A 140,276-nucleotide genomic window follows, 5' to 3' on the forward strand; every position below is an offset into this window, starting at 1 on the left:
TATAAAGATTTGCACTCTACATTTTTGTTTTGTACTCCTTCCAAACTAAGCCTAATTTACATTGTTATAAATAGTCAAACATTCACAATTTAGCACCCATGTTTTGCATCGTTAGTTGCCAAACGAGAAGAGTGTAAAATAAAGTGAAAATCCGGTCCTCAATTGCATGCACCTGGCCAGAGGTTTGTAGCATGTATGATTGCATTTACCTGTTCATCCACCTAATAAAAACTCAAAGTGCCTTTTAATGTTATTTTATATCAACAAAAACTTAATAAAATTATAACACTTATTAGTCTAGTGGTACATGTTTGTTGAGTAACTTTGAACAAGCACTTTCAAGAATCAAACATCTTAAAACCTATTGACTTTCAGTTCATGGTTCTATTATTATTGTTGTTGTTGTTGAAACTAATTATAGCTGATAAAGCTTTGCTAAATATGGCCCATCAGACACAATTTGCATATTCATTTAAGGATCCCATGTGGTGTCCATGAGTGATGGAAAAATATTCAAACTTTGGAAATAATTTAATAAATTAAAAAAATGGGGATCCTTCAATCAACACAACAACATGTGGATTAGTAGGTTTAAATGTTTAATAAGTCATAACTCTAGCTTTATAATAATACCTTAAAAAATTAAATAAATAAAACAATACACATTTAATTGTAACATCTACCAGAGCAGGAAGGAAGAAAGGAAAGAAGAGGAAACTTCCTCACTCCTCAATTTCTGTTTCTGACATCTATTTCTGGTGAGATGTGCTTCTTGATTCTCCTGTGCATGCATTTCAGGCCACCCAACCCAACCCACATAAATATTCCATTTATCCAACCCCTCATTTACTTGAGATCATTTATTAAAACATTCCCTATAACTTCATGCATTTAGTAAAACCTATCCCATACTTTGCCTTTTAAAACATCCACTCAAATAAGTGCAATCAAAAGAAAATAAAAAATGGAAAATGTCATTTTTACCCCATAATAAGATACAAGCAACTACTCTATTTTGTATTATTTAGTCAATTTTATTTTCTATATGAAAAAGTGCTAGAGATACTTTTAGAATAAATAACCGTGGACTTATGCCCTTAAACATTTTTCACTCAGTTTAGGTGATCATTACAGATAATTCTTAGTGAAAGGTAAATTAAGAAAATAGGTTGCAAAATGCAAACTATAGAGGTGGTTTAGTATAACAAAAACTATTGAAAGGTTTAAGTAAATCCATAAAAGTACAAGGAGTTTTCTAATAAATGATTCTTTGGAAGTTGAACCCCACCCAAACAGCCTATACGCAATGTTCGGTAAAAACCAAAGAAGAACCCAAAATAATTGCTTAAAAAGACAAAAATATGACTTTTCATTGAAGTTTCTTTTAATGGCTTCGAAGCAACTTAATTCATGCCTGTGGGATTAAACCAGTCCTTGGTTGCTTTCTATAGACACTAGGCTCTGGTTAGAAGTTAGAACTTAGTGAAATTAAAAAGAAAATTTGTTGTCGGATGGACAATAGGAAGTGAACTCATGGCATGTCATACTCTCTCACTTATTCCGGGCTGGTGGGTCAGTTTTGGGTCAAACTCAACTGCCCTAAATCTCATCCCTGAATCTCTTTTGCTATGGCATAAAGCTAAACCATCTCCATCCATCAGTAGTAAGTAACGACAAGCGAAAACATAGCTTCGCCAATCAAATTAGGATGCTGGGCACCACATTTTGTCATTTTTCTATACTAATACATGTGGGTCTTCTGTTTTTAGTTAGTCCCCATATAGATTGTTTATGTCCCACCTAGATGATCTACCAATTGGAAATATTTTCTTGATGAAAATCAGTAAAAAGTCCTCAAGGTTATGTTTGGTTTAAAGGAAAAAGTAAGAAAAGGAAAGGTAAAGAAATCTCTACAAATTTTGTATAAATTTTGATATATTTTTTTTCTCTTCCCTACCTTTTCCTTTAAACCAAACATAACCTAAACATCTAGTCTTGTAAAGGGGCAAAAATTAAAAAAAAAAAAATAATGCATAAGAGATAATCAGACCTTAGAAATCATCATCATCAATGACACTGGCTTAGGCTCAGAATCTTGTATTTGACTAATAAATAAGAAATATAACATTTACCAACACCATTCCATTGCTTCAGGAGACAAATCTCACTCTTGTTACCCTAATAGGGAAAAATGGGCTTAAATGTTTCTTCCCATGAAATCTGTTTTAACCATCTTCAGTAGAGAAAACACCTCTAAGTTTAGAGGAGAATGGATTTGTCAGGGGAATTGGATGACCAAGGAGGTGAAAATGCTAGGTGAGAATGGTCAACAGTAGGACCCTTTTTTTAGGAAGATGTCTTAACTAGGAGGATGATGGGGTCGCCCTGCCTCCCAAGGTGTGGATTGGAATCTTGTCAAGGGACTATTGGGTAAAAATTGTCCACGTGTCAACCAAGTGTGAAACAATGTGTTGGCACCTGTCTTGATGTGCTTGATTGGGATTGTAGCTAGGTGTGAAAACTTCAGTTGACATTAAGGGATGGCTGAATTACAGACAACCCACATGAGCTTACCAGGCCGGACATGGACTGGGATCTTGTTTGACAGGGATGGAAGGGCTCCATGGCAAAGGTTGGGGATTGGAGCTCAGACATGGACAATTAAGAACCTAGTCAGCCACTATCTAACCCATCTGTCTTATTGACTTTGATCAATACATTATCATCATTAGCGAAGAGAACATTTATTGAAAGGAATATTCCATCTTGTCATTGGGAGATATTCTTAATACACGGTTGGAATGTTCTGTGTCACACCCTGTAGGGTATGGATGTAAATTCTAAGGGTAGTTGGAATGGGATCTGGACACCACAGTTATACATCAAAAATCTCAATGAATAATGACAACATACAAATATAGGAGATGTTCTGTACTACTGTAGTGTCCTAGGTATGATATTCAAATGTATTTAAGATACCAGTTTAATATAATAAACCCAAATACAATGGCAAAATATATATATATTTTTTAAGCTCAGACCACTGGGGGTTTGGTCCAAACCCTTCTGATTTGAATCCATGTGGCTGGACGACCTGTCATTAAAACATCAAATAAGAACAGCTTGGAATACCAGAGCAACCGGATCCAGGGGAGTTCAGTTTGCAAAAAAGACCAAGGTAACTAGACAAAAATTGAAAGAATGGAATTCCAGAAAATTTGGAAATATTCACCAAAAAAGAGAAAGAATTATTGGATATGCTACAATAAGTCCAAGAACAAAAATCGGAAGAAATGGAAAAAAAAAAAAAAAAACCCGCAACGTGGACTTATTAGAAAAAAAAAAAAAAAAAAAAGAGAGAGAGAAAATGCGATTGAAAAATTGCTGAACAAAATGCTGTAGGACCCAAAGAGCTCAAAGTCAATTGGCTCCCAAAGGGAGACAACGATACTAAAGAAAGAGATAATAATCGAATTACTCTTCAGGAGAGAGAATGGTGAGTGGATAAACAACGCAGATGACATTAACGCTGCATTTGGATGCGATGTAAATCAAGTACATCGGTTCAGTTTTGTAGACATTTGAAAGGAGGGTGTAATTATTATGATATAAAATTTCATTTTGATTTAGTTTTGTGTGTATTTGGATAGAGTGGAATTTTATGTTGATAATTGATGTAAAACCTCATCAATTTTAAAGTTTTACATTGATAATTGATGTAAAACTTTATATTCTTCTGCCCATCACTATTTTCAAAAAGCAAACGATCATTTTCATGGTTCAGTGTAAACATCGTCGATGTATTTTTACACTGATGACATTTTACATTGATTCCAAACGCAGCCTAGAAACGATGTAAATGGAGTGTAAATCCCGTTTCAGGGTAAATTTGCACTCTAGTTCACTTTTGCATGTGTTTGATAACATTACATTTATGCATTGACAAATGACAGAAAACACATTTTATAATACATATTTATATTGATAATAAGATACAAAAGTACATCAATACAAAAGAAGTAAATTTGCATTCAAGTGGGCTTTTGATAAGAAAAGGCATATGATTTATTGGAATTCGTCTTTGCATCCATTACAGCTAAAAGTCTGTTTTGGTAAGAAGATAAATTTGTCAGTGCAAAATTAATCCAACTTTGCAATTTATATGAATAGTTTTACACTCTACATATTTGCATTCACACTTATTTGCATCGTTTCCAAACACAACTTAAAGACCAATTTGTCAAAACATTCTTTGATAGACTTGCTTCAAGTGGTACCGAGGACATGGATGACTTTATTAGTGTAATAGAGCTGGTTGAGGATCAAAATGTCCATCTAGAAAGACAAGTATTAGAGGAAATCACATAAGCGCTCCACATGCACATCTAAGGATGCATTGGGAACATCTCCCATACTTGTCATTGGTCCCAATATACTGCTGGGATGTGCTGTGGGGCATTGATGTGAACAAGGAAGAAATTATAGAGGCATTGAATTCTATGCAAGACCTAAAAACTCTGGGTCCAGATTAGGGGTGAGCAAAAAAAAAACTGAAAAACCAAATCAACCGAAACCGAACCAACAAATCGGTTAACCAAACCGATTAGTTCGATTTTGGTTCAGTGTTTCTAAAAAACCAAAGGTGCCACTTCAGTTTCGGTTAATCAATATAGAAAGCCGGCAGTTAACCAAACCGACCAGTATACATATATTTCTATATATATATTTATGTATATTATATTATATATATTTTATATATTATGAATTAACAATTATGCATTATATATAATATATGATATATTATTTATTATTTAAAATATAATATTTTATATATATTTATAATTTTTATTATATATATATATATATTATTTATTTATTTATAATATATATTGTAAAAATAAAAACCAACGAACTGAATCGATCAACCGGTTAACTGACTGGCTTCGATTCGGTTTTGGTTACCAGTTTTCTAAAAACCGATAGTACTGGTTCGATTAAAAAAAGCCTACGATTTAGTTAACCGAACCATGAGCACCCCTAGTCCAGATTGCCTCTATGTACTTTTTTACAAAAAAAATTTGGAACATAATTGTCGAAACTATTAAAAAGAAGTGATTAGAAATTTCTTTTATTCAAGTAAAACGACTAGTGACCTTAATAAAACTTTTGTAACTCTAATAACCCAGAATTTGGAGATTGTACAAACCGATAAGTCTTTGTATTGTCATATACAAATTAATAGCAAAAATTTTTGTCAATAGGATGAAACGTATTCTAGCCTAATTTCGCCATACCAAAGCACTTTTGTCCCAAAAAAGAATATCATGGAGAACGTTCTGGTAATTCACGAAATTCAAAACACCATGAAAAATAAAAAATAGGGGCCACTGATCTCCTTGCATGCAAGATTGGGAGTGAAGCCCCCACCCCTTCCTTACCTAATTATATATATTAAAATTTACATTAAATATATTATATTATTTTATTATTATTATATATATATATATATATATATATCAAAATGTATTTAAAAATATTATTTATGTTTTAAAATTTTCTTTTATTTTAATTAAATCTATTTTTCAAAAAAATTTAAATTGAAAATTTTTAGGGATTCGGGTCTCTAATAGGAAATCATATCAATTGAGGATAGGGGTGTAAATGGATCGAATTCGAATCAGTTTATGCAATATTCGAATTCGATTTGAATTTGACTAATTAATTATTTTAGGTAATTAATAAATATATAAAATAAATATTTTATTTATATGAAAATATATAATTTAATTATATATATATTATAAAACATTTAAAAATTTTATACATTATATATAAGAATTAAATAATTGGTCGAATTCGGATATTTATCAAATCAAATCAGGTCATATCTAAATTCGAATCCGATTAACTATTCAATATGAATAGAATATCCAAATTTTATTGGTTAAATATTCGAATTATCCGAACTCGATTCAATTATATCGAATCTCAAATTCGAAATCAAATTTTCGAATACCGTTGACACCCCTAATTAAGGATAAAAAATGGAGCTTAATTTTTATCCCCAGTGGGGATTAAGGTCGGGGACGAGGAGTTGATTCAAAGTTCAGGTCAAGGATGGGAAGTATGGTCCCCACCCGCTGAATAGTGGTTGCCTTGATCTTTCTCTTTCCTACATGAATTGCATCGAGCTCTTTCCTTGAATCTCCTCCAATTCCTACTGTTTTCAATTATTTTCCTCAAACTCGCATATGCAACTCTCTATATAAATCACATCCTATAAGCCCATTTTCGATATGAATAGCAAATGGTAGTCAATTGGCATGTGCTAGTTTTTGTGAAAAGGAGTTAGCTCCACATACAAGGGTACAACTTTATGGTAGACCTACATCCCTTGGATTTTTCGAGGGGTGATACCATACTAAGGGTGCACTAGTTAAGGGGACTGGGACTAACTATATGTGATTGGACTCGTATGACCATGGAATTCATTAAGGATTGATAGTCGTATCACCTAGCCTAAAACCCAAAACCCTGACTTGTGACTACTGGCTAGCACCATAATTCAGACCTCTAAGGCCACAGGACAACCCATCTTCATGTATTTGGGCTTTTAGCCACCTTCCCCTATTTTGTATGACAGTAACACTAAGCAACCTACAAACAACCAACAAAAGGCTCTACAACTTTTATTGGCCCAATTTGACATGGTGTTCAAAGAACCTCTCACCTCCTGCCCACCAAACAACAAGACCATCATCAGTTCCACAAACATCCAAACCTACCGACACCCCTTTTACTAGAAGTTGGAAATAGAGAAGGTGGTGAGTGAGTTGTTAAAGAAGGGATACATTCAAGCAAGTACTAGTCCATTCTCTTCTCCAATGCTCTTGGTTAAAAGTAAGTATGGTACATGGCATTTTTGTGTCAATTACATAGCTTTAAATCGAATTATGGTCAATGACTGATTTCCCATTCCCTTAATCAACGAGCTAGGTGTTCATCCGACTAATGTCCCCAAGACAACCTTCAAAACCCATGATGGTCACTGAGTTTCTGGTTATGCCCTTCGAGCTAACCAATGCATTGTCTATTTTTCAGGCTATTATGAATGATATATTCCAGCCTTACCTTCATTGATTAATCCTAGTATTATTTGATGATATTCTAGTTTACAATAAGGATTGGGACACTCACCTTGTTCATTTGCAAATCACACTCATCACATTGAGAGACAACCATCTCTATGCCAAGTTGTCCAAATGCTCCTTTGGAAGGAACTAGATCCACTACCTAGGGCATGTGGTAGCCATCGGGAGGGCCATGGAAAACCTCAACAAGGTGGAAGCTATCCAAAATTAGCCCAGGCCTACCTCTGTTAAAGCTTTAAAAGGTTTCTTGGGGATGACAGGTTACTACAAGCTATTTATAAGGAGTTATGGTTTCATTGTTGCTCCCCTAACTCAGCTATTGAAAAGGGATGTCTTCAGCTAGACAGAAGAAGCCCAATTAGCCTTTGACAACCTCAAGTCCACAGTCACTACCCCTCCTATGTTGGTCCTTCTTAATTTCTCTCAACCGTTTGAGCTTGAGTGTGACGCCTTTGGCGTAGGCATAGGGACGGTGCTCATGCAAAAGGGGAAACCCATCACCTACTTTAGCAAGGCCTTGGCTCCTACACACTGGGTGCAATCCACATATGTCAAGAAACTGATAGCTATCATCTTGGTAGTGTACAAATGGTGAACTTGCCTCTTGGGCCAGCATTTTTTTAATTTGAATTAATCAAAGAAGCCTGAAATATATTTTAGAACAACGAGTTCACACTCTAAGCAACAGAAATGGCTTAGTAAACTACTTGGCTTTGATTACCGAATTGAGTATAAGCCCGGTTCCATCAACAGGGTTGCTGATGTGTTGTCTAAAGTTGAAAGCCTAGCCCAACTTACATGTTCACAACCTGTTTCCCCTTCCTTTGAGGCCCAACAGGACCCACAACTGTTAAATATCAAGACGCTACTATAACAAGCCCAAGCTCCTGGGTATGCCATATGTGGGTCTGATCTCTTTTACAAGGATAAGTTTGTGGTGGCCCAAAACTCAGCCTACAAAAGGGAATTATTGAAACTTTTCCATGATTCCTCCTTAGGGGGCACTCAGGAGTCTTGCGTACTCTTAAGCACTTGGGTAGCCATTGTTATTGGGTCAGAATGCATCGTGAGGTCCAACAATATGTGCAAGAGTGAATCACCTACTAGCAAAATAAATGCGTTGCTCAAGCTCCAGTGGAATTACTTCAATCCCTCAAAATTCCCGAGCTGGTTTGGGAAGATATATCGATGAATTTCATTTCTAGGCTTCCTCCTTCAGCCGGCAAGTCAATCATCATGGTCATAGTTGACTGCTTGATTAAGTATGGTCATTTTTCAGCCATGCTTCACCCCTACTCTGCTGCCATGGTCAATGAAGTATTTATCAGGGATATCACTAAGCTGCATGGAATTCCTAGGTCCATTGTATCAAACTAGAACCCCACCTTTCATTGTACCAGTCCACTAGCTACCACCTGCAGACAGACAAGTAGAGGGTAGACCAAAGTGCTTAACCAATGTTTGGAGACCCACCTACGATGCTTTTCAGGAGCCAAACCACAGCAATGGGATAAATGGCTTCCATGGGCCGAGTACTAGTATAACACAACCTTCCAATCAGCAGTAGGTATGATACCTTTCAAAGCCTTATATGGTCGTAATCCCCCATCTATCATTCCCTACGAATATGGCACCACTAAAGTAGCAGAGGTAAAGACCTAGTTGATGGCTAGGGATGAGGTCATTCAGCTTTTGAAGAACAATCTAGAAAGGGTCCAACACAAGATGAAGGCCAGTATGATGCCCACTACTGTCCACTAGAATACCAAGTGGGTGATTTTTTTTACTTGAAGTTACACCCTTACAAGCATGTTTTAGTTGCCAAACAGGCTTGGCATAACCTCATACCTAGGTACTATGGGCCAAAAAAAAATCTAGAAAGAATTGGGTTTGTGGCCTATTGTTTGCAGCTGCTAACAGCATCCAAAATTCACTCAGTGATCCACATTACCCTCCTCAAGAAGGCCATTGGGTAGCACAACAGTATGTTAGCCACACTTCCGCAATTCTCAGAAGAAAGTGACTTAGAGACAAAGCCCACCAAGATTGTTGACTTTCGTTGGGTTGCAGGAACACCAGGTCATTCCAGAAGCCAAGGCGGATGGGGTGGGTTACCATCTAAAGATGCTACATGGGAGCCCTACTTACATCTCCATAACAGATTTCCTAACCTGGACCTTGAGGGCAAGGTCCCTCTCAAGGGGGGAACTATTGGGACTAGCCCAGCCCAACCCAAAAACGACCCAGGTGTAGCTCATGAAGGCCTCCCTCCTCATACAAAAGTTTGCTAGAAGGAATAGAAGCAGCAAGGCCACGTCAAACGATCTAGTGTCAAAGACGATTACGGTAGCACATGATTGAGATCATTTGGTATGGTTGCATCTTTATGGTTTATATATAAAGTTTTGGGTTTGTAATAAGCATAATCGAACTACAAAACCTTAATTCTCTTATCTTCTTTGGTTTTCTTCCTTCGTTTTAGATAAGTCTCCCTCGAAGAGACTTCCAAGGTAGCAGTTCCACCAGATATGAGGGGTGAGCCTCTTCTGATCTTGACCTTAACCAGGGTACCTTGGTCACTGAAGCCACTTTCCAACACAAGCAGACAATGCCAATCTAAACAGTCATAAGCTTTATTAATATCAAGCTTAACCACCATAAACATAGCCTTCCCTCTTCTTCTAATCCTGAGGAAGTGGATCGTCTCTTGAGCCACTATGGCATTATGAGAAATAGATCTGCCCTATATAAATGCACTTTGGAATGAGTCTACAAGGTCAGACATCACTACTTTGATATGATTAACTAAACATTTCACAAGAAAATGATATAAGACATTAGTTAAGTTTATTGAACGAAAGTGGTTAACCTCTAAATGTCTTTGCTTCTTAGGAATAAGAAGGATAAAGGTTTTATTAAGATGAGGCAGAGTACAAGCTAACTGAAAACATTCCATGATGGCTTAGGAAACCTCTCCTCCAACAAAAATGTTGAAAGAAGATTGCGGGAAACCCATCCGAACAAGTTACCATTTGGTTTGCCGATAAGGATGACCAAATAAGACAAGTTACCATTTTCATATTGCGGACTGGTTCAGCATGGTACACCATCTTAAGGTTATCAATCAGAGCTCTTTCAACAGCAGGATTCGAGGTTAACCACCTACCATTGTTGTCCTTAATACAGTAAATTTTGTTAGCCTAACGCCTATGGATAGGTGTTTGTAGAAAAAACTTTGTGTTTAAATCCCCTGATCTTAACTAGTCTAGCCAAGCCTTTGGCACCACTGTTCTTCCTCCCTTCTGAACTCCACACTCAACAAACCCCGAATATACCTATTTTAAGTCATAATCTCATTTGACGAATATTGCTATTGTAAGTAGCAGTGGCAATTGGGCGGGTTGGGTTAAGTTTGGTTTGGTTTGGATTAAGTTTCAACCCAACCCATCTAACCCGCCAACCCATTAATGTCCCAATTATATAAAATTAAATGGGTTGGGTTCAACCCAAACCTGCCTTGACCCAATCCAACCTACCCAAACCCATTTATCTTATATTTATGTACTTATAAGTAAAAACTAAATCCTTTTTGACAAATAAGTTGGTCATAGTTTAGTGGTGGAAGCTATTATTTACACAAGTGGTGAAGGTTAAAATCACATTACATGCATATTATTTTTACAAGAAGAATAAAATGCAATTAATCACTTTAAGCCATTTGACTATGTTCGGGTTTTGAGTATGACCATACCACTTAGGTTCAAATCAGTTAGTCCAACTTGAACTATCTAACTAGACTTATCTTCAAGCTAATCAGATCAAGAGTGGTTGAACCATTTGGATTCGATTGGTCAAATCGAACCAATTCAGCATATGATGGGTTGACTCGGATCGGTCCATATCGGGTTGTGCAAAGGTTTAGGTCTAAGCCAACCAATCCAAATTGGGTCAAGTTAACTAGCCCAGATGGTTCGGATTAGGGCTCTGGCCAGACCAGTCCTGATCCATGTCGAATTATTGAATTTGGGTCAAACCACACCAAGTTTGGTTTGAACTAGATCGACCGACCCAAACAAATCAAACCGAGGTGATCGGGTATGCTCATATTCAAACCTAACTTAATTGAGCCAGACCGGTCCGAACTCGGGTTGGGTTTATTTGGATTTATGTCAATTTGGGCAAACTATGTTGACTCGAGTCAAAACTAATTTTAATTATTAATTAATAGAAAATTAATGCATTAATTATAAATTATTTCACTCAAATGAAGAAAATTAAAGAAAAATGGCTAAAGAATTCACACTTGCTTGTACCATTACTGGTTAACCCAATGGTTATCCATAACCCAACCTGTTTAAATTGACCCAATGGGTGATCAACCCATTTCCAACCCGCCAAGTAAATACAAACGTTTTCTATTTAAAAAAGTTTCTTAATGCTTATAGTGTGACTTGAACCCAAACCAATTAATGTTAGCATCAAATCTCCTAGCACTACTTTAAGCCACTAAACCATCTCACTTTTTGTATTATTTAATGAAATAAAATAGATTTTATTAACTTTTGTATTCATCAAAACAATCAATATATATATATGATTAACAATCTCAACTAAAAATTAAAAGAAATAATATTTAAAATTAGCATTTTATAACTAAATGAAATAAACAATTTATCAAATCCAAATTTATATCAAATGATGATTTTAATCCCAATAAATTTATACGAATAAAAATATAAAATATTAATAATAGAATAATTATCTTAGTACTTAAAATTTACAAATTTGTGAATGATATATAATATAATAGTTCATATTTATGCATCCCAGGTATCAGGTATCAGATACCCTAAAGTCAAAACCCAAACCCTATAAGGTTTTGATAAACGGGTCCTATTAGGGTCGGGACGGGTCGGATACCCAAAAATTCCCGTGAAATTGCCATCCCTACTTCTGGATACTCAGCTCTCCAATTGGGATTTGCAAAAATCTGTCGATGTGCTCCCGAATATGATCCATACCACTTCTCCTCTTGGTCCAAGTAAAGGAATTCCTATGATAGCTCAAGCGAATAAGATTACAATGATCTACCAGATCAACAAACTCCCTCTGACTACTGCTACTGCCAATAGCAATCCCACCTTGCTTCTCACTTCTCCTTAATACTTCATTAGAATCACCAGCAACAAGCCAAAGTTCCTGGATTTGGTGCTTCAAATTGGTAATGATTTGGATACTGTGAAAAATATTCTAAACTGGATTGCTATAGCTTGGTATTTTATATGGCAGGTGAGAAATGACAAAGTTTTCAAGAATATAAAAAGAAATTCTTGGATTCTGAATCAGATCAATAGGACTTTATATGTATTAAATTTTGATATTTCAGATAGGCATTTGGTAGCAAACAAATGATCTGTTAAATGTAAATTCTCGGCAGGAAAATTATTTGCTTACACAATGTGATGGTGGTGTTGCTGCGGATAAAAAAGGAACTTGTGATTTCTGTTTTCATGATAACCCAAAAACGTTTGTTGTGGCGGGTGGAAATCTGGGTTTTGTAGAAGAGCCTCTAGAAGCTAAATCGGGAGCAGTATATGAATCTCTTCTTTTTTCCTTAAACAAGGATGGAACCATATTTTTCTGGTCTCAGATTCTCAAATAGTTACTTCTGCTCTGAAAGGAGACCGTTAAACCTCGGTGGTTTAGTTATTGGATAGACAATATTTTGTTTATTATGAGAAAGTTAAATGATGTAAATGTATGGTTTGTTTCTAAGTCTTGAACCTATACTATAGCGGCTCATACTTGAGTCAAAAAGCTACATTTTTTTATGACGTATGTTGGTGGGCCAATCCTCCTGACTGGTTGGACCCTTATCTTTGTAATATTTTTATGTAATTAAATATTATTTCACTTATCAAAAAAAAAAAAAAAGATTTGCAATAGAAGCCATGTTGCGGGCTGCAGCATGAAACACCAACAGCATCATTAACAATGACAAAGATAAGAAATAAATAAACTTGCATTATCTATGAACCAAAACAATGTTGTTTTCCTACTATATAGTTTCCATGTACACACCACCAAGGCACCCCAACATTTTTCTTTTGTTTTTCTCAAAACATTGGATCTATATTGTAAGGGCGAAAAGAGACAAGGTAAGACAAACCATAACTTACAGATTTAAAGATCGTAGTCATTATTTTGGGATCTTTCTGGGTCTTCTGACTTGACCTTCTGATTACTATACACTGGATTGCAACGGCTCATCTTTTTTGATGGTAATCTCATTGTTCGTTTCTTTACTGGCCGAGCAACAGGATCAAATACAGGAAACTCAGAGCTAGGGGTTGACAGCCCTGGCCCACCAAGCTGTAATTCTGGCTCTGGCAAACCAATAGGACCCGCCCATGATAAGGGATTCACTGCAGAAGAATAGCATGTTATCATAAATTAGCCTTCTGTTTCTATTCTGCATCTTGCAAACATATAACCAATGCCATAATGAGCAGGAAAAGGTTCCAAAACTTATCAAAGCCCAAGGATGGTATAGTCTCTTCAAATCTGCAAATTTATACGAGAAGTTTCTTATGATAAAAATGGTATGACCAACCATCTCATTAAATGCATGTTTTTAGAGAATGAGATGACTGTGTCTAGTTTCTCAAAAGAGAGACAATGAGTTGGATTGCAATTAAATAGCAATGACCTACACAGGCAACAGCTGCACAGACAGTGAAGGTGGACCAAACATAACAGGATGGAGATGGGAAGAGCCATTCTTGATGCAAACAACCAAAACTCACCTGAATTTCCCATCCCAAAACAGTTCAAATCTGGGTCAGCCACTCCGGTTCACAGGAAAACTTTTCAATCTGACCCAAACTCAACAGGATCATATCCCAATTTAAAGCCAAAAGGGAAAAGTAGTAAACTTCCTAGTATCTTTAGGTTTTATTGAACTCCAACTTGGTCGGAACCTAACCCTACACAAACATGCTGCCCCTGCAGGTAGATGCCCAATTTAGAAAAAACTTCCCTGCTTAAGTCTCGAGACATGAGAAGTTAAAGAAAAGGCTACAACACTATGATAGACATAAATTAAAGAATAAGAGTACTAAGGGAATTATTTAAAGATGGCCTCAAGAATAGTGAACAAATGATACGGGATGCCACCAAAACCAGTGTACTCTATAGCTATGGAACCCCTAACCATGTTTTAAGGCTTACTCAAGTCAGACACACATTTCACAACTCAACATGGCTTTATTCAAATATGAACTCAATAAGAATTTTTTTTTTCTTTCAATTAAGTGGCCTTTCTATGAAAACCATGGACTTCATGAATAACAGCAATCCAATAAAGTGTTACTAAGCTGTACCACAAATAAAGAAATTTTAATAAATCATCATCTTCTCTATTAGGTTCTGGCAGTTGTTTTAATTTTCTCACGCACCATCCCTAGGTTCAATGGGCCTTGAAATCCCAAGATCAGATTCATCATATGAAGGTGCCACACGTGCAGGACGCTTTCTCACATAGTTTTCCTGTAATGGCCTTGGGGTTTGGAATGAAAACTGTGCCATTGTCACCCCTGCATCAGTATACTCTGGATGTTCAAGTAGATATCTGCACAAATAAGAAACATGTACAACAAATGTCAAGAAAAGATGGGAAACCATTAGTTCCCCACAATAATATTTATTTATCACCTTCAGTTAAAATATAGTACAGATATTATTAGTTTTAAAATTTATCCTTGAACTGAAGAAGAACAAATAACCAAGAAGGTACAGAAAAAGGTATTTTAAAAAAAAAAAAAGGCATTTTCAATGACTAAATGCATTAAATGCATGTACCTCTGGACCTCCACCATGGACCGTAGTCTCTTTCCTGATGGTGAAACATAATATCTGAAAGCATTCAATGGAAGAAAATTGTACATTATTAGTCATCAAAAGATTAAAAAAAAAAGTAGTTCATGATAATTGAACACAGGATGACAAAATGTACTAGTTAGTTTTCAGGGTCAAAGATCATCATTTTGTTTATGAGATCATCATCATCATCATCTAAACCTTGTCCCAACTATATGGAGTCAGCTACATGAATCCTGTTTCGTTGTTCCATTCTTGTTCAGTGCTATATCCATCACTAAATTATGAGTGCTTGCATCATTTCTTACTACTTCAATTTCTTTACAAGATGTCAAGTGAAATTCCTAATATTTTTCTGCTAGGGAAACTTAAGATGCAGATGGGGAGGATATAGGCAGGATTCAATCCCAGGTAGGTCAAAAAAAGGCCATTACCCAATGTTGGTCCAGCTATGGTCCTAACCTTTGGCATTTTGTGCACAAAGTGGCCACCCTCAGACTCGAATTCAAGTTTTTGTGCTTGCCAGCCTAGGATACAACATTACACCAAGTAATGGCCCCTTAAGTAATACATATTACATATAGGTCTGAGTAATATACAAGTATTAACCAAAAGGGATGAAAACACACAACAGAAATTAAAGACCATTACCCAATTTTGGTCCTAGTCATTGGGAGGGGTGGAATAGTTACAGAGTTAACCTTTTACATTTCTTCTTCTTCTTTTATTTATTTATTTATGTTTTGGCACAAATTGCCTATTCTAAGACTTGAACCTGCATTGCCACACTTTTCAGACTCCGATTTTACCATTACACCAAGCAATGATAGCAACCAGAGTGCACATACATTTGGTAGTCGCAGAACAAAAATAAGAAACAACCCATCCATTATAACAATCAGAAGCAATTGGCAATGTGTTACCATCAACTAAATGCAACATTTACAATAACTTCTGCAAATGGAAAAATATAGATATGTTGACATCTCTCTAAAGAATATCTGATATCCAGATTATCCATTATGTCCCAATATTCCAAGACATATGGTTATGAAAAACAAAAACTGTCATCTGGTAAGGCTTGGTTCCTATTCAGGTAAACACACATCAAGTGGCTCCTTCACATCATGCAGGTAAATTAGGAAAACAATGAGCATAAAATTACAAGGTCACACTTTTCCCTGATCACCATTTCCTTCTTGGTAGCCAAAATCTAGTTCCCACCACAACCACAACCACAACACCTAGTTGTTCACATGTTTCTCACCTACCACTAAAACACCCTACAATACAGTTTTTTTTTTCTTTTTTTAGGGATAATCACAACAAAAAGTTCTTTTACTTAAACTTGGTCAAACTCACGGCTCAAGATTCAGGACCTAGATAAATGCCCTGAAAAGTGAGAGGTGAGGGGTATCCTGCACAACCTTAGCCAAAAGGAATATCCACAAAGTCAACAGCAAATATAAGTAATCACAACTTTAGCATCTAAGTTCAATCTAAGCTGTATATATTCATTTTAAGATTCTTAGTTGAACCTTTAAAATAAAAGAATAAGAAGAGAACATAGTTGTCAAGGCGCACCTAGGCGTGTAGGCGCTCTTTGGGTCTCGCCTCACCCAAACGCCATATGATATGTCTATAACCTGTTGTAATTTTTGCATATTTAATATTTCATTATATTTTAAGTATATAATATAAACATAGACATGATGCACCGAATCATAATTCTTATTTCTTTCATATTATAATAAGTTTTTTATTAATTTCTTATTTTTTTAAGGTTTATGATAGATAAAATATTCGAAGATGAGTTCTAAGAGATATGATATTCGAAGACAAGTTCAAGAGATATCCTCATCAAGGTTTCAAGTTGTATGTCCTTGAAGAAGAAAGGGAAATCTATCACAGAATGTAGAAGGTATGCTTTTCATTCTTCTTCTTCTTCTTTTTCTTGTTTTGGAACAAAAACAGGGGCTCCGCCCCTTCTTCTTTCCTCCTCCTCTCCTCTCCTTCTTGTGGAACAAAAAATAGGGGTCTGTTTCTTTTTCTGGAAGAAAGATAGGGGCTCTGCCCTTCTGTTATTTCTATTTCAATGGAAAAATAGAGCTCCATCCCCTTTTTATTTTATTTTTCCTTCAGACATTAAGTGATGCCTAGGCACCCGCCTAGGTGACCAGGTGACTAAGCGCTACCCTGCCGCCTAGGTTTGCCTTGGCACCTTGAAAACTATGGAAGAGAATACAAAGTAGGTTACATATATAGCTTTCCCCTTTTCCTTTGGGAAAACTTGAGGGCCAGTGAAGGCAGGATTGGATCCTAAATCAGTGAGAACTACATCCACCGACTATACCAATGGAGCCAGCTGATAGCTTCAGGCTACGTGCATGTTGAGAAGAAATATTTGTTAAAAGAGACAAGTTCTTTAAAAAAATAATTAAGAGAAATGAAAATGATAAGCCATACATACACGTCAGCAAATTTTGTGCTCCCTTCGCCTCTGATCCTTAGAAGCCGTTCCCACCCAGGAGGGGGCTGTGAGATATTAGGTTTATCAATTGCCCAAAGCCTGCTGCCATCTTGGGAGATGTCAGCTGGATCATCACATGATATATCAGGTCGCCACTCACGAGCTGTTTCACATACAAAAGGCTTCTGCAAGATACTTTCACGTATATCTTCATATTTCTCCTTTGTTGGGATAAGCCTCCATTTAAAACAGTTAGCACACTGAACAGTGAATGCCCCAATAGAGGGCAAAGCTCTTGAAAGTGGGTTTCGTGTTGAACAAGTAGGCAAAGGTGGAGGTTGATAACTAACAGGTTCATGAGATGGTTGAATTTGACCTGTAGGAGTGTCCTCAGGGTCATAAAGCACCAACTGCTTTGAAGTATTTCGATTATATTGATCATCTTCATCCTCATTGACCTGTGTCTCTTCCTCTTCCTCCCCCTCCAAGGTGGAATCATACCCAGGTTTCTCAATAGTGTTACCCAAACAACTTGGAGAACTAGACTCAGTCAACTCATCTTTTTCCTTCAACTTTGTGGAAGCATCTCCATGATGTGACCACATTGCAATAGATCTTAGTGATCTGTAAATATCCAAGACAAATAATGTGCATTAATAATTCTAGAAACTTTCCAACTACAAAAGTGTGGTTTTATAAAGGAGGAAGAGAAAAACAAAGAAACAAACTAGGACCTTGTTGAATCAATTGGTATTCATTTATAAAATAATACAGGCAAAAAAAAATAGCCTACCACCACTACAAAAAATACAATAAAACAAAATTAGAAGTGGCAAGAGGGAGAAAGGAAAGGAAAATTCATTAGCTTATAAATCCTCTAGAAAGGAAATCAACTATACATCAGGGGGATTTGAATAATATTCTACAAATACATGCAGACAAATTCCATTCTGAGGACTCATTTCCAGCTGAAACTAGGTATATTAGGATAAGAAGGCATTTAATGCCCATCCAAAATTACTTCTTTCTAAATGATCTATAAAAGCAGCAACATCTATGAAAGCAAGATGATATGAAATCCATTCCCTTTCTCAAAGCTATGAGACAATAAATTTTGGGAGATCCAACCATGAATATCTAGCAAAAACTAGCAACCTTACCTAAATAAAGAGTACCTTCAGAAATACAACAAAGAGGAGTGAGGAAAGAAAAGGGGCACATGCCCTACAAGAGAAATGAGAGAAAGAACAAAGAAGATAAACCTGACTCCAGTCAGAAGTTGGTTAGAAGAAAACAAGGTTACTTGTCAAAATGAGGTAAGCTTTACTTCAAATTGCCTTATCAAACCTGCCTGCCTACTTACCTACCATTATCCCTATTCACTAATCCAGCCATGGTAGTGAATATTTTGAATAAGTTAAGAAGAGACTTAAAAGAGCAAATAAGGAGAAAAAATTCTATTTAGCAGATTGGAAAATGTCATCAAAAAGGTCATTACCCAATGTTGGTGCAAGCTATCTGGGGTCTTGGGAGGGGTAGACTGGATAAATACCCAACCTTTGGCATGTTTTTGCACAAAGTGGCTGTTATCATACTAGAAACAGCATTCTCATGCTTGCCAACACGAGATTTTACCATTGCACCAGGCAATGGTCCCTAGGCAAATGGCTGTGGACCAAACACTCCTATTGAATCTTGTTTTGAGCCCTCTATAGTTTCTTCTGTTCCATTGGTGAAGTCTTCCTCTCCGCCAAGTTCTCCCATTCCTACTCCACCGCTTGCTACTCATCCCCTAATTTTCACCACTCATCCTATTGTTCAGAAGTGGTACCAAAGACAAAGGTAAAGGCATGAACAAGTTATTCCCCCATCTTCAATTAAGTCTCTAGAACTTCCAATACTTGAAGAAAGGATAGGTCCTACACCATCTTCTCCAGTACCCCCCCCCCCACCTCAGGCCTTGACCTACCCATTTCTATGAGAATGGATAATAGGAAATTTATAGCTCACTACATATCAAAACACCTTTCTTACAGACTGTTGTCCCCTTCCTACTATTCTTTCCTAGCTTCTATTTCCTATCAACCAATCCCCAAGTTTGTAGCAAAATCCATATCTAAATCAAAATGGAGGGATGCTATGAGGACTAAAATAGAAACACGTCATAAGAACAATACCTAGGACATTGTAGATTTGCCTGTTGGGAAGGAGCCAATGAAATGTAAGTGGGTGTACACCATCAACTATCATGTTGATGGTACGATTGAAAGGTATAACACTCATACTTGGTTGCCAAGGGTTATACACAAATATATAGAATAGATTATATGGAGACCTTCTCTCCGATGGCAAAAATGACTTGTAAGGGCTCTCTTATCTTTGGTTGTGAGTTATGACTAGACCCTATATAAGTTTGATGTTAAGAATGCCATATTTAATGGTGATCTAACTGAAGAAGTTTATATGTCACTTCCCCTGGGCATGTATGGTAAGGAAATATAGGGCAAGGTGTGTAAATTGAAGAAGTCTCTTTATGGCTTTAAGCAGTCCCCATAAGCATGCTTTAATAGATTCTAAGCTGCTCTTATTCAGTTTGGTTATACTCAAACACAATAAGATCATACCATCTTTGTTAAGAGGAAAGGTTTTCAGGTCATCATCCTAATTATGTCGACGATATTGTCATTACTAACAATGATACATAGGAAGTTTAGGCTCTCAAGAGTCTCCTGAATTCAAAATTTGAGACTAAGAATTGTGGTGAGTTAAAATATTTCTTGGGAATTGAAGTTGTTAGGTCTAAAGAAGGCATCTTCATCTCCCAATAGAAGTATATGTTGGATCTTCTCACTAAGACTAGGAAACTTGGTGTCAAACCTACCTCTACTCCTAATGATGCAAATCATAAGCTTTCAGCCAATGATGGTGAGCTCTTTGTAGACAAGGAAGTGTTTCAAAGACTTTTGGGGAAGTTTCTACATCTTTGTAACAAAACATTTTATATGTTGTAAGTGTGATTAGCCCATTTATGTTGGGGTGCAACTTGGGCGGGTCCAACCCGAGCTTTTACACAAGTTGGGCCTATGTTTTTGGGCGACAAGTTGGGCCTAGGCCAAAAAACTCGAGCCCAACCAAAACTTGCGTTGGGCTTGGGTTGAAGCCACAGGTAGCCTAAGACCGATCCAAGCCCAATCCAACCCAAGTCTGCCAGATAAAAAATACATACATATGTATTTTATTTTTATAAAAAATCATTTTTTTTCTAATTATGTATACATGTGTATATGTATAATGTATATCCATCAGTACATGTACATTTGTGAATGAAACTTGTACATATTTCCAATTAATTCTACTCTTAATGGGTCAAAATCCCAATAAAAGATGAATACATAAAAATATCTACTCTTTCAAACCCAACCAACCCACCCAAGCCTAACTAACCCAACCTGACCTAGCCCAAGTCCAAGCCTAACCTGAGTTGTGTTGGGTTAAGATCAAGTTGGGCCTAGGTTGATAAACTTAGGCTTAACCTCGAGATGGGCCAGGCTCAAGCCTGAGGTTTGCACCCTTAGGATTGGGTTGGGTTGACCTTTAACCCAACCCAACCCGCCCAAGTTGCACCCCCTAAGTTTATGCATGTCTCTAGAGACACATATATGGTTGTTCCATAAAGGATTTAGTGCTACTTATAGGGAACTCCAAGAAAGGGCATTCTCTTTGTCAGCATGGACACATGAAGTTGGAGGCTTATACCAATGTTGATTGGGCTAGTAGTATTTTTTTTTTGTTTTGAAGAATAATAAGAAAATTCATTAAACAAAAAAAAGATACAATCTAGATCCAATAGGTGCCAAGATGGGACCTAACAATACAAAGCAAAAAGAAACTATGGTCTAGAATACATTATGTTAAGCAAGAGCGAGAGCCAGTGAGAGACAAGAGGAGAGAAGAAAGGGAGAGAGGAGAAGAGTGCCGAGAGGACTGAAACCCCTATTGAACTTAGGGGGCGAAAGAATGATCTATTATTATTAATACTAGTACAGCCGAACAATGTAATCAAAGAGGAAATTACAACAGTACCCTTATGGTACTAAACCTGAATACATAAACATAAACAACTGACAACACTCCCCCTCAAGTTGGAGCATAGATATCAATCATGCCCAACTTGTCACAAAGATCATGATGTCTGAAAAGGTTTAAACCCTTTGTAAAGATGTCTGCAAGCTGGTTCTTAGAAGTGACATAGGGGGTACACACTTCGCCTGTGATAACTTTCTCTCTGATAAAATGCTTGTCAACTTCGATGTGTTTTGTTCTATCATGTAGCACTGGATTGGCAGCAATGCTTATAGCTGCTTTGTTATCACAAAATAGAGTTAGAGGTTTGGTCGCTGGGAAACCCAACTCCCCCAACAAATTCTTTATCCACGTGCCTTCAGCAACCCCGTGGGTCACTTTGGGATCCAGCCCAATCTGCATCTGTATAAACTTCAACTTTCAAATGTCCGTGCTTTTGAAACAACAAACCAGTACCCGGATACTTCTTCAAATATCGGAGGATTCTCTCTGCTGCTTCAAGATGAGAAGAACTAGGAGCATGCATGAATTTACTGAGAACACCAACAGCATATGCAATGTCTGGGCGAGTCATAGAAAGGTATAACAATCTCCCTACAAGCCTCTGAAACTGTTTCACATCCTTAAGTGATTCACCACTGTTGTCACCTAATTTATGGTTGGGGTCAATGGGAGAGTCAACTGGCTTCACCCCCATCTTTCCAGTGTCCTGAAGTAAATCTAGGACGTATTTCCTTTGAGAAATGAAGATACCCTTCTTTGATCAGGCAACTTCAATTCCAAGGAAGTACCTGGCGCAGGTCCTAAATCCTTCACTTCAAACTGAGTTGCAAGGAAAAGTTTCAATTTCTGAATTTCATCCTCCCAATCACCAGTAACAATTATGTCATCCACATAAACAATTAGAGCAGCAATTTTACCTTCTCCTTTTTTCACGAACAGTGTGTGATCTGATTGACATTGCCTGTATCCTTTCTACTGAACTGCCACATGGAATCTACTGAACCAAGCTCTTGGTGATTGTTTTAGCCCGTATAAGGACTTCTTCAACTTGCACACTTTCTTTTCATTGCCTTGGGCTAGAAACCCAGGACGTTGAATCATGTACACTTCCTCTTCAAGGTCACCATTCAAGAATGCATTCTTGATGTCCAGTTGGTGTAAAACCCAATCCAGATTGGCTGCAAGAGAGAAAATGACTCTAATGGAATTCATCTTGGCGACGGGGGCAAAAGTTTCAGCATAATCAACTCCATACACTTGAGTGAATCCCTTTGCCACTAAGCGAGCTTTATACCTTTCCACTGTTCCATCAGCCTTATGCTTGACTGTGAACACCCATTTACATCCAACTGGAACCTTTCCCTTGGGAAGATCAACAAGTTCCCATGTGCCATTTTTGTGAAGGGCATTAACTTCTTCCCTCATGGCATTTGTCTATTCAGGAACTGAAAGATCTTCTGCCACATTTTTAGGGATAGGGACACTGTCAATAGAGGTAAGGAAGGCACGGAATGAGGGTGAAATGTTCTCACAGGAGACAAAGTTGGAAATGGGATGTTTTGTGGTGCACAATCTAACACCCTTCCTGTGAGCAATAGGACGGTCAAGATCATTAGCAGTAGAGGAATCATTTTCAATAGATTCAAGGACATCATTGGGAGCTAAAATACCTAAGTGAGAATGATCCTCCCTCGAGGAGTCTGGTGGCACTGGAGTTACAGCTTCCGGATTCTCTACAACTCTTGGTTTTGGCTGGCCTTTGTGACGACGAGAAAAAACACGAAAAGGTGGAGGGTCAGGGAGAGAGGGAAGCTGAACTAGTTTCTCCTCATGTCTACACTCCCCCTGAGGAGAAACGGGATAGAAAGGTTCATCTTCAAGGAAAGAAACATCCATGGAGACATAGAATTTACGAGAAACAGGATCAAAAACACAGTAGCCCTTTTGAGTGAAAGAGTAACTAAGAAATATGCAAGGTATAGCACGAGAGTCCAATTTCCCACGGGTGGGAGACAAATTTTGGACAAAACACCGACAACCAAAGACACGAGGAGGAATAGAAAGAAGGGGAGCCTTAGGAAAGAGAAGTTGATGTGGGGCTTTGTACTCTAACCGATGAGAGGGCATACGGTTTATAAGGTAAGTGGAACAAAGAACAGCTTCAAGCCAAAGCCGTTTGGGAATATTCATATGAAGTAGTAAACCTCGAGCCACTTCAAGGAGATGTCGGTTCTTCCGTTCGGCCACACCATTTTGTTGTGGTGTGCGGGCACAAGAGCTACGGTGAAGGGAACCATGCGAAGCAAAAAATTCCGTGAGGTCACTATGAAAAAATTCTTTTGCATTATCTGATTGGAAAATTTGGATTTCAGTTTGAAATTGAGTGAAGACCATCCGCTAGAAATCTTGAATGATTTTTGGTACTTCTTCCCTGGTTCGCATCGGGTATACCCACGTAAATCTAGAATAATCATCAATGAGGGTAATGAAATACTTGTAGCCACTCTCAGATGGTAAAGTAACAGGGCCCCACACATCAGAATGAACAATGTGAAATGGAGATTCAGATTTACTATGTCTTTGAAGAAAATGAGTTCTACAATGTTTACTCAACTGACACGTTTGACAAGAAAAGTCAGAGACAGACATTGACTTAAACAGTTATGGGAATACAACTTTCAAAGACTCAAAAGACAAATGACCAAGACGGCAATGCCATAAATAGACTTTTTTCTTACAGGACTGAATCATAGACTCTATAACATGAAGACCAGCCTTATTCTCCAGCATGTAAAGTCCATCAGCCATACGACCCCTACCAATCGTCCTCCCCAAGGCCAGATCCTGAATCACACAATGAGAAGGGAAAAAAGTCACTGAGCAATTCAAGGAATTAGTAACACTACTAACAGAGAACAAATTAATGGGAAAGTTTGGAACATGAAGAACATTAGAGAGGGTAAGGCCAAGAGGAAGAGAGATAGTTCCTTGACCAGTTATGGAAGAGTATGATCCATCGGCTAGTCTCACCTTGTCTCTTCCAGAAAGAGGGTGATAGGTTTGAAAGTAAGAGGACGTACCAGTCATATGTTTTGATGCTCCAGAATCAATGATCCATGGAGAGTCATGGGTGTGAAAAGCAACATGGAAAGCAGTGGCAGGGTTACCTGACGTAGATGCAAATGAGGTTGAGGGAGGAGTATCCATCTGACAAATTGCTCTACCATAGAGCTCTAAATGGTCACGAAAGGAATTCATAATGTCCTCCCTCGGGTCAGGTCCAGTGAGATGTGTCTGAGTCACAGTAGAAATGGTAGGCTGATGCTCCCGGGTAGCCATGTTGGCCATGTGATGCTTCTTTGTATTTTGCTGCCCGTACTTCTTATTCACCTCTGAACTATGCTTCTTAGTCAGATCTTGAGCCCATTTTGGTTTCCCATGAAAATCCCAACAGGTATCTTTGGTGTGGTGGTGTTTCTAGCAATGAGTGCACCATAATTTTTCCTTATCTTCTGTTTTTTTCTGGAGATCTCCTTTCTGGGAAGAAGATCCCCCACCAGTAGATACACCCCCTTTTGCAGCTAACACAACAGCATCCCCACCAGGGCTGTTCATCAAATTTCTCCTGCTTTCTTCCGATTGTACAAGAGCATAGACTTCCTGAACAGAAGGGAGATCCTTAGAGCTGAGAATTTGAACTCTGATAGATTCATACATAGGATTCAAACCATGTAAGAATGCAAACACCCTTTGCTGGGAGACAATCTGTTTGTACTTCTTAGCATCCTCATCACTTCCAATCCACACTCTGGTAGTGATCCAACTCCTTCCAGACAGATGTTAAAGTCAGAGTAATAGACCGATAAACACCTCTCCCCCTGTCTACAAGTAAAAGATGCTGCCTGCAGTTGATAAATTTTGGCATAGTATCTCAATTCTGAATATGTAGGCTTTGCTTGTTCCCAAATTTCATTCGCAGTTTCAGCCCACATGAAATTCTTCCTGATTTGAGGTTGCATGGAAACCAAGAGCCAGGACATAACAATACTGTTCTCCTGATTCCATCTATCATATTCAGCACTCCCGGAGGATGGTTCTTTTATCCTCCCATTAATGTAGCCATCTTCCCTCTTGCAGTGATGTATAACTTGATCCCTCTTGACCACTCTATGTAATTTAAACCATCAAGAGGGACAACAGCCATAGGAAAGGATAGGTCACCCCCACCCATTCCATTCGGCATTGAGGAAACTCCAGATGAGGTTGAATCTTCACTACTCATAATTCTTGGTTTAAAAAAAAAAGCAACCAAAGGAGTACTTCCGTACACGGCTATTATAGAAACAGGTCCTTCTGACCTATGGAACAGGTCTGTATAACCTACGGTCTTGTAGGAATCCAAGAAGAGAACACTGTAGTTGCAGTACACAATCAGGTCTGTATGACCTACAATTGTATAACCTACGGTCTTGTAGGAATCCAAGAAGAGAACACTGCAGTTGCAGTACACAATCAGGTCTGTATGACCTACAGTTGTATAGATGTCATATGACCCTCCAACAGAATAGAAAAAACAGGTGAAGATCACCACACCCCTAATCGACAGGTCTGATAGCCGAACAGTCAATGACTGAGATCAATACAAAAATCTGTTTTAGGACATCAACAGTCCATCGAAGGGGTAAAGGACTACAAAACAAAGTTGAATACAACTATTTTGTTAAAAAAAAATAGTCCCTCAATAGTCCATCAATCGGCTGAACAGTCAATCAATAAACAACCAATCCGTAGGGCAGCCAAACAGTAAATGAACAGTACCTCTTTTAACTTCAGATGATAGCCTCTCTGTAAGCCAAAAACTCCCTCTACGAACCTCAAATGATAGCCTCTCTACAGTCGAATCGACAATGAATACCACTTCTGGGCTGGAAGATGAAAAGTCTCCACAACTTCTGGGTCGAACTGAATACAACTGATTAGCAGTTCGATGGATACAGCCTTGGGAGATGAAAAGACTATATGCTACTGTTTGCTTGACACCACCCTTCAGGCCTGGATGACTTGCTCTGATACCATGTTGAGCACGAGCGAGAGCCAGTGAGAGACAAGAGGAGAGAAGAGAGGGAGAGAGAGGAGTGCCGAGAGGACTGAAAGCCCCTATTGAACTTAGGGGGCGAAAGAATGATCTATTATTATTTATACTAGTACAGCCGAACAATGTAATCAAAGAGGAAATTACAACAGTACCCTTATGGTACTAAACCTGAATACATAAACATAAACAATACATAAACATAAACAACTGACAACACATTAACTGAACCATAAATTGACAATTGATTACACATGTCGAATTTCCAACACTCCAAAAATTCTCCCCAAAATTTGATCTATAGAGTTGATAAAAATCTGGGAGCACCCAAACCCAATCAGCTACTAGATTTCCCACCATAGCCACCAGAGTTTCAGAATTAGAACTTCTAGCTTCTTCTTTGAAGAGCCTTCTATTTCTTTCATTCCACAAGAGCCAACATACACCAAAGTGGATACAACTCTAAACTATCCTTGCTTTCTTGCTTCCTTCAAAACTTGGCCGGGAAGAAAATATTTCTACTGTAGACCTTAGGTGAAACACACTTTGCCTGAATCAGGATCATTGTCAAAAATCTAAGGAGTTGCAGGTTTTTCATAGGAGGTGGAGGAAAGTTGATTTTGGTGCTCTTGATCAGCCCAAGCCAGTTCCAGTTTCCTCTACTGCATCGGATTCAAATACAACAACTTCACCTCCTACTCCTAAGGTTACCACCACAAAGTCACTGCCTTCTACTGATGATCTTGACCTTTCCATTGCAGTTTGTAAGGAGAAACAAAGATGCACCACATCCACTGCCCATTCCATATCTCAGTTTCTTTCATATAGCCACGTATCACCATCCTCTAAATCCTATTTGGCATCCATTTCTGCTATATCTATTCCTAAAACTGTGCAGGAATCTTTATTTGTGCTTGAGTGGAAGGATGCAATGAAGGAGGAAATGAATGCACATTAAAAATGAGAAATGGGTGTTGGTTGATCAACCTGAAGGAAAGAAACCAGTTGGGTAGGTGGATGTTCACTGTGAAGCATAATGCAAATGGACCGGTTGAAAGATATAAAACCCAACTTGTTGCAAAGGGTTACACAAACCTATGGCATTGATTACTCTGAGACTTTTGCACTAGTTGCTAAAATGAACACTATTAGAGTTCTATTGTCCCTAGCTGCAAACTTTTCATGGCCTATGTTCTAAATGGATGTCAAGAATGCCTTCCTAAATGGTGATTTACATGAAATGTATATGGAATTACCTCCTGGTTTCTATGATACAGGTGTAGGCAAGAAAGTTTGCAGACTAAAGAAAGCATTGTATGGTTTAAAGCAATCTTCAAGGGCTTGGCTTAACAGGTTTAGACTTGCTTTGGAGAAATTTGGCTATGTGCAGGCCCACTCAGATCATACTCTTTTTATCAAGAGAAGTGGTTCCTCCTTGACACTTCTTGTTGTATATGTGGATGACATTGTGGTAACAAGCAATGATGTTGATGAGATTGATTCCCTCAAAAAAATACTTCATAAAGAGTTTGAGGTGAAAGACTTAGGTCATCTTCGGTATTTTCTGGAATTGAGGTGGCCAGATCTAAACATGGCATTTTCATTTCACAGATGAAATATGTCTTTGACCTTTTAGAGGAAACAAGAAAATCGGGGGTTAAACTTGCAAATACTCCCATTGAATTAAATCATAAGATAAGTGCAGAAGGGGTGAGCCTCTTGATGACAAGACCATGTATCAATGGCTAGTGGGGAAACTTTTGTATCTCTTTCTTACTCAACCTGACATTTCTTATGCAGATAGTATTGTTAGTCAGTACATGCATTCACCAAGAACCACTCATTCGTTGGTTGTTGAGAGGATTCTAGCCTATTTCGAGAGGTGTCCAAGTCATAGAATACTCTTTAAAAATAATGGTCATATGAAGATACTCCCATTGAATTAAATCATAAGATAAGTGCAGAAGGGGGTGAGCCTGTTGATGACAATACCATGTATCAACAGCTAGTAGGGAAACTTTTGTATCTCTATCTTACTCAGTTGACATTTCTTATGTTGTCTGTTGTTAGTCAGTACATGCATTCACCAAGAACCACTCATTTGTTGGTTGTTGAGAGGATTCTAGCCTATTTTGAGAGGTGTCTAGGTTATGGAATACTCTTAAAAAATAATGGCCACATGAAGATTGAGGTGTACAGTGATGCGGATTGGGATAGATGTGTAGATGATAAGAGGTCTACCTTTAGGTATTGTGCCTTTGTTGGAGGAAATCTGGTTTCATGGCAAAGTAAGAAACAAAATATTGTTACCCATTCAAGTGCTAAAACAAAATACAGATCCATGGCTCATGGAGTGACAAAAGCATTATGGTTGAGATCCTTACTTGAAGATATTAGAATTGAATATGAGAAGCCCTTAATGTTGTATTGTGACAATCAAGCTACCATTAATATTGCCCATAACCCAATATAGCATGACAGGACAAAACATATTGAGGTGGATCAACACTTTATTAGGGAGAGAGTTGCCCCTCAAGAAATGTGCTTGCCATATATTGCCTCTGATATGCAACTTGTCGATCTCGTCACCAAAGCAATCACTGAAGTCAAGATGGAGACAGATCTATGCAAATTGGGAATGCTCAATATCTACTCCCAACTTGAGGGGGAGTGTAAAGATATAGACAGGGACACTTAGTTGTTTTTATATGTTTTTACATGCTCCCCATCTTTATTTTCCAGGCTGTTGTTTTGCTTTTCTCTGTCACAGTCAGCAGGGGTAATTTTGTCATTGTACCCTTTTTTATTAGGTCATATATAAAAGCCAATGGGGGGCAGCAGAACTTATTATTCTGCTCTCTCTTTCTCTCATTCTTTCTTCTCTTCTCCTTTTTCTCCTCCTCTGTTCTTCTTCTCTTTTCTTTTCTTTTTTTCAAAACAAGTTTCATACTAAACCTAGGACTGCTACAACAACTTTTCCAAGTAATTCTATTGAGATTTTCGCTCCCATTGCCAAGATCAATTCTATTTGTGTCTTGTTATCTCTGGCAATCAACTTTCTCAGGGCCACTGCATCAGCTAAATGTGAAGAATGCTTTTTTGAATGGTGACCTTGAAGAGGAAGTGTATATGTCCCAGCCACCTGGATTTCAAGTACAGGGAAACAAGGATAAAGTTTGTAGCCTAAGGAAGTCTCTATATGGTTTGAAGCAATCTCCGAGGGCATGGTTTGAGAGGTTCAACAAGTTGGTTTTGTGCATTGCCAAACTTATCAAACTTTGTATATAAAGAGAAAAGATGAGTTGATTTCTTGCCTCATAGTTTAAAGTAAAGGATCTTGGTCCTCTAAAATTCTTCCTTGGCATTGAAGTTGCTCAATCTAACAAAGGCATTTTTGTTTCCCATCCTTGACTGTTGAAGGGCACTAGGAAGTTAGGATGTAAACCAAACAAGACTCCTGCGGACCCATGTAATAAACTTGGAAAATGTGAAGATGAAGTAGTTTTCAGATGTTCATTAGTATCAAAGGCTTATTGAGATACTTCTATATATTTCCATGACTAGACAGGATGTTGCATTTGTTGCAAATGTTTTGAGCCAGTTTATGCACTCACCTAGACCTTTCCACTTTAAGGAAACCGAGAAAGTTCTATCCTACTTAAAAAGGCACCTTGGTGGAGGTATAGCTTGTGGTTACAAAGTCAAGTGCTGAAGCAAAGTATAGGGCTATGTCCCAAAGAGTTGCTTAACTATTGTGGTTGAAAAATCTGCTTACTAAGTTGGGTGTGTAGGACTCAAATCCTATGTCATTGTACTGTAACAACAAGGCTGCAATCAGCATTGCTCACAATCTGATTTTACATGACAGACCAAACATATTGAGATTGACAAGCACTTCATCTATGAAAGAGTGGAAAGAGGTGAAATTTATATACCATTTGTTAAGTATAGGGAGAAAGTGGCTAATGTGTTTACAAAAGGTTTGACTTTCCTACACCATGAAGAGTTATGTAACAAGTAGGGTATGTATGATGTCTACAATCCAACTTGAGGGGAAGTGTTGTAAGGTGTTTGTATTGTATGTTTTAGCCATAATAGGGTTTTTGTGTCATTTTTCTATTCTCAGGGACCTCTCTATAATACTTATTTTTTATTATTATACAAGGGGTCAGAGGGCACCTCCTCTTATATGAAAGATTCACTCTTCACATTTTGTCTTCTTTTTTTCTTATGCATATTTTCATTTGTTATCTTTGATAGATTACAAGATCTTATGCATATTTTCATTTATTATCTTTGATAGATTACAAGATCTTATGCATATTTTCATTTGTTCACTAAGGGATTGATAAAGAAGAAACTTGATGATGTATTAAGCAAGTTGAACATGATAGACATATATGCTTCACTTGATGGGATATGTTTGAAATTTTACATCTTTTAAACAAATAAGTATAAATAATAGGGGAGCCAACCCAAAGGCATCTCATGCTATTCCCTTCTCTCTCTCTCTCTCTCTCTCTCTCTCTCTCTCTCTCTCTCTCTCTTTTTCTTCTCCTTATTCTCTTCAATTCATCCCTACTTCTAACCTACTTGTAATCCTAATACATAGTAATAACATAGGAGAGGTCTAGACAAGACAAATATAAGCCCTTTCTTGACTTTGCCACTTCTACTATTAGAGAAATTCTAAGCACACCAAGATCCCATATCTTAAATTTTATAGCCAAATAACACTTCTATCTAGAGATTTCAAACATGCCATTCCTAGCAATCACCATGTCATCTACATACACAATTAAAGTCATAGTACAATCATTATCTCTCTTAATAAAGAAAGTGTAGTCAATATGTGATTGAGCAAATCCCACCCTCTAATATTGCCCCTCTGAACCTATTAAATCAAGCTCATGGAGACTATTTTTAGTCCATAAATTGACTCCCTAAGTTAGCATACATTGCCTTCATTTCCAAAAGTAAATACTCTAGGAGGCAACTCCATATAAACTTCTTCCTCGAGGTGACTGTTCAGAAATGTATTTTTACATCCATATAAAATAGGGCCATGAAAAGCTTGCAGCTAAAGATATTAACACACAAACGATGTTCATCTTAGTGAAAGGTGCAAACATCTCCAAATAATGAATCCCATACACTTATGTGGACTCTTTTGGAACTAGGTGAGCCTTATACCATTCAACAGAACAATCCTCCTTTTATGACAGTGTATACCCATTTATCACCAATAGACACTTTGCCTTAAAGAAGTGTCATTAGCAACCAGGTCTGATTTTACTCCGATGCATTCATTTCTTAGTCCATGGTTTCTTATCTATTTTAGTTGATTCATAGCCTTCATACTACTTTTGAAACTAAAGATCCCCCTCAAACTAAGTATAGGGCTATTGTGTGCATATATTGACACTCATTTTTTGTTATTTAACTTAAGAGATCAAATCAAGCTTTATTTCTAAATAATTGTCCACTTTATGGATCCTGCATTATTTGAAATGAGCTTTTGTTTTTTTGTTTTTAGTGGAGGTAACTACCACTAACATTTTTGAGAGTAGAGGTAAATTACGTTTGAAGCTCATACTTTTTATTGAGTGGATAGACACATGTCTAAGAAATGAAGCTTTTTCTTGAAAGTGGGAGTGACCACTTTTGAGATGTTCTTTCTTGAGAAAATAATATGTAATATAATATTACATATTATATTATAATATGTAATATATATTACATTAAAAATAGAGCACGTAATAGAAATGAACACAAAACATGATGGTGAGAGAGAATCATAACACAAATAATTGGAAATAGGATAAGGAATGCTAGTAGATGGTTAAGGGCATTGTCTTTTTCTTTTTCATAAGGTCATAGGAAGGTCAAGATCAATATGAGAATCAACAATAGAAGGATCGATTGGAATAATGGATGAGTCAGAAAGGAAAATAGAATGAACATTAAGTTTACCCAAACCTGAGGAATCAAAGTGTGGTGGATGTTCAACTTTGGAGTCACCTTGTTGTGCCTAGTCTACAACTCTTGTCTTAACATACTAACATGAACATCAATAGGCTTAGGATTAGAAACAAAAGGAATAGGTAGGTAAAGGAGAAGAAATCGGTATCTCTTCATTAATACTCTCCACATGAAGAAGAAACATGAGAAGGAATGAAAGATTGGAACTCAAAGAATATGACATCCTCAAAAATCATATGTTCACCAAATTATCGAAAAAAAATAAAAAAGTCATATGTTTACCAAAAGAAGGATCATAACGTTTGTATCCCCTTGAGTAGACAAATAGCCAAGAAATACAAACTTAAGAGTTTTGTGGTCAAACTTGACTTTAGAACTGAAGTCAAGAACAAAGTACAAACATCCAAAGACTCCCTTGGAAGATTAAAGACAAGTTCATCACTATAAAATAACTAATGTAGGGACCTAAACTTAAGTGTTCTAGATGGTAGTCTATTAATCAATAAAACAGTAGTCTGAATTGCATCCCCCGAAAAACAAGTGGACACACTCATCTTAAAATATAGACCTATAGCAAACTCCACAAGATGCCTGTTTTTCCTCTCTATTACACCATTCTATTGAGGTGTAGATAGTTAGATACATAGGAGCTCTAATCCCTACTTTTCAAGAAACAATTAGAGGTTTTCTCAATACTCCTTTGCATTATCATATCTGAAGATCTTTATCTTGTTCTCAAACTAGGTATGTCATGAATGTACTGACTACCAAGCATATTAAAGTTGCTTGCCACTTCAATCAGGACCAGTTCATCACTATGATTATTACTCTCCCCCGTGTGACTTCCAAACCCAAGTTAACTGATATATTCACTAAAACAATGACTCAAACATGCTATGCATTCTTTATGGACAAACCAATATTATCCCCACAACTTCAGTTTGAAGAGTGTAGGATAGAAGGCAATAAGGGGTTATATATTATAGCAGCATACAGTTGAAAAATTGGACTGATCACTTCTTTCTCTCTTCACAGAATTTTACTCTATATTTTTCTACTCTTCCTCTTCTGTCCCAGACAGAATACCTTAGAAATATTATCAGTTGCTTCTAATATTAACCGTTAAGAAGACATGTGCACCATTAAGATTTTCGAGCAAACTAAAGGCAACTCAAAATCATATGGAATGTATCCATTGATGGAGATCACACCATATTCAACTGTATTGAATTTAAACCGAATACAGAATTACAGCTCCTTCAACTTCTCCACCCTTCCTAAATCACTGAATTAAATTTCAAATGTAATTGTCCTTTCAATTTAATCATACTTAACAACTTCGACCTCATTAAAATATGTACTGATCAAAGGATCTTTCCATCAAAATGCAAGTTTTTGTCAAGATACTAGGACCATCCATCAAAGAAATAAATAGAATGTAAGCATTTGAAATTGAGTGCTTTTGTACAAGAATCACATAATAACTAATAAGTCTGCAGTTTGGATACATAGCAAAAGCAAATAAATTGAGGGAGATAAAATATTCTCAGAAGAGAATGATATAAAGATGCAGCATAAAGGTTGAACTAATCCGATGCTAAAGGAAAGAAAAAGAATAGTGGATCACGATAAGAATGTTCAAGACAATATGAAATCCAGGAACTCAATGAATAACAGAACGAACTTCTAAAATTGGTAAAAAAAATCAAACATGTGAACCACAGTGAGGACCCAAAAAAAAACTGAATTGCACATCCAAGTGTAGAAACCAATCAACTACACCATTTTCAGAACAGAAAATCCAAACATCAACAGCCACAGGACCCGGATAACACTAAAGCGTTTCATGAAATTCTTAAGCAAATTCCATGTACAGACGGAAAAAAAAAAAGAAAAAGAAAAAAGAAAAAAAATCGCTATAGAAACATAAACGCACCAAAAACCATCCAAATTCGAATAACAAACCCGATTATCCCGTTAAAATCCGATTTCCAATCGAAATTCGAACCGGAAATTGCTGCCGGAAAGAGCTCATCGGACAGAAACAGGGATAACAGAGGCGATGATCATATAAAACATATACTTTCAAGGGGTCAGAGCCGGAGAAGACGAGCTCCGTTGAGTATCCGCAGCTGTGGATATTTCGAAAAATACCACTCCGATCCCGTACAATTCTGGAGCGACGCACTTATTATTATTTTAATTCTATTAATTTGTGTAGCTTCGTTCTCCTCGTTCGCTACAAGGAACGAAGAAAATACAGAACGATGAACATCTCTCTCTCGTGGCGTTATTTTGTTTGTTTTATTTTTTTGATAAATTATAAATACCCCCATATTATGGCATCAGTGACAATTACCCCTTCAACTTTCATTTCATTTGCAATAAAGACTCCCGAAACATTCACTTTACGACAAATACCCCTAGCCGTTAAGAATTGAGATCTGCACCTTACACCGACCTCACAGACACATCCCACTCTATATTGAAAAAATTCTCAGAAATGATAAATATAAATACGGGAGATGTTCCCGATGTACAGTCAGGACATGATGTGAGGTCGCAGCAAGGTGCGCTGTGTGAGGAGCAGATCCGGACTCGGCCATTAGGAAGATGATTGAATATGTTACATTACCAAAATACTTGCATGAATTTTCCTTAGGCTCAGTTTGGAACGAGTACAAATACAAATACTACAATACATATACATACAAAATAACATAAAACACAAGGTTTTATGCTGTATATATTTGCATTCTTACTCCTTCCAAATGGAGCCTTATTTCCTTTTTCTTGCCCTTTCTCTTAAAGCCTAATGACTAAAAAATACTAGTATTTTTTTCAAACAAAATTAGCTAAAATAACAAGAATCATTTTACAGACCTGAATGTCTATCTTCATCTTATAATATAAAAATCATCCACTCCTTCCAATAAATCAAGAAAAGTCAAATGAAACCATAAATTTATATCTATTAAAAGAAACCCTACCATTCCATTTGAATATTTAATCCAATCAGAAATCTACAAGGATATATTACAGCAATTGAGAGCACTTTAATATTTCAAATCATAAATTGTTCAAATAAATAATAAAATGGTAGTTTGGGGATGTAAAAAATGTAAATACCTAAATGAGAATCTTTTTTGAAGTTAACTGATGTAACTCTAATAGAGGGGCATTTTGTTGCAAAGAAAATGTTCATGGGGTATTTGTCACAAATGAAAGTGTATAAGTAATTGTCACTAACCCCATAGTATAGGGGTCTTTGTAATTCACCCTTTTTAGCTATGCTATTTTTGTATTATTTCTCTTTTATGGATAGTTTTTTTTCTTATTATTTGACATCACAAAAATAAAGGAAAATAGAAATTGTCTTTATAATATCTACTAAAAACAAAAATTTCCTATATAATTATATGATATGAATTCGGGTGATCAATTGATAAAAAATGAATTAGGGTGATTCTGGGGCTTTGAGCTAGGGCTTTGGGATGGGCTAAAGTATTGAGCTCAGGTCCAATCTTACAATTTTCGAACATGATGAGGGCCCTAACTCATATCAAGCTTAGACACAAAACATGCCCCCAAGTTTAGTTGAGTGGAACCAAGAAATGCATGTTGACCCTATGTGTTTTGCAAATAAGTGTGTAATTACAGCAAGTCCTCAATTGAACGTAAAAATCTTGAAGAATCAAATGCTAATCTAAGGCACAAAGGAGCAAAGCAAGAAAAAGATGCCATTGTGACAACATAAGAAAGAAGAATGAGGAGACATCAAGCTCAAGTGGTTTCTTGATGTAATCATTTGTAAGATGCATAACATTAGGCTTAGTTGTGACTATTCCCGACATTACCAAGACCTTAGAGACCAATGGTTAAATTAGTTTTAGGTGGCTAGGCTTTCACTAGACTTTATTTGAGCTGAAATGTGAAATTTCTAAGCATAAAAACCTAAGTAATCAATTTTCTAACTTTGGGTGTCGCAAGGTAAAATTTTATAAGGTTAGTCATATCCTATAGTCGACTGCCTACAAGGCAATAGTCAACTACTTGTGATAGACGAGTTTGGTGTTGCACTAGCCTTGGCTAGTAGTCAACTAATAGAAAAGGGTTATGCAACTATCCTTGATAGTCAAGAACTTAAGTGCAACACCTAGTTGAGTACCAAGAGGTAGTAGTCAACTACCAAAGAGAAAATATTTTATTGTGGGTAGTAGTCAACTACCAAATGATATCAATTGGCTACTAACTTCTAACAAGGATAAAGCAATCGACTACCATCGAGCCAATCAACTATTTCATGAAAAGAAATAAGTTTTTTACCATTTGAAGGCTCAATGACTCTTTTCTCTTATGATAAGCCTTTAATCTTGTTGTGAACAAGCTCTAAACATTTCGTAAAAAGGATTAATATCTTCCAAATGGATATATAACGGCCATATGATCTCTAAGCATGTTTCTTGCAATAAAATACTTGTATTTGAGATGAAAATCTTAAGTTTATTGTGCTAAGAAGAAAAAGAGTTAATAAAGAGCATTATTGAGTGAAGAGATTCTAAGCTTAAAAGAGGTCTCATAAAAAAAAAAAGATTTCATCCTTGGAGAAAAAAATTGTAAAAGTTGTATGTGCTCTCATTAATTATATCCACGAGTTATTTTTCTCTTTTACAGCAATAGCCCATTATTGTTTAAGCATTCTCCTGCATTTTAATAGTTTATGTTGTATTTGCATATCTACCAAGTTAGAGGCATTTTATTATTGTGCTTTCATTGTTTATATATGCTGTATTTGCAGTTAAGTGTTTTGTGATTGAACACCATAGTAGTTAGGATAGAACCCGAAGGTTTATCCATTAAAGGTCTTAATCACACTCATAAAGTCCAACTATTGTAAAAGTCTTATTGACACCTGGGAAGTTCAACTAGTTGCAAGGGTTTTGTTGGCGCTGTGAAGTCCAACTAGTTTTAATGAAAATTCTCAAATAATGTGCTTGGGGAGAAGACATAGACTTGTGTTTGGTCGAACATCTATAAATCTTATGTGTACCTTTCATTTTCTTGTAGTTGCTCATTGTTGTTCTTAATATTTGTTATTCACACTACTAAATCTTGTCCCATAATCACTTTTCAATATATTGCTCTCTATATATTTTGTTTATCATAATAGGTATTGGTTTGGAGAGGAAAATTTTGTAAACCCCCCTCCCGAGGTTAGGCTACTTAGGCTATCAAGTGGAACCAAGCAAGTTCACCATTAGTTTGTAGCTTAATAGCTAAGTGGTTTAAAATGGCCACCTAAACTAGCACTTCCTATTTTGAGGGGCAATTCATCTTTAGGCCTTTGGTCTTCAATGGAAAACACTAAAACTATTAGAAGGTGAGAATGAGAATCTATCTTATTTCTCTTAACTATGACCTTTGGGAAACAATTGAAAATAGTCTCTCTAAGATATTAAAAGAGATAGGAGAAGAAATGGTATAAAAGGTTTCCTCACAATAGACTGGGGATGAGAAGAAGAAAACATCCTTAAATGAAAGGGCTAGGAATATTCTTCGTTGCACACTATACAACATTGTAGTCATTAGGACCTTTGCCTATAGATCTGCACAAGAAATGTGAAGAATTCTCGAAGACACGTATGAGGGAACCAACCAAGATAACCCAAAACTAGTTCTCTAATCAACAAACTTGAGGTATTTGAAATAACATCTTGAGAATCCACTGCTAATGAACTTATTTTTTCTAAAGATTATATAAATGGGATCAAATCCTCGAAGAGCTCTATATGAAAGATAAAAAAGTGTAAAGCCCTCATGAAGAAAATTACAACGAATTTATGCAATAAAGTAGAATAAGAGCAAGTTGTGTGCAGAGCATTCTTAGAACTAGAAAGAGAAGAATCTAGTGTAATGGAGATGGAATACATAAATAATAAGAGATCATCAATGGAGGAAAGACACGACAATCAAAAAGCCAACATGCTATGCTTAAGTGGCAAGGAGAATGTTAAGGTATCTCTAAATCTTGAACCTTCTCATAGAAAGTTACAAAAGCTATCTAGAATACTTCTCCTACATGGAAAGAAAAAATCAAGAATTATGAGAATAAGGTATAGAATACAAAGAAATTTGTCTGTGAAAATTGTTAAATCATCACTTTAAGATCCCTTAATAAGCAAATGGTTTTATGATAAAGACAAAGTTACTATTATACTCAGGCATAGAAAGGTGAGAAAGTAGAGGGGGATCAACAAAGAAGAAGGAATAAGAGAGAAGTAACACCATTTATAACACAAAGATATCAAGAATCAAGTGACATTGAAATAGCTGGTGACAAAACTCTTAGAATCTAAAACAACAACAATAGGTGGGGAAATAAATCAAAATAGCTCTAGAATCCACTAAGACAAAGGAAGCCTAAAGGAAACGAATAAAAGCAATGTTATTGAAAAAATGAAGTTAATAATCTTTAAATCAAAGTAGAAGCCCAACTCAAGAATCAAAACAGCTAAGAATCTTTGCATTTTTGGGGATTTCTAATCTAGTTTGCTCTTGTTTCATGTTGAAAACAATAATTTGCACACAAGTTTTTATGTTGAAGGTCTCAAGTGACAGGTGCTTACCATGATAGGTATACCCAACATCACAAAAATGTTGAAATTGCTGCACCACTTTTGGTGATTTTGTTGTTTACAATCCAATGGCACGTGCACATAGTGAACTTCCTTTAGCATGTAAATCAAAGTCAAACACTTTATTCCATTGCAATGGTTTCATCTACCAACCACTTCTCTTATAAATTTGTCTAGGTCTGTTGTGAACTCTCCAACCTCTTTGCCAAAATTCATAATTCAGGGACAATTCTATGGGAAGAGATTACAATTTGTCAATACAAATTTCTTGTATAGAACCAAAGATAGAAAATGGTTGACAAATATCAAGTATTTGATATTTAATAAAATAGAAAACAAATCTCTAAGGTTTAATATCTTTACAACAAGAAATCCCATGACACTTTTCTTTAGAGATTCAATCTCATGGCTTAAAAGGCTTGTTCCCCTATGAATCTAGAAGTGTGCATGATCCAAGGGTTGATAAAGCTTCTTTTTGAACCAATGCTTATAAATCTTGTAGTAGTTTTACCTTAGAAATCTCTTATGGAGAAGCACTAAGGTGGCATTTGGTAAATTTGAAGTCTGAAGTTTAAAAAGAAAAACCACCTCCGGAAAAGCTCTAAAAGCATTCAGTGGAAAATTTGCTTTTTCACATTTGCAAATATACAAATATAGTGGAGTTATTCGATAATCTAAATGTTGTAATGTCTAAAAACTATGTATTTTACAAATTTACCCCTCGAAGTTGTTATTTAAATAAAAAAACAAAATGATTAAAATACACATTAAAATAGTAATACAAAGATTAATATTATAAAAATTTTTAAAAATAAAAATAAAATAAGTATAAAATATAATACTAATAAAAAATAATGTAAGATATAAAATTTGCCTTTATTATTTAAAATGCATAAAATAAAAAAAAATTAACCAATAAATATACTATTAAGGATAATTAAAATATTGCAACTATTTTAATAAAAAAATTAAAAATAAATACAAAACATTATTAAATGGTAAATCAATGAATGAAAATGATACAAAATTTAAAAAATAAGTAAGTTAAATTGATAAAAAAATCATCTTAATTTCTTTATAGAAAATATTAGAATTATAAAGAAAGAGAAAAGGAGAAAAAATCTCCTATGAATCTAGAAGTGTGCATGATCCAAGGGTTGAAAAAGCTTATTTTTGAACCAATGCTTATAAATCTTGTAGTAACAGTACCTTAAAATCTCTTATAGAGAAGCACTAAGGTGGCATTGGTAAATCTAAAGCTAGAAGTCTAAAAAGCAAAAACACCTCCAAAAAACTCTAAAAGCATTCAGTGGAAAATTTGCTTTTGCAGACGACTGAATATAGTGGAGTTATTCGATAATCTAAATGTTGCAATGTCTGAAAATTGTGTATTTTACAAATTTACCCCTAAAAGTTGTTATTTAATTAAAAATAAATGAAAATGATTAAAATACACATTAACATAGTAATAAAAAGATTAACATTATAAAGATAATAAAATTATAAAAATAAAAATTAATAAATAATATAAAATAAGTATAAAATATAATAATATTATTAATACTAATAAAAAATAATGTAAGATATAATATTTGCCTTTATTATTTAAAAATAGCAAAATATAAAAAATATTATTAACCAATAAATAGCAATAATAAATATACTATTAAGGATAATTAAAATATTGCAACTATTTCAACAAAATAATAAAATGCCATAAAATAAATACAAAACATTATTAAATTGTAAACCAATAAATGAAAATGATAAAAATTTAAAAAAAAAGTAGTAAGTTAAAATAATAAAAAGATCATCTTAATTTTTTTTTATATAAAATACTAGAATTATAAAGAATGAGAAAAGGAGAAAAAATCTCCTATGAATCTAGAAGTGTGCATGATCCAAGGGTTGATAAAGATTCTATTTTAACAAATGCATATAAATCTTGTAGTAGTCATACCTTAAAAATCTCTTATAGAGAAGCAATAAGGTGGCATCCAGTAAATCTGAAATCTGAAGTTTGAAAAGCAAAAAACACCTTCAAAAAGCTCTAAAAGAATTCAATGGAAAATTTTCTTTTTCACATTTGTAGACGTTTGAATATAGTGGAGTCATTCGATAATCTAAATGTTGTAACGTCTAAAAACTCTGTATTTTACAAATTTACCCCTCAAAGTTGTTATTTAGATAAAAATAAATAAAAATGATTAAAGTACGCATTAAAAGAGTAATAAAAAGATAATAAAATTATAAAAAATAAAATTTAATAAATAATATTATTAAAAATAACATAAAATAAGTATAAAATATAATAATATTAATAATACTAATAAAAAATAATGTAAAATATAAAATTTGCCTTTATTATTTAAAAATAACAAAATATAAAAAGTTATTAACCAATAAATATACTATTAAGGATAATTAAGATATTTCAACTATTTTAATAAAATAATTAAATGCCATAAAATAAATACAAAACATTATTAAATGGTAAACCAATAAATGAAAATGATAAAAAATAAAAAAAAGTAGCAAGTTAAATTAATAAAAAGATCATCTTAATTTTTTCATAAAAAATACTAGAATTATAAAGAAAGAGAAAAGGAGAAAAAATCTCCTATGAATCTAGAAGTATGCATGATCCAAGGGTTGGCAAAACTTCTTTTTGAACCAATGCTTATAAATCTTGTAGTAGTCAATCTCTTATAAAGAAGCACTAAGGTGGCATCCGGTAAAACTGAAGTTAGAAGTCTGAAAAGCAAAAACACCTTCAAAAAAACTCTAAAAGCATTAAGTGGAAAATTTGTTTTTTCACTTCGATAATCTAAATGTTGTAATGCCTGAAAACCGTGTATTTTACAAAATTTACCCCTCAAATTTGTTATTTAAATTAAAGTAAATGAAAATGATTAAAATACACATTAAAAGAGTAATAAAAAGATTAACATTATAAAGAAAATAAAATTATAAAAAATAAAAATTAATAAATAATATTATTAAAAATAATACAAAATAGGTATAAAATATAATAATATTAATAATACTAATAAAAATAATGTAAGATATAAAGTTTGCCTTTATTATTTTAAAAGAATAAAATATAAAAATTATGAACCAATAAATGACAATAATAAATATACTATTAAGGATAATTAAAATATTGCAACTATTTTAATAAAATAATTAAACGCCATATGCATAAAATAAATACAAAACATTATTAAATGGTAAACCAATAAATGAAAATGATAAAAAAATTAAAAAAATAGTAAGTTAAATTAATAAAAAGATCATCTTAATTTCTTTATAGAAAATATTAAAATTATAAAGAAAGAGAAAAGGAGAAAAAGTATAAATAAAAAGATAAAAATGGAGTTTAACGGCATGAAGGTGGAAAACAGGTTGGGGATCAAATTTTTATTAATTTTTGATAGGGGCACACATAAGTTAAGAGAACTTTTTCGCTGCTTTGCGAGCAATGACAGTAAGAACATCGCCACTGCTCCTCCTCCCCTTTCCATCTCTATTTGTTTTACCTTTGTTTTATCTCATTCTCCCTCCTCATCTTGCTTTTTATTGTTTTTTCCTTTCTCCATATCCCTGTTATAGAGACCGGGGGTCCTAGTTCACTTGAAGAAGAAGAAGAAGAGATGGGGAAACAGTAAACGGTCATTATTAGGCTATTACAGAGAACAATGGCCAATCCTAGTTCATCGTTCCTCTGTTTATCAGAATCAGAACAGAGAATAAGAAGAGAAGGGCGAACAGTGAACGACCATTGTTAGGCCGTAACAGAGGACAATGGTCGATCCTGGTTTGTCACTCCTCTATTCATCGGAATCAGCGCAGCGACGAAGAAGAAAAAGAAATAAAAGATGGATGGGTATTTTGGTAAACAAAATATCGTCTGCTGCCTCTGAGCGCATTCAAAGGTAACGAACTAAACGAACTCACTGAATGATTCGGAGGAATTTTCAGATTTCAGATGATGAATTCGGAGGTGCTGTCGAACGACCCAGAAGCACCGAAAAGTAAAAAAATTCTGTGTTCGGAGGTTGATTCAGTGCTACCGAACACCACCTAAGTATTTTTTTTAGTGGTGAACAACTCTAGAACTCTTCTATAGATTGAGGTTTTTGGAGCTTTCATCTTATTCACAAAAAGATATATTGTGAGTTGGAAAAAGGTCATTTATTTGTGAATGAAAACCTTTTTATAGGGGTATGTTGAGAGATTCTTAGAATTTCAACCAAATCACCATCAACTTCCGGGGCCCATGTGATTGGGTGATAACATTTTTTCCTTATCTTTAGAGTTAAGGTTAGATTAACTAGCTTGAATAGGATTTACTTAACCTTATATTTTCATCCAGGCCTATCAATTATATCTGAAAATCCAAGCCCGGTCGATCTGATATTCAATCCCATTATCTCAAATTCCAATGATGTATTTATGTAATCCGATAGGATTCAAACTTAAAAATATACATCTGATTAATAATTGGGTCAATTCGGATTTGACTCCATCCAATCGGAATAAAATCTGAATCCAGATGCATTATAATTTTTATTGATTTTAATATATAAGTTTTATATAATTATATTTAAAATTATAAAAAAATATATTTATATTAAATTTAGTATGTATATTTATATTAATTTATTATGTATAAAGTTGAAAAGTAAATAAATTTTATTTTTTATACTTACAAAAATTAAAAAGGAGCCGGTTAAATCCGAATCTGATCCGAGTCTGTCAAGATTCAAATTCGAATCCAAGGTCTTTGAATTCTATCAGATTTCAGATCGGATTTGAATGCAAGCTTATCAGAGTTGGATTTTTCTAAATCCAACCTAAATCCGATCGGATTATTGCCCTATTTTCATTTAGATCTCTTTCCATATAATTCAAAAAGTTTAGGAACTCTTTTTGTGGGTCCTACTTGAGTTCATCAAATATGGACTTTGTTTTGTACAATTTGGCTTGGACAAGGCCTACTTAATTTGGACTTCAGATTCTTGTAAGTTGTAAGTTTGACTTCCATTTTGGATTTCCAAAATTAGCCAATTTGCGATGTGTGACGAAATTTTTATGTGCCTACAAATGCCTCCTCGAGGCTTGTTTGCATCAACACTTTCTATGTGTAAGAAGTAGACAATGCTCCATATATGAACAAGAGACTTCAAAGTCAAAACTTGTATTGAATAACAATGTTATTGTTGGTATCTCATTGTGGAAGTTTTGCTTGTAAGAAATCACATAACTATGCTTACTTACGTAGCAAAGTCTTCTCTTAGAGCGCATAGCTCTTGGCAAGTAAGCAACAACATATTGATTGGTGACTATGATCATAAGTACGGCAATATGTCAAGGTGATGGCAGTAGTAAATGTTGACCTTATGTGTTTTGATGGTAACAAACTTATTAAGAGTACCAATAGTTAAATACAAGCGTGCAATTGTATTATATACATCCCTAGTTGAACTTGAAGGACTTGATGAAGTCATAGATGGTCTAAGAAGAGTAGTTGTATCAAATGATGAACTAAACAATCTCCAAGGTTGAACTTGAAGGATTTGATGAAGTCATAGATGATCTAAGAGGAGTAGTTGTATCAAATGATGAACTAAATAATCTCCAAGAAAAACCATGCTACCAATCACTGATGAATTGAACACGATGAAAGGTTTGGATAGGACCTTTAAGTCTATCCGATGAAAGGTCTTATTAGCACTTGAAAAGTCCAACTGTTGCAAAGGTCTTGTTGACACATAGAAAGTTCAACTGGTGTAAAGGTTTTACTGACACCTAAGAATCTAGCTAATTTAGTGGAGGTGTGCATGGGGAGAGGTCATAAGCCTAGTTTGGCCGATCCTCTACAAAATCATGTGTGCATTTCATTGTACTTTCTTTGATTTGATTTCTATCATTGATACTAATATTTTTCATTTTATTGCACACTACATTCTTATTCTCTACCTTTATCATATTTCATTAGTTTTGCGAAGGCTTTGGTTGGGGAGTAAACTTTTAGAACTCAATTCTCCCCTTCTTAGATTAGGTTATTTGGGCAACAAGTGGTATAAGAGAAAGCTTCACCATAGATAAAATCTTAACTGCTAGGTGAGGTATAGTAATGGCTACCCAAGATAGATCATCCTATTCTAAGGGGTACTCCATTAGTTGTTCTCTATTCATGCAAATTACCATGGCGTGGACTAGTGGTTGTTGTATTGTATATAACCATTTAAGGGACCTGTCAATGGTGCTAGGACCTACCAGAGCCGATTGGATTTTGCCAAAATTGAGAGAAAATACTCTTTTACAGATGCCTGTGCCATTGGTTTTATCATCCACCAAAATCACAACACAAAAACACACACAAACAACTTAAAATAAAATGAAAATTTTGAGTATTGATCTTAAAGCTTTCTTCTGTTTACCCAAAACTTTTTTTTGTTCACCCTTGGCTCTCCCACTCAAATCCATACGGGCTTCCCCCTTCTCTACCATGTCTTCAAACTATCACCACCATCATTATTTCTAGTATCAATACCAGACCCCAGCTACGACAGCACCATTAGCAACACAAGAAACGATAGCAACAAGAACGCCTCTAAATCCAACAAGCCCAGACTCTATAATGGTGGGAGATTTGAGCCACTAATTTTTCACCTAGAATTAAGACATGGGCCACTAATTTTCACCATAAAATTTAAAAGAAACTAAAGAGATGATGGATAAAATAGTCGTTGGTAGGATGCTAACAACAAGAAGGTTTGGTGCTTGCATTTTTGACAAATTTATTAAAATGTTGTAGGTTTATTTAAACGTTTCATTTTGAAATTTAAAAAAAAAATGATAGATAAAATAGTGGTTAATAGATGCTAACAACAAAAAGAATTTAATCAATTATTGGAAAACTCAGAGGTACTTTAAATTATTTTTTAAACAATAGAGATAAATAAGTCAATTTTCTAAAACTTAGGTGTACTTCAAAAAAATGTAATTTTCATTTTTTCTAAAGATAAATTACAAAAACCCCCCTGTCCTTTATTTTGCGACAAAGACCCCTTATAGTATGACCGAAACAGAGACCCACAGTAGGGGTAATCCCATCTACCACAGGTTCCTTCACGAACTCGTTGCAGCGACTAATTCGGGCATACCCCTCCTCTAGCTTCTTCTCTCCCTCAGGAACCACACGTTTATTTCCATCGACCCTTTTGGCTTCGCCCAAGAGGCTAATCATTTGGAGTTTTGAAGTTTCCGAAGTATTAATCTTCAAGGCTTGAATGAACACAAACTTACCGAATTTCTTCAACTTGTCTGAGCCAATCATTCCAGTGATGAAGTTGTTTACAGAGACGTTCAAGAACTTAAGTGCAGGAAAATCAAATGGGAAGCTTCCATTCATGACGTTGTTGGAAATGTCAAGGTACTACAGCGAGCGAAGATTGGCGATGGGTTCTAAGCTCCCTGAAATGTTGCAACTTGAGACGTCGAGATGTTCGAGCTTCACAAGGTTCTCCACCCTAGAAGGCAAAACTCTCAGATCGTTGTGCGAGAGGTTGAGTACTTGGAGGTTCGAGAATCCCGGCAGATGGACCAAGTTGGTGAACCTATTGTGCGAGAGATCGAGCTTCTGAACCGACGACAATGACAAAACCGAATTGGTTTTCGAGGTGGGGCAAAGACCAACATTTCCTCCAAGACGATTCATGGTGAGATTGACTTCGATGAGGCTCGGCATCGACTAGAACCAACCTGGAATAGACCCTTGTAGTTTGTTGTAGGATAGATCCATATACTGTAACTTGGATAGATTACGAAGAAAATTCCATGAAACAAGTCCGCTCAGATTTCTTCCTGGAAGCTTTATTTCCTTAACTAGAGGATTCGAGCAATTCCCTTCTCTAGATTCGAAAAGCGACAAGTCAAATCCGGCAACGGAGTGAAAGGCTCGGGAGATTAACTCCCTAGTATTACAACTAGTACTAGGTGCTCCGCCCACCCTTAACGCGTTCGGTATACAAAGAAAATGGGGACTCGGGAATCTAACGCATCAACTATCTAAACGCTAAAGATCAGCAAGATCCTGTGCACGCCAACTGTTCAATCGAGTTCAGTCTAGATTAAGATTAGCGATCGAAGATCAGTTATCGCATGTGCGGCTTTTGATTGTACAAGCAAAAACAAACAAAATAATTCTCATCTTCTTCACAAAAAACATACGTCTTATAGATTGTCGACATGTTTTGCGACAATCTATAAGAATAAGCAACCGTTGTAGCTACCACTACCACTGGCCAACTCCCACACTTGGGCCGGATTTCTTTATCCCTTCCATCAAGCAGTTAACGTACTCTGCAAACCGGTTCCCCTTCTCTCCAGAATTCTTGATTGCCTCGAGATTCTTCCATGCATCCATGCTGTTTTGGATTGCTTAATGGTCGGGCTTGTGTGGTGGAGAAGAGCAAGGCGATGGAGCCCAACAAGAGAATAATTAAGAAGAATTAAGAGAATGAAGCGGCCAAGGGGAATTAGTCGTTGCAACGAGTTGTGGCGGCTATGGCTGAGAGGAACGAAAAAAGCGTGGGAAGAAGAAAGAGGAGATAAAGAGGAATGGGAAAAAGAGAGATCGAGGGAGAGAGAAATGTAATGGAACATGAGGTAGAGGGGATTAACGCCATTTTGTTTGTTTATCGTGATATCGGGGAATATGAACAATGCTTTTCTCCAATAATTATTACAATGATAATATGGGAGTTAAAAAATATTGCAACGGTGGTCTTCTCATTTTTTAAAGGAAGGTTGACGGTTTTGTCGCAAAACAAAGCACAGGGGGTCCTTGTCCCAGACCCCATAGTTCAGGGGGTTTTTGTAATTTACCTTTTTTCTAATTGAAATCAATCAATATCGGACTTAGGTGCGTCCGATCCGAGTACTATCCGATATGCCTACAACGAGAAGTTTAGGTAGGGTTTTTCAGAGGTTTTAGAGGCTAACGTACCTTCGAGCGATGAACGATGGTTGATGGACCATGCTCGCGCCAAGCCTGCCTTCTCTCTCAAAAAATCTCAAAATATCAGTTCCGCACGAACCAGTTTTCTTGGGGAATTGGAATTTCCCATGTAATCTGCAATTTCCTGAAAGCATCTATCCTTCTCCTTCTAAAACTTATTTAAAATTCGAAAGATTCAATTATTCTCTTCTCTTCAATCGACTCTCAGACACCCGTCAACGAGCTTCTACCGTCGAACATGGCGGGAACTCCGACGACGAGGAACTGGTTCTCGAGGCACGTGAAGCCGTGGCTGAGGTTCTGCAAGAAGGTGGGGTATCCAAACAAGAGTCGCTTGACATCGTGTCAAATTCACCGAAGTATGTCAAGATGCTGATTGATGGTGTTCATGATTTGGACGAACATTCACTGTGGAAGTCATGGAGTGCTGAGGGAGAAGATGTGGAGAGTCTTTCTTTTAAGAAGAAGGTGTTTTACATGGCCAAGGAGAAGGGAGATAACGGTATGCTTCCGTTCTTGGAGAGCATTGGACTGAACCCTATGGTATCGACGCATGTCGCACGGTATCTCTCCTCAGAGAAGCTTCCAAATCTCATTAATAAGGTATCGCCACAATCTTCATGGAGATTGGACAATATTGATTAATTTCTCTGTAGGTATTGTATATTATAATGTGTGGAACGGGGCTAAAATCAAATTCTGGACTGACCTTTGGTGGGGAGAAAACACATTGGCTAACACTTAGCCCCGCTTGTTTAATCTCTCCCAAAACCAAGAAGCCACCATAGACTCCTGTCTATCAGATTCGCCTCCTATAACAAGCCGGAACCTAAATTTAAGAATCTCTTAAGGGACGTAGAGATTGATGAACTTGCAGATCTGTTAAATGTCTTAAGAGAGGTCTATTTTTCCCCATCAAACCAAGACTAGGGAATCTAGAAGCTCCACCCTGCCGGAAAGTTCTCAACTAAATCTTTTCTCAGGGCCTTTGGTCGGGTGAGACAAACTCCGGGTTCCCTCGTAGAAGAGTTTGGATTGCCCACATCCTTCATAGAGTTTCATTTTTTGTTTTTTTTGTTTTTTTTGTTTTGTTTTTTTTTTTTTTTTTTTTTTTTTTTTTTTTTTTTTTTTTTTTGGTGTGTGTGTGGGAGACTTGCTTGAAAGGGAAAAAACAGAAAGGTAGATTGTGTATCTCCCTCCCATGTCTGCACCCTTTTTCTCAGCAATGGTGAGTCAGCTGAGCATCTCCTTCTACATTGTTCAGAAACAAGGAAGATCTGGCGTCATTTTATAAATCTTGTTGGTACATGATGGCTCAAGCAATAATGTGGAGTGTTTGGGAAGAACAAAACAGTCGCATTTTTTACAACAAAGCTAGATCCATGGAAGACATGATTTCTCATTTAATATACCTGTGCAATTTGTGGGTGCTGAATTCAGAGAGTTTGAAAGGAATGACTATGAATATGCTTCAGCAGAATGTGGTGGAAATATTGTTCTCTTCACCCAGTATTTTAAGAGTTAAAAGCCTTCCCCAACAAAAGAAGAGGAGGGGGTGACTCTATACTTTGATGGAAGTGCAGCTGGAAACCTGGGAATGGTAGGAATAGGTGGTGTGTTTAAGAGGGATGAAATCCCTATGTGGGCCTTTAGTGGACTAATTGGGACTGCAGACTCCACAGCATCTGAAGTTTTAGCTGTTCTAATGGGTCTCCGTATCACAAGAGATCTAGGCTTGACTGATCTAGTAGTCAAAGGTGACTCTAGCAACATGGTAAAATGGCTTTGGGAGAAGGAAGGCAAGCCTTGGAGATTGGCTCGCTACTTGGATGAGGCTAGAGATCTTTTGAAATCCTTGAATGCAAATTTAATCTGGATTCCTAGGGAGTTAAACTCTGTAGCAGATAGTTTAGCCAAATCTGGTGTGCACAGGGGAAGCTTGTATGGTGATAGAATTATGCCTTTGTAACCTGTATATAGCTCTTCCATTGTACATTAACAAGTTACTCTTTTTCTCAAAAGTGATACCTTGAGTAAAAGGAATTTGCAATTTGATAACAAAAATTAACTTTTCATTTTTTGATTATGCGCCGTAATTTATGTGAATCATGGGAAATCAAAGCTGCTTATTTGTGTGGTTATTTAACTTTGGTATCTCAACTCCCTCAATAAAGCCTTACCCCAACTATACGGGGTCAGTTACATGAACCCTGTTAATGCCCTTTTACTGTATTGGGTGGGTGCCCTGCCCATTGTTAAGTTTTGGGCTCTCAAATCGTTTCTCACTACTTCAACCTGTGGACTTTTTTTGCCTGCTCCTACCTCTTCTACACCCCTCAACTTGCAAACTTATGTAACTGTAAACTATCCTTGAAAAATGTTTTGAGAGATATGGATAGACATCACTTTAAAGCAAGTTTCCCACCCTCTTGTATAGCAGCAGGGTTAAGCTCACAAAGTAGGAAATGGTTTTCAAAATGTGAAGTTCTAATGCTTATCATGGAATGCTATTTTAACATAGTGTATATTGTATTTCTCATTCAATGTAGACCTTTAGAATGTGAAGGGAAGTTATCAGTTTTGAAGTTTGGTTTAGAGCCAGTGAATTAACTTCTATTGTTAATTACTATTTTTAATTTGTTTTCTTCTTGTAATCATTTATCATTTTCTATGTGCTGCTTGATTCTTTGTTTGGTTAATCAGGCCCATTCTTATTTTACATGTGTCATATATAGGTTAAATATATGAAGGAAATATTATTTTCTAGCAATGATGATGAAGTGGTTGTTGGGAAGAATGCACGTCGCATGATGATAAACCTATCAATTTCCATTGATGAGGATGTTCAGCAAACATTATCATTTTTTGAAAAGGTCTAGTATGACTTGATGCTTCTTTATAACTTTATTTTTTTTTTTTTAACTTTTGGTTTTCTACATTCATAAGGACAAGTAACAAACTTTATCTTTTTTCTCCTCCTGATAACATCTTTAGTTGTTCCAGGTGCCTACTGATGTCATTTTCATTATCTTTTCTCAAGTTTATTCTTGTCTAGCTAAAATCGTGTATGTACATTATTTTTCTGCATATTGAAGTGAATGTTATGTTTAATGGTGTAGATGGAAGCAAAGCGTGGAGGGCTGAACATGCTGGATTCCAAAGATGTCTCTTTTCAATACTTTGTTGAATCATTTCCTCGTTTTCTTATGCTACCAGTGGAATACCATTTGAAGCTTTTGGTTGATTTTTTTCAAGATATTGGAGTCCCCAAAGAACTCACTAGAGTTGTAATTTTGTTATTTCCTCCAATTGTTTTCTATGACATTGAGAAGGACATTAAACCAAGAATAAAGGCTTTTGAAAAGGTACTTAAAAATATGCTATGGTTTTACACATTTTTCAATAGATGATGCAGTTTTAGATGTCTATTATATTGATGATTGTAGTCAATTACAGTAGGTATGCATGCCGTTCAAGTTTAATGAACCTTCTGCATTCATTTATGGTTAAAATGTGATATTCTTATTTTGCTATATGCTGAAATAGAAGTGAACCTTTTGAGTAAGAGCTTTAGTGGATCTTGTTTCCAATGTTATTGATAGCCAGACTGGAAATTGGACCAGAAAGCCGAGTGGTTCATGGTTTTCCAGTTTATGGGGTGCTTTAATTGTAAAATTGCCAAAATTGTTTTGAATATTGAACCTGTAAACAACAACCAATTCCTGGGTTTTCCAGTTTAACTGCTCAGTTTGGTTTTCAAAGGAGTACTTGTTTTTCCATCATCATCTAAACCTTGTCTCCCAACTGTATAGGGTCGCCTACATAAATCCTGTTTTTCCATTCTGTTCTGTTCAGTGCCAAACCCATCATCAAATTTTGGGCACTTAAATCATTTCATGCTACTTCCACCCAAAGTTCTATTTGGTCTGCCCTTAGTTCTTCTAGTCCATTCAACTTGTAATACGTCATCTCTATGGGTGCTGTAGATGGTCTTCTATGCATGTGATTAGAACACCCCAGTCTACTTTCTCTCATTTTATCATCCATTGGAGCTACTCCTTGGTTCCTTCAGATGACTTCATTTCTGACCCTATCATTTCTTGTTTCTCCATCTTGGTGTATATATATTGATAGGTAAAATGGGGGTGGAAGCTAAGAGACAGAGAAAGCACCCCGATGACTAGAACCTTCCATTCACTATTCTCTGTCATGTTGTATCTCATGCACTTAATGCAGGTTTACTTTGATGCCTGAAACCATTTTTGACTGCATAGTTGCTAGTAGGCGAAGTTATAAAATTTTCTTTAGGTTCTGTTTGGGAAGGGTAAAAATACAAATATAAACAGTGCAATGTGCAAATACAATTTTTTTGTATTTGCACTAAGCATATTTGTATTTGCACTCTTCCCAAATGGAGTCTTAGGCTTCACAAGTTGGTGAGAAATACAACACCTTACCACTTTTGCGTAGATCAGGCTTCATCTGACTGACTTGCATTTGGAACATGATACTTGTTGCAGCAAAATGTTTTCGTTATTTGAAACAGTTTCTTTTAGTTAATATAGATATAGCTTGGCATGCTGGGATAGGTGCAGTACTAGGACGAGAGACCTATGAAGTTGTTTTGGATAAAATTAATTGCTGAAGCTAAATGTGGTAAGCAACCTATGAGACCTAGATATGGATATATACGCATATTGGGAATGGGCATACAACTATCCATCTTCTAAGATCTTGGACACATGTATGGGTACAATTGTCTCATTTAATATGCCTATGGATTCTATATCTAGTTTTTGAAGTTAAGTGCCATATCTCAATACTTAATATCTAACATATTTTAAAAGTGCCAATGCTATGAAATATGCTTAAGAAGTATTAATGCAGTATCAATTGCTGGATCCTCCTCTAGGAAACAAAAACCCCTTGAGGTGTGGTCTTCCCCAATGGCTGGGTCGTTGAAATTGAACTTTGTTGGTTGTAATCTAGGCAGTTCAGGTCCGTCTGGAATTGGAAGAGTAATTAGAGATGAAGATGGCACTATAAGGGCTTTGTTTTCAGGTCCAATTGTACAAGGTGATGCTGTAACTGCAGAATTTTTTGCTGCAGTATTTGGGTAAAAATAGCTAGACATGGGAGCAGAAAGATTGGTTCTTGAAGGTGACATGAAACTGGTAGTGAGGTGTGATAGCGATTTGGAAGCTTAGAAATGAATACAGGCGCTTCAAATGGCTTTCAAGAGATATGATAATTCAAATCGAGTGGGTTAGGACATCTGCCAATAGTTTAGCAAGACAAGGAGTAAATAGACAACTGATGTACTGGGCTCAGTTGTAATAAATGCTGTGATACAGCTGGGTGGGTTTATCTTGTATTGGGTTAGACAGTTTCTTCACAATTTCTGGTTGTAATGTCTCTTTTTTATTAATGAATGGATGGATTTTTGTGTTGCTGATAGAAAAAAAAAATTAATGCAATATCTTGTGCTCTATCAAGTGCATATTTGTGTCTGACTGAAAAGACTAGGGGTGTTAACTTAGGTGTATCATTGTCCCTCTCTCATCCTTTGTTGAAGAAAGCCCCTTCGACTGAAACGACTATGGCAGGGCTTGCTTGAAGACCGAGGCTAGTATTCTACTCAAGCAGTTCTGATCGTCCAAACCCAAGGTATGGCAGGAGCAAAGAAGAAGAAGGAGAAGAAGAATTTGACTTAGACTGGATTAAGGGGAAAAATCTGATGAGAAAGCTTATGGTGAGTTCAGTATTGGAAGTATTGATAGTAGAACTGGAAAAAGAATCATGGCGGACATAGACTTGGGTACAAAGTTGCTTTTCAAAACTTCTTCACTAGCCTTATCCAAGAAGTCTTTGGAACCTTGGAAGAGCTGTGGTTTGGAAGGCAGAGTAGATCCTTTCCCGATACAAAGTCAAGGCCAGGGTGTTTGTAGTTTGATTACAACGTCTCCCCACTCAGTAAGCAAAACTACAGTTATTCCCCTTTCCCCAAACAATGTGAAGAAGGTTGGCATTGGCCATGAGGAGACATTTGCCCCAGTTGCCAAGATGACTACTACCAAATTTATTCTTGCCATTGCTGCTCTTAAGTAGTGGACTTTTCACCAGATGGATGTAAGGAATGCCTTTCTTTATGGGCATCTCCATGAGATGGTGTACATGAAACCTCCTCTAGGTTATTGTGAAGATCCTAAGTTTGTTTGCAAACTTAAAGAAGTTGTTATATGAGCTCAAATATGTCCCGTGGGCTTGGTTTGAGAGATTCTGTTGTAATAGAAGTTGGATTTTTTTTTATCAGTAAGGATAAATTTGATTAAACTTCAAATAGTAGGAATTACATCAAGGTGGAAAATTCTCCAGCAGAAGAAACTAGATTTTTGCCCAAAAATTTGTTGTCTTGTAGTCCCTTGTTTTGCCCATGTGTCTGCCATCCCATTTGTTGTTCTCACCCATCTAAGACCAACACTCATCTCCCTTGCTAAGAATTCTATTTTGCAGACTGTATGCCTGTGAACCCATGGGATTTGGGTACTATTCCTTGTCCATTAGATAACCACTTGTGAATCCCCTTCCAGTTCCAAGTTAAGAAACCCAAACTGCTTAGCGAATTTTAGACCCTGAAGAAGACTAGGCAACCTTGCTGTCACTGCATCACCATTGGCTACAGGACAAATATAAGGCAAGCACCTTCTCTTCTGTGTCTTGAAAGACCCCTTCCATCCTAGCTATTGCTTGATTACCTATGTAGCTTCCATTAAAATTGAGTTTCACATAGTTAGCTGCCAGTTGTCTCCATTCCATCATTGTTCTTTCCTTGTTTTGAGATGACATAACCACTTCCTCAGAATATCATTAAGTGAGAAAGATTTGAAGTCCTCCATTGACTTTACCCAATGTGCTACCTTTATTTTTACTGTTTCTAGGATTTTCAATTCTGTCCTACTCTTTTCATTAAATATCCTTCCATTTCTTTTTTCCCAAATAGTCCAAATCAATGTAGCTCTTGCTGCTTTCCACACCAACCTTCCTCTAGTCTTTGATTGTTTCAAGAAGTTTGGATCATAGAGCCTAGCTGCATCCTGAGGAGGAGACCGCCTGCAGCCAAAGAGAAAACAAAGATGCTCTCAACTACAAAGCACAAAAGGACAAGATAAGAAAATATGGGATATAGTTTCACCATTGTTTTTGCAAAGAAAGCACATGTGAGGAGAAAGGCATGTATTTGGCCTTTTTTTTTTTTCTGCAGCATGTCATTGGTATTAATCTTTCCACTAAAAACTTCCCAACAAAAGGCCCTTAGGAGGGATTGGTGTGCTCCAAACTTCTTTCACCGGGAAATTCACCCCCGAGGTAGAAGACTGAATTAGGAAGTTGAAAAAGGATGCACAAGTGAACAAGCCATATGAGGAAATGGACCACATTCTATTGTCCTTGACACTTTGATGCAAAAATATGGAATCAAGTTTGGCTAAAAGGAGGATGAGAGAATCACACTCCATTTCCCTTAGACCTCTTCTAAATTCCAAATCCCAACTTATCCCTGTGGCTAAGAAAATCACTAACTTAGAGATGGGTTCACATTTATAGTTGGAGGTTGAATCAAGCATAGGAAATTGGACCTTTAGTGATTGACTACTATCCATAGGTCTTCCCAAAACAATATTCTTGACCCATTACCCAATCTTAAAGTGAACTTTGAAAAAAGTTGTGTGGTAGGTTTAAATTTGGAAGATAGTGAGGTTGAGTCCATTGCTGCTTCCTTGGGATGTTTTGTTGCTTCCTGGCCCTTGACTTATTTGGGTTTACCTTACCATTGGGTGGGAATCCTAAGGAAAGTAGGTAGTTTCTGGAATCCAGTAGTGGAGGAATTTGAAAAAAGATTGGCAACATGGAAAAAAAAACTACATCTCCTTGGGGGGAAGGGTAACTTTGATCAAGGTCACACTTACCAATCTCCTGGTGTACTTCCTTTCTGTTTTCAGGGTCCCCTCTAGGGAGGCTAGAAAATTGGAAAAGTTGATGAGGAATTTTTTGTGGGAACCAGGGTGCAAAAAGGATCATTTAATTAGTTGGGAGGTAGGTAGTCGTAGCAAAGAGGGAGGGGGGCTAGGGTTAGGGAATTTGGTTCTTAAGAATGAAGCTTTGTTGGGAAAATGGTTATGGAGATGACCGTTGTGGAGAGAGAGAGAGAGAGAGAGAGAGAGAGAGAGAGAGAGAGAGAGAGAGAGAGAGAGAGAGAGTTTGTGGCATAGGGTGGTGGTTAGCTTTCATGGCTGCTTTGATTCATGCTGGGATGCCAGAGTACCTAGTCAGGCTGCCCTATCTACTCCTTGGAAGGCAATATATGGCATTCTTCCCAAATTTCTCCAATATGTAAGGTATGATGTTGTGTGGGTAATCTAGTTCTTTTTTGGGAAGATACTTGGATGGGTAATATGCTTCTCAAAGACCTCTCTTTACTCTCTTTCCCTCTATAAAAAAGAGCTCAATTTGATAAAAAAAGAGCCCATTTCCTCTTTTCTCTCTCCTCTAGCCCTCTCTCTTTCTTTGAATTGGGATTTTGGATTTCGTAGAGGTTTGCGAGAGGTTGAACTTCCTTGTGTCACCGAGTTGCTTTCTTTTCTTGGTAATAGAGGTGTAAACAGATCGAGTTCAAATCGGACCAGGCAATATCCGAATTCGAATCCGACTAGAAAATCTGATATCCGAATTCGATTTGATATCTGAAGGATATTGAAAATTAATATCCGAATTTGAATTCGACTAAATATTCGAATATTCGACTTGATGTGAATTCAATTAATTAATTATTTTAGATAATTAGTAAATATATAAAATAAATATTTTATTGATATAAAGTATATAAATATGTAAATTATTTATATAAATTAATTATTATATATAAATTACATAAAATATTTTATATATTATATATTAGAATTAAATAATTGGCCAAATTCAGATATTTATCGAATCGAATCATCCGAATTTGGTAAGAATAGGATATCTGAATTTATTATCTGAATTCGATTCGATTATGTCGAATATCGAATTTTTGAATACCGTTGACACCCCTACTTGGCAACGTTTGTTTAGACCCTTCTTCTTCTTCTTCTTCTTCTTCTTCTGATAAGAGAGGTGATGTGCTTGGGCCTTTCCCTGTGTGAGAAGTTTGGACCAAGCCGATTCCCCCAAAAATAGCTGTCTTTTGTTGGGAGGTGTATCATGAAAAGATTAATACTTTGGAAAGGAGAGAAATATTCAGAACATAAAGGATTGCATTTTGACCAGGGCAATCCATTGGCTGAGATCATTGGATTCCTTTAAAACATATTCCTTTGATGACATTTGGAGGAACTGGATTGCTGTGGCTAGTAGCAGTAACAGGAAGAACAGAGTACCAGCTGTGTGGGTGCCTCCTTCGGAAGACTGGACAAAGCTGAATTTTGATGGTAGCAGCCAGGAAATCCGGGTCCATCAGGGATAGGTGGGGTGCTGAGAGATAAAGATGGTAATATATTAGCTTTGTTCTCAGGCTCCGTGTTAGAGCTGAGCTTCTAGCAGCAGTACAAGGTATTCAGATTGCAGACCAGATAGGAGTTTAGAATTTGCTTATTGAAGGAGACTCCAAAGTCGTGGCTGGTTAAAAAATCCAGCTTCAGTTATTTGGTGCTACAGGGATCTTATGAGGAAAGCTAAGTGGTTTTCAAGGAACATGACTGTTAATTATCAGTGGGTGGGTAGAACAGCTAATACCATAGCGGATGGGTTAGCTAAACAAGGGGTATCAAGGGAGCATTTATTCTGGGCAGCGCTGTAAACTTTCTTTTCCTAGTCTGAGGTAGTACTTTGTTGTTGTTGTGGAGAGGTACCAGCTCGTGCCTTTCCTTTGGGCAGGCTGTATTGTAATATCATTCTGATTATCATGAATAAACTTTCAATCATTTATAAAAAAAACTTGCAAAAGAAAAGGTCTTTTTTGTGTCTATCCCCAAACTGGTGTATTTTATGCAAAACCCATAGTGAGGACTACTACCACTCACTGATTTCCTGCCCTTTCGCTATAGCTCTGTGGGATTGGATTTTTTATTGTTTGGTTGTTGGTGGGTTCTACCATTGGAAGTAAAGTTGTTGTTTAGCTCGTCTATCTTTGTCTTCCCAGCAGAAAAGGGGAAATGTATGTGGGAATGCCTTGGAGCAGCCACATTGTGTACTATTTGGGAAGAAAGGAATGCTAGAACTTTTCTTGACAAGGAGAGAACCTTTTCAGCAGTGAAGGAGTGTATATTAATAAGAGCTATACATTGTCTGAGAACCCTAGACTCATTTAATCCTTTTTCCTTTGCTGACTTTTGGAGAAGCTAGGCTATAATAGCTAACTTATCCTTGAAGATAGATCTGCAGCAGTTCGAGTACCTCCCTCAGAAGGATTTATTAAACTGAATTTTGATGGGAGCAGCCAAGGCAATCCAGGATTGTCAGGGATTAGAGGAGTTTTGGGAATTGACTCATTGAGGAGAGCAATATCTTATCACTGTTTTTAGACCCGGTGGAAGTAGGTGATTCAACAAGGGCTGAGTTGTTGGCTAATGTATAAGGGATTCAGATTGCCAACCAGCTCGGATAGAAAAGCTACTGATTGAAGGAGACTCTAAGGTGATTGTGGGTTGGTTGCTGAACCCTGATTCAGTTACTTGGAGCTATAAGGATCTTATGAAAAAATTTAAATGGTTAACAGGACACATGGCGATTCACTGATAAAAAAAAGGACACATGACAATTAGAGCCCAATGGGTGGGTGGGTAGGTCGACAAATGCTTTTGCTGACTTCCTTGCCAAACAAGGGGTATCTACTGATTGAAGGAGACTCTAAGCTGATTGTGGGTTGGTTGCTGAACCCTGATTCAGTTACTTGGAGCTATAGGGATCTTATGAAAAATTTTAAATGGTTAATAGGACACATGACAATTCACTGAAAAAAAAAAGGACACATGACAATTAGAGCTCAATGGGTGGGTGGGTAGGTCGACAAATGCTTTTGCTGACTTCCTTGCCAAACAAGGGGGTATCTAGGGAAGAGCTGTTTTGGGTAAGCTTGTAATTTTTCTCTTGTTTTTTCTTGTCTTTCTGTAATATCTAGGAGAGGTTGCACCTCATGCCTCTCTCCAAGGGATGCTTGTAACCACTTATTCTATTTGATTAATGAAATTATCTTTCAATTAACAAAAAAGAAAAAAAATAAATAAAGGATATACCTCATAGATTGCTTTCCAAGGAGAGGAGGAGTTTGCATTGGGGGCTACCTTTGCATAATTGCATCCTAGCCATTGTCCAACTGACCATGTATGCTTTCAATCACCTTGTGCCAAAGCCTATTTCTTTCTAAGGGAAACTTTCAAAGCCACTTTCCTAGAAGAGTTGAGTTCTTTTGGAGTAGATTGCCTAAACCAAGTCCACCCTCTTCTTTGAATTACTAACTTGTTCCCATTTCACCAAGTGATCTTTCTTTCCATCCTCTGGTTCCCACAATTAGCTTTTCTACTAGCTTCTTTGGATCTACTAGCTTTTCTAATTGCCTAGCAATTTTAACGGGTATACGGAAAGTGGACAAAAAGTAGATAGGGACAAGGTTCAAAATATCGATATGTATCAACCTGTATCAACTTATACATATCGTATTGGGTGCTTCCCGATATGCTCCTACAGAGGGTGTATCGTTTTGACCAGTTCAGGTGGTGGACAGAACTTAAACCGGCCCCTCTATTTTTGAGGAGATTCTTTCTTGAGCATGTTCAAGTCTTCCATAAAGGTCCCTATTCTAGTCCTTTATCTTCTCCTTTAATGCTTTTAATCTCCTCATAAATCTAACACCCTTTTTTCTACTTCTTGGACTTTCCGCATTCCACTAGGATTTTACTCCTTCCTTGAATTGGGGATCTTCCAGCCACATATTCTCAAACCGGTAAGGGTGAAGTGCCACCAAACAACAACTCCTGTCCCAAAGAAATTGGACAATAGTTTGAGGTTACCCTAGGTAAGGCTTTAGCTATCAAGTTTTCCTACAAACCTTCCCAATCTATCGAGGAAAGAAATCTATCAAGTTCAGAACAAATTGGGATATCTTGGAAATTTGACCAAGTGAAGTCAGTCTATAGTAGTGTTAGTGGGGGTTCCTTCAACTCAAGGGACTCAATTAAATTATTGAATTTTCTCATATGAGGGTAAAACCTTGTCTTGGTTTGTTTGTTTATCCCGAGAATCTTAAAACATTGAAATTCCCCCTAGACACCAAGGTCCCTCCCACAAGCCTCTCACTACGCTCAATTCCTCCCAAAAAGATCCCTCTCCTTATAAGAATTAGGGCCATACACATTGGTTAGGACCTAATCCTTACTGTTAGAATGTTAAAATAACTTAGTTGCAGATGTTAGGGTATGTTTGGCTAATTAAAGTGTTTTTTGTTTCGTTTTTTATTTCTGTTATGTCTGTTATTGTACTCAGGGGCACAAGGGTCTTTTCCCTTGTTATTTATGTCGCCCTATATATAGTAAAATAAAGATTGGCGCCGCCAGTACTGTTACATTGCAAAACCTTCTCTCCTCTCTTCTCTTCTCTTCTCTTCTTCTTCTCTTCTCCTCTCTTCTCTTCCTCTTATCTCTGGCCGGCCACACTGTCAAGATGGTATCAGAGCGGGAATGCTGATTAAAAGAGAGAAGATCGATCAACGCTATTGTCAAGAGAAGATCGATCAACCCAAAGAACAGATCGAACATACTAGTAGAACAGAAATTTGATTCTGGACTACAAAATAGCTACAACTGGTACAGTTCTCCCTATTTTTCTCTTCTTTACCCTCCTTGGTCATGTGCCGAGTGAAAACCCTATGAATCTGGGGTGGTTGAATGCTGCCGAACCTGTGTAACCCCAGTTTTCTTGGATCGTGTGATCCTGTTCATGTGTTAAGACAACTGTAGGTCAAGGATGACCTGTCTTCTCAATGGTTTGAGTTGACTATAAGTAAGAAGGATCTCTCCTGCTGATTAGTGGCTGTTAGACATTTTGGAACTCTGGTAGGTGGGGACTGTCAAAACTATACAGGTCTGAAATCTGCCGAATATTACCTCAGTTTTTGTCCGGAATTTGGTACTGTTTGTGCTCAACCTGGTTGTTAAACCCAAGTGTGTGGGTGTGAACTGAGTGGAGCATTGTTTTGTGGAGTAAGGAGGGGTCCTAAGTCCGGTGTTTGGGACTGGTTAACTGCTTAACCATGTCGACTGAGAATTCTGCTACTTCAGAGATCTCAGGGAGCCACAATGGAGTAAGTGGGGGAATGGATATGAGCTTTCCCATGGCTATTATTCCCTTTGATGGTCTGAATTACCTTGAGTGGCCTAGGGGAATAAAACTCTACATCACTGCTAGGGGGAGAATAGGATACATCAATGGGAGAGTAAAGGAACCGAAGTATGGAAGTGCTGAGCATGATAGGTGGAACCAAGAGAACAATATGGTGATGTCTTGGATCTTGGTTTCAATGCTGCTACAAGTAAGGAAGACTTTTATGTGGGCTGAAACTACTTGTGAGATATGGGAACAAGCGAAGTCCACTTATTCAGAATAGAGACACTATGCCAAGATATATCAACTAGAAGCTGAATCTTCTACTTGCAAGCAGGGGGAGAGGAGTCTCTCGATGTACTATTCTGATTTGACATCAATATGGAAAGAACTTGATCACTATCAGAATGTGAATTGGAAGTGTGATGAAGATGCAAAGGCCTATAAGTCACTTGTATCACAACAACGAGTGTTTGCCTTCCTCCTAGGGCTGAATCCGTCATATGAGTCCATCAGGGTACAGATCTTGGGTAGTAAAGACTTGCCAACAGTCCAGGAGGTGTATGCCTTGGTGCAGTCAGAAGAAAGTAGAAGAAGTGTGATGAATGGTGTAGAAGGGGAGTTAGTTGCCCTAGCTGTCCGGGGAAATTCAGATACAAATGTCAGAGGTGGCTTTAAAAGGGGTGACACTCAGAAAAAATCAGAAGATAAAAGCAAGCTTTGGTGCACTCACTGCCAGAAGACACGACACACGAAAGATACATGCTGGGATCTCCATGGAAAACCTAAATGGGCACTGGATTTGGGTAAGAAGTCAGCACCGAATCAGGGCAAGAAACCAGGCTAGCAGAATAAAAAAAGGTATAACTCAGCTAATATGGCATCGACAAATACTAGTCCTTCCGTAACTCAGGAGAGACATCCCGGTTCTGACTCTAAGGAAGATATTATCAACTCCTTCCGTGAACATTTGGAATTGTATGGTAGGACTCTTCGCCAGGTGGATTTTGGGCCTACTCCTTCTACCTCATTTGTGTCTACATCAGGTAATGCCACAACCTTCCATGTGTCATCTCATACTACTGATTCTCCTTGGATTATCGATTCCGGAGCCTCAAATCACATGACCGGTAAGTCAAATTTGTTTCAGACATATAACCTTCTCTCTGGGAGAGATAAGGTAAGACTGGCTGATGGTTCTTTTTCTACCATAGCTGGCTGAGGCACCATACCTCTCCCACTTGGCCTTACTCTTTCTAACGTCCTGCACGTTCTGAAATTACCTATTAATTTGCTGTCCATTAGTAGTCTTACTCACTCTTTGAATTGCTCAGTCACTTTTTTTCCGTCTTCATGTGTGTTTCAAGATTTGACCTCAGGGAAGATGATTGGTAGACGAAGCATGGTGGATGGTCTCTACGTGTTGAAGAATAATGTTGGTCTAGTGGCGGCTGAGTCCACAAGTTCGTCAAGCGAGAGTTAGGTTTATTTATGGCATAGTCGTTTAGGTCATCTTTCTTTTGAGTCGTTAAAAGTTGTGTTCCCAAAGTTGTTTGAGTCCTTGTTAGTGAGTCAGTTACAGTGTCAAACTTGTCAGTTGAGTAAGCATTGTAGAAGTTCTTTACCTTTACGAAATAAAATATCTGAATTTCCATTTCATATTGTTTATTTTGATGTTTGGGGCCCTGTTACTCTACCTACTGTAGCTGGTTATAAGTATTTTGTTACTTTGATTGATGATTATTCTCGATACACTTGGGTTTACCCTATGCGATCTCGAGATGAAGTGCCACAAATTGTGAAAGATTTTCAATGCATGGTGTTCACTCAGTTCCAAACGGAAATTCATATCTTCTAGTCGGACAATGCAAAGGAATATTTCCATAGTGATCTCACGAAGTTCTTTGCTTCAAGTGGGCCATTTCAGCGAAGCTCTTGTGCCAGGACACCCCAACAAAATGGTGTGGCTGAACAAAAAAACCGTCACCTTCTCGAAGTTGCTCGTGGCTTGCTGATTCATATGAATGTGCCAAAACAGTTCTGGATGGATGCAGTATTGTGTACGACATATATCATCAATCGCATGCCCTCTCTGCTACTAGAGTATAAGGCCCCACATCAGCTCTTGTTCCTTACAACCCTGTTATCCACCATTCCGATGCGTGGTTTTGGATGTCGGTGCTTTGTCCACAACCTGTCACCTACTCGTGGTAAACTTGACCCTCAGGCTATTCCTTGTGTTTTTCTTGGTTACCCTTCATCTCAAAAGGGGTGTTGTTGCTACGATCCCATTGCCCGCAAGTACTATGTTTCCATTGATGTCTCATTCTTTGAGAGTCAACCATTCTTCTTGGTTTCTCCTCAGGGGGAGAGTAGGGTTGAGGAGAAACAGACAACGACTCAGATTCAACTACCTCCTTTACCCGATCCTCCTCTGTTCTGGGTTTTTCATCATCGCCATAAGAGCCAACAGAGTTCAAGAGCCGTGGAGCCAGACACTGTGCAACCAACATCATCGGATTCACCTGAGGCAGATCCGTCTCATTAGCCAGGTACACTTCCTCCCATTGCTCCTTTAAATGTTGATTCCCTTGTCACCAATGATCTTAATATTCCTATTGCTAAGAGAAAGGGTGTTAAATCTTGTACCACTAATCATCTTATCTCTAATTTTGTGTCCTCTGAGCATGTTTCACCTTTGTACCGTGCCTTTCTCTCTTCTGTGGATAGTGTCCCCGTTCCTAAGACCGTGGCAGAAGCTTTGTCAAAACCTGAATGGACAGATGCAATGCAGGAAAAAATTGATGCCTTACACAAATATGGTACTTGGGAGTTGGTAGATCTTCTTGAAGGGAAGGAACCAATGGGGTGCAAGTGGGTGTTTATAGTGAAACACAAAGCTGATGGAATTGTTGAAAGGTACAAGGCTAGACTGGTAGCAAGAGGCTTCACACAGGTATATGGAGTGGACTATGCAGAGACTTTTGCTCTAGTAGCGAAGATGAACTCTATTCGGATTCTCCTTTCCTTGGCAGCAAATTTTGACTGGGATCTTCACCAATTGGACATCAAGAATGCCTTTTTGAATGGTGACTTGGAAGAGGAAGTGTACATGACCCAACCCCCAGGGTTTTGTGTCAAAGGCAGTGAACAAAAGGTGTGCATGTTAAAAAAAAATCCCTATATGGGTTGAAACAATCACCTCGGGCTTGGTTTAGTAAGTTCCATTTAGTAGTAAGTTCCATTTAGCAGTCCAACAGATGGGATTCAAACAATGCCAGTCAGATCATACCCTATTTGTGAAAAGAGATGAAGATAAAATTGCAGCTCTTATTGTGTATGTGGATGACATAGTTATCACAGGAGATTGGGAGGCTGAAATCCAGAGACTAAAAAAATTCTTAGCCACTAAATTTGAGGTGAAGGATCTAGGCCCCTTACGATACTTCCTTAGAATTGAAGTTGCCCGCTCTCACAAGGGCATCTTTATTTTCCAACGGAAGTATGTACTAGATCTACTAGAAGATACAAGCAAGTTGGGGGTAAAACCATATGATTCACCTATTGAACCTAATCACCATCTGGGAGACAGTTAGGGAGAGTTTTTGAAAGATGTAAAGATGTTCCAGAGACTCGTAGGGAGACTTTTGTATTTGTCTATGACTAGGCCTGATATTGCTTATGCAGTGGGTGTCCTAGTCAATTCATGCACAGCCCGAGGACAACTCACTTTGAGGCTGCAGAGAGGATCTTGAGATATCTCAAGAAGTTTCCTAGAGCTGGTTTGTTGTTCCAGAAACATAGTCACTTAAAAGTGGAAGTATATACTGATGCAGATTGGGCAGGAGCAGTCAATGACCGAAAGTTTACCAGTGGGTATTGTGCCTTTGTACGAGGAAACCTTGTCACATGGAGAAGCAAAAAACAAAGTGTGGTGGTTAGATCCAATGCTGAAGCAGAGTATAGAGCGATGGCTCTTGGGGTTGTGGAAATCATGTGGATAAGAAATCTGTTAGGTGAACTGGGTTTAGTAGTAAGCAATCCTACGTCACTCTACTGTGACAATAAAGCTGCTATCAATATTGCTGCTAATCCAGTTCTGCATGATAGGACGAAACACATTGAAGTGGACAAGCATTTTATCAGAGAGAAACTTGAAAGTGGAGAAGTGTGTACACCATATGTCAGTTCGGAAGAGCAACTTGCAGATATCTTCACCAAAGGTCTTCATCATGTGTGTGGCACAAAGATTTGTGTGACAAGTTGGGCATGATTGACATCTATGCTCCAACTTGAGGGGGAGTGTTAGAATAATGTTAAAATAACTTAGTTGCAAATGTTAGGGCCTATTTGGCTAATTAAAGTGTTTTTTTATTTCTATTATGTATGTTGTTGTACTCAGGGGCACAAGGGTCTTTTCCCTTGTTATTTCTATTGCCCTATATATAGTAAAATAAAGACTGGCGCCGCCAGTACTGTTACATTGCAAAACCTTCTCTCCTCTCTTCTCTTCTCTTCTTCTTCTCTTCTTCTTCTCTTCTCTTCCTCTTATCTCTGCCAGCGACACTGTCAGGACTTACCATAACTTATTGTTTTTAATTTGATTGAGACTGAATGGTTCCCAATGAGTTCTTCCAAGCATTCCATCTCCTCAGTCTTCCAAATAGTAAGAATTCCTCCTGAAGCTCCCCATGAAGGAGCAAAAGCCCAACTCAAGCCTCTGATTCCCCAGAAACTCCTAATCCACCTTCTATCTATTTTTGAAAGTTTGGTTTCTTAAATCATAAAAATATATGGCTTACCTTTCCTTAAAACACTCCTAATCAACCTTCTTTTCTTTGCACTTCCTAGCCCTCTCACATTCCAGTTGATAATTTTCATGATCAAAGCAGAAAAAGGTCCCTATCAAAACCAATCACCTAACTCTTCTTCCTTTTTCCCCTCCCTTCAGACTCCTCCTTGTCATAGGTTATTTTTGTTTTCGGCTTTTCCACTTAACTTTTCTTCTTCTTTTTTTTTTGCTTCCTTCCTTCCTCCCTCATTTCTTTTCCTTGATTCGAGTACACTTTATCAATTAGAGGTATATTTACAAGCTCTTACTCTTGAAACTTCTCAATTCCATTCCCCGATTCAATAGCTTCCCCTCCTGGGCCAACAATCTCAGCACTCCGGATATCCTATCCTCCTTTTCCAGAAGCAAAGTTAGATTTCTATCCACTAGCTCTAGCATTCTATCCCCCTCTGTATCCTCAAATTCTTCCTGTTTTTTAATATTTGTTTCAGGCAAATTGGCACAAGTGATTTCAGCATTCAAAGTTGACTGGCCTGGAATTGGATCTACAAACATAACAGAACAAGAAGGCACAGAATTAGTAAAACAAAGAGGAATGCCTAGATGACTAGAAGAAGGGGCGGAAAGAGGAGGGGATAAGGGGATAGAAACTCCCTGTTCCAATGTTTTGCAAGCTTCCCCTGTATCAAGCTCTTTTTGTTGGTTTTCCTCTTGAGAAATCCCCATGACAGCATCCTTATTCTATTCCTCTTGTACTTCCTCTTGGAAAACACTGGATCTACCATTCTTCCCTAGCCACTGATCCTGTTTCTATACTTGCATTGATAGCACCATCATGTGCTCTTCAGGTAGAAGTGCCCCCATACTAAATAAAGGGGTGGTCTCTTGTCCGTCTGCTGCCACCAGCTCCTTTGTCTTTTCCGAGTCTTGGTCGTCAAATAGTAACTTGGTTCCCAGATTGTCTTCTTCCAAAATTTTACAAGCTTTAGTGGAATCTATGCTGTCGATGCTAGAAGGCTGGTTAATCTCTTCTTCCTCTCCAAAATCAAAACCTTCCAAGTCCTCCCAATCATTGTCGTCTTCCCAGTCTTCTTTATTTTCCCTGAAATACCTTGGGTTTAGCCTGTCTGGTGTCGTGGAACTTTTTGAGTGCACTTGCCTCCAAGCGAGCCCTGAAATCCCTGAAAACCTCCTTTGGTTTCCCACATTAGCACCTAAGGAAGTACCCTTTTGGTTCTGATCCTTCTTTGCTTCGTCAGGAAAAGAGGTCGGATTTAATGGGGAAGATGATAGATCTCTGTTAGTGTCTCCTAACCCCAGTTGAACAGTCATGTGATCACTTAAATCGTCATGTGCAAGGGTTAGTTTCGGTCCACCCACGAGACCAGGTTTGTTTACCGGCTCAGATTTACTTGGAATTCTTTCCGGTTCAACCTGCTGTGACAACTTACCATCTGTTTCATCCTGCTGTGATAACTTTCTGGTCCTGTTTGCTTGCTATTTTTGGAAGCCTATGACCCCTCTTTTTCTTGCCATGATCGTTGAGCTTTGGCTCCACTTGATTGTTTGCCTGTTTCATCCAATGGCTGAACTCCACACAGGCTTTTCCATGCCATCTCATCATCTTCTACCTTTGTTCCCTTCCACAGTTTCAAATCCATTTCAATGGCTAACCAGGTGATGTAAACCATTCCATCTACTGTAACCTCTAATTGAGTTCTTCAGATTATTCCTTTTCACTCTCAAGCATCTTTAGGGCTTGACTCTTCTTTTCACTCTCAATCCTTCAAGATGAAGGATCTTGGTCCATTGACTTACTTTCTCATTCTTGAAGTCAATAAGAGCCCTCAGGAATACTTTGTAAATCAGTAGAAATATGCCAGTGACCTGATTAAGATGGCCAATTTTATTGATTCTAAGTAGGTTGATACTCCCTTGTAACTCAACTTGAAGTTTAGTAAGAATGATGGATAGCTTCTCCTTGATGCCACCTTATACCGCTAGCTTATTGGCAACCTTATTTATCTCACCATGACCCAACCAGATATATGTTGTGCCATACAGATAGCCAGTCGGTTTGTGCCTGCTCCTCGGCAACCTCATTTCTTTGCAATTCTTCAAATCAGAGGATCCTTATCTAATGGCCTTTTCTTCTCGTCTTCCTCATCTACTCAGTTGATTGCTTATGCTGATGTTGACTGTTTTAGCATTTAAATCAAAAGGGGGAAACTAGTGTCTATTTTATTTAAGTGTGAATGTTGGGGGGTTGTTGAAAAAGAGGGGAAAAAGAAAAGGATCTCCTCCTTTGTTGTTCTGATGAGGCCAAAAAGAAAGAAAGAAAGAAAAGAAAAAAATAAGATAAAAAAGAGAAAAATGCGAATATATTCTGTATTTGTATGTTTTTTATAGTAGGTTCCAAAATTGTTGTTCTTCAGTAGCTTTGTTGATAGTTTGGGTCCATGGGCATTTTTATCATTTTATATCTCAGATTCTGGTCAAGGGCAGTCGGGTGCACATCTGTTGGGTTTTAGTCTCTTGGGTCTTTTTGTAACAAAATTTATCTTTTGGGGGTTTGTTTGAAGTTAGTTTTGTTCTTAAGGAGTTGCTGTGAAAGGAAAACATTCTAGGGGTTTTTGTGTAAATATTTTAATTGGCTTCTCCAGCAAGCCATTGAGTCGTTTAAAAGAGAAGGGGGCTGTTTCTGTAGGGGTCTTTTGTTCTTTCTCTCTTGTTTGACCTGTAGCTCAGCCCCAACTAAGGTTTTTAAGTATTGGGAGATTGGGTTTGGACGAACCAACCCATTTAGGCACCTTCCAATTGCATGTAATTTTTTTTTCTATCCACATCAAGTGGTATCAAAGCAAGTTCTTTCCTTAGGTTTGCTTCAAATTTCATTGCCTTGTGTTTTGCTATATTATTATGGCTGTAAGGTGTGGACTTGGTAGGGGCGGTAGAAGACCACAACATGTCACTATAGAGGTTTTCCAAGAGGCTATAAGAGGGCTGCAAGAACAGATTGAGCGTCTTGTTCAACTTGTAGCTCAAAATGTTGCTAGGGGTGGTGATGTAGCAATTGATTTGGGGTTAGGAAGAAGAAGAAAAGCTCCTAGAGTTGATGAACAGCCCTTGACATTATTAGTGAAGAATCAAGTGAACACATTGTGCAACTTGAAGGTGATCAACATGAAAGGAATAACAAATAGCGATGGGAAGACCGAATAATGCAAGATTTACAATCCAATCAAGGTCATGGTGCTCAACTTCATATTAACGAGTTTGGTGGTGAGTTGGAACCTGAAGAGTTTCTAAATTGGTTAGACAGCATTGAAAATTATTTTGATTGGAAGGAAATGAATGAAGAAAGACAAGTGAAGCTTGTAACCACAAAGATGGTGACGTAGCGGAACTGTTCCAAAAGGAGTTCAGGTTCAGGTTCGAAATCCCTAAAAGTCCAACCTGTTTTTGTTGTTCTCAGCTTGGTATTTCTTGTGCCTATTGCTGTATACTTGAAGTGTTGCATGTAATTTATTTTTCTTTCCACATCGTGTTCTCTTCTTTTTTTCTCTCAAAACCTTTGGTTCTTTTTTGTGTTTCAATGGTTAAACCCTAAAATGAGACATAAGTAGAACAAACATTTTTTTTTTCTTGATTGAAAGTAGAACGAACATTTTATATATCAATGCCCACACTTATAATCTGGTAGCAATAATGTTATTTAAAGAGGTGTGCCTTGTAATTTTTGCAATTCAGAATGTAAATTTTTACATTCAATTTACAATGTTAATGAAATTTCTGTTGCCTATCCAAAAACAAAAAACGTTTTCAGTTAGCCCACTATTATAGCAGCTTAACAATGGGTAGTTTTCCTTGTTTATACCTGCGCTTTCTTATTCAGATTGAATTCTGGATTAGGGGCTTTGCTAAGGTGGTACAGAGTGATTGAAATTTGAACCAAATCCACTAATATTTTGCTCATGAATTAAGTATAGATCGCGTCAAAATCGTTGGATTTGATGGAACATTTTGCGGTGGAACTGCCATTAGATTGAGCACAAGGATTGTGGAGACTCATACACTATCTTAATAGAGAGTAGAGATTACCATAAGTGATTTAAAAGGCATGCCTGGGCGCATAGGTGAGGTGCATTTTAGGGTATACGCCTTGCCTAGGTCCTAGGCTCAACATTTTCAAAAAGCGCATGCTTGGTGCGCCTGATGCGCCTTGCACCTCAGCCCAGGCATGTGCCTTTTGAAAATTTTATGTATTTTTTTTTTTTTGAACCTAGTGGCTGGGAGAACCCCCTACTTACTAATGTTGTTCATTCATTCATCCTAATGAAATATCTTCTTAAAAGGCAATTAAAATTATAGAATCATTATTTTTTGTATGAGAATTAAGAATTTAAGATCCTATTATAGACTTGTTTGGGCCTTGCCTCGAGGGGCATGGCACAAAGTCGCTCATAGAATCAGGAATGTATATATTTTACATCATATTAGCTACTTGAAGTAATGCAATTGAAGAAAAAAAGAGATTGTGGGTTTTACATGCGTGAAAATGTTTGATATGTTTGATTTTATTTTTAAATTTTCATTTGAATACACTTTACATGTTATGCTTATGTATTTTAATTTTAGATAATAGGTTTTTTAAATAGTTATTTTGAAATTTAAGTTTATATTTTTTATTAATATTATGTTTAATATTTTTTGATTTGTTGCATTTTTTTTTATTTCTGACATTTTTTTTATTTTTTTTGGCATTTTTTGTATTTTTGCGTCTTGATTCAAAAATGCATGTGCCTTGCCTTGCGCATGCGCCTATCTACTTTTTGTGTTAAGGGTGTGGTTCCATTTTAGTTTTTTGTATAGCAATATACATCTACAGCCTTCTAAAAGAAATCTTTGACTTCAGGATCTATATAAACTCAATATTTGAAGTTTAACACAATTTATTTGATGTATATTATATTCACTATTCTCATCATTATTGCACACTCTTGTTTAGGGTGGATGCTATAATTGTTAAAAGAGCTTTTCTTGCAATTATTTACTACTTATATATGCACCTGAATTTTTTTGTCTTGTTTTTAGGTTGGCATTGAAGGCAAAGATATTGGTAGGATGCTACTAAAATACCCATGGGTTGTTTCATCAAGCATTATAGAAAACTATGAGGAAGTCCTCACCTTCTTTGATGCCGAAAAGGTACATATTTAGTTGGGCCAATTTATGTGAATATCTTGATATAAATTCAAATTAAGTTTTGTCATCAGAGGCCTAATTAAATTTTCTATATGGTTTAGACTCGAGCTATAATAACATATTAGGTTACTTGGTTCAGGATTAAGGTTGTGACCAGAGGTTCGAACAGTACAAAAATTTTATCATTCCTCATGTTCATAGAATTGAGAGTTCCATGGATTTTATTTATTTTTGTAATGGAGGAGAGGCTTAGTGGGTTAGGAATATGAGGTAGGTAGTGAAGCTTTTTGAGCAGCTTTCAAACCTTAGAATAAATCTTGATAAAAGATGCTTTGTGGGGATTAAAGTGGATGATAGTGAATTAGCCTCCTATATAGAAATTTTGGGATGTTCTGGTACGAAGTCTAAGGAGAATAGGTTTTGGAACGTTATTTTAGAATGGTTCTCTAAGAAATTGGCTGTGGTAGAGGAACTTTATCTCTTAAGGTGGTAGGTTGATCCTCATAAAGTCAACTTTGGCTAATCTCCATGTGTACCTATCATTGTTTAAAATCCCATAGGTGGTGGCCAAGAAGATGTAGAAAGTAGTAAGAGATTTTTTATGGGAACCAAGTGGAAGGAGAAAAGATCACTTGGTTAAGTGGGAAATATTGTGAAGGAAAGGGGAGGGTTAGCATATGGAATGTCAAAAGGAAAATTATGGCTTTACAGGGGAAGTAGTTGTGGAGACTACCTACTGATTAAGAGAAATTATGACATAATTTGGTGGTAAGTATACATGGTTTATGGACAATGGATGGGATGCTTTCTTATCTCCTAGGGCTACCTGGGATGCTCCTTGGCAGGTAATTCATGGTGTTCTTGTCTGCCTTAATTGTTTCAGGTATGTTTGTTCTATTAATAGAATTCGGTTTTGGGAGGATCTATGGGCGGGGGAATTTTTTACCTCGCTATTTTCACTCTTTTCTTTGAAAAGGGAGCCTATTTTATTTATCTCCTCTTGAGTCTGATGGTTGTATTTGGACTCCTCATTATTTGGGTTTTTTCTCTTGTGCCTTTTTTTACAATTTGTGTCCACTTCCTTTTTATGTATATATGAAGGAGATTTGGAGCAGTCCCATCCCTCCTAAAATTGTGGCTTTTTGTTGGGAGATTTATCATGAAAAAATTAATATACCTGATTTTCTCTAGAAAAAGGTTGTCTAACTGGCATTTGTCCCCACATAGGTGTATTCTTTGCAAAGCTGGTGGTGAGATTTGTAACCATTTACTAATCTCCTACAATTTGTTACTTGTATTTGGGAATGGTTTCTTACTTTATTTGGGTGCATGTGGATCCATCCAATCAAGCATGGGCAGCTTATTCTCCTTGTCAATGTTTACTTAGCCAAAGAAAAGGGGAAGAATTACATGGCGGTGAACTAGAGTGACATTTGCTTAGACAATATGATAGGAGAGAAATGTAAGTATCTTCAAGGAGTAGGATAGAAGCAAGAGGGCAATAATCAATTGTATTAAGCTTAAGTGGTCGAATGGATTAAATCATTGGATGTCTTCACCTTTCTCAACTGATAATATTGTAAGGAAATGGGGGAAGTGGCTTGATCCTCTTTTAAAAAGGTTATGATTTAAAGGAGATGGACACCACTGGAGAGGGGCCTCATAAAGTTCAATTTTAAGGGCAGCGGTATTGGGCATCTGGGGTCTTTAGGAGTGGAAGAGGTCTTTAAAGACAAAAAGGGACATGTAATTGCTATGTTCCCGGGCCCAATTGCAGTGGGTGACTGTTTAATGGTGGAACTTATGGATGTTTTTCAAGGATTGCAATGTGCATGTGAAAAGGATTTGGGTACAAGTTTAAAGGGGTTTTTCCTTCTGCTTCCTTCTTTAAGTCCCTCGGTCAGTCCCCTTATCAACAGGTTTTCCCTTCAAAAGAAATTTGGTGCAGGCTGTTTCCTCCTAAGATAATGGCATATTGTTGGGAAGTGTATGATGGGAAAGTGAACACATTAGATGACCTATGAAAGATAAGAGCTTATCTTTGTATCTCACCCAACTGGTGTACTCTCTGTAGAGCTCACAGGGAGGATTCTTACAATCTACTAATGTCCTGGCCTGTTTTTGCAGAATTATGGATTTTTTTTTTCGTTGTTTGGGTGCAGGTGGAACTTGCCAGCAGAAGTAAGCATGATTTTTAACCTCTCTACATTCATTTGGCCAAAAAAAAGAGGAAAAAATATGTGGAGATGCGCTAGAGCAGCCTTGATCTCGCCTATTTGGGAAGAAAGGAATGCTAGAATATTCCAAGAGGAGAGGATAGTCAGGATTTAAAGGATTGTCTATTGAATAGGGCAATACATTGGTTAAAGACCATGGAAATATTCCATCAATTCTCCTTTACAGATTTGTGGAGAAATTGGTTAGCAGTAACAAAGTGTTCATCGAGTAAAGCTAGGGCAGCTACAAGATGGATCCCATCACATGAAGGCTCAATAAAGCTGAATTTTAGTGGGAGCAGTCAAGGTAATCCAGGACGCTCTGGAATGGGGGCGTGCTGAGAAACGAGCTTGGAGAGATTGTACTCCTTTACTCAAGTCCTTTGGGATTTGGGGATTCAGTAAGGACAGAATTACTAGCAGCCCTACAAGGAGTGCGATTTGCAAATCAACTGGGTGTAGGGCAGCTACTGATTGAAGGGGACTCCAAGGTGGTGGTGGGGTGGTTGAAGAATCCCAAGAATATTATATGGCACTACAAAAAGAAATAAAAAAATTTCAGTGGCTGACAAGGAATATGTCTGTTCTTATACAATGGGTGGGGAGATCAGCAAACACTTTGGCTGATGGTTTAGCTAAGCAAGGGGCAATTAGGGAGGTCTTGTTTTGGGATCACCTGTAATGCTTATTCTTTCTTCTTTCTAATTTCCTTGTAATCAGTTGGGAGAGGCTGCAGCTCGTGCCTTACCAAGGGTTGTTGTATGAGCTTAAAGCTTTCTATTAAGTTATGAAGTAATGGTTATTCTTTCTTCTTTCTAGTTTCCTTGTAATCAGTTGGGAGAGGCTGCAGCTCGTGCCTTACCAAGGGTTGTTGTATGAGCTTAAAGCTTTCTATTAAGTTATGAAGTAATAAAATTTTTCTTTATTCATAAAAAAAAGTTAAATGGATTTGAGTACTACTCAATAAAGGTGATTCAAAGGTGTTAAAAAGGACAGAGTAAATGGAATGGCAGATACTCTAGCAAAACAGGGAGTTGATAGGCCTACTTTATTTTGGGAAAAACTGTGACTGGCTGTATCAAAATAGAGGGGTATTTGTCTCTGTAATATGGGAGTTTTTTGTAAAGTGATATACTCTGGAAGCAGAGTTTTAAAGTAATTATGATATGCTTTCTAAATTAGTAAATACATTCTACTTTACTGATAAAAAAAGGTGATTCAAAGGTGGTGATTGGTTAGTTGCTGAATAGTAAGAGAGCTTTGTGATCCTATAGGAATGAGCTAATGAAACTTAGATGGTTGACCAGGAATATTCAATTGAAAATTCAATGGTGGAAAGATTGTCTAACTGTATGGCTGATGCATTAGCCAAACAAAGGGGCAGTTAGGGATTAGTATTTTTGGGTTCAGTTGTAAAGTGAATCTTAAGGGAAGAGGTAGTAGTGATTATACTCTCCGAAGGGTGTATTTGAGCCATTTACATATTCGCTGTTTAGAATTAATAAAATTTTACTGTTACTTACCAAAATAAATAGTTCCACGGATTCTTTTGGATAAACTTTTCAGCATAATGATTAATTATTTATGTGGAATTCAAGGCAACCAAGCTTTCAAATCTTGATGGGGGAATCAGTCTCAAAGTTGGTAGAGGGGACAAGGTTAGATTCTGGACGGATCATTGATGCTTGGATCACCCTTTGGCTGAAGAATTTCCCCTTCTCTATCAGTGTGCTTCCAATCAGAATGCTTCGGTGGCTGATTTATACAGAGTCTCAGGTAATGAGGTGACATGGGTTCCCCAGTTCAGAAGAGGCCTTTTGGATTGGGAAGTTCAAGAAGCTATGAGCTTGCTGGAAACTTTACAGGTTTAGAGCATTGACTATAACCAGGATGACCAGTGGATTTGGACTTGTTCCAAAGAGGGTAGTTTCTCAGTAAAATCAATGGCCAGTAGACTCGGCAGTAGAGTTGCAGTGGGGGGCTTTCCTTCTAAGCTGGTTTGGGATTCAATTAGTCCCTCAAAAGTAAATTTCCTTGTCTGGACCATGGCTTTAAATAAATGCCTGTCCAGAACTAACCTAGAAAGAAGAGGCTTGCAGATCCCAGATAATTCTTGGGCCCTTTGTGAAGCACATCCAGAGTCTACGGATCATCACTGCATTCACTGCCTGATTGCTGCCCAGGTGTGGTACTACTTCTTGAAGGCTGTGGGGATATGTTGGGTCATGCAAAAAAACTGTTAAGGATATGCTCTGTAGCTGGAAGATCGGTAATCTGAAGAAAAGAGGGAAGCTGGTCTGGACTTCTATCCTGGCAGCAGTGCTCTGGGCTATTTGGTCTGAGAGAAACAACAGAATTTTTAATCATAAAGTGAAATGGCGAGAGGAAATAGGTCAGATGGCTGTTTGTAAACTGATATCCTGGATTTCAGTTACCCCAGAATTCAAACATGTAAATGTAGCTCAGTTATTGAGAAATCAGTCAATTTGGTGTTTGTAATGGGGGGTCCCCAGGCCTGCCTTGTTCGCAGGTCTCTGTTTGTACTCTTAAAGTTTAGTCTAATAAATTTACCTTAACTTTTCAAAAAAAAAAAGATGACACTGGATTAGGATTAATCTCCGGTTCTCCTCAGCTTGCTGTGTAATACTTGATTCAATCCATTGGATTTCTTATTTTAAGAAACTGAATTGAAACAAATAAAACTATGTGCTAGGAGAAGCGTCCTTCGAATGGTGGTTTTCCCACCAAGGCATGGTGGTTTTTCTTTGATTAATCATTAGTCTAATAAATTTACCTTAACTTTTCAAAAAAAAAAATAGATGACACTGGATTAGGATTAATTTCCGATTCTCCTCAGCTTGCTGTGTAATACTTAATTCAATCCATTGGATTTCTTATTTTAAGAAACTGAATTGAAACACATAAAACTATGTGCTGGGAGAAGCGTCCTTTGAATGGTGGTTTTCCCACCAAGGCATGGTGGGTTTTCTTTGATTAATCATTTCTGTTTATTGTTGAATTATATTAACAGATTCACAATTTCACATTTTATTGCTGATAGGTCTTATTACTTAAAATGCTTGAAACCCTACATAACTTACAAAAACTACACCTTTAATGCCCTTCTATTTCTTATTCCATCCAACTCTAAAGTGCTTAAGATCCAACCATGTTACTAGCCTACTCACATGTTCTGATTTTCCTAGATTTTTTAACATCTTGATTGAGTACTCTTTAATCTATTAATTTGAACCCTAATCCTTGTCAATTCAAGCTATATCAATCTCAATGTATTATATTTGATCCATCAATATTGTGTTACATCCCTCACCGTTACATGTCTTTATGTACTTCACAAGTAATGTGGCCAATGAACAAATCAAAAGAAAAAGTAATGTGACCAATGAGGTAGAGTACATAGTCCTTTTAATGCCGATGGTAACCTACATCAATGATCAAACATAGTTTCTAGATCATCTGAATTTCACATATGGAACGGGAGTTGGGTCTTAAGTAAATAACTGAGACCTTGCAAACAACAAAGCACCTTCTCCACATGGATTTCAGAATCCAAGGACAACCATTTGAGCTGTATCTTCTTTGTGCTTATCTAAGCTGTACCATTACTGCTGGGCTGGGTCTTAGCCTCCAAACAATACAAGCCACAAGGGGGACTAGTGAATCAGTATTGTTTGGGTGCAGGGTCCTCTACCATGCACCCCATTGCATTCCATCATCATGTTTTGTGGTGAATTTCATATGACTGGATACATCTATTGAGAGAAAGGAACAAAGTTCCCATTCTATGTTCTTAATTTTTCATATGACTGGGGTGAGTCTTAGCCTCCAAACAGTACAAGCCACAAGGGGGACTATGAATCAGTATTGTTTGGGTGCAGGGTCCTCTACCATGCACCCCATTGCATTCCATCATCATGTCTTTTGGTGAAGTTCATATGACTGGATACATCTATTGAGAGAAAGGAACAAAATTCACATTCTATGTTCTTAATTTTTCTTTCTTTCTTTCTTTATTTTTTGTTGATGGTGATCCTAATACATTTCTAGATTCCTATCACTATGGATTGATTGCCCCTAGCTAACCATGTGGTAATTGTAATAGCCTAATATCCTAACAGCTGAAACTATTACGGATTAATTTATAATCAAGCTGGGAACTAGAAATACAAGCTGTCCTAAAAGAGAAAATGGATCACAGTTCCTTTGTATATGGTTCTGGGCCTGGAATTATGGGCTTGGAATCACTTGGACTTTGATGAAGAATTCATGCGGACCTCTCTTTTCATTTAAATCTTCCGTAATGGTTCATTCCCTTATTTGCATAGAAGGCCTTATACTGCATCACTTTGGTTCTTTTTTTCCCCTCTGGCTGTATTCATGTGCCATAGAAGATTATTAGTTCACTTTTATTATTAAAATGGAATTACCTTTTAATGTCAGGTTCCAAGAACAAATGTCAGTCATGCAATCAAAAGTTGGCCCCATATATTGGGATGTTCAATTAGCAAGATAAGGTCAATGGTTGAACAATTTGGGGAGATTGGTGTCAAAAACAAGAGGTTGGGTAAGGTTATTGCTTCAAGTCCACAACTTCTACTACGGAAGCATCATGAATTTCTCCAGGTTTGCTATAATTATTTTTTCTGGGTTCCCTGGCATTATTGTTTTCTCCTACCCGTGATCTTTATAAAAGGGTGTGCATTAATAGTTTATCTTGGATATCTGGGGAATTTTTTGGTGTTAAATTTAAGGATGGGCCATGGGGGTACCCCCATGAAAGAAGGACCTTACTTTATCTTTTGTCACATTGTGTATTTGTGTGATATGTTGGTGTATAAGAGTTTTGGAGTAGGTATGCCTATGTGAGTTAGTTTGTACAATCATGTGATGTCTGTTTTTGTGCTTTAGTGGAATTTCTGCATAGTGACATAAATGATTGAAATCCAGTAAAACATTATTTTCTATGTTTGACTGTTGTCACCAGTCCTATCCTGTTGTACCGGAGGCAGTGTTGCATGGACATGGCACAGCAGTCGGAATCAGAGCATTTCCAAGTACCTGACTCAGCAATATAAAAAATTATGGTCTCACAGATACACCTATAGAAAAAGTATATGCCATTAAAGTAGTTAATATTTTTGGGCAGTGAGATAAATTAGAAAAGGCTAAAAAGGCTTAAGTGGCTAATTAATGGTTTGGAGTGAGATTCCAATGAGTGCAAATGGAAGCAACTAGCATGGTTGATTTGTTCGCCAAACAAGGGGTGGGAAGAGAACAAATTTTCTGGACATTGTTGTAAATGAGAAAGGGTGATTTTATCTCTTATACAGTATGTACATCTATATAATTTTTAATTACTAATAAAATCTTACTGTTATTGATCAAAAAATAAATAAATAAATTATATACTTGCAAAATGTGTTGTTTTTGTTACTAAGTAACATTTTATTATGAAAAATGGCATTCATCTTGTACATTAGCTGTTCTTTTATGTCAACTGAGCTAGGAGATGGGAAATGTTGTTGGCCTCCAACACATTTTTGACATGGACATGCCATCCATCTGGGAGAGTCCTAGGAACACTGACTGAAGAATTTACATTGTATTGGAGACAATTTAATTCCCTATCAGAATGGTGTTTTGTGGTATTTGGCTCTTCAAATATTACTAGTAAAAGAGGAGAGAGAGAGGGGGGGGGGGAGAAGAGCAACAACAGCAATATGGAAAATGGGTGTTGGGAATCATTCTTGGTTCTCATACCTCTCTATCATTAGCTTTTCTATTAAATGATATTTTCTTTTGAACAAACAAATTTATTACTTAATTATAAAATTTTATATTAAATGACAAGATTGCAATGATGTCCTTAATTAGATGCCTATTAAGTGGTATGAGTACAAGACCAAAAGACCCCTTTCATTGTTAACACTCCCCCTCAAGCTGAGCATAATTATAAAATTTTATATTAAGTGACAAAATTACAATGATGTCCTTAATTAGGTGCCTATTAAGTGGTATGAGTACAAGACCAAAAGACCCCTTTCATTGTTAACTTAGGTGCCTATTAAGTGGTATGAGTACAAGACCAAAAGACCCCTTCCATTGTTAACACTCCCCCTCAAGCTGAGCATAAATGGCATACATGCCTGGCTTGCAAAGAATATATATATTTTTTTATAGATACTGGCTTGCAAAGATTATCTTCAAGCTTTATCTTAGCAACTCCTTTAGTGAGATAGTAAGACAGTCAATTAGCTAATTTTCATATTTAACAACTGGTAAACAAACCTCATGTTCTCACCTGGTGAGGTAGACTGTGGAAAAGGAGATTGGAATCGAAGCTAATCCCCAATGGTGAGACAGTTAGGCGAAGAGAAGATGATGCTGATGTGGTAGAGGCTGGAACACGTGGAGAAGCTTCATTGGATTATTCTGGTTTGCCTTTTGATGCCAACCAGATGGTAATCAAAATGGGAGAGAAGCTAAAGGATTCCCAGGTTCGCCTATTGACACTAATTATTGGTTTCGGAGGAGGGTCAAGTTCGAGGTGCACCTCTTTTAACCAAAGGACATCTATATTGGGTCGAATGGTTTCTTCCAAATTGAACTGGAAAAGTTAATGAGGGATTTTCTTTGGGAACCAGGGGAAGAAAAAAGGGATCATAGAGTCAGTTGAGAGGTGGTTATTAGAAGTAAAGAAGGATGGGGGTCTAGGTATAGGAAACATCCAAAAAAGAAATGAGGCTTTATTGGGAAAATGGCTATGGAGATTGCCAATGGATAAGGACAAGCTGTGGGCCAAGGTAATTCTATGCATTCATGGGCAAGCGGCTGATGGCTGGGACATGGGGGTATTGGCTAGGTCTACAAGAGCTTCTCCTTGGAAGTCTATTCATGCTGTTCTACCTTCGCTCTTTCCTTTTATCAGATATGACTTGTGCTCTGATAATCTGGTGAAATTTTGGGAACATGTCTGGGTGGAGAACTCTTCTTTGAAAGAACAATGCCCTTGTTTTCTCTGTCAAGGTTTAAATGAGTATGTCTCCAAGTTCTTGGTTCTTTCCCACTCTAGTTTCTGTTGGAGTGGGTGACTTTCTCAGAGCTGAAGTAATGGCAGTGATGGAAGGGGTAAAAAAGAGCAAAAGAATTGGATATCAGAAAGCTGATTGTTGAAGGTGACTCAAAGCTGGTCATTAGTTGGCTACAAAAAGAGGAGATTGGATTGTGGAAATTTGCCAATGAGAAGAAGTTTAAGTGGCTTACCCAAGATATGGAGTTAAGGCTACACTGGGTGAAGAGAAGTGCTAATTCTTTTGCTGATGTACTTGCAAAACAGGGGGTGGGAAGGGATATTTTTTTTCTGGGCTGTGTTGTAATCTGATTTTATTTTGGGGGTTAAGAGAGTTTATCCTCCTCTTTCCCTATAGTATCAGTTCCTTCTTTGCATTAATAAAATTGTTTCTGTTATTGATCAGAAAAAAAAACTGGGGAAGGGATCAGGCAGATCTAGTGGACAAATTTGAACCCAACGAAGGAGTTTTAATGGGGACCACTTTCTTATGAAGCGGGCAAGGAAAAAGATGAGTAAAATAAATTTGGGGGAAGGTCAGGGGTAAAGTTGGAAATCTGAGTAAAAATCGTAATAAGAGATAGATACAAGGGAGAAAAATTTAGTTCTCATAAAATAAGAGGAGAGATGAGAGAGGAAGATTCTTGAAGAGTGGATTTCGGTCATCACAAAGTTCAAGCATTCAAAGGGAGAAAAGAGTTCGTTCAATGCAATGATGAAGAAAGAGTAGAAACAATGTAGAAAATCTTCAAAGCAAAAGCAAGATGAAGATCAAGCCCCATTTGAAGGCCAAATTAAGGCTTGAGATCTTGAGGTTGCTGAGAAGGATTTTCTAAGTCAGATGAGTCTCAGGTAAACAAAGATGCTGGATAGGAAATAGAGGAAGAAATCACATAGTTTGAAGTGTTCTCAGGTGGCAGCAACGATACAAGTTTAAAAACAATAGCACTGGAGGCAGATGCAAATAAAGACGTTTTAAGAGAGAACGTCAAAGAAAGTGGAGGATGAAGAAACAAATAGGGAAAAAGGTGGAGAAGCTTCAAACAATTAAAATGAATGAGGTGGAGAAGTTAGTGGAGATGGTCTCACCTTTTCTTTCAACAGAAGTTGAAGATGACAGAGGGGGGATTCTTATCAAAGACAACTATACTAGCTGCAGAGTATGCCCAAGGCTGATATCAGTAGAAAGGAAACACTTGGAAGGAATGAAGGGGAAGATACCTCAGCAAATTTAGAGTGGTGTGTGGTGGTTGGGGATCTTGTAATTTATGAGGTTGTTCAAATATGCAAAGAAGAAATTAGTTAACAGACATGTAGAATGAAGCCTCTGGAGGGAAGCAAACAGAATGGGGATGGGCCAGAAGATGAAAATGATCGACTGAAAGAGATAAGGATGGATGAAATTCATCAAAATTAACACAACAGATGATTTGGAGAAAAAGTGATGGAGGCAGGTTGAGATGGATCCATGTGGTATTATTCATCATACTTATTGTTCATACACCCTTCAACAAAATGGGGTGGCTGAACAGAAGCATCGTTATTTGTTTGATACAATCAGATGCTTACTTATTTGTATGAGTGTTCCTAAGCAATGTTGAAGTGATGCTGTCATTACAGTCTGTTATCTAATCAATAGGATGCCCATGTCTATTCTTGATGGTTGCTCTTCATTCTCCATTTTATTTCCTACTTGGTCTTATTTCGTTTGACTCCAAGAGTGTTTGGTTACACGTATTTTGTTCAATATCTTAGTCCAGGATATGCATGGAAGTGTTTTTTTTTTGGCTTTTCTAGGACTCAAAAAGGGTATTAGTGTCTCATTTTCTATGCTTCCTCTGCCTATTCCTATTATGTTTGTGTAGAGAACACTGATGTGGGCTCCACTGCAGTGGTCCCCACTGTGTTCGTAGGACAGCAGTGTAGTTATTTGTTTCAGTTATAGTAGTGTCAGTTTGAGTCAGTTTGTTAATTCAGTTATTTATTTAAGCTTTTATTTACTTTATTTATTATGTGAGTACCAAGGGCAGATGTGTCCTTTCCATTATGTACTAAACATAACCTATGAATATTAAGAGAGTGGCGGCGGCAGATCTGTAAGAATCTGTCCCTCCTTTCAACAACTTGTGTTCTCTTGTTTCTCTTCTATTCTCTCCCCTTTCTCCCTCTTTTTCTTCTGTTTTGCAAACCTAAAACCTATTAGGATTCAAGGCTGATTACAGTCTTGATCTTCTACTTGGTATCAGAGCCTATCTAGGGCTTCTCATGTGTGTCTAGTCCAGCCGACCACATGAGGACTAGCTAGGGCTGGAAGCTTTCAAGAAGTTTTTCGGTGGCTGAATCTTGGAGATTACCAGGAGAGATTCGTAGCAGTTGAAGACTTGCCGCGGCTTGTAGAGAGTTGGTAATCAGGAAGAGGCAGCAAAGGTTAAGGGTTCAGGTAACCCTAGAAGACAGTAAACTGAAGTACATAAGTAAGTTTTTTTTTTTTTTACTAAGTTTCAAAGACTGCAATCAGTCGAGATAGGTTGGACCTCTCTAGAAAGAGGGGCCGAACTGTGTTCAAGTTTGTTGTAGGGTTTGGCTTGCTGAACTGTGTTTAAGTTTGTTTCTAGGGTTTGACTGTTGGGCCGAACCCTCCTCTTCAAAGGTGATTAGTTTTTAGGGTTTCATATTGCCCTACAACAAGTCCCACTTGTGCGGACTGCTTGGAGAGTGCAGCTGAGCACTTACTTCAGACCTACAGTTGAAACCCTAATTTTGCTCTCACAACAGTGGGCCTCACAGTAGTGATTTCAGAAAATAGCATCTCAGATTGATAGGCTGCCTGGTACTGTGCATGTCGATTGATTTCATATCAGATTTGAGTTGATTTCTTGCATATACTGTGATAGGCGATTGATTTCAGATCAGATTTGGGTTGGTTTCAGATCGGATCAGATCAGATCAGATTTGTGTTGGTTTCGGATCAGATTTCAGACTTGCTTGTTTGACTCTGTTTTCTGGTATAGTTGCTCTAACAGTTTGTAACCACTGAATCTTAATCAAAGATGGAGTTTAAGGGTCAGGGAGACTGTAGTTTTGGAAACCACAATTATTGTAGTGTATCTGAAACCGGGTTTCAGATTATAACTATGAGATTTGATGGGTCAAATTATTTGGAGTGGGCGCAATCAGCCATGATGGCTATTGGAGGAAGGGGAAAACTGGGTTACCTCTTGGGAGATGTGAAAGAACCTTCCAAGGAGGACCCAACATACACCAAGTGGGTTCAAGAGAACTATTTGGTTATGGCATGGCTGTATAATTCTATGTAGCCACATATCAGCCGAAATTATTTGTGGGCAAAGACAGCCAAATAGATATGGGATATTGTGAAAGAAACCTATTCCCAGCCCCTTAATGTTGCCAGAGCCTATGAACTAAAGTGTGAGGTGAACAACCTTAAACAAGGAGAGAAGCCAGTTTCTGTCTACTTCTCTACCTTGAAATCCTTGTGGCATGAAATTGACCATCTAGAGACCCTTGAGTGGGAGAGTCCCAAAGATGCACAGACTCACAGAAAGCAAATCGAGACGAATAGGGTATTTGAGTTTCTGGCTGGTTTGAATTCAGAATATGACATTGCGCGACAATAGATATTGACAAGAGATAGTGTGACCCTCTCTCAAGCATACTCCCTGGTGCATAGTGAAGAGACCAAGAGGAAAGTCATGATGCAGCCTCAGCTCTCTTTCCCAGCCTTGACAGCTATTAAACCCAAGCCAGGAGGTGACTCAAAAAGGGACCGGAAGAAGGAAGATAAACGGGATCTGATATGTGAACATTGCAAGAAACCCAAGCACACAAAAGATACTTGTTGGAAGCTACATCCTCACTTTGTCCCAACAAAACTAAGAAATAAGAAGGGTAATGCTCATATGGTAGTGAACACTGATTCAACATCCTCATCAGGCACATCCCTAGAGACTTTAGTTGCTGTTCGGGCTGCTCTCATACAGTTGGAAAAGGAAGTTGGGAGTTCAGCTCAGCCATCTCAGTCACCATCAGCTCCTGCCAGGTACTCGAGCCTCAGTTTACCATGCTTCAACTCCAGGTAATACTAATCACTATTGGGTAATAGATTCAGGTGCATCTGACCATATGACTAGTTTGCCATCTTTGTTCACTTCTTATCACTTGTCCTCTGGCCGAGATAGAGTATCCATTGTTGATCGCTCTCTTGTTCCCATTTCGGGCAAGAGGGACATCAAGCTATCGTATACTATCTCTTTATCTTCTGTCTTGCATGTTCCTAAGCTTGATACTAACCTGCTTTCAGTCAGTAGTATTACCAAACACATGAACTGTTCAGTAACCTTTTTCCCTGACCGATGTGTTTTTCAGGATTTGGAGACGAGGAAGGTGATTGGGACTGGCCGTGAGACGAACGGGATCTATCTGCTTGGAGAGAGTTCTCGTCGGGAGGAGTCAGTGGATAAGAAGTCTTTTGTTTCCCAGTCTGTGAGTTCGGTTATGCTTTGGCATAACCGATTAGGTCATTTGTCTTTTAAGTCTTTGAAGAGTCTGTTTCCTGCTTCATTTGAGTCTGTTGAGTTATCAAAGTTGAGGTGTGAGAGTTGTGAGTTTGCCAAACATTGTAGAACTTCTTATTCTTTAAGTAATAAAAGGAGTAATTCCTCTTTTGATATTGTGCATACTGATGTTTGGGGGCCATATCATATCTCTTCTATGGGTGGGTGCAGATATTTTCTACTGTTTGTTGATGACCATACCCGGTTTTCTTGGGTCTATCTTATGCGTTCTCGGGATGAGGTTCTTGCTCTGACCCAAAACTTCCATCAGATGGTTCTCACTCAGTTTGGGACCAAAATCAAAGTCCTTAGATCTGATAAAGCAAAGGAATACTTTGCTCAGCCATTGACCTCCTACCTTCTTAGCCATGGAGTTATTCACCAAAGCACTTGCCCTTATACACTACAGCAGAACGACGTTGCCGAAAGGAAGAATAGGCATATCTTGGAGGTGGCTAGAAGCATTATGTTTACCTCCAATGTACCTATTCGCTTCTGGGGTGATGCTATCCTCACGACAATTTATCTCATTAATCGAGTTCCTTCCTGGGTCCTTGATATGAGAACCCCCTTTTCCCTTCTATACCCAGACGAGGAGTGGTTCATTGTTCCCCTTAAAACCTTTGGTTGTACCTGTTTCGTTCAGCTTCTCAAGCCTCATCATTCCAAGTTTGAACATAAGGCCTCCAAATGCATTTTCCTTGGTTATGCACAAACTCAAAAGGGTTATTGCTGCTATGATCCGGTTTCAAGGAAACGGTTTGTCTCCATGGATGTCACCTTCTTTGAGGAGACACCCTATTATCCTAGGGTTTCTACTCAGGGGGAGAGCAGTGAGAGTGGGGTTGTTTTGAGTTTCTTTCCTCAGGGGGAGAGTAGTGAGAGTGGAAGTGGGGCTGGTAAAAGTGGGGTTGTTCCTTTACCTATTCCACTGGATAATGAAGGTTGTAGTGGCGAGGGTGGTCAGAGGGAGCCGGAGTTGAGAGTTTATCACAGGCGATGCAGGCAGGTTGATCCTAGTCTTCGGCAGTTCCGGCCAGCTCCAGTTCCTTCTGCGGCTCCAGATCCAGAGCCTACTAAGATACCTCTCATTGTTGCCACTTCCCCTCCTGTGGATGACCTTGATCTCCCTTTTCCATTCGCAAAGGGAAACGACATTGCACCACGTCTACAGCTCACAACATCTCACTTCCATTACCGATGTCCCTATTCCAAGAACAGTGCAAGAAGCCTTATCAGTTCCAGAATGGAAAGATGCAATGCAAGTCAAAATGGATGCCCTGTCTAAGATTAATACTTGGGCATTGGTTGACCCACCAAAAGGAAACAAACCAGTGGGATGCAGATGGGTGCTCATTGTGAAGCATAATGCTGATGGCTCTATTGAAAGGTACAAAGCCCGACTGGTTGCAAAAGGGGTTCACTTAGACTTATGGTATAGACTACTTGGAGACCTTTGCCCCAGTAGCCAAGATGACCACCATTCGAGTTTTGTTATCCCTTGCAGCAAATCATTCTTGGCCCCTGTTTCAGATGGATGTTAAAAATGCCTTTCTGAATGGAGACTTACAAGAGGTTTACATGCAGTTGTCTCCTGGATTCTATGATACAGAGACAGGTAAGAAGGTTTGCCGACTGAACAAGGCATTGTATGGTCTGAAGCAGTCACCTAGAGTCTGGTTTGATAGGTTCAGGTTAGCCCTTGGAAGGTTTGGTTATGTACAGGCCCAGTCAGATCATACACTATTCATCAAGAGGGTGGAGTCCTCTCTGACACTACTAGCAGTATATGTTGATGATATTGTGGTGATAGGAAATGACAGTCATGAGATTGAGTCCCTCAAATAGCTCCTTCATCAAGAGTTTGAGGTGAAAGATCTTGGTGCACTACGGTACTTTTTGGCTATTGAGGTTGCTAGATCCAAGCAGGGGATTTTTATCTCTCAGAGAAAATATGTTCTAGATCTGTTGGCGAAAACTGGAAAGTTGGGTGTTAAGTCGGCTGATACACCCATCGAACAAAATCACAAGATTAGTGCAGAGGGTGGGGAGCCTTGAAGACAAAGTTATGTTCCAACGGTTAGTTGGAAAGCTTCTATATCTCTGCCTCACTTGGATGGATATCAGCTATGCAGTTAGTGTTGTTAGCCAGTACATGCACTCCCCTAGAACTTCTCATCTTCTTGCGGCAGAGAGAATATTAGCATACTTGAAGAGATGCCCGGGTAGAGGTATATTGCTCAAGAACAATAATCACATGAGGGTGGAAGTCTATACAGATGTCGATTGGGCTGGAAGTGTTGATGACAGAAGGTCTACCTCTGGATATTGTGCCTTGGTGGGAGGTAACCTTGTCTCTTGGAGGAGTAAGAAGCAGAGTGTTGTTTCCCGCTCCAGTGCTGAAGCAGAATACAGGTCAATGGCTAATGGAGTGGCTGAAATCTTATGGCTGAGGTCACTACTTGAAGAGTTGGGTATTGACTATGAAAAGCCCTTAATGTTGTATTGTGATAATCAGGCAGCTATTAATATAGCCCACAACCCAGTGCAACATGACAGAACTAAACATATCGAAGTTGATCGACATTTTGTGCGAGAAAGGGTCACATCACAAGAAGTGTGTCTTCCGTACATCACATCTAATATGTAGCTCGCGGATATCCTCACCAAGGCTATACCAAGGAAGAAGTTAGAGACAGACCTATCCAAGTTGGGCATGATAGATATCTACTCCCAACTTGAGGGGGAGTGTAGAGAACATTGATGTGGGCCCCACTGCAGTGGTCCCCACTGTGTTCGTAGGACAGCAGTGTAGTTATTTGTTTCAGTTATAGTAGTGTCAGTTTGTTAATTCAGTTGTTATTTATTTCAGCTTTTATTTACTTTATTTATTATGTAAGTACCAAGGGCAGATGTGTCCTTTCCATTATGTACTAAACATAACCTATAAATATTAAGAGAGTGGCAGCGGCAGATCTGTAAGAATCTGTCCCTCCTTTCAACAACTTGTGTTCTCTTGTTTTTCTTCTATTCTCTCCCCTTTCTCCCTCTTTTTCTTCTGTTTTGCAAACCTAAAACCTATTAGGATTCAAGGCTGATTACAGTCTTGATCTTCTACTGTTTGCAAGTGTAGCAAACTTTGTGTCTCAACCACCTCATGAGAAATCACTAATAGAACAAGTGATGCACAATGTAAGGCACTAGGTCCTCCACCTTCTTCTCTGTCTTTAAATCTACCTTCAATCTCTAGTTTTGATCTCCCCTTGCAATAAGAAAAGATAATAGCATTTGTAATGCTCATCCTATTTTTAGTTTTGTTTTCATTGACCATTTCTCCTCCCCCCATAAATAGTTTGTTTCGTTTTTTTGTTCTATCTTACTATTCGTAAGATTGTTGTAAGATGGTTTTGAGGTAGTGGTCAATGGATTGTTGAAAGTTGGGAATGGGAATGCCACTTTGGTGAAGTTTGGCATTTCTGTAGGTGAGATGTGACGGTGAATGGAGGTCTTTGTGATTCTAGGGAGGAAAGAAATGAGGTTGAGAAGCTCTGTAGGAAAGTTAGAGGGCAATTGCAGAGGAGAAAATCAGGGTTTCTTAAGGAGGAAATGTGATGTCTCCATGGAAGTGAATTCGAGGTAAATGTACTTGTTGATTGGGATCTAAATGAATGTTCCTCAAGGTGTTCTATCACCCCTTTATATAGAAAAGGATACCATGAAAATTGCATGTAATCCACAATGATTCTAGAATATTGTTTTGTCAGAAAGTAGCTTAGTTAGTTATGCCAACTCAGCACAAGCAGGTACAGACAAGGACGTAGGGGAGACCAAGGACATTTGGTATGGAGGTGTTGCCGCAACACCTCTTTAGGTTGTATTTGCTTTTCCTTTTAATATATATTTCTCCAAACTCTTGCACAATTCCACAACTTGTCACCATCTTGAGCATCACTTAGTTACGCTAATGTGTATTGAGTACTAAAGCAACAGATTTGCAAGTAGTCGTGAACCTAGGTAAGGGGTTTTGCATACTCAGTATAGGGGCTCACATGGTATTTTAGTGAACCGATGGCATTGGGCACATCCATGCCCTTACAACTTTACAGGAATCCCTTTCCTCACTTGTGTGAAAAGCAAAGGAGGAAATCCTTGCTCTTGAAAGTAATAGTACCTAGGAACTTATTCTTCCACTTGGGAAGCATGTTGTAGGTTGCTGATGGGTTTATATTGTGAAGTTCTTATCTGATGGGATTGTAGAGCGCCTTAAAACAAGATTAATTGCTAAAGGATACACCTAGTTTTATGGAGTGAATTATATAGAGGCATTCTCCCTAGTTGCTAAGATTAATTCAATTCATGTAGTCATTTCTCTTGCAGCTATGTATGATTGGCCACTCTTTTAGCTCGGCACAAAAATGCCTTCATGGTGATTTTGTTAAAAAAGTTTATATGGAGCAACCACCAAGGTTTGTTGCTTAATGGGAGTATAACAAGGTCATGTAAACTGTGGAAGGCAATTTGTGGGTTGAAATATTTCTATGTGCTTGGTTTGGGAGGTTTAGTGGTGTTATGAAAGATTTTGAATTGAAGCAATGCAATGTTAATCACTCTATGTTCAGTTGTAATTCAGTATCATGAAAAATTTTAGTAGTGTATATTGACGACATTATTATTATTTCTGCAAGAGAACTTTCAAACAATGAATCTTGACAGGTTGAGGTATTTCTTGGGTATCTGAAGTGGCAAGGACAAGGCATGGCATGAATTTGTGTCAAAGATGCTCTTGATCATTTTGAAGTGACAGGATTATTGGGTGCTAAAATGACTAAAACTCTAATGGAGCCTAATACTTGACTCAATACTTATACAAGGGGCTTGTTGGATGATCTAGGCAAGTATAGAAGATTAGTTGGCAAGCTAAATGATTTGAACATTACTTTACCTAACATCTCCTTTTGTAATGACGATTATGAGGCAGTTTATCCAAGACATGGACTATTGTATAGATTAGGTGGTCATTTGGATGTAGAAGGATTACATATGTAAATTGGGCTGGATCTATCTTTGGTAGGAGATCTACAATTGGGTATTGTACCATTTTGTGAGGAAATTGAGTAACTTGGACGAGTAAGAGACAAACAGTCAAGCAAAGAGTGGTGCTGAAGCCAAATAGCTCTTGTTTGCTTGTCATATTGCCCAATGAGAAGGAAATCTTAACGATTTCTTGGTTCTTCTAGTGTCCAACTAAAATCAGAGAGATAAGGGAGTAGACAGGAGAGGAGAAGTGAAATAATATTATTTTAAAAATACTAAGGCACTATTTGGTTTGTGGGAATAGGGGTCTGGAATTGGAATCGGAATGGGCTATTCCGATTCCAACTGTTTGGTAGGGCGGAATTGGAATTCCATCCCATTCCTGCTGGAATGGCATTCCCCAATTTGAGGGAATGACCATTCCCTGCCCCTCCCTTGGGAATGAAATCCCATTCCTCCTCACTCCCATTTCCATTCCCATTCCTGTCTGAACCAAACAGACTATGGGAATGGACCATTCCGACTCCTATTCCAAAGGATTTCGGTTCCGATTCCGGTTTCAATTCTGACTGTGAACCTAACGGACCCTAATAATAATTGATCACTTCTTACCTTGTGCAGAACTTCCACTTTGCACTTAGAATTCTCTATCACTAGTTTCTCTTGCCAAACTCCCCCATTCACACTTTTTCTCTTTACTTTTTTAAGAATAAAGAGAAATTTTCATAAAAAAGGAAAGAAATACAACAAAAGGTTATTAGATATCACCCAACCAATGGACCCAACAGTCGAACATCAAGATCCCCTCAGCAAAACAAAATATCCACACAACTTACAGACAGAGGCTCAACAAACTAGACTCAAATGAAGACAAAAAAAAAAAAACTTGTAAAGTCTATCAGAAACACAACCACTACTTGCAAATAACTAAGACCTCAGTCTTCATCCATGAGCACATTCTCTTGGTCTAAAACATCCTCATTCCATGCATCGCCTTCTTCCCCAAGAACTATTTTATTCAACTTCTCTTCCCTTCTCCTTTCAAACTCCTCAAAGGCCCTTCTAGCAAAACTCCTCACCACCAAAAAAAAAAAAAAAAAAACAAACCCAGACTTTTACCAATTGTGACATCTCTTTTCACTATTTTCTGAAGAGACACATCCTGGGACACCATCCTTATCTTTGTTACTTTGTAACTTCAAATTCGCGCCAGAATCAGTACCATCAATGCTCACCTTATTGTCTTGTTTCTCCTTCCCCAAATGGGAGTCCAATAGCTGAACTTGGGTTGTTGCCCTCCTAGAATCAACTCCAGCTGTCAAATTACCTCTCATGCCTTTTCTCCTGTACCCCTTCGTAGTTTTTTGTAGGTCTTGCACCGGCCAGACCAAACTTCAGCCTAGAGATTTTTGTCACATGCACAGCATTAGGGTTTCTTGAGCTGTGTATTGTTTTACCAATCACTCCATTAAACAACTCCATTCAGTCTTGCTTCTTTGGCCCAAGTCAACACCCAACCTTCCAACTTTCTCCTCAAAACAAAACTAGTCACCAAAATGGCTCTCATCCTGCCCACAAATTCTGCTGCCAACAACTATAACCCCTTTTCCTCCAGTCTCATCTCCATCCTCATTTTCCGCTTTGGCATCGGCACATCCTTCCCCAACTTCCTCCTCCCCTCTTCCTCAAACTAAGCAGAGAAAACCTCCTCAGATACCAACAGAGCTGCTATTACCAAATCATAGCTGATTTCTTGAGATGCCGCAGCAGCAACCTTAGGATTAGAAGAGACACAAACCACCATAGGATCTCTAACAACCTGAGAGCAGAGTCCAGTATTGCCATCCGCAGAAGAATACTGGCTATCAACAAGTTCACCCCTGTTCCTCCAACAAACCTCTTCTTACCCCTCTTACAATACTCAGTGATCACCCAAACCCACCTTTCTCCCCTTTTTCTTTCTAACCTTGGTCAAGACTGTCCTTCCCAACATGCCACACCTTTTAAATTTTGGTCGGTTAAATCCTAAAAGCTTTCTGTTGTCCATTTTACCCTTCCTAAACTGATTGCCCTTCCTTAGATCAAAATCAATAGTCAAGGCTTCGGCCCCACTTGATTCTCCATTTTGTCTAGCCTTAAGCGATTCTTCGAATTCCATTGAAATTTTCTCCTTAAGGCCATCCACGAGTCTTGCCTCCCCTATCTCACCCACTCCACTCTCTTTGGTTTCTGCCAATGTCCACCTTCATCATGACCCATCAAGCCATCCCCCTTAAGTTTTCCTAAAATGCTAGAAATACCCTCTTCGCCTACCTCCATCCTTCCTGGTACCACCTGTCCGTTCGACTTCTCACTTGTTTCACTAGAACATTGAACTCTCTTACAATTGGACTCGTTCCAATCTTCAAAGTTATTAATCCATCTTGATGGGTAAGAACCTTCAATGACAAGTCTTAGCTCATTTCTCTCTCTGGAAAAGCAGAGAGATAACAGTGTTGGCATCATTTGGACCTCTGCAACTTCGACCAGAATTTGCACAGCTCTCAAGTTCTGCCTTGTGTTCATTTTTGCATCAACAAATCTAAATCTACCACAAGCATCTCCCTCAGCCTTGAAAGTAAGCAAGCTCCAGGCATATTAAGGAATGCTGAAAATAATGATCCAAACCAAACTCGACAGACCAACATCTCTGATAGCACCAACCAGGGGAGAGCAACTCACTTTGTTCTCACTCTAGCATGAGGTTCACCTCCTCCACACTATCAAATGTAAAGAGGTAGAAATCAGCATTTAGTTTCCTTACCTGCAAAGACTTTTTGGCCGCCATACAGCTGCAACCCAATCCTTAACATCTTCCATATCTGGATCAGATTTAACAAAATGACCAACTAAACTCCTCTCCAAAACCTTGAGATTACAGTAAGCATCATTTGTCACATTGACAAATACCTCCTTCATTGTTGCTTTTTTGGATACCTCCCTTTCTTTCAGCTATTGCTCAGTGTTGCAAACCCCAGTCGAAGTCTCTTCACCTTGCAGTGGAAATCTCCATTACCTTGAGCCCAATACAAATTATCCCTATTCACCCCTTGCTTAGGGAGGAAGTCCGCAATCCCATTTGCTGACCTTCTTTCCCATTGGACCCTTACAGTCATATTACTAGATAGCCATTTGAATCTCATAATTTCTTCTATAGGTCAATATTACTTGTTCGGTTCCTTTAACCAGCCTACCATCAGTTTAGGATCTCCAATAATCAATCCGTTGAAATTCAATAATAGAGTCTCCTAGTCCTGTTGGGCCTGAAAATGGGACACTTGGCAGGACGTTAAAACTATTTTTATCCTTTATATGGACAACAACCAATGTATCCAGCTGGCATCATCTTAGAGAACAGGGAGTTAACTTCGTACTCCAGGTTGTTTCTTGCACATGATCATGGTTATGCTAATTCCCAGTTAGCTTGTAGGTTGTTATTTACTCGATAATGTACTTCAGTTAATGAAACATGGGACACTTGGCAAGATTGGCAAATTTTTAAGATTGTTTGAAAAGTCAGGGTCCAAGGTTCCAAAGTCCATTTGAACCTTTAGGAAATCTTGTAAGATAATTGTCAAATGGTCTTAAACAATATCAGCTAAGCTGATCAGACGTTAATGGGCAATAATAAGGCAAGAGTCTCCTGACCATATGATTACTATTCTAATTATTAGATTGGTGTCAACTGTACTAGCTCCCTAACATAAAATCTTTTTTACTCTTTGTATTGACATGGGAAGAACCAAGTCCAATATCAATGGAACTTTTCCCTCTTATAGATAGACTGTTGAAGAAAACAATATGGAAAATGGGTATTGAGAATCATTCTTCTTTTTCATGCCCCTTTAGTATTAGCTTTTATATTGGGGATATTATCTAAAACTTACCATGACTTTTCAAAACCTCTAGAGAGCCCCTATCAGTTATCTACCATTAAAAGATAAACAGATGTATCAAATTTCCCATATTGCCCCTGCAAATATCCCCCGTTAAAGCTCATGATATCCAGAGATGTACTGTTCATTGTCTTGCTCCTCCCTAAAACTGAAACAGAGGTGGCCCCCTTCTCTTTCCTCTCCCTCTCTCTTTCTCTCCATGATACTCCAAGTGAGGAAGTCTGTCAAGTCTAGTGGTCTGAATTCCCAAGGGAGCTGTTGATAGAGATCGCAAAGAAGAGATGAAAGGAGATTTACACCAGCAATAAAATGGAGGAAGGAGGTTACGATAGAGAAGAAAGATTGCTGCTTGAAGAATCTAGTGGTTCAACGTTGAAGATCAGGGAAGATAAAAAGTTGATGGTCATTTTGATCAAAGAAACTATTGACCGGTTCAAAGGTGTTATGGATGGCATGATTTTGGTTAACTGAATGGGGTTGGGAAGGTGAGATGAGGAGGGAAGGAAAGGTCTTCACAGCAGGAATCAAGCGGAATAACAAGGGCTCATTCATCATGGTCACCGAAAGGTTTAGGGTTGGAAGGAGGCATGTTGTTTTGTATTCCTTAAGGAAGGGGGAAATTGGGACGGCACAAGGTTTCAGAAGCTTTGGAAGAGTTTGCACACAGGAAATTGTGTTTTCAGACTGTTAACAATGAATTGGCGGAGGTACAATCTAGGCGAACATAGAGGGGCAAAGGAGAAAGACTAGAAACATTTGAGGATGACGTTGTCTATGGCGTCTTAGGAGTACCACAACTATTCTTTGCAGAGGAGGTAGAGGATAGGAGAAACAAAAAAGTTGTAAGGGCAAACAAGAAAGTGGAGGATTGGAAAAGAAAGGCTCTTCCCTTCACTTCTCTGCCAAGACTGATTCCACTCGACGAAAAGACTGCCATCCTAGAGTTGGATGAGTTGAAGACTGAAATTTTAAGGTTAAGTATCAAGGCTTTGTTTTGATTTAGAATTGTTGTCCTTCGTGCAATGAAAAGGAGATGAAGGAAGGGAGTATCGAACTGAGAATCTTTGGTCTTCTCTTTAATTTGTGGAAGGACCAAGTGTTGGAGAAGCAGCCGTCTGTAGAGGAAGAGGTTTAGTAGCTTTGAATACCTCTGATCTCTATGTTGTGAGAATGAAGGTTGTTGGAACGAAAATGGAGGTGGTTCTGTGAACAATTGAGCTCTTCTCCAATGGCCGATGGAGAAAGCTCTGGATTGTATCAGAAGCTGAAAGGTTGTTGTGGGGGTTGAAGATGAAGGACGACGTGGTAGCGAAGGAGTTGGGGAGATGGTGAGTTTCAAAAAGAATATTAATGTCGAAAAGGAGAGGGATGAACAAGTGGGGGGGGGGAAGAAGAATATTAATGTTGCCTTGGAAAGAAAAGAAAATTCAAATAAATTTGAATAGGGGGAAGGAATTTCTACAAAAAGTTTATGCCAATGTTTTAAAGTTGGGAAATGGGTTAGGTAAGAGGGGCAGATTTTCTGAACTTAGTGGAATTCAGAGTGCTTTTGGCAACTTGTTGGAGAATCCCAGTTAGTCTGCCTTTATGGCTGTTAGAATCAACAGCACATGAGTAGTTAAGTCTTTTGTCTATCTAATTAAGGTTAAGTTGTCTATTTTGTCTGGGTTTAAGTTGTGTGTCCCGTACTTAATGAGGGACAAAACTGTCTTTTGTAATCTAATACTAAGAGTATAAACATAGTTTTTAAGGTGCCAAGGCGAGGCTAGGCGACATGGGGACGCCTTGTCACCTAGGCAATGGATTTTTTTAAGTAAAACCATATATCCTAGGGTAGTTCCCTAGGTTCCATAACCATCTTTCCTTAATAGTTATCCATAATTTCTCATAAGAGAAGTATTAATTTCATGTTTTAAGTTTAGAATATCAACATTTCATGAGAAGAAAAGGAACAAAGGAAAGAAAATTCAAAAAATATAGGGGCTGAACCCCTACTTTTATTATAGGAAAAGAAGAAAAGAAGAGGTGGAAGAAGAAGAGGATTTGTTAGAAAAAAAAATGTGTTGATTAGACAAAATTTTAAGTTCTTCCCTTGCTTATTGGTTCAGGTTCTGAAATCTTTGAGGATTCAATCAAGGATCAAAACTTTGATACGATAATGCCCCATATCGGGTGTATTGTATTGTATCTTTGGCGCCCCAATACACATGTTTACAGGTGTTTCCGGGAACCCATTTTTTAAATATAATATATATATATATATATATATATATATATATATATATTTAAAATGAAATTGAAAACTAAGGAAATAAAAAAATAAGGGGAGTATCATTATAAGTACTAATACACCTCTGTCAATACACATAGGTGTATCGGTACTTTGAACCATGGGTTCAATACATCAGTTAACAATGTTTCTGTTGATTAAACCCTAAAAAATAAGAAAATAATAAAAAAAAATTAGTACATAAACACATAAAATGAGTATTCTAGTTTAATAATGCCTATTTTATAATTTTAATGTCAAAAAATTAAAAATATAAAAGTATTTTATAACATAGTGCACAAAACTACTTGGCGGGTGCGCGAGGCGAGCCTCTAAGGGCCCCTTGTCGCTTAGGCATCTCCTTGACAACTATGTATAAATATAAAGTGGGTCGGCTGAGAGAGTGTGGCTTTTCTTCTTCTCAGACCGAACCCTTTCTCCTTTTTTATAATTATAATGTCAAAAAATTAAAAATATAAAAGTATTTTATAACATAGTGCAGAAAACTACTTGGCAGTTGGGTGAGGCGAGCCTCCAAGGGCTCCTTCTTGCCTAGGCGTCACAATGGTTCGGTTGAGAGAGTGACTTTTCACCTAGGTTTTATCGAATAATTCACAATGGCCATCCATCGAGAGCCTTGTAGTCCCCAAATTAAAACTCTTAACATTTGTTCAATGGTAAACCAGTCCATTGGTCTATCATCATCCTAGGCCATCGGAGATGGTAGATCATAGCTGAACAATGGTCGAAAATCTGACTTGCAATGGATTCCTAGGAAAGAGGTGTCGCAAAGGAGTGTGGCGCAAAGTAATGATTGAGTACTCTAATCCAAGATGCACAAAAAGGGAGTCCGAAGATGAAGAGATTATAGATAAAGGTTGCGAGGACTATAAGTAGATGGAGGATGAGTTTGGAAATTCATAATCAAGGGTAGATTCTTTGGTTAGCTTTGTAGGTGGAGAAAATGGTAGGCTGGAAGAGATGAAGGATGCACTACAGATTGATATTTGGTTTATAAATGAAGAAAAAAGTTCAAATGAAACATTTTCCTTAAATTGAGGGGCAGATGGTGGGAGTGATAATGTGGTGGATTACAATAGGGATGCAGATGTGGGAAACCGAAGCCCAACAAAGTGGGGACTTGAACCAAATTCAAATTTAAAGCAGGGTGTTCTTAAGGGATTAAATGAGGATCATCAAAAACTTGGTAAGGGTCCAAAAAAGGATAGGCAACAAAGCCCTTATAGTAAATAGAGAAGTATTTCTTTGACAGATGATTTCCCAACCCAAACCCCAACCAAGGAAGTTGTTGAACATTGACCTTATTATGTTCAGGAAAAAATAAGCCAACTAGTGAGCATGCGCTTCTCGTCACTAGGTTTCAAGTACATGTGTCTATTCAGTTTTAAACACTAACCTGTGCTCTTTGCCTTTGTTTATGTTCTAGATCCCAAGTTTTGCCCTATGCCTCAAGAAGAAAGAAGGGTTAGAGAAGGTTTTGATAATAAGAGAGGGGAGGAAGAGGCGAGGGGTAGGAAAATATGGGAGATGATTGAGGAATTTTTTTGAGGAGTTGAAGAGAAGGGACGTGTAGGAAGGGAATTACTATGAGATAAGGGAGAGTAGGAATAGGATAAGGAAAAAGATGCCAATTTAGAAGGGGGACAAAAGATGATGGTAATGGGCAAATTGATCTAGTGATGGAGTTTGTGGAAAAGTTGGGGTGGAAAGTACAAGAGCTTAACGACACGGATGGGTATTTAAGGAAAAATAATGAGGGGGTAAGGCTAGGAAAAGAAAGTTGAGTGAAGTGGAGAGACTGAATAAAGATGTAGAAGGGAATAAGGAGTTTACTGGAAGAAAGGGAAGAGAGAGTGAGAGGTAACAAGTAGGTGATGCTGGTAATTGGGTTGAATTATGTGGTTATAAATGAAGATTGTAAGTTGGAATGTTAGAGGATTAGGGAGAGCAAGGAAAAAGAGCCATAATAGAAGAAATGTTTAGGAAGGAGAAATCAGATATCATCCTAATTCAAGAATTCAAGGTGATGGAGTTTGACAAAAAAATGGGCTAGGAGCATTTGGAAAGCCAGGGGATGGAGCTGGTTTATTTGTCCTACATGGGGAGCTTCGGGTGGTATCATGACATTATGGAACAATGGAATTGTAACTTGATTGGAGGAGCTAATTGGGAAATATTTAGTCTCAGTTAAGTTTAAACAGGTCTCGGATGGATTTGAGTGGGTGTTGACAAATGTATGTGGACCAAATGGGTACAGGGAAAGAAATAAGTTTTGGGAGGAATTGGAAGATATTAGAGAATTGTGGTATGGGCCTTGATGACGGAGAATGAATTTAAGCATGAGGAGATTTAATCAACTTATTGATGCTTTTGGGCTGAAAGAACTACCTCTTCAATATTCTAATTTAGTTGGTCCAATCTTCAAACTAATCCAATTTGGTCTAAACTGGACAGATTTCTATTCACAGTTGATTAGGAGGAACATTGGAGAGGTCTAGTTTCTAGAGCTCTGCCAAGAGTAACATTGGATCTCTAGCCAATTTCTATTTCTAAGGAGAAATTGGAAGGTAGGGGCCCATCTCCGTTCAGATTTGAGAATATGCAGTTGTGTACTAATGGATTTAAGGCGAGAATTAAAGTATGGTGGGAGGAGAGCAATCCGAGGGTGAAATGGGAAGGAATGAGATTTAAATGGAAGTTGAAAGAACTTAGTGGAATCTACAACAGTTTGTCAGCATTAAGGAATAAATGCAAGCTCTTATTTCTAAAATTGAAGAGTTGGATGGAAAGGAAGTGGCTGGTCTGATGGAGGAAAGTGATAGGAATGAAAGATGAAGTTTGAGGAAGGAATTGGAGGAATTATTAATGGAGGAAATCAGTTAGAGGTAGAAATCTAGGAGCAAGTGGATCATGGAGGCTGATGGGAACACTAAATTTTTTCATGTGTTGGCAAATGGGAGAAGAAAGAACTTTGTGTCAAAGTTGGAGGTTAATGGGATGAGTATTAGCTAACAGATTGAGATTGCCCAAGTCTTTGTGGAACATTTCAGATCAACTTATAGGAAGCCCTTAATGGTAGAATTTGGTTGATGGGTTGGAGTGGCCTAAGCTTTTAGAGGGGTCTCAAAGTTGGTTGGAAAGAAGAAATAATGGATGCAATTTGTTCTATGGATAGGGATAAAGCACCTGGCCCTGATGATTTCGCTATAGCTTTTTACCAAGATTGTTGGGAGATATTAAAAGATAACATTCAAAGTTTTCAAGGAACTTTTTGAGAGGGGTGTGATTAATCCGGGTCTGAATTCAACCTTCATTGCTTTGATATCGAAGAAAGCATAGGCACTGCATCCTAAAGATTTTAAACCAATTAGCTTGGTGTATAGCCTCTACAAAATCATTGCTAAGGTGCTTTCTTGAAGGATTAGTGGTGTATTCCTCTCCATAGTTTCATATAATGAGGGGACTTTTCTTAGGGAGAGGCATATAATTGATCAGATTGTAATTTCCAATGAAAATGTGCAAGATATGAAGAGAAATGGGAAGGGTTGGGTTTTTCTGAAGGATGTTATGGAAAGCTTTGGATTTGGTAATAAATGGTGTAGATGGATATTGGGTTGTTTTAAGACCTGTCATTACTCAATTTTGGTTAATGGAACATTGGTAGAGATCACTTTCTAGCCCTTAGAAGAATTAGACAAGGGGATGTAGTCTCTCCTTTCCTTTTTCACATTGATTGCTGATGTATTTGGAGGACTCATAGAAAGGGCAGATCCAAGGAACTTAAGTAAGGGTTGGAGGGTGGGAAGAGAACAAGTACCGGTTACTCACCTACAGTTTGGTGACGATACTATCCTATTTTGTGAGAAGGGTGAGATTAGCCAAGTGAGAAACTTAAGAATGGTGGTGTAAACTTTTGAAAGAATGTCCAATTTGAAGATTAACTTAGAGAAGAGTTGCTTGATGGGAGTGAATATGGAGGATAGGGAGATGTGTAGACATTTTGGGGTGTACTATTTCCCAATGGCATATGACATATTTGGGTTTTACAGTTAGGGGATAATCCAAGTAGTAGGTTTTGGGATCCTATGGTAGACTAGTTCACTAAGAGGTTGGCCTAATGGAAGAGAAATTATTTGTCCTTAGGAGGATCACAAGGGAAGGAAAAGAATCGTGTTAATTAAATCTACTTTGGCCAACCTACCTACATACTACTTGTTAGTGTTTAGAATTCCAATTAGGGTCAGTAAAAGCTTAGAGAAGTTGATGAAGGATTTTTGTGGGAACCAAGGAAGAACACAAGTTAAGTGAGGAGATGGTTTGTGTAAAAGAAAAATGGATGGTTAGAGCTTGGGAATATTCAAGAAAGGAACATGGCATTGTTGGGGAAATTGTTGTGGAGATTGCCGATGGATAGAGATAAGTTGTGGATTTAAGGGTGATAGCATTTATGGTCTTGTAGTAGATGGTTGGGATTCTAGAACTTTGGCTAGGGTTATAACAGTCTATTTAGGATATTCTACCTAGCGATGATCATGGGTCGGGCCCAGGCTGGGCTTTGCACTTATGATAAGGGCTATAGCTTAGGCCCGGGCCCGGGGTTCCAAGCCTGAAACATAAGCCCTAGCCCAGGTCTACATAGGCCCGGGCCGTGTTGGGCCTAATTGTGGGCCAATGTCTTTCATATATATAAAACATTACATATCTATAATATTTTATATTAAATGACATAACATGCATATAAACTTATTTTATACATTATATAATATAAAATATTACATGTAACATAAATTATACATGTCATGCTATAATATTTATATATAATATATATAACATAATGTAAAATAACTTGTATACATATGTATACATTATACACAAAATGTGTAAGTTTAAATATATGCGGGCTGGGTCCGGATTGGGCTTGAAGTATTAATCCCAAGCCCGGCCCTAAAATTTGTGGGCCTGATATGGGCTCGGGCCTGAACACAAAACCTAGGCCCAGGCCTGGAATTTCCAGGCCGAGCTGAAATGATCACCCCTAATTCTGCCTCTCTTCTTACCAAATATCAGGTATAGTCTTGGTTCTAGAAATCTTGTCAAATTCTAGGAGCATGTTTGTCTGGGCATTGAATCTCTAAAGACACAATCCCCTTCTCTTTATACCCTTTTCGACCGTAGGGAGGAACCCATTTCTTTCTTTTTTGACTCTGTCTAATCCAATGTTGGGTGTAGCTGGGATTTGGATTTCAGAAGAGGGCTTCATGACTTTGAAATGAATAGTGTCATTAACTTACTACAAAACTTGAAAGGGGTGTGTCTAGAAGTTGGTAAAAGGGATAGGAGAATTTAGACCCTATCACCCTCAAGTATCTTCTCTTGTGGCTCCGTTTTTTCAGTCTTTATTCAACCGAGTGAAAGCTAGGGGTCTTCCTTTCCTTCTAGGAAGATTTGGAGTAATCCTATACCGCTAAGGGTGGGTGGTTTATGCTAGGAAATGTATTTGGAAAAATTAATACTTGTGAACTATTGCAAAGAAAAAGACCTAGTTGGTGCCTCTCCCCACACTAGTGCCCCCTCTACAAAGTTAATGGTGGGAATTGTTATCACTTATTAATCTCCTGTCCTTTTTCATCTTCAATTTGGGAATGGTTCTTTTCTTTGTTTGGGTGCAGATGGAACCCTGCACCCAAACAAAGCCTTTTTGCTTCTACTTTCCCTAAGCTGGTCAAAGAAGAGGTGAAGTATGCTATAGAGATGCACAAGTGTCACGGGGGTAATTCTACAGCGGAAGAAACCCGTGCGGCGTCCTGGCCAAGGCAGGCCAGGACAAGCCTTTGTGCGCTTAGAGGCTAGGAGTTGCCCGCTGGGATGGCTCCACCAAAGTCAGTAGCACTGGATCATGACCTCAAGTCCAATGGCCGGGGCACTCTTCTGGCTCAGACCGGTCCATGGGAGGCGCCGCTTACGTGCTAAAGGGGGACAACCATCATGGAAGGCGACTATGCGCCGATGAGGTGACTTGGCACCGATGTGTAGGGTCTCCTGTATGCCGATGATGACAGGCACCTGTGTGCCATGATGATAGGCCACCGCTTGGGCCGGAACCCACCCGTGCGCTAGGGGCAACGGGATAGCTCAATCAGCTTGGGCAAGGGGCTGGCGAGGTGTAGGGACATGCTTGAGCCAGGCCCGCGTGCCAAGCCTCCCTTGAGTGTCGGCAGCGCAGTGCCGGTCCAACACTGTCCCCATGAGTTAGTGTGCGCCCATGAGGAACCCTGATAGCCATGCTAGCCGTTAACCAGGGCCGCCCCGCAAGGGGATGATGGTCTAGGAGTGCCAAGGTTAGGCACCCAAGGAGGTCGACCACCCCTCCTCAAGGAGTACGTTAAGCTTTCGGTGGTCTGCCTGAAGATGACATCAGTTCTCCCAAAAGTCTTACAGGCGAAAATGACGGGCATGTCCCCAACGTAAGCCTGCCAAGCGTAGGCAAGGCTAAGCCTGCTTTGAACCGTAACAGGCTCCCCCACTCAATCCATTGTCGTCCTCGACAATGGGTCTTCCTCGTGAATGGGCGTCTGTGTCCCGCGCCATCCACTTCCTTGCCAGTTCCAGGGCTCGTCTGGCTAGCCCGGGTCTTGCCTATATTGGTGTCCATTTATGGGGACGGAACCATTTCACCATGCCGGCCTGCCTGGACTTCACCCCAGTGTCGAGGTTACTCAAACCGCGCAATGGCTATGCCGTTCAATTGTGAAAGAAAGGCCCTCGAAGAAATGTGTGTGGTGCTTCGCGGAGGTCCGCCCCATGTATCATCTTACCTCAAGGCTCAACCGTCTTCTTGGTAGCTTTTCGGTGATGCTACCGAACACGTTGATAGGTCTACTCCTCATGTTGGCGATGACCTGGGTACCCTTTCACCATGCTGGCCTGCAGACTTCACCTCGCCCTGTGCGGGTTACTCAAACCTAGCCATGGCTTATGCTCTCCTGGGCCCTCGAAACTACGCTTCGCCTCGCCGACTCGGGCTACATCTTCACTCCGAGGGGGCCCCACCGCTGCTGCCTCAAGGAGACTTGACCGCTTCGAATGCGAGTGTGGCAACTTTTACCCATGAGTTGCCGAACATGCACTCGCCTTGTGATAAGCTTCTGCTGCTGCAAGTGTTCAACCTGAAAACTGAGCATGTCCACCTGATACTTTGCCGGTGTAGGGCCGCCATGCTCCAACGGCTAGCGTAACCACATTCCTAACAAGGCCCACGCGTCTGCCCCCGCATGAGGACAACCACCAATGCGTCTGCCCCCGCAAAGGAAGCTGTTTTAGGGTCATTGGAATGGGAACGCGAACATTGAATGGCCTCTTGATAGGCCTGATTAACAATCTGCTCGGGAAGTGTACCCATATTCCTATCAAGGCTCACGCGTCTGCCACCGCATGAGGACAACAACCAAAGCGTCTGCAACCGCAAGGGAAGTTGTTTTAGTGTCATTGGAATGGGGCCACAAGCTATGAAATGGCCTCTTACCAGGCCTGATCTGAATTATGCGCGATCCTGGGTGGAGGTGACTAGAGACCGCACCCCACCAAATGCTGCTTGTCGAAATGACCGCTTCAACTGGCTCTGGGCTAATCTGTTGAAAACCAACTGCGGCTGCAACTGGCCAACTTGCTCTGATACCAACTGTCACGGGGGTAATTCTACAGCGGAAGAAACCCGTGCGGCGTCCTGGCCAAGGCAGGCCAGGACAAGCCTTTGTGCGCTTAGAGGCTAGGAGTTGCCCGCTGGGATGGCTCCACCAAAGTCAGTAGCACTGGATCATGACCTCAAGTCCAATGGCCGGGGCACTCTTCTGGCTCAGACCGGTCCATGGGAGGCGCCGCTTACGTGCTAAAGGGGGACAACCATCATGGAAGGCGACTATGCGCCGATGAGGTGACTTGGCACCGATGTGTAGGGTCTCCTGTATGCCGATGATGACAGGCACCTGTGTGCCATGATGATAGGCCACCGCTTGGGCCGGAACCCACCCGTGCGCTAGGGGCAACGGGATAGCTCAATCAGCTTGGGCAAGGGGCTGGCGAGGTGTAGGGACATGCTTGAGCCAGGCCCGCGTGCCAAGCCTCCCTTGAGTGTCGGCAGCGCAGTGCCGGTCCAACACTGTCCCCATGAGTTAGTGTGCGCCCATGAGGAACCCTGATAGCCATGCTAGCCGTTAACCAGGGCCGCCCCGCAAGGGGATGATGGTCTAGGAGTGCCAAGGTTAGGCACCCAAGGAGGTCGACCACCCCTCCTCAAGGAGTACGTTAAGCTTTCGGTGGTCTGCCTGAAGATGACATCAGTTCTCCCAAAAGTCTTATAGGCGAAAATGACGGGCATGTCCCCAACGTAAGCCTGCCAAGCGTAGGCAAGGCTAAGCCTGCTTTGAACCGTAACACAAGGGCAGCGGTGTGTTGGACAATTTGGGAGGAGAGGAACTAGAGAATATTTCTTGGAAAAGAAAGAAGCTGAAAAGTTGTCGCCGAAGCTATTACCATTAAGGTGGTTCATTGGGTTAAGTCATTGGATCTTTTTAAGGATGTTTCCGACATTGAGGTGATGAGAAAGTGGAAAGAGGTAGCTGATTCTGCTCCAGGTAAGGAGTGGTCAGGCCTATTTGGTCCCCACCCTATAGAGGTTTTATTAAGCTCAACTTTGATGCTAGCAGTGAAGACAATCTAGGTTCATCTGGCATAGGAGTTTTCAGAAATGAGGAGGGAAATATTATTGCACTCTACTCGGGTTAAATTGGAGTTGGAGACATGTCAAGGGCTGAAATCATGGTTGTTATAGAAGGGAATCAAAAGGCTAAAGAGATTGTTGTAAGGCTTAAGTGTTCCTTGTAACTGATGTTAGTGGGACAGTTTCAGCTACTAGTCCTTTCTTTCTTTTTTTTTCTTATTGTTCTTATCCTAGGATATGCCGCCAGGGGCCAATTTTGTCTTTTTTATAAAGATTAATATAAATAGAAGACTGGCGGCTGCCAGTACTGAGTTTGTTTCTCTCTCTCTCTCTCTCTCTCTCTCTCTCTCTCTCTCTCTCTCTCTCTCTCTCTCTCTCTCTCTCTCTCTCTCAATCACCACAAGCAACAACATGGTATCTGATGTAACCGTTTTCGGCCACGTACCAATGTTTTGTGATGTAAAATTTTTTGGCAAAGTACCTCGTTATTCAACCCGGTGGTGGCGTACCTTAGTGACGAGCTACTTGGTGGCGAATTGCCTGGTGGCGAACTACCTGGGGGCGAACTGCCTTGGTGGCGAACTACCTGGGGGCGAACTGCCTGGTGGCGAACTGCCTGGGGGCGAACTGCCTTGGTGGCAAACTGCCTGGGGGCGAACTGCCTGGTGGCGAACTCCCTGGTGGCGAACTGCCTGGTGGCGAACTCCCTCGTGGAGAACTCCCTGGTGGCGAACTGCCTTGGAGGCTAACTCCCTGGTGGCGAACTGCCTGGGGGCGAACTACCTGGTGGCGAACTCCCTGGTGGCGAACTCCCTGGGGGCGAACTGCCTGGTGGCGAACTGCCTTGGAGGCTAACTCCTTGGTGGCGAACCCCCTGGTGGCGAACTGCCTTGGAGGCTAACTCCCTGGTGGCGAACTGCCTTGGAGGCTAACTCCCTGGTGGCGAACTCCCTGGTGGCGAACTGCCTGGTGGCGAACTCCCTGGTGACGAACTGCCTTAGAGAATGTTGGAGCTCCCTGGTGCGGCGCAATCCGACTGCCCTCAGCATGAGGCGGTCTTCTTTCCTTTGTAGGCTGCGGGAGATGAGGGACCTGCGAGAAATTCATCTTTTCCTCCTCTTTGTAGGTGGCGGGAGCCGAGCGACCTGCGAGAACTCCATCTTTTACTCCTCTTTGTAGGTGGCGGGAGCTAAGGGACCTCCGAGAACTCCATCTTTTCCTCCTCCTTGTAGGTGGCGGGAGTTGAGGAACCTCCGAGAACTCCATCTCTTCCTCCTTGTAGGTGGGGGGAGGTGAGGGACTTCCGAGAACTGCATCTTTTCCTCCTCTTCGTAGGCGGCGGGAGCTGAAGGACCTGCGAGAACTGAATCAGAGGCCCCGGGGGTACTTTCTCGGTGGGGGCTCTCCGATGCTTAAGTTAGCACTCTTATTGTAGAGAGCTTTGAAGATAATATGAGAGAGCTAGAGAGCAGGGTTACTTCCCTTTCTTTTCCTTCCCCTTCCCCTTTGGGGGGTGAGGTCTTTATATACCAGAGTCTTCGCGGGTTAGGTGGGTGAAAAGCCTCCAAACGGTAAGACTCGTCGCATCCGGTCAGAACCGGGGTACGGTGGGTAACTCCTCAAGGTCGTCAGGCTGGCGCTTGTGTCAGGCAGCCAGGTCGGCGCCTGGGCCGGGTTGTCAGAGGGGTTCCTGCGTCAGTCAGCTGGTCAGTGTTTAGGCCAGGTCGTCAAGTCGGCGCCTGTGTCAGTCGGCGGGACAGTGCCTAGATCAGGTCGTCAAGTTGGCGCCTGTGTTAGTCGGCGAGTCAGTGTCTAGATCAGGTCGTCAAGCTGGCGCCTTGGCCGGATCATGCGCTAGGCTGGTCCATGTCGGCCAGGTCGCGCAGGCCGCGCGCGCACCGTGCAGTTCGTGGGCGCCGCGTAGGCGCGCGTCAGGCCGCGCGCAGGTCACACCAGGCCAGCCAGACAGGTGCCCGGGTGGGTCACCAACTTCGTAAGTTTGTTGGCTGGGTGTTTTCCTAGTTGTCACGAGGTGCCACGTGTCACAATTTTACTGGAGGGCCAAATCTTCCCTCATCAGTATCAGAGCGGAATTTCTGGGCTGGAGAAGACCTATGATCCTAGCATCAGCCTTTCTAAAGAGGATTGGACATGGCTCCTTCTGTATCAAAAAAAAAAACTAGCGGCGGCTGGTCTCAGTTCTCTCTGGCAGCTGCACTTACAGAAGCCCTAGCGGCAGCTTGTGTTTTCAATCTTCTCTGGCGGTTGTGCTTGCAGAAACCCTAGTAAGTTCTGCGGCTGTACTTCTGCTAAAACCCTAGTGGCCCCAAGTGACAGTTACTGAAAAACCCTACCTGTGTCTGGCATGGGATGGTGCTGGTTTGCTGAAACCCTAATCGAAGGAGGGTGTTGATGGTGCAATGAAACCCTAGCAGGTTCTGATCTAGTGCTGAACAGGTGTGGTTTTGTTTCAGTTTATCTTAGTATTCTTTATCCAATGGTGCGTAGGGCTTATGCCTTGATTATATGATTACTAGTTTGAATAATTGGATGGTTAGAGTGGGGGAACCACATTCAGACTGACCGTAATGTCTGTATTGGTGGTGCTGAACCGATGACCGGACTATTTATTGTTCTGTTTGGACGTTGTAGTGACTGATCTCTTATTCTCAGCAGTAGTTCTTGTGCTCTCACCAATATTCAATAGTTTGTTGCTCACATTCTAGGAGTAAACCCTGAGTTGCCACATCCCAGTTGTGGCGGTTATGCTGTTAGGTGGCATCATCCCAGTTGTGGCGGTTATGCTGTTAGGTGGCATTTGGACTGGTTGGTTGTAATATTCAATGGCAAGTCATGAATTGACCTCACCAGGGAACACCCCAACCCACAACACAGCAGGTATGGGAGGTAAAACCATGGTTTTTTCCATGCCAATTACCCCCTTGAACGGTCTGAACTACCTGGAGTGGGCTAAGAGTGTAAAACTCTATGTAACGGCAAGGGGTAAGGCCGGTTACATCAATGGAAGGGTGAAAGAACCCAAGGGGGAGACGGCTGAACATGATAGGTGGGACCAAGAAAACAGTATGGTGATGTCTTGGCTCCTCACAGCCATGGAACCTGATGTGAAAAAGAATTTTATGTAGGCAGACACCGCCAGTGAGATCTGGGAACAGGCCAGAATTACCTATTCTGAGCAAAGGCATTATGCCAAGATTTACCAACTACAAGCTGAGTCCTCAACATGTAAACAGGGAAACCGTAGCTTGTCCCCATATTATTCAGTTCTTACCTCCATATGGAAGGAGTTGGACCATTATTAGGCCATAGAGTGGAAGCACGATGATGATGCTAAGGCCTACAGGAAGTTGATCTCTCAACAATAAGTGTTTGCTTTCTTGTTAGGGCTGAACCTTGTATATGAACCATTCATGGTGCAGATCCTAGGAAGCAAATAATTGCCTACAATACACGAAGTATACTCCCTTGTCCAATCTGAAGAAAGCAGGCGAAGTGTGATGGTTACAGCTGAGGGGGAGCAACAAGTTGCCTTGGTTGCGGTGAATAACAGCTCAACAGGGAAGAGAAGTGATCCTAAGAAGGCAGATGATAAACATAAACTCTTTTGTACCCATTGTAGAAGGTCATGACATACACGTGACACCTGTTGGGACATCCACGGGAAACCCAAGTGGGCAGCAAAGAATCAAGAACAGAGTAAAGGTCACTTGAAAAGAACGAGTGCAGCACATGTGGCAACCCAAAACACTCAGGTTGCCGGTAGTACCCGGGACCCTCCTAATAAGCCTGACCCCAAGGAGGATATAATGAACTCATTCAAAGAGCATTTGGAATCTTATGGTAGGGCATTGCGGCAATTGGACAGCTCAGTCACTGGTACTCCCTCTACCTCTTTTGCATCTACTTCAGGTAATGTGGCTTATGCATTCCATGTCACTTCCACAGATTCCCCTTGGATTATTGACTCAGGGGCCTCAAATCACATGACCGGTAAGCCTAACCTGTTCCATTCTTATAGCCTTTTGTCAGGAAGGGATAGAGTGAGACTTGCAGATGGTTCCTTTTCTTCCATTGCAGGTCAAGGATCGATATCCCTTCCCCATGGCCTTTAACCTGAATTGTGTATTGCATGTCCCTTAACTTCCCATAAATTTGCTTTCAATTAGTAGCATTACAAGTTATTTAAACTGTAGTGTAACCTTTTTTGCTGACTCGTGTTTTTCAGGACCTAACTTCTAGGAGGATGATTGGTAGAGGAAGCCTAGTGGACGGTCTCTACATTCTCGACAACAAAGTTGGTCTCTCCATGTCATCCTCAGAGTCACATAGTCAGTCAAATAAGAATCAAATTTTGTTGTGGCACAGTCGTTTAGGTCATGTTTCTTTCGAAGTAATAAAATGTTTGTTTCCACTTTTATTTAAGTCATGTTCAGTGTCAGAGTTCATGTGTCAAACGTGTCAGTTGAGTAAACAATGTAGAACAACCTTTCATTCAAGCAATAAAAGATCAAATGTTCCTTTTCATGTTGTGTATTCTGATGTATAGGGGCCTACAAATGTAATCTCTGAGGGTGGATATAAGTATTTTATTACATTGATTGATGATTACTCTCGCTATACATGGGTAATCCCTATGCGTAGCAGAGACGAGGTTCCAAAGATAGTGAAAGACCTCCAGAGGATGGTGTTTACACAGTTCCATGCTGAAATACAAATCTTCCAATCCAATAATGCTAAGGAATACTTCCATGGGGAGTTAAATGAGTTCTTCGCCTCCCATGGGTCTATTCATAGAAGCTCATGCGCCAAAACACCACAGCAAAATGGGGTTGCAGAAAGAAAAAACAGATACCTCCTTGAGGTAGCCCACGGGATGATGTTACACATGAATGTCCCAAAAAGGTTTTGGGTGGATGCTATACTTACAGCTGCGTATGTCATCAACTGCATGCCCTCCAGAGTATTGAATTACATGGCCCCTCATCAGTTACTGTACCCTCAGTCACCTTTATTTTCCATCCCCATGAAAGTCTTTGGTTGTCGGGCCTTTGTCCATGATTTGTCTCCATCCAGAGATAAGTGACCCTCGTTCCATTCCTTTTGTCTTCCCGGGGTACCTATCCTCTCAAAAGGGATATCGGTGTTTTGACCCAGTTAGTCGTAAATATTTTGTGTCCATAGATGTGTCCTTCTTTGAGTCCGAGCCGTTCTTCCCTCCTCCTCAAAGGAATAGTCGTAAATATTTTGACCCAGTTTCAGGTGTCTCTTCCTTCTATTCCGGACCTCACTCCCTTCTGTGTCTTCCAACGTACTCATCGGAGAGATCAGCAGTGTGATAGAAATGTGGAGAAGCCGAACACTGAGCAACTAACATCATCAGAATCCCAGGAGGTAAGTCCAACCCCTAACCCTACTCCCACTGTGGACGACCTAGACATCCCTATTGCTCAACGGAAGGGAGTTAGGTCTTGCACTACCAAACACCCCATTACCCACTTTGTTTCCTATGACCACATCTCTCCCTCGTACTGAGCCTTCCTATCGGCAGTTGAATGCATCCATGTTCCCAAGAATGTTGTGGAAGCCTTAAAATACCCTGAATGGATAGATGCCATGAAGGAGGAGATTGATGCCCTCCACAAAAGTCAGACTTAGGAATTGGTGGATCCTCCAGAGGGGAAAGAACCCGTGGGGTGCAAATGGGTGTTCACAGTTAAGCACAAGGCAGATGGAATAGTTGAAAGGTACAAAGCAAGACTGGTAGCCAAAGGGTACACACAGGTATATGGAGTTGACTATGATGAGACTTTTGCTCCAGTGGCTAAGATGAACTCGATTAGGGTTCTCCTATCCTTAGCTGCTAACTTTGACTGGGAATTGCATCAACTGGACATAAAGAACGCCTTCCTAAATGGTGACTTGGAAGAAGAGGTATACATGGTTCAACCTTCTGGATTCTCTGCCAAGGGAAGTGAAAACAAGGTGTGCAAGCTACGGAAGTCTCTCTACGGCTTAAAAAAGTCTCCCAGAGTCTGGTTCAGTAAGTTTCACATGGTAGTTCAAGAGATGGGGTTCCAACAGTGCTAGTCTGATCATACACTTTTTGTGAAGAGATGTCAAGAGCAGGTTGTCGTATTGATAGTGTATGTAGAGGATATCATCATTACAGGGAGTTGGAGTTCAGAGATACAGAAATTGAAACAATTCCTTGCATCCAAATTTGAAGTGAAAGATCTAGGACTCCTAAAGTATTTCCTTGGGATCGAAGTTGCCCGTTCAAAAAGGGGTATCTTTGTCTCTCAAAGGAAATACACCCTTGATCTATTACGGGATACATGTAAATTAGGTGCAAGGCCGGCAAACACTCCTATGGATGCGGACCACAAGCTAGGTGGCTGTATTGGTGAACCTCTGAAAGATGTAAAGCAGTTCCAAATGTTAGTGGGAAAGCTGATTTATCTATCCATTACCTGTCCAAATATTGCCTATTCAATTGGAGTTCTAAGCCAGTTTATGCACTCTCCTAAAAAGCCACACATGGAGGCAGCAGAGAGAGTCCTTAGATACCCGAGGAAACATTCAGGAACAGGCCTACTATTCAGTAAACACAATCACCTAAAAGTGTAAGTCTTTACAGATGCTGATTGGGCAGGAGTTGTGGATGATAGAAAGTCCACTAGTGGGTATTGCACATTTGTGGGAGGAAATCTGGTGACCTGGAAGAGCAAGAAGTAAGGTGTGGTAGCAAGATCAAGTGCAGAAGCTGAGTATAGAGATATGGCACATGGGGTGGCTGAAGTCCTTTGGCTAAAGAACCTCCTAGGTGAGCTTGGAGTTGCTGTTCATAATCCTATGTCTCTTTACTGTGACAACAAGGCTGCAATAAACATCGCCAGCAACCCGGTCCTACATGAGAGGACTAAGCATATTGAGGTGGATAAGCACTTCATAAGAGAGAAACTAGAAAAAAGGGAAATTTGTATCCCTTATGTCAACTCCAAGGAACAACTTGCTGATCTCACAAAAGGACTTCCGTGTTCACAGCACAATGAGCTAGGTGACAAGTTGGGCATGATAGACCTCTTCAGCGCAACTTGAGGGGGAGTGTTGTAAGGCTTAAGTGTTCCTTGTAACTGATGTTGGTGGGACAGTTTCAGCTACTAGTTCTTTCTTTCTTTTTTTCTTATTGTTCTTATCCTAGGATATGCCACCAGGGGCATACTTGTAATTTTGTTTTTTATAATGATTAATATAAATAGAAGACTGGCGGCTGCCAGTACTGAGTTTGCTTTTCTTTCTATCATCCGTACCTCTTTCTCTCTCTCTCTCAATCACCACAAGCAACAACAGAGATAAATATCAGAAAGTTGTTAATTGGAGGTGATTTAAAGCTTGTAATTAGCTGGCTTCAAAAAGAGGAGGATGGATTGTGGTGTTACATATTTGAGAAGTAAAGCTGTTTAATTGCTACAAGGGACTTGTAATTGGTTTAAAAGAGATATAAATGCCTTTGCTGATACACTTGCTAAACAATGGATGGGAAGGAATTGTTTATTTTGGGCTGTCTTGTAACTTTATCTTCTGCTTGGGAGGGCTAACAGTGCTTATCCCTTCCCTTTTTCATTGTACTAAAGTTATTCCTCTTTATTGAATTTGATTCTGTTATTGAACAAAGGAAAAAAAAAAGAGATCACAAAGCACCTCACCTCTCTGGTTTCATTTCATTTTATCTCCAACAATCAAGGCAATACATTCACAGTATTCAAAACCCACCTCAATTAGACCACCGAGAAACTGAAAAATAACTGAAAAGTCAATTAGATTAAAGCCCAACTCCACTTCAAAATACCTTGAGATGCAAAAAGGGCCTTCAAAAATTGATCAAAACACAAAAATACAAAAAAGAGTGTCAAATAGCCACTCGATAGAAAGACAACTGTGAAGAAACCTCATGGAGAAAGAACTGAGATACAAACCTATTTCATTCATTTGAAGTATTTAACAATAGCTATGAAAAAAAAAAAGCATGAAGAGATAACTGACTTATGATTTGTGCTACTGTTAATATGATTTTCGGATTATTTCAGTGGTTCCTTGAGGATTCTGTTTTTTTTCTGTAGGTGGTTTCATTTATGGAGGAGCTAGGTTTTGATGGTGAAAGCATAGGGAGAATACTTAGTCGCTGTCCTGAAATATTTGCTGCTAGCGTCGACAAAACTCTGAAGAGGAAGCTCAAATTTCTTGCTGATATTGGTATCTCCGAGGATCACCTTGCCCGGGTTATTAGGAAATATCCAGAGCTTCTTGTGTCTGATATAGATAAAACATTACTGCCAAGGTAACTCCTGAATTCTGAAGCTTATATTTTTGTTTGTGGTTTATTATGCTTGACATGAAAACACCTTTACCTTCTTAATGTCCTGTTGCAAAAAAAAAAAGTGTAAACAACCACTGTACTTTTAGTGCCCATTTGGAAGTGTAATGGCTTCTGGCTTTATGAGGTGGGCCCCACCCAGGCAGTCCATAAGAATGTTCAGTGAAAATACTGGAAAGCCAAAAATATGGCTTTCCACTGAAGCTTCTTTTTGTGACTTCTCCAAAGCATCTCAGTGAAATCAGCTCAATCAAAGGTTCAACCATCCCAAACAGGCCCTTAGTTTGTAAAGTAGCTATTAGCTTGACTCTTCGGAGACCACTTGCAAATAGGATGATTTTGAATGTGATGATACCATTGTCTTGGTTTGCCTCCATTGATCGAATGAATCCACAAAATGGTGAATACGTTGAATTGAACGGATTTGAAACCCTCATCCTCATCATTTTTATTTTCCTATTTTCCAGTCTTTTTTCCCTTGGGGTTTGGGGGAAGATGGTGTTGAGCATTTTGGAATCCCTTACTCGATGGATCTTAAATCTTTAGGATGTAGGTACCCTTTTTGACAGTTTCATTTGAAATACCTATCTTGGATAGAATCTAGTAACATGCCCACCTCAGGTTCCATTTACACACCTTGATCGCCCTAAATGTTCACACCGCCATCTTGAGGTTTTGCTGTTTAATGTATGAGCCTTTAAAGCATGGGGTCCTTGATGTATAGTCATTAAATACCCTTTTTTTATAGATTCATTTTGAAGTACCTTTTCTTGGATAGAATCTTGAAACATGCCTATGTCAGTTTCCATTTACACTCCTTGATCATCTTAAGGCTGTGTTGGGTTTGAAAGAAAAGGTAGGGAAACCTATTCAACTATGTAAAGGTTTCCCTTCCTTTCCCTATTCCTTTCCTTTCAAACCAAACACATCCTAAATGTTCACACTACCAGGTTGATGCTTCACTATGTGATGTATGAGCATGCAAAGCATGGGGTCCTCAATAAATACCTGACTATTATTGTGCTACCCACCTTTCATTCTAGCAAACTTGGCTACTGCTTTAAACACTAGTTCAGATTTAACCCTGCACCCTTTTTGTTTTGATAGTTTCATTTTGAAGTATCTTTCTTGGATAGAATCTGGAAATATGCCCATTTCACTACCAGGTTGATGCTTCACTATGTGATGTTGAGCATGCAAAGCATGGGGTACTCAATAAATACCTGACTATTATTGTGCTACCCATCTTTCACTCTAGCAAACTTGGCTACTGCTTTCAACACTAGTTCAGATTTAACCCTACGCTTTTTTTGTTTTGATAGTTTCATTTTGAAGCATCTTTCTTGGATAGAATCTGGAAATATGCCTATTTCAGTTTCGTTTTACACATCTTGATCACCGTAAATGTTCGAACTGCCAGTTTGATGTTTTGCTGTGCTGTCTGATTATTCAAAGCATGGGATCATCAATAAATACCTACCTCTTATTGTCCTACCAGTCTTCCACTGAACTTGGCTACTGCATTTAACACCTTGGTGTTGACATAAATACATATTACATTCGAAACTAATATTATTATGAGTGTTAGATTGTAACTGCATTCATGTGACAGAATGAAGTATTTGATGAAGACTGGATTGTCTAAGAGAGAGGTGGCATCTATGGTTCGTAGGTTCTCACCTTTACTAGGTTACAGTGTAGAGGAGGTTTTAAAACCAAAGCTTGAATTCCTTGTCAACACCATGGAGAAGCCTGTGAAGGATGTTGTGGAGTATCCAAGGTACTTCAGCTACTCCTTGGATAAGAAGATAAAACCAAGGTTTTGGGTGCTCAAGGGCCGCAATGTGGAATGTAGCCTAAAAGATATGTTGGGTAAGAATGATGAAGATTTTGCAGCAGACTACATGGGTATTGGAAAGATGCTTGTTCCTCTTCTATGATAGTTTGTGAAGAATAGTTGTGTAGATTATAAATGGAAATGAAAGTTTCTCGGTAAATTGGGATGTAAATTATATTTTTTAAGTTATTGGAAAAACAAAGCTTTTCATTTCATGGTATATGCTGTTTCACCGAACTTATCAAAACCATAGTAATACAATCTAGGCCTGTCGAAATTCCAGAGTAGTGGGAAGGACGGTTTTGTTTGTAAGTTGGATCTGGAAAAAGCGTACGGTTTAGTGGATTAGGGCTTTTCTGAAGGATGCTATGGAAAGTTTTGGATGTAGTAATAGATGGTGTAGATGGATATTTGGGTTGTATTAGGACCTGTCATTTTCAATTTTTGTTAATGGAACAATTGTAAATCGTTTTTTAGCCCTTAGAGGAATTAGGTAAGAGGATTCACTCTCCTCTTTCCTTGGTTAATCTCCCAAAATCAAGACAATACATTCACATTATTCAAAACCCACCTCAATTAGATCGCTGAGAAACTGATAAAGAACTGAAAATCAACTAGATTAAAGCCCCACTCCAGTTCAAAATACCTTGAGATGCAAAAGGAGTCTTCAAAAATTGGTCAAAACACATGTACAAAAAATAACTTGTATTTTTAAGTTATTGGAAAAATGAGGCTTTTCATATCAAAACCCTAGTCATACAATCTAGGCCTGTCTAAATTCCAGAATAGGCAGGCATGAGATTGGAGGTCCCCACTTCCAACTAAAACCTGGGTATTGTGCTTGAGCTTGAAAAGCCCATCCCCAAAATTCCCTGAAAAATAAGCTCATGACCAAAAGTGTAAGTCGGCCTGGTCCAGTGGAAAGTTGAAGCTCAACTTTGAATTTAGGGCCTGTTCGTTTTTTGGATTCTGAGGGGAGGAAGGTGGGTCAGTGGGATTTTGGTTTTTATTGGCTAAGATACATATGTTCTTTTTTTTATGTTTATGTGGGGTTCATGAAAATTTTATTTTTCTTGGGTATCGCTTATCTGGGTTACTGATACTCATCTCCCAAATGGATAAGTAATTTTTTCATCTAAGGAGAAAGTTGTCAACACTTGGATGGGACAAAATTGATCTTTTTTATAATAGTTGTTTATGACTAAAACGGCTTTTGTCTTATTTATCTGAAAAATAAAAGAACATGGATAAATGCACTTATCCCGGTAAATAACTTTTCAAAAAAACAAATTACCCTGGCATATAATCAAACCATATATGTAGTGTCAATAGTTTTAGTGAACAGTTCCACCAACCGAGTAAGGTTTTAACTAAAAAATTAAGAGGCACTGCCATGGCAAAGAAGGGGATGACGTTTGCAGTGCAACCACAATTGATTGCGAGTCCGAACGAAGATCCTCCATCCTTAACTGTATGCTTTCAAAAGCCTTGGCTAGGAGAGATAAGACCTCCCTTGCAGCTCTGTTTCCTCTACTAAACCTAAACCTTGAGAGTAAAACTTTCCTCTTGCAGCACCTATATAAGATGATTCCCTTGTTAGAAATACAAATCCTTCTGCTAGGAGAGATAGGACTTCCATCACAAAATAGAGCATAATTGATGCCTTTTATTAGTTGATTGCCACAACTTCTATGTGACTGCACCTGATGTTTGGATTTCCCTTTAAGACCTGATATGCCCTCTTATCTATACTTTCTTTCGGTTTGCCTAACCAATCGTGAGTGAATACCCTCGTGTTGGGTATTCGGTTGCCACCTTTTACTAAGCCTTAATGTACTGGATGATATCATAAAATCTATTTTTACTTTCCAAAATTATCCCCATTTCTACCTGAACAGTTGAACCATTGATTTGCAACTCGGAGGCAAAAACAGTTCAACCTCTGGGTCGATTTTTAATTAATATTTAATTACTTAATAGAAAATTGTTTAGTTAATACTTAACTACTTAATAAATGCTAAAAATTTTAATTATTTTTAAATAATTGATATTAATAATTACTTTACTAAAATTAAATAATTAATAAATTAATAGTTAATTAATAATAATTAGTTACTAACTACTAAATAAAAATAATTAAATATTCAATTAATCAATTGTTTTGTTTAATTATTTAACTATTGAATAATTAGTTACTTATATGAATAATTAATAAATATTTATTGTTTATTAACTATGAATAATTTATTTAATAATCATTCATTTTTACCTATTTTTTTTTTATTTATTAATAATTTCTAGTTGTATATTTTTTAAAAACATTATTTAATTATTTATCACTTTTTATTAATTTATTTGTTTTTTAATCATTTTATATTCATTAATTAATTGCTAATTATATTATTAAATAGCTAAAGAAATTTTCTTATATCCTAGGTTGAAACAGTCAATTGTAATTTTTTAGAACTCAACATGCAGATTTCAGAATATTGCCTACATTTACATATCAGAACCAATAAAAGTTCTCCAAATCCTATACACCTCTTAAAGTAATTATTACAGTTTTAGATGCTACATGTTAGAGGAAACAAACAGGCTCTAAATGCCCATTTGGAAAGCTAAGAAGTTATGTTTGGTGAAAACCTAAAAGGCAAAAATTTGTTTCATTGAGGCAAGACAATAACGCTATTTTTAGTAGCTTCTTCAAAGCGATTCAGTGAAAGTAGCTGATCAGTCAAAGCTGAATCCCTCCCAAATGGGCTCCAGAAATTTGAGCTAGCATAACAAGCTATGTTCTATGGAACAATGGAGGAGAAATTACTTCTCACGGAAAGGGGTTTTATACCAATGCCTGCAATTGAGGGCGAAGCCACCTTATAGTTCCAAGTGTATGCAACCTCATATTCAACTTGAACAGTGAAGGTTTCAGGAGACATAGTGGCGGGGAATCCTCATTGTTGTAGCCTGTAAGACCAAAAAGTTTTGTTGTCTCTCTCTTAACCAAGGTTCAAAGTATAGGAAATGCAAAGAGTATTTGGATGGAAGTTTTAAGAGATGTATCATAAAAAGAGATTCTTCAATGGTAAGTGTGAGATATTGGAGCACAATTGGTATCTGTTGAAAATTGATGTAAGAATTAAAATATGGGTGTACATATATATATATATACTTTAATTCTCAAAAGATTTGTAATTTGTGTTGATATTTATAAATATATAAATTTTAATAATCAATTTTATCACTTATCAACAAATATCCACTAACAAAATAAAAGTCAAAATGTATATATACTCATAGGTTCTAAAGTAATATTGTACATAGAGTTCAACTTCATTGCAAAAGCTGCAAAATGAATCAAAAAAGTAATCATTCACATTAAAGGCGTTATATGGTCTACTTAATTTTTATTGGCTCACATTCCACAAGGTGTACAACACCTATGATGTTTTAATGTATAATATTCAACCAAGTCCAATATAAATTCAATGTATAATATTCAAATCATATTCGAATCTCAACCATATACCACACCACACGGTAACTGCTATCTATGGATCAAAAAATCATTGATCTAGTTCATAGTCCAACAAGAAAACAATTATATAGAAATCGTCTATCCATCTAACTACTATGTAACTAGAGTATTAGTGGCAAGGAAGATCAAGGCTGTTGGATATGTGGATGTATTGTTCAGATGATCTAAGGGCTAAGAAGAGAGTTGAAAATATAGTTATAGGTTGGAAGGAGGCTATTTTGTCTACTGGTAGAAAGGAAGTTGTGATTAAGGAAGTTATGATTAAGGCAGTGTACACTGCCATTTTCACAATGCAATGTCATGCTTTTTATTTCTTAAAGGGCTTTGAGATCAATTGGTTAGAATTTAGAGGAAACTTCTTTGGGGGAGGAAGAAAACAAAAGGAAAAAAAATTGGATGAGTTGGAAGAACTTGTGTAATGAAGTCACCGTTGTCTCTCTCATTCTCTCTATCTCTCTTCACCTTCGCATAATGAAGTCACCGTTGTCACTGTTGTGTCCCTTCTTCCCCTTCATTCTCTCTCTCTCTCTCTCTCTCTCTCTCTCTCTCTCTCTCTCTCTCTCTCTCTCTCTCTCTATTTATCTATCTATCTATCTATCTATCTATCTCTATCTATCTATCTATCTATCTATCTCTATCTATCTATCTATCTATCTATCTATCTTGCCAATACTGCTTAGATATGCTTGGAGGGAGATGGTGGTGAAAAAGGCTTCTTAAAGAACCTCCTTGGTGTAGAATTAGAGCCCAGTGCCAGAGATTTCTTAGAGAGCAAATAATGAGTGGAACCTGAGCAAATAATGAGTATTTCTACCACTACTTTTTGCTATTGTGGTTGGTGGTGGTGATGCTTGTTACTTTCTACTTTTTGCAAATTAGAGCTCTACTTGCTACTTCTGCCCAATGTTCAAAGTATCAACACAGGCCAGCATATCGGCCTGTATCGGTACTTTTTTTAGGTTTTGTTTTTTTAAACCAATTCAGAGGGGTCGGTTTAAGGCCTGGCTACCCTCTGAACCATGGTCTGACCTGATACAACCCCTAGAGGGGTGTATCGGGAAGCCATCAACATGACACATACCGGTCAATATGGTCGACACGTATCGATACTTTGAACCTTGCTTCTGCCTCTGCTTTATCCTTCCCTCATTAACAGAATTCTCAAAAGGTTTAAGGTTTTCTTGAAATCACTCATCTTCTCTGTTGGTGTAAAGATCAAGTCTTGGGGAGGGTTTCGAAGTGCAGAGCCCCATTTCCCCTACCTAAACCCTAATATAGCACATCTCTCCCCAAATCAAACCAATTCAATAAATGACCTTTCTCTCTCTCTCTCTGCTACTCTCAACGTTTTTCTCTTAGAGAGAGAGAGAGAAGGGAAGAGGGAGATGATGAGAAAAGAGCAAAGTGAACGATGAGGAAGAGATCCAGGGTTAAGATCATGGAGAAGAGAAGTGATATCATCTAGGGTTTACAGAGATAAAGAAAAGGAAAGAGGGTTGAGAGAATATCTCAACGGGAGAGGATTACATGGTCTTCATGATTTCTTCTCCATTGTCGTCGATCTCTTTGGTGGCTCCATCTACTATGGTTGCTATGAGAGTTGTTGTTCTTCTTCTATCCCACACAAACAGACAGAGGGAAGAGAGGTCGGAGGAGAGTGTCTTATTTTAGAAAGAGAATGAAAAAGGGAAGAGAGAGAGAGGTTGGAGGAGGAAAGAGGGTGTCGGACCTACTGGTCAAGAAGAAGGAGATGAGGGTAATATTGTGTTTTAAAAAAAATTAAATGTCAAGTAGTGTCACGTGTGTACGGGTTTTGACGGAATATTTACGAATGTTAACGGTAAGGATAGAGCTAGTCAATTGTTAGAAATAGTAGGGGCAACGTTAGACAATAGTCAAACAGTAGGGGTATACTTACAATTAGACTTGTTCATGGGTCGGGCCGGACTTTCACTCTATATTAACAGATTTTTCTAAGGCCCGAGCCCGAGCCTAAAATTTAGCCCATGTTGTTACTACTGCTAAAGCGGTTGAAGAGAGAGAGAGAGAGAGAGAGAGAGAGAGAGAGAGAGACTATAAAGAAAAAATAAAAAAAAATGTATATATTAAATTATAAATATATATTTCAATAAATATTATATTATTTATATATTTTATATAATATATAAAATACATATTATGTATTTTATAAAATATATAATGTAGAGTCAGGCCGGGTCGAGCTTTTTTGACAATTCCCGAGCCCAGCCTATAACACAGGCGGGCTTATTGTGTTAGGCCAGCGGGCCTAATTACATGACCAAGCCCAAACTGGGTGTGGGCCGGCCCGGGCCGGACCGTCGGGCTACCCGGCCCATGAACATGTCTACTTACAATTAGCTAAACCATAAGGGTAGTTTAAGAAATTTGCCCAAAAAAATTCAATGGAGGTATTGCTTTTAGAGACCCCCCAAGCTTTTTAATAGAACCATTTCCTTTCTAAGTTAGCATGGAGATTTTGTAATAATAAGCAATATTCTGGGAACCGGACCGGGCATAGAACCGGAGTGGGGAGAGGTTCACAAGTTAGAGGTTCAACCAGTGTCGAACCATTATTACCTGGCATATATAGATAGATAGATAGATAGATATTACAACTTTTAAAATACTTAAATATGGTGTATTGGTGACAAGTTCCTTAATTTTTAAAGCAAACGATTAGGGTTCAAGTCTCTTAATTTACATTTTCTTTAAATACATGCATAATAAAGTAATGTATATAATAAAAAGTCATTAATTAACAAAAGTTGCCAATGGTGGCAAATGGTGGCAATGTATATAATAAAAAGTCATTAATTAACAAATGTATATAATAAATTAACTTGCAGTGAGGGATAAAATTATGAAAATGTCCATTATCTGATTCTCTATTTTCAAAATTCATCTTTCTTCTACTTTTGGAATTTAGATGCAAGGCAATGGTGGCAAAGTAAGCTCACCCTGGTTTGTTCACTGGCGGTAGTCTCACATTTGAACACTTTGCCACCAATGGTTTGGGTCCGGAGTCAAATGAAGGGTGAAGAAAAGAGAGTTAATACATGGCATTTTTATAATTTTACACCTCATTGTAACATTAGCTTAACAGAGTTGAATTTAAATGTATGTGTCCAGAAGTTCAGGTATTAAAGTGGCACATTTGAAAGTTAAAACCCCAAGATGAAACTACCCCCAAAGTACAGAGTACCTATCTGCAATTTATCTTTTTTTGTGTGTGTGATTATGCTAGAGCTACGTGGTTTGGAAGTAAAATGGATTTGATTATTGGTCTAGAATTGAATGATCCAAACTTTGCAGTGTGGTGGAAACATTGATTAGATAAATTTGAAGACTCAAATGTGCAGAACTCTGATTTGTTGGAATTTATGGTAATTATGTTATGGTGCATTTGGAAAGTTAGGAATGATTGTATGTTAGCCATTTAGCAGGTTTATGTTGAATTGGAAACTCAAGCGAACAGTTTTTTTTTTTTTTTTTTTTTTTTTGCAATAACCAACTCCAGCTTTATTAAAACAAATGTGGATGGCAGTTTCCTAAAATCTGGTATTAGAGGTTTCAGAGTAATTTTTAGAGATGCTTTTGGTTCTTTTTTGTTGGAAAGAATGGGCTCTGCTATGCTTCTTTTGCAGAGTATTTTTGCTATTAGAGAATGCTGCTTACTAGCTAAAGAGCATGGATTTTCAAACTTGATAGTTGGAAGTGATGCAAAATCTACAGCTAATGCCATTTCTCAAGCAATACAAATGCTTGGTCTCTGTTATTGGATATCTACAGTCTTCTCTCTCTCTCTTGATGGTGTGAAATTTATCTTCATTGAATGAGAGGGAAACCATGTCGCCCATGAACTAGCCAAAGATGATTTAAACAATTCAGTCTCTACCTGGTTGCATTCAGCTCTTTGGTTCCAGGATCGAGTGGGATCAGTGAACAACCTCTGTGTCCAAAACAAAAAACAAAAAAGAAAAAGCCTAAAGAGATGCAATTAAACATTTTCTGATAAGCTTGTAAAATAACGCAAAAGAACCCTACTGGATGCAAATTTGGTGGTATAGTCGGCAATGAAGTTCTCGAATTCAAATTTATGGAACCAACAACAGTACTAAAATATGAAAGCTGACCAGTCACACATTCTTTCATTCATGAGAAGTGAGAACTGACAACTGAAGCTATGTTTGGTTTGATAGTAAATAAAAGAGAACTGAAGTTACGTGATTTTTGTGAGATTCCTTAAGGCTCAATTTAGGAGTAAAAATGCAAATATGTAGTGTGTAAAGCTTTGTATTTTGTATTGTTTTGTATTGTGTATATTCTTTCCTTTCATGAGAATTACGCTTATGTTTGATCGGATAGAAAAGAAGGAAAACTTTCTGTTTCTCACTAATTTTCTATCAAACCAATACCAATGAGGGATTGACATCACAAGCCATGTGAAGTGTTCTGTTACTTCCTCATTCTGTCTTGATTCATCAAGTGGCCAAATATGTGATACAAAAGGCATGGGCTGATTACAGTGCAAAACCTTGTATTTTGTATTGTTAAACCTTGTATTTGCACTCTACATATAAAAATATGTAGAGTGCAAGAACTTGTATTTTGTATATATCTGTATCATACATATTTGTATTTGTACCCTTTCCAAATTAAACTTGGAAAGAGTACAAAACCTTGTATTTTGTATTATTTGTTATGTATCTGCACTGTACATATTTGTATGCATCAATATTGCCTCATTGAAACACAGGATGTCCAATTTTTGTCTACCATGTGTGTCAATACATCCAGCTTTCTTACTGTTTTGTCTTTGCAACGCAAGCAGTTTAAAAAATTATATTTTGACCTAAAGTTCCGCAATGTGAACTACTCTTTTCAGTTTTCTATCCTCAAGCGTGCTGCTGAAAATCATGGATTTCTTTCTTTCTATCCTCTCCCTACATTTTCTTTCAAGCCAAGCACAGCTTTAAGGTTGCCACACAATTGCTACATTTTTTCTGCTTTTCTCTTCATGGAACTACACAACGAGGTAGCCCATCCCCCATCCCCTCAAGCCTCAACCCCTCAATCTCTGGTGGGGGCAGGATTTTATCCCAGATCTCAACTACTACTAACCAGAGATCCATACCAACTGAGCCACCATCAGTTGATCACACAATTACTACTTTCGCCCCTATAAGACAGATTACGTATAACTGGAGTGTCAATTGGACTGGATTTGACCCAATCTGATCCAGTCCAATGTGAGTCCATTACAAATGGACCAGGTAAAATCCAATCCATTGAATATTTTGGATTGATCCAATTCAATGTCTGGAAAGTCCAATCTGTTCAAATTTGTTTTAATTTGGATTGGTTTTAACTCAAACCTAGACTATTGACAACTGTATACTTATCTTCTATCAATGGACCAGATATTGTATCAATCCAATATAAATTCATTATGGATGGACCAGGTCCAGTCCAATAAATACTTTGGACCATTAAGTCCGGACTGGTCCAATTCAATATATCTTCTTTATCTATCCAATCCATCCAAATTGATTTTGATTTGGACAGGTCCAATCCAAAGCCGGTCCATTAAAAACCGTATGCATAACCAAGACCCCTGACCCTCGCCGAGTAAAACTCTACTTCGATGGATAAAATCGATAAGGAAACCACAAACCAGGTTTCATAGGAAGCTGGTTTCTGCAGATTTTGGCCCAATCATGAAACAGATAGCAGTTTGCGTTAGGATCGTGCATCTACAAAGCTCAGTTTGGAAGAAGTACGAATACATATATCATATATTAGAGTGCAAAACCTTGTATTTTGTATGTATTTGTACTGTACATATTTATGTACTCTTTCCAAACTGAGCCTAAAGTACAGTTTTAAGCATAGTTTAGAGAAACAATGGAATTGGTAGGGGACTCCCTACCTAGTAGCATCAAGTAGCAAATGGCCGGATGAGTTGTTAATAAGGAAATAATGACACGATGCATTTGAGAGAGAACTATTTTATTTAGACAATAGCAGGAGCGATGGATGACTGGTATATATATATATATGGTTGAAGGAGAACTCACATATTGTGTGCTGGCTCAAAAATGACAGTGAGTTATTGGAAATATAGGTACACCACGAGGCAGATAAAAGAAATAAGCTAAAAGTCTAGAACATTGAGGACAACTTATAACTGGACATCAAAATCAGCTAATAGCATGGCTGATGCCTTAGCAAGACAAGCAACAAGAAGGAATCAAGTGTTTTGGGGTTTGATTTCCCAGGGAGCATGTAAATAATATTTCTAAGAGTTAGGTGGCAATACTAGCCTAAACCAGAGGCATTTTGGACAAACTAAAGCTGTACATCCAATATACAAGAGAGAGAGAGAGAGAGAGAGATGAAAAAGAAAAAAAAATGAAAAGAGACCGGGTGGAAGTCACAATTATAAAGCATTCAACTTGCTAAAACAACGAAATTGTCATCAAAGTATAGCAAAACAATGGCAAAGCCAAAATCCACAGGTGAAAACAAGAAATAAGAGTTACCAAAATCGAAGAAGGCACATAATTTTGACAGATCTCGGTCACTTGAGTCATCATTATTACAGAACAAATTCATAAAATTCACATAAATTTCCTATATGGCCTCCGATAGTCCTCATCTTGCATATGCTGTCACCACCACAACAGAATATTAGAAAAAGAAAATAATAAGCCTACTTACTACAAAGGAAAATAGTTCACTTGAATTATACTTCCAACATGAAAGAGCATTTTATAAGAAACCAACTAGCACTCAAACATTGTCAGAAAGGTTACCAATTTGTTAGTGAATTAACATCAAACCAACTTAAATTACATGAAGCAATACATGAGAATCAAGATAAAGGCTAAACAGCAATTACGGTTTATTTTTTTAGGTAAGATTTTCAGCCCCATGCTCCACAAGTCATTTATTGCAATAATCAAAATGTAAGAAGCCCAGCCAAAATTTAAATGAAGAACTGATAATCAGAATAGGGTATTTAAAGTAAACTAAGTCAAATCCCTCTCAATTGGTTGAATTCTCTTCAATTAAAAAAAAAATGATAATTTTGCAATGTTCTTGCATGGCCAACAACTAGAATGAGGGGAGAAAACATTATATATTTCAACAAACTGAAATTGCACTACTGAAAGTAGAAACCACTGGTAGTTAACACTTTTTATAGTTTTTTTTTTTTTGTAAAAGGTAATGTAATTTTATTCAACTCAGAAAATCAAATACAAACTGAAATTCAGACCCAAGAAGGCAGTCTGAAAAACAGCCGGGATTACAATCTCCACTAGGAGCAAGACTGAAACAAATCGGGCAAGCTAAGATTTCTGAACTCCCCAGAAATGGAAATCCAAGAAATCAGTTTGTCCACTGCTCTCTGAATTACATCCTCAAGACCCTTAGATTTATTACAGAAAACTCTACTATTCCTTTCAGCCAAAATGGACCACAAAACAGCAGCAGGGATTGTCTTCCACATCAGCTTTCCTCTCTTACTTAGACCCTTTGATTTCCAACTACAAAGGTGCTCCTTAACCGATCTCAGCATGACCCACCTAACACACAACACTTTGAGAAAATGCATCCAAATCTGAAAGGAGAACAGACAGTGAAGACATAAATGATCTGTAGTTTCTGTGGCAGTCCCACAAAGAGCACAAGCTGAATCCAGAATTTGAATGCCTCTTCCTTAACATATTAGACCTGGAAAGGCATTTGTCTAGGGCCATCGTCCAAACCAGAAAATTAGATTTTGAGGGGCTCATAGAATTCCATATCTGACTAGCTGGGAAATCAGTATGCCTCACACTGCATAATTTAGCTGCCATGGACTTCACAGAAAAAACATCATTCGGCTTCAATTTCCAGCACCACTTATCATCCCTAAGAACATCTATCTTCTGCTTATGAAGGAGAGAAATCAACTCCACAAATTCTTCCAACTCCCAATCAAACAAATTCCTCCTAAAGAGAGGGGACCAAGACACTGAATCCTCAAGCAAATAGAAGTAATCAACCACAGTAGCCTCTTGGTTGACAGCACATCTAAAAAAAAAGGGAAAGAGCCAGCAAGGGGGCCATCCAAACACCACATACCCTTCCAAATTTTTGGTCTATCTCCTTTACCCACATTCACAGAAATCCCTTCCCAGAAAATAGGAAAATTTTTCATAATTCCTTTCTACAGAGAGTTGCCCCAAATTAGAGAGGGAACTCTAGTTCTCCAGTTTCCCCATTCCACCCCATACTTGTCAGCAATAAGGGATCTCCACCAAGTATTCCTCTCAGCCGAGAATCTCCAAATCCACTTGCACAAGAGAGCAGTATTAAAATTCTTCAATTTCCTTATTCCTACACCACCTTTAGCTTTAGGAAGACAAACATGGTCCCAATTAACCAGATGAACCCTGTTCTCCTCCTCCCAACCCCTCCAAAGGAAATTCCTCTGAAGCTGCTCCAATCTTTTAGCAACTCCAATTGGGAAAGGGATCAGGGAAAGGAAATAACTTGGCAGATTTGAGAGGATACTTTTTATCAAGGTCACCCTCCCTCCGAAAGAGGTATTTATCCTTCTAAGATGATAATTTCCTCTCCAATCTTTCAATGACTGGATCCCAAATCGAAGAAGAAAGCCAATTAGCCCCCAAAGGCAGACCCAAATACTTCACGGGGATATGGCTTTTGTTCAAATTCACCTTTAGCCCAGAAACCACCTCAAACCAGACTAAGATTCCAAAAATGAGTTCCAAGTACGACGGAGAAGCATCCACAAGGCACAAAGTATCATCAGCAAACTAGAGAATATCGACCTCCCCCCCCCCCCCCGAACAAATAGCAAAGCCCTCCCAACTGCCAGCATCAGCTACCTTCTTACAAAACAGGGTGAGGATTTCCATCACACAGATAAAAAGCAAAGGGGAAAGAGGGTCACCCTACCTCAGGTTGTGCAGAATTTGATCCAATTTCTCCATTTCTGCACAAAATTCATATGTTGCAATACCAAATCAATGCACCTCCGGTTAACATGATCATAAGCCTTCTCAAATTTTAACTTACAAATTAATCCTGGGACTCCCTCCCTTCTTCTTGAGTGAATTAATTCATTTGCAATGAGGACCGAATCAAGCATCTGCCTACCATGGACAAAGGCACTTTGATTATTTGAAATAACACTTCCTAACACCCCCTTTCATTCTCTCAGCAAGGACTTAAGCCAGAATCTTATAAAAACTGTGATGGAGACTAACTGGCTTGAAATCTTTGACATTAACAGCCCCTTCAATTTTTGGGATGAGAGTGATGAAGGTGGCATTTAAACTTCTTTGGAAAGAGGCATTATCATGAAAAGCCTAAAAAACATTCACAATGTCTTGATTTACAGTGTCCCAGCATTTAATGTAGAACAAATTGGTAAGGCCATCCGGTCCAGGCGATTTATCAGCCGCCAGCATGGAAAGTACAGCTTTAATTTCCTCCTCCGTGAAAGGCCTCTCAATGAATATCTTCTAATCTCCACTTAACTGCTTAAAAGGGAGATTTCTAGGAAAAGGTTACCATTTTTGATAGTCATATATAAGAAATCTGTTACCATTTATAAAAATGAGAATGAATCAATTTTCTTTGGTTGAACACCCTAATTTTTGTTACCAATTTTACCCTTTTTAATACATCTTTGAATTGACAACCAAACTCTCAACCTTCTATTTTGCCCCTACATATAACTGATACATATGACAGACACAGGTGTCCTAAAAACACAAATATGTGTATAGCAAAAGTTTACATGGTTTCTGTCAGTTTGCTTCTATAGTGAGCAGAAGCCACATGGAAAGAAGTGAGAACCCACTTCACAGATGTATTTGGAGGTGGTACTATGGAGATTATGATGTGAAAGAAATGCCAGGATATGATTTGATAACTTGATAATTTTGAAATTATTGAGGTTATTAATAGTTAAAAAATAACAATAATAATTTTTAAAATGGTTTTACAATTATTACAAAAAAACTATTGAAAATATTGATAATTCAATAATAATTATTGATAATTATTTTGTTATTCAAATTTTGATAATTTCATAATGATGGTAATTTCAGTAATTGCTATTATCAATTTATTAGTCATTATTAAAAATAATCACCTATAATTTTGACTATTAATAACCTCAATAATTTTGAAATTACCAATAATTTCAAAAATTATCAAATTATTGGATAGCAAAATTACTGTAAAAACTCAAATTTCCATAATTATAAAATTTCTGAAATAACAAATTGTTGAATAAAATTTTAATTTTAACAAAACTATTAAATAACAAAAGTTATTTAAAAAATTACAGCTATTATTTTTTAATTATCAATAATTTCCAATAAATTTGAAATTATAAATAATTTCTATGGGACAATTATAATTGTTATTATTATGTAACTATCATATTTGAAATTATTGTAACTATTATTATTATTTAATAACAGTTATTATTATTCAATATTTTTTGTTATTATTACTGATTTCTCATAATTACCCTTAAGGAAAATAGATAAAAAGAAAAAAATTGAAAATAATAATAATGATAATTTTAGTATTAAAATTAGTGCTATTATTAATTAATTATCAATAATTTTCATTTTTAATAAGAAAAATTACTGAAATTAGCATAATTATAAAATTACGAAATTATTGAATAAAAAAATAGTTATCAATAACTGTTTTGAATAACAAAATTTAAATAATTTTCAGTAATTTCTAATAATAAAACTATTGAAATTTACTTTAAATAATAGTAATTATTAGAATTAGCATCATTATAAATTATCAAATTATTAGATAACAAAATAATGGTTTTTGTATGGCATTTTTAGGGTGTTAGTAAGGATTTTCAATTTCTGTGAATTTTTGTACTGTTTTAGGAGGCATAGGAGGATGGTGTTTTGTTCAGAACACGAGTTAGATATCACAACTGAGGATTATGATATGCTGATTCAATGACAGACTTCAAGTTGTTGACACATGCATGGTAGAACAAAAAGATGTTCTAGCAATTCTTCAATTTCAAGCCAATTTAGCTCAAAATGTCCTATGAATAGATTCAGTTGATTGTAACACCCCATAAGCCCTAAACTTAGAACTTTTACTTGTTCTCTGCACCAATCTTTATTGTTTTTAGTAGTTGATGAGCTTTAAAGTTGATTGTATTGGGCGATTGTTTGCTATGAGCATTCATTGGGTTATTTATATATTCAATCATATTTTTTTCATCTAACCATGTAAAGCATGTCGGATTATAAGTAGTTTATCAAATTGGTTCAATTTAGCTTGGCCCCCACCCTGATGATTAGCTTATAATCTTAAATTGTTTGACTGTATGCTAAAGTTAGTTTATAAATTGATGGAGAATTGAGTCAATATTATTTTTGTGTATTGTTTTTCATACTTCAAACATACTTCAAATATATTATTTTAGCAATAATATGATAAATATACACGTGCATGCACCCAACTAGTTTTAGTAAAAGAAAATCAGCTCCATCCAGAATACAAGTCATGATTACTTGTTCAATAAATGTACTTTTTTCTGAAACTTTAGGATTATATGAAAGAAGATCAAATAAAATAGGGAAATAAGCAATTTCCACAAATCTCAGGGTGGAACCAAGCTTTGTTATTGGAAGGAACTAATGACAATTCTTGGGTAGAGAAGCTAACATATGCAGGAAGAGATAACATAAATCTAAAGTTGCAAAGATGACATTATGGATTAGAAAAAAAATGAAGAGGGTGATTATGGGGTTTTGTGGTTCTCATGCCTCTTTCATCACTGAGCACAAGATCTTAATAGGGCTCGAAAAATTATTCAAGAACGAACCAGACTTACAAACTTTAAGACCCAAAATAATCTATTTAGTTACAACATCAAGAAAAAGAAAACGATCAATGAGGTCGATCCGTACATGAATTGAGAAATTTAGGGGATTAAATGAATTAAAAACGGCACAGAGACAATTTGACATTATTAGATTGAATAAGGGGGTAGAATAGAGCTCAAATTGATTGTAGAGAAAGAAATAATATCACGCAGAGAGATGAGAAAAATTAGGTTTTCGTGATTACAAATTCTTTGACGATGCCCTTGTAGACGAGGATGGGGATAGCGACGCCGAAGATGCCGATGAGTGCTAAGTTGCGCCGGGTCCAACGGAAGTTGAGCTCCAGATTCTCCCTCGCCGAGTTCCAGTCCTCTATGTACCTGTTCTTGTGCACCTCCATTCCTCCCCCCATCTTTTCCTTCGGCTGCTGCAGTCTCTCTCTCTCTCTCTCTCATCACTTTGCTCTTTAATAATCCTCATGTTTCGTTCGTTTGGCTGTAGTGATAACCCTGACCTACGATAACAGTTTGACCGGTTTCTCATACAGTTTGGGCCATTCTATTGGGTTTACCCTAATTAGAAACCCATAATAAATATAATTTAAATAATAAATTGAAATGTTAATAAGTACATTTTCTCATACAGTTTGGGCCTTTCTATTGAGTTTAACCTAATTATATAAATTATACGTTTTCTCAAACAGTGCATCAAATTATAGGTTAAAAATTGAAACAAACAGCAATATATATATATATATATATATATATATATATATATATATATATATATAATAATTAAGCATATGTGTTGCATGTAAAAAATTTTCTTCATATTAATTACTTGAAATTTAGATATATCATAGTCAGGATAAAAATAAAAAATTAACAAAAGTAACATTACGATTAAAATTAAACTTAAATTTTTATTATTCAATTATGACATGATAGGGATGGATCATTGATCCACCATCTAGATAAGAAAATAACATTACTTTTGAATTAGTTTTAAATTAGGGAAAATTATAGTCGAAGCAGGTTGTCCATTTAAAATGAGGCTACAAGTTGATCCATAAAACAAAAAAAAACTCTGACAACTGGCTCTATATTTGAAATTATAAAAAACCCTCATCTTGTCATTAGAGGCTTATGTTGTTATTGCCAACATAGGACTTTTAATCAATACTAGATACAACAAAAAGCTTATTCAGAATTTGCCCTTTAATGTTGGGTTATTGAAAAATAAAAAATAGGGTTTTTAGTCTCTCTCTCTCTCTCTCTCTCTCTCTCTCTCTCTCTCTCTCTCTCTCTCTCTCTCTCTCTCATAATCATCTTTATCTGCTCAACGACTATGTGATTTGAAAATAAATAAAAATAATTTTTGATTTCTATATTTACGTTCTCGATATCAATTTGTCTCATCCTCTCTCTACCTATCGTTATCCCTCAATTTCTTTCATTCTCTTTCTTGGTAAATCTCTCATTTTTCCCTTATTTTTTATCATTCTCCTTTAATTTCTCTCCGGCTTCATCTCTTTTTTTTTTTTACGCAATTATATGGTATTAATCATATTGTATAAAAGAACATGAGACCAACTTGGTACGGTTCAAAAATTATTACACCAATTTGATAAAAATTCACAAGAAACTCTTGGCTATGAAATTTACACCAATTGGAGAACGATAGAGATTGAGGGAGAATGAAATATTGATCGAGAGGGAGAGGGAGGGAGAAGAATGAAAAAGATTGAGGAGAACAATAGAGAGAGAGAGAGAAAGAGAGAGAGACGTTTTGATTTGGCTACAGACCAAATATAAAAAGTGGGAGAGACAAAGGGAGTAGAAGATTGAAAGATTACTGTGAGAGTGAGAGATAAGGGAGGAAGAGACAGAGGAAGTGGGAGAGAAATTGAAAACCTATTTTCGGTATAGGTTTTTTGTTGTGTCCAACATTGAATAAGAGTCTCATGTTGGCAACAACCACCATAAGCCTCAAATGACATGGTAGGGGTTTTTATAATTTAAAATGTAGAGCCATTTGTTAGAGTTTTGTTGGTTTTTGGACCAACCTACAACCTAATTTTAAATGTAGAACCAACTTTAACTATAATTTTCCCTTTAAATTATATATTTCATTTACATTATATAAACTATTTTTTTACTTATCACACTTAATTTTGTTTGTCTATGGTATCATTTGACTTAAACCACTAATCCACCATCTAAAAATAAAAATTGTTTGATTTATAGGTTGACATGAAATTTTATATTACATTTCCATCATTGATAAAATTATTTCTTATGCATAAAACTTATTTTTGTTTGATATAATAAATGCACAATATCAGAGATGTACCCAATATTTTATTTTTTTTATAAATATATAACATTAGATATGTGCCCAAAAACCTTTACAATCAACAAGGGTAAAATGGAAAAATATTAACCTAAAAAAGTTATAGAACATGGAGACCCGGTTGGCTATAAACATGAGCCCCATACCCGGATTAGGTGACTTTTTTTTTGGACTTTAGAACCAGTTATTGGCCAAACCCATTATAACCAGTTTGCTATAAACAGGAGCCCTATACCCGGATTAACACCATAGTACCAACATTTGAATATCTGGTTTGTCCTCTAATCTCTGAGATGAATAATTTTGTTTAGAAATGATGGCTTCGATGTTAGAAAGGTTTTGGTCATGCTGACTTTGGTGACCAAAACCTTTGGCTTGCACATTTGATCTTCTTCTTTAAACTTGGTTTTTTTTACTTTCCTTTTCATAATTTGTTTGTTATATTCCGAAGAGTATGGGCAAAATAGATTTGCAAGCCCCAATCTCGAAATTATAAGAGGTGAATTTTATTTTAATTTCTTGTTTTCTTCCTAGATCTATGAGATGATGGTGTATAAATTTGGTGGTTCCCTCCTTGCAAAGCGATACAATTGACCCACTATGAGTCTAGAAGGCAAGGCACCACAGAAGTCTACCTGAAAAACAGTATATGGCATTATAGGAGAGGTTTTAGTGAGATCTTCTCCAAACCACACCGAACCGAACCGTGAACACCCTTATTTGCCTTAACCAACCTTTGTGTCTGTGATGACACTAAACTAGTGGAGGGTGGTAGAGAATGTTGTCTGGTGAACCCATTCTTCTCAGCCCCATTATGGCCAAAACTTGGGGAACCTTGTGCCTTGAGCTTGTTGCCATATAGAGCAAGCATTTATTTTGTATAGCCTATTTATTTTGTATTCATATTATCTTTCCATAAGAAGATTGTATAGTTGTAGGTAGAGATAAATCAGCCTTAAATCTCTGTATAGCTGTAAGTAGAGATAAATCAGCCTTAAATCTCTGTAAATCAATATAGTTGTAGGTAGAGGCAAATCAGCCTTTAATTACTGTATATTCAGCTATATATTCAAGGAAATCATAATGAAAAGGCATTTGAGCCATTCAATCAAAATTTTGTCAAAGGAAAAGTTATCATGGTATCAGAGCCATTGTCTTAGAGTTTTGGAATTTCTGGTTATTCTTGGGTGACATTGGAACTTCAGGCCACCATAGATTGCAAGTTCCATCTGGGTGATTTTCTTCAAAAAGCTCACGTATTTTGGTAATTTCTTTCCAGTCATATTTTGGTTTGTTTATCTCTCTATATTTGTCTTGTTTTCTGCTGAAAATGGCTAGTAACCACTCTGAATTTTGTGTTAGATTTACGGGAAAAAATTATTCGGCATGGGAATTTTAATTCTGTTTATATGCTACTGGAAAAGAGTTATGGGGACATATTGATGGTACTACTCCAGCTCCAGCTGATGCTACTAAATTAGCTGAATGGAAAATCAAAGATGCTAGGGTGATGTCTTGGATTACCGAGTCATGTGATTATAAAATTGTTCTTAATTTACGCCCCTATAAAAGTGCTCAAACCATGTGGGAATATTTGAAAAAAGTTTACAATTAAACAAATCCAGCTAGGAGATTTCAATTGGAGTGTGAAATTGCAGATTATACACAGTGGAGTCTCTCTATTCAAGATTACTATTTTGTTTTTCAAAATTTATGGGCTGAGTTTTCTGATATAGTGTGTGCTGCAGTGTCTAAAGTTTCTCTTGCTGATGTATTGGTTGTCTATTAAATTAGCAAGTGCGATCAGTTTCTAATGAAGCTACATCCAGATTTTGAAAATGCTCGTTCTAATTTGATGAATCGTCATCCTCCTCCTACCTTGGATGTGTGTTTCAGTGAATTGCTTCGTGAGGCAACGTCTTCTTACACAAACCACTCTTGAACAGGAGACAATGACTATAACACACATGGCATTTTCGATTCACGGAAAAAGCAAGGGTAAAAATATGAGTAAGGTTCAGTGTTTTAGTTGCAAGAATTATGGGCATATTACAGCAAATTGTACCCAAAAATTTTGAAATTATTGCAAAAAAGCATGGGCACATCATCAAAGATTGTTTAACTCGCCCTCAAAACTGTCAAAACATTGCTTTTCAAGCAACAGTTGGCAATTATTCTACAGATCAGATTCAAACTGGGTCCTCAACTATGTCAGCGGTAAATCAAAATGCTCAATCCACTATTCTTACTCCTAAAATGGCGCAACAAATGATAGTTTCAGCCCTCTCATATCTGAGACTCCAAGGTAATGGTAATTCTTTATCTAAGTCTTGGCTTGTTGATTCTGCCGCATCAAATCACATGACTAGTTCTGCTAATTTGCTATAAAATGTCTGATCCTATCATGGTTCAAAAAATATTCAAGTTGCTAATGAAAATCATTTGCCTATTACTGGTGTTGGTGATATTACTCCAGTTTTCAACAATGCTCTTATATCACCTGGACTTTCTGATAATCTTCTTTCAGTTGGCCAATTAATAGAAAATAACTATAATGTTCATTTTTCTTGTAATGGTTGTTGTGTGTAGGATCAAGAATCGGGGACGGTGATCGCGAATGGGCCTAAAGTCGGACATTTATTTCCTCTGCACATTTCCATTCCTAGTAATGTTTATTTTGCATGTTCTGTTGTTAGTAATAAAAATGAGGTGTGGCATAAATGTTTAGGACACCCCAATTCTATTATATTGTCTTATTTGTTGAATTCCGGTTTATTAGGCAATAATGATAAAGTTTCAAGCCTTTTGTTTGATTGTTCAACTTGAAAATTGGGAAAAAGTAAAATTCTTCCTTATCCTCTTCCTGATAGTCGTGCGGAAAAATGCTTTGATATTATTCATAGTGATGTATGGGGGATTACACCTGTTATCTCTCATGCACATTATAAGTATTTTGTGACATTTATTGATGACTATAGTTGATTTACCTGGATTTATTTTCTTCATTCCAAATCTGATGTTTTTTTCGGTCTTCAAGACTTTTGTTGCGCATGTTGAAACTCAATTTTCTACTGTCATCAAAGTTCTTCGATCTGATTCTGGTGGAGAATACATATCTCATGTACTTCATGATTTTTTAAATAAAAAATGTATTCTCTCACAACGTTCTTGTCCACACACACCTCAACAAAATGGTGTGGCGGAGAGAAAGAATCGTCATCTCTTAGGAGTTGCTCGTATTTTGCTACTTGAGTCTTCCGTTCCTCCTCAGTTCTGGGTAGAAGCTTTATCTACAATGGTTTATCTTATTAATAGACTGCCTTCTCAAACTCTAAACCTTGGGTCTCCTTATTTTCGTCTTTATCAACAACATCCTCGGTATGAGCATTTACATACATTTGGTTGTATTTGTTTCGTTCATTTGCCTCATCTTTAACGTTATAAACTTTCTACTCAATATGTTAAATGTGCATTTATGGGATATAGTACAAACCATAAAGGTTTTGTTTGTTATGATTCATCTTCTAAGAAGTTTCGTGTTTCTCGCAATGTTGTTTTCTTTGAAAATCAGTTTTTCTTTCCAACTTGTGATTAATCATTCTTCGATATTGCTATTCTTCTTAGCTTTGATGAATCGTCTTCTTCTCCTGAACAATTCAAGCATGGATATGTGTATGAACGATGTCATTCACCACTGCCCCTTCCGACTCCATATCTGTCACCTGATCCTACTCCGGCTATCTTGAGATGCTCCACTAGAGTCTCCCGTCCTCCTAATTGGTATGGCTCCTATCATACATCCTTTAGTGCTGCTTTATCCTCTGTTTCGGTTCCATCTTCTTACTCCCAGGCAGTTAAGCATGAGTGTTGGCAACAAGCAATGCAAGAAGAACTTCGAGCTCTTCAGGAAAATCATACATGGGATATTGCTCCATGTCCACCCAAAGTTAAACCTATTGGGTGTAAGTGGGTTTACTTAGTGAAACTTCGCTCTGATGGGACTCTAGAGCGCTATAATGCTAGGTCGGTTGCTCTTGGTAATCGACAAAAGTATGGGGTGGACTATGAGAAGACATATGCTCCGATGGCTAAAATGACTATTATGTGAACAATCATTGCCATTGCTGCTTCACAGGGTTGGCTACTTAAACAAATGGATGTAAAAAATGCTTTCATCCATGGTGATCTCAAAGAAGATATCTACATGACACCTCCTCTTGGTTTGTGTTTCTCTTCTACTTTGGAAGTTTGTAAGTTGAATCGCCCATTGTATGGCTTAAAACAAGCTCCCCGTGCATGGTTTGAGAAGTTCAGATCTACCTTGCTACAATTTAAGTTTGTGCAAAGTCAATATGACTCTTCTCTATTCCTTCATAAAACTTCTACTAGAATTGTCCTTCTTTTGGTCTATGTTGATGACATAGTTATAACAGGAACGGATTCTTTATTGATTACTCAGCTTCAGCAGCATCTTCAAGAGTCCTTTCATATGAAGGATCTTGGCCACCTTACATATTTCTTGGGATTGGAAGTTCAATCTAACTCCTCTAGTATATTTCTCAATCAGCATAAATATACTCAAGATTTAGTTGCATTGGCTGATCTTTAGGATTCTTCATTGGTTGATACTTCTCTCGAAGTGAATGTCAAGTACCACTCGGATGAGGGAGAGCTACTTACTAATCCATCTTTGTATCGACAATTAGTGGGCAGCTTAAACTACCTAACTATTATCAGACCTGACATCTTCTTTGTTGTCCAGCAAGTTAATCAGTTTATGCACTCTCCCAGTCATCTTCACTTGGTTGCAGTTCGTCGCATCATAAGATATCTTCGGGGTACTCCATGTTGTGGTTTATTTTTTCCTGCTGGGTCTTCTTTGCGCCTTAGTGCTTTTAGCAATGCCGATTGGGCTGGTTGCCCAAATACTCGTCGCTCTGTTATAGGTTGGTGTATGTTTCTTGGGGATTCTTTGATCTCATGGAAGAATAAGAAACAAGATCGGGTCTCTAAATCTTCTACTTAATCTGAATATCGAACTGTCTGCTGCCTGCTCTGAGATTACTTGGCTTCGAGGATTGTTGACTGAGATTGGATTTCCTCAATCTAATCCCACTCCTCTACATGTAGATAATACCAATGCAATTCAAATTGCTACTAATCTAGTCTATCATGAGCGCACCAAGCGCATTGAAGTTGACTGTCATTATATTCGAGATGTTGTAAATACTCGAGTTATTTCTCTTCCACATGTTTTCACAGCTTTACAAATTGCCGATGTGTTTACCATGTCTCTTACTCAACAGCGCCATCAATTTCTTATTGGAAAATTGATGCTTCTTGATCAACCATCATCAATTTGAGGGGGAATGTTGCCATATAGAGCAAACATTTATTTTGCACAGCCTATTTATTTTCTATTCATATTATCTTTTCCATAAGAAGATTGTATAGCTGTAGGTAGAGATAAATCAGCCTTAAATCTCTGTAAATCAGTATAGCTGTAGGTAGAGATAAATCAGTCTTAAATCTCTGTAAATTAGTATAGTTGTAGGTAGAGATAAATCAGCCTTAAATCTCTGTAAATCAGTATAGCTATAGGTAGAGACAAATCAGCCTTTAATTACTATATATTCAGCTATATATTCAAGGAAATCAAAATGAAAAGGCATTTGAGCCATTCAATCAAAGTTTTGTCGAATGAAAAATTATCAGAGCTTTGCCTTGGCAATGATGGAGTATATTCTGTAAGCCATTCTCTAGCTAGGTAATCCTACTTTGCTGAGAGAGAGGCTCTCCTCTTGCTACTTTGTTGGTTCTCATTGCTAGTTGGATCTTCTTTAGAGATGAAATCCTCATTTACCAAATGAACATTCTCATATTTCCCATTGTTCTGTAAAAGTTCAAACTCAAACCACATAATGATCATTGTTTAGTACAAAATTTGGTCCATTTGGTGTCAATGGTTTTAGGCTTGTTTCTACATCTAATGCATTGAATCGAAACCTCATGAGCCATGGAGCTTGATGTCATTCTCACACTACATTTTGGATTTTCATTCTCAACCTCTATGTGATCAGGAATCTCTACCATGGAAGAGAAGTAGACATTGTCTCTAGTAATTTTAAGATTTTGACACATCACATGGGGTGATGGTTGAGCAAAGATACTTAAGAATGGAGAGCTTCTAATGGATCCCTTGACAATGCCTCTGGCTCTGGCTTCCAATCCAAGAACAAGTACCTCTTTGGTAAGATAGAAATGTAGCTCAAGCTTGTCATTAACAACTTAACCAACATGGTCATAGTTTACTACTTATTATCTCAAGGGCTGACCCATGAAGAAATTGACTTTAAATATATTCTCCACACTAATGTCTTTAGCAAGGGAAAGGGAAATAGGGAGCAACAATTCTATCTCTAATTGGATTCTACAACAAATTTCCACACTTATTCCATGATTTCCATCCTTTGGAACCCCCAATGCATCATCTTTTTTTGTAGATGGAACACCTATTAGAGCATTAAAGAATTCAATAACTTAGAATCCATTGGAGTTCCATTTCGGTGATGGTCACTGGTGAGATGATAGAAGTATTTCCCAATGAGAAGCAATGGAGGTAATTTTGGGTCATGGTTTTAAGAGAAAATGGCCAAGAAAAAAAAGAAAAATAGAGAAAGTTTCATGGGATATTTTGATAATTTAACAC

The 140,276-nt window shown here is 38.1% G+C and overlaps 3 protein-coding genes across 5 annotated transcripts; 1 reads left to right on the top strand and 2 right to left on the bottom strand.

The window, feature by feature from the left end:
* Nucleotides 1-13,153: 13,153 nt before the first annotated feature.
* LOC148870061 (methyl-CpG-binding domain-containing protein 2-like) lies at nucleotides 13,154-34,960 on the bottom strand. 3 transcript variants are annotated; one of them, XM_088973357.1, is made up of 5 exons: nucleotides 34,625-34,960; nucleotides 17,500-18,123; nucleotides 15,012-15,065; nucleotides 14,609-14,781; nucleotides 13,154-13,576 (listed from the first exon to the last, which is right to left on the bottom strand). In XM_088973357.1, the coding sequence occupies exons 2-5, from the start codon at nucleotides 18,102-18,104 to the stop codon at nucleotides 13,335-13,337; spliced, it is 1,074 nt and encodes a 357-aa protein (XP_088829483.1). In that variant the 5' UTR covers nucleotides 18,105-18,123; nucleotides 34,625-34,960; the 3' UTR covers nucleotides 13,154-13,334. The 3 variants fall into 3 exon arrangements, with proteins under 3 accessions (XP_088829483.1, XP_088829484.1, XP_088829485.1); XM_088973358.1 differs by having other exon boundaries at nucleotides 34,596-34,956; XM_088973359.1 differs by having other exon boundaries at nucleotides 34,743-34,937.
* Nucleotides 34,961-47,943: 12,983 nt separating this feature from the next.
* Nucleotides 47,944-115,979, top strand: LOC148870062 (Mitochondrial transcription termination factor family protein). The gene is made up of 7 exons (XM_088973360.1): nucleotides 47,944-48,925; nucleotides 51,058-51,195; nucleotides 51,442-51,687; nucleotides 71,562-71,675; nucleotides 78,350-78,532; nucleotides 113,669-113,886; nucleotides 115,535-115,979. The coding sequence occupies exons 1-7, from the start codon at nucleotides 48,341-48,343 to the stop codon at nucleotides 115,860-115,862; spliced, it is 1,812 nt and encodes a 603-aa protein (XP_088829486.1). The 5' UTR covers nucleotides 47,944-48,340; the 3' UTR covers nucleotides 115,863-115,979.
* Nucleotides 115,980-125,742: 9,763 nt separating this feature from the next.
* On the bottom strand, nucleotides 125,743-131,652 carry LOC148870063 (neuronal acetylcholine receptor subunit alpha-5). Its single transcript, XM_088973361.1, has 2 exons — nucleotides 131,460-131,652; nucleotides 125,743-125,983 (listed from the first exon to the last, which is right to left on the bottom strand). Exons 1-2 carry the CDS (start codon nucleotides 131,625-131,627, stop codon nucleotides 125,936-125,938), a joined length of 216 nt encoding a protein of 71 aa, XP_088829487.1. The 5' UTR covers nucleotides 131,628-131,652; the 3' UTR covers nucleotides 125,743-125,935.
* Nucleotides 131,653-140,276: the final 8,624 nt, after the last annotated feature.

Source organism: Nelumbo lutea, chromosome 2, assembly GCF_056320005.1.
Source record: "Nelumbo lutea isolate HS-2025 chromosome 2, American lotus-T2T, whole genome shotgun sequence".
NCBI classification, from domain to species: Eukaryota; Viridiplantae; Streptophyta; class Magnoliopsida; order Proteales; family Nelumbonaceae; genus Nelumbo; species Nelumbo lutea.

Bases quoted from the DNA above. Each gene is read 5' to 3' on its own strand.
- LOC148870061 (XM_088973357.1), bottom strand. From the start codon at position 18,104: ATGTGGTCACATCATGGAGATGCTTCCACAAAGTTGAAGGAAAAAGAT. The intron at 15,066-17,499 runs GTATGTATGGCT...GAATGCTTTCAG, and splicing joins AGCACAAAATTTGCTGACGT to ATATTATGTTTCACCATCAG. The intron at 14,782-15,011 runs GTACATGCATTT...TTATTTGTGCAG, and splicing joins TCCATGGTGGAGGTCCAGAG to ATATCTACTTGAACATCCAG.
- LOC148870062 (XM_088973360.1), top strand. From the start codon at position 48,341: ATGCTCGCGCCAAGCCTGCCTTCTCTCTCAAAAAATCTCAAAATATCA. The intron at 51,196-51,441 runs GTCTAGTATGAC...TTAATGGTGTAG, and splicing joins CATTATCATTTTTTGAAAAG to ATGGAAGCAAAGCGTGGAGG. The intron at 51,688-71,561 runs GTACTTAAAAAT...TCTTGTTTTTAG, and splicing joins GAATAAAGGCTTTTGAAAAG to GTTGGCATTGAAGGCAAAGA.
- LOC148870063 (XM_088973361.1), bottom strand. From the start codon at position 131,627: ATGGGGGGAGGAATGGAGGTGCACAAGAACAGGTACATAGAGGACTGG. The intron at 125,984-131,459 runs GTAATCACGAAA...TGGTGGTGACAG, and splicing joins AGGGCATCGTCAAAGAATTT to CATATGCAAGATGAGGACTA.